The 119,791-nt window shown below is 36.7% G+C and overlaps 7 protein-coding genes and 1 long non-coding RNA gene across 12 annotated transcripts in view; 3 read left to right on the top strand and 5 right to left on the bottom strand.

The window, feature by feature from the left end:
• The first annotated feature begins 1,875 nt into the window (after positions 1-1,875).
• Positions 1,876-46,285, top strand: LOC106068164 (uncharacterized). Of its 2 annotated transcripts, XM_056030734.1 has the most exons (16): positions 1,877-2,095; positions 8,162-8,219; positions 8,552-8,757; positions 8,991-9,086; positions 9,738-9,919; positions 27,529-27,701; positions 33,300-33,658; positions 34,527-34,616; positions 37,238-37,309; positions 38,646-38,806; positions 38,989-39,041; positions 39,659-39,788; positions 42,143-42,289; positions 43,420-43,555; positions 45,199-45,306; positions 46,096-46,285. In XM_056030734.1, the coding sequence occupies exons 1-16, from the start codon at positions 2,024-2,026 to the stop codon at positions 46,144-46,146; spliced, it is 2,094 nt and encodes a 697-aa protein (XP_055886709.1). In that variant the 5' UTR covers positions 1,877-2,023; the 3' UTR covers positions 46,147-46,285. The 2 variants fall into 2 exon arrangements, with proteins under 2 accessions (XP_055886710.1, XP_055886709.1); XM_056030735.1 differs by lacking the exon at positions 37,238-37,309 and having other exon boundaries at positions 1,876-2,095.
• Positions 46,281-52,127, bottom strand: LOC106068169 (glutamic acid-rich protein-like). The gene is made up of 2 exons (XM_056029628.1): positions 51,952-52,127; positions 46,281-49,268 (listed from the first exon to the last, which is right to left on the bottom strand). The coding sequence occupies exons 1-2, from the start codon at positions 52,078-52,080 to the stop codon at positions 48,639-48,641; spliced, it is 759 nt and encodes a 252-aa protein (XP_055885603.1). The 5' UTR covers positions 52,081-52,127; the 3' UTR covers positions 46,281-48,638.
• Positions 52,128-53,369: 1,242 nt separating this feature from the next.
• LOC106068165 (uncharacterized) lies at positions 53,370-57,416 on the bottom strand. Its single transcript, XR_001217841.2, has 3 exons — positions 57,260-57,416; positions 56,090-56,229; positions 53,370-54,578 (listed from the first exon to the last, which is right to left on the bottom strand). It is a non-coding gene; the product is annotated as an uncharacterized LOC106068165 (long non-coding RNA).
• A 6,299-nt stretch (positions 57,417-63,715) lies between these two features.
• Positions 63,716-88,286, bottom strand: LOC106068168 (uncharacterized). Of its 4 annotated transcripts, none has more exons than XM_056029040.1 (4): positions 76,010-76,156; positions 75,343-75,470; positions 65,115-67,962; positions 63,716-64,454 (listed from the first exon to the last, which is right to left on the bottom strand). In XM_056029040.1, the coding sequence occupies exons 3-4, from the start codon at positions 65,283-65,285 to the stop codon at positions 63,906-63,908; spliced, it is 720 nt and encodes a 239-aa protein (XP_055885015.1). In that variant the 5' UTR covers positions 65,286-67,962; positions 75,343-75,470; positions 76,010-76,156; the 3' UTR covers positions 63,716-63,905. The 4 variants fall into 4 exon arrangements, with proteins under 4 accessions (XP_055885015.1, XP_055885017.1, XP_013082932.2 ...); XM_056029042.1 differs by lacking the exon at positions 75,343-75,470 and adding an exon at positions 68,402-68,542 and having other exon boundaries at positions 76,010-76,138; XM_013227478.2 differs by lacking the exons at positions 75,343-75,470; positions 76,010-76,156 and adding an exon at positions 88,115-88,286.
• Positions 88,287-104,936: 16,650 nt separating this feature from the next.
• LOC106065813 (prostatic spermine-binding protein-like) lies at positions 104,937-105,556 on the top strand. Its single transcript, XM_013224715.2, has one exon. The coding sequence runs from the start codon at positions 105,015-105,017 to the stop codon at positions 105,336-105,338; it is 324 nt and encodes a 107-aa protein (XP_013080169.2). The 5' UTR covers positions 104,937-105,014; the 3' UTR covers positions 105,339-105,556.
• A 6,365-nt stretch (positions 105,557-111,921) lies between these two features.
• On the bottom strand, positions 111,922-114,620 carry LOC106065810 (carboxylesterase 5A-like). Its single transcript, XM_056029626.1, is given in 3 exon segments — positions 111,922-112,485; positions 112,488-113,351; positions 113,814-114,620. Coding segments are annotated over 3 exon segments (2,220 nt in total). The 3' UTR covers positions 111,922-111,936.
• A 1,698-nt stretch (positions 114,621-116,318) lies between these two features.
• Positions 116,319-118,505, top strand: LOC106065809 (DNA ligase 1-like). Its single transcript, XM_056029625.1, has 2 exons — positions 116,319-116,327; positions 117,171-118,505. Exons 1-2 carry the CDS (start codon positions 116,319-116,321, stop codon positions 118,503-118,505), a joined length of 1,344 nt encoding a protein of 447 aa, XP_055885600.1.
• Positions 118,506-118,979: 474 nt separating this feature from the next.
• Positions 118,980-119,791, bottom strand: part of LOC106065808 (uncharacterized) — a 26,315-nt gene continuing 25,503 nt past the window's right edge. The window contains exon 8 of the mRNA XM_056029624.1: positions 118,980-119,791. This exon is cut by the window's right edge and continues 862 nt beyond it. Within this exon, the coding sequence (XP_055885599.1) occupies positions 119,149-119,791 (643 nt within the window). The 3' untranslated portion in view covers positions 118,980-119,148.

Raw genomic sequence — 119,791 nt, 5'->3', positions numbered from 1 at the left:
ATTTTAGTGCGGTGGTCACTGATGCATTGTTCCTTTGCTGACTTTATTTGCATGCGACTTCCTTTGTTGGTTGAACTGTATATTCTTCTGCCAGCAAGAGATGAACTTTTAAAAATTCTTTTTGAAATTATTTTTTTTGTTTCCTTCTTGCATCACATCAAGTCCACGCTAAATCCTGCCCACGCATCTCTTCACAAATTTCACAGCCTTTAGACAACATGTGTACATAATTACCTAGGTCACGTGATATGCATATTTGAGTCTTCTTTTTTTTTTCATATTGCCTACAGCCATTCATTTTTTTCAGTAAGTGAAGTGAATGGACTTAATATCTATTAGCCCTGAGTGTGTCAATGATGTGATTATGTCTTCATTTTTTAAAACAGTGAATGGAAACAATTCAGTGTTTCTCAATATTTGTTCAGTTATACCCTAAATTTGTTCAACTTTGACTTTTTTTTTAAAGGGGTTGGATGATTTATATATTTTTTTTACACTATTTCAATTATATCAATTCAATTCCTCCAAATTTATTGCCGAAATAAGAAATTCTATGTATTTGTCAGGATATCACGATGTGTAGCTCAGCAGGCTACTTTCTTGATTGAAAATATGTACATGATAGTGTATGTCATGTTTATTAGATGCTGAAGGCCCTTAAATGAGTTAAGTTTGCTCGTTCATTTCTCATATCTTCTCTATGCAATGAATATAAATGTTCATTGATTTATCAACTTAGATGTTCGCCTACTTGACAATACATTTAGATTACAATTTATGTCTTTATATCTCAGATGACTTGTACAGTCCAGTTCCAGACTTCAGTCTTTTTTTATCGTGATTAGATCCCAGATTGTTTTGAATGTGTTTTAATGTACCGCAGGATTATATGCCATCGAAAACAATCTGGTAGCTTTTAAACAGTGTATCCCGATCTAGGCCCATATCTATCTAAATCAATATCTAAATCTATATCTATATCTAGTATCTATATCTATATCAATATGTATATGCAGTGCATTTTTGTATCTATCTATCTATCTATCTATCTATCTATCTATCTATCTATCTATCTATCTATCTATCTATCTATCTATCTATCTATCTATCTTTCGTGTAACTCTATATTCTATACGAACAAAGTACAACATGGATAGGGGCTATCTCAAAGACTCTGAATCTGGTCGCTTTATGACAAATCCCATGCTACAGCACAACCAATTAATGAACTCATTAATTTGAGGCAATTTTCATTAATGTTCATGGAAGTAACAGAAGGTAGATAGCAAAGCGCGCGCGGCTTAAGGACCTTGTTCTATGTACATTCTGGTGTAGTGATAATTGGTAGAGTAGTATTTCATTAGGCAATCATCAAACACATTGCACGTCTCTCCCTGTTTCCAGTAAGGTAGGCCAGTTAAGGAATGCGGAGTTTTCAGATGACGCTCTGACAAGCAAGGTTACAGAGTGTATTTTCTAGAGTATTATAAAGTAGATATGGTAATGCTAGACAGCTAGAGAATACCGGGCACGCTGACACACAGATTTAACCAAGTGTATCTAGGCTTGCCCAACAACATTGGATGGCTACAGGTTAGTGACAATTGCGGAGGCTTGACTATTTGTTTATAACGTGTACTAGATGCATCACTTATGTTGTTGCCAAACAATGCTGCCCACGTAGGAAGAAGAGAAGAAATATGGTCTTCAATGTTTCAGGTGAATAACCTCAATATACGTCTTAATCTCCTCCTCGGCCAATCAAGTGCGCAGAAAATAATCCCCCCCCCCCGATATTTTTTAACACTCGTTTACGGAAAGCAATCTAAGTAGAAAAAAAAAACAATAATAAAAATAAAAACAAATACAAAACAACTAGCACAACACATCAACCTCTAATTGTAGCATCTACTAGGATGGATTAAGTTGTGTGTTCGCGAGACTTGCTTTAAGGGGGAATAATTGACAGCTTTAAATTGAAGTTATTTTTTTTTTCACCTCATCATTTCAGTGTCATTGCAATATGTTTCTTACAGTTACCGTTCTTGTTTGTTGTTTAGTAAATACACATTACTGTCTTCTGTCTAGGCTCCAGGTAGGTTCAAATTTTAGAATTAGATCTTAAACGCTAAAGTAGAATCTGCCATTATAACTAAAGAGAAAAAAAAGAAAGAACGCTTTTACACACACACATTTTGTTTACAAACACATTGGGTTCTTTAAATAAATAAATAATAAATAAATATACCTGGTTTACATTGTTAAGATGTATAATAGGTAATAGGCCCCAATTATTACAATTAATATTTACATAATTGGTTAACTGACAGAGATATTTCTTTAAGATTTTCTCCGCCGTAAGAATTAGGCACAATAACTATTAATATTTATGCATTTATAAAACAAGGTAATAATAGACTTCTTGATTAGGATTATAATTATTATGTAATGATTTAGTCAGGATTAGTTAATGCGAATAAAATTGAATTGTAGGCACATAAAGAGACTTAGGAAGATGTGTCAGATCTAGGTCTACAGCACGAATCTTCATAGTAACATAAGGGCCTCGAAAATTCTTCATGTGATTTCACAACAGGGTATATTGTAATTTAACGTTCTTTGGTACATATACTCCAAACCTAGGTTTTCATTTTCATGTAACTATTTCTGAACTGGGATAGTCGTTCACCAATGTAATAATAATAATAATAATAATAATCTTTATTGTCCGTAAGGAAATTTGTCTTACAATTGGTGCATTACACCAAACAAAACATTGTAACTATAAAAAACCAAAATGTACATTCACTCCAGACTCACTCTTAATTTACATGTGACAAAGTTTATATCCGATTGTTTCTATTTAATGATTTGATGGCCATGAAAACGAAAGTTTTCTTGTGCCTGTTTGTCTTTGCTATCGGTGTCTTGCATCTCTTTTGTGATGGTAAAATCACAAAATCAATTCATTCTTTGAGAGATTTTTACAGAAAGCTGGCCAGTTAAATGTATTGGTTTCTCTTTTAACACCAGCCATATTAAGTCTAGATTGTAATGGAATAGTTTCGCAGCTTGTTCATTGCAATATAGATTGGCAGAGTTTAACAAAGCTTACCTCTTATAACAGGGGCGGACTGGGTGTCAAAATCGGCCCAGGCATTTCTATACAATCCTGCCGGATAAAATGTATATCATATGGTCCTCAAAATCATTATGTTTTATAGTGCAAGGATAACTGTACAAATCCACAAAGTGAACACTATATCCTTATAAGATATATAGGCCTTATGTTGCTTTTAAATCGCTAAGTATGTATCCTAAAAGGACGAAGCCCACTAGTAGCACTGTCTACTGATGTAGGTTATTACATTATTTTAGAAAATGTGTTAGATTGCATTTGCATTACTAATTTAAAGTTGTGTTACACTGCAGAGTTTGTTTTTTAAACACGATGCTCAAACGGGTCACTTTTATAAGAGAATATTATACAACCTTTAACAATAAGTGCCATATCGACCCACCGGGCATTTGCCAGTCCGCCCCCGCTCTTATATTATATATGCTTTCAAATATTTCTCCAAATAAGATCGAGTTTAAGGATATCCTTTTGGTATTAGCTAGTCTGCATTCATCGGTCTTGTCTGAATTAGGTTTCCGTTTCTGGTGAGTGGGTCTAGCGTTTGACGTGATGAATGGTCACCTGTCGATCTTGGAGACATTTGTTTTCGCTGGCACAGTGTCCAGTGTATTGACTTGATGAAGATTGAGACCTCGAGATTGAGCCCTCGAGTCCTAATTTGTTCAGTGTATTGACTTGATGAAGATTGAGACCTCGAGATTGAGCCCTCGAGTCCTAATTTGTTCAGTGTATTGACTTGATGAAGATTGAGACCTCGAGATTGAGCCCTCGAGTCCTAATTTGTTCAGTGTATTGACTTGATGAAGATTGAGACCTCGAGATTGAGCCCTCGAGTCCTAATTTGTTCAGTGTATTGACTTGATGAAGATTGAGACCTCGAGATTGAGCCCTCGAGTCCTAATTTGTTCAGTGTATTGACTTGATGAAGATTGAGACCTCGAGATTGAGCCCTCGAGTCCTAATTTGTTCAGTGTATTGACTTGATGAAGATTGAGACCTCGAGATTGAGCCCTCGAGTCCTAATTTGTTCAGTGTATTGACTTGATGAAGATTGAGACCTCGAGATTGAGCCCTCGAGTCCTAATTTGTTCAGTGTATTGACTTGATGAAGATTGAGACCTCGAGATTGAGCCCTCGAGTCCTAATTTGTTCAGTGTATTGACTTGATGAAGATTGAGACCTCGAGATTGAGCCCTCGAGTCCTAATTTGTTCAGTGTATTGACTTGATGAAGATTGAGACCTCGAGATTGAGCCCTCGAGTCCTAATTTGTTCAGTGTATTGACTTGATGAAGATTGAGACCTCGAGATTGAGCCCTCGAGTCCTAATTTGTTCAGTGTATTGACTTGATGAAGATTGAGACCTCGAGATTGAGCCCTCGAGATTGAGCCCTCGAGATTGAGCCCTCGAGTCCTAATTTAAGTCGTACAACTTAAACAAAAACATCATCTCATCATCTTTCCTTTGCGTTCCTCATGGAACATAGGGCCTCAGTAAAAACACGGTCTCTTGCTAGTTTTTTAATGGCTTCCCAGCTCTTTCCGGTCCTCTCAGCGTCAACTAGTATAATGCGTCGCCACGTTCTTTTTGGTCTTCCTCTACGTCTTCTTGCCTGGGGGTTCCACTGTAAGGCCTGTCTAGCTCTGTTGTTGGTATCTTTTCTAAAGGTGTGGCCAGTCTATCTCCACTTCCTCTTGAAGATCTGCACCTCTATAGTTTTCTGTCCACTCATCTGCCACAGTTTGGTGTTTTCTATTTTGTCGTACCAGTGTATTTTAAAGATATTTCTCAGAAATGTGTTGATGAAGGTCTGTCCTTTTTTTGTTGTCACTTTAGTTGTTCTCCATGTTTCAGAACCATACAGTAGGGCCGCCTTGACATTAGAGCTAAAAATAGAATGCACTTAAAAAGCGTTCACGATCATCTTTATACATATTCCCCCTTCTTCCCCCCACCCCCACCTGGTCCAGACAAGTGATAGGATCAAAGCGCATTGAGAAAGCTAAAAGCATGAAATTGCGCTAAACAAAAAAACCACTTGTAAAAAATATATTTCTAATCGTACAGATTTATATTTGTTGTTCTATACATTTCTAGATCAATTACACATTTAATGACATGACTGATCCAAACTAATTGATACAATTACACTTTAAATTAACCTTTTTTTTTAAAGTTCTTTTTGTTTTTCTCCTGTTTTAAAATGTCTATTGACAAATCTCCTGGTCCATGGCATCGAAGCTAATATTAACATTAGTATTTTCATAATCAGAAGAGTGGATCGTATTGGCTCAAAAAAATCTTTATTACAAGCATGCAGTTTAATTTTTTTTTAAACTCGCCTCCTGCACATTTTGTAACTCGTCTACTCTGCCTCCAGTTGAAAGCACATCGGTGTCCAAACTAGTTGACCACATGTAGATCTGAATGGTGAAAACACATTAGATTTATCTGTGAGAATGTGTTCACTTCTAGTGAAACCATTAAGTTAAACTACTTTTTAGTACTTAATATCATGATAATAAAGGGCGACCGGTCATTTCATCCCTGGTTATTTCATTCTTGGTCACTTCATCCCCAGTCACTTCATCCCCCGGTCATTTCATTCCCAATTAAATATTTTTTTAAATTCATTGTTTAATTGTTTGATTTTAAGTCCTCATTTCATCTAATATTTAAATATGATTATGTAGAATGCTTTTTGATAGTTTTTGACATGTTACTAATGCGTTTGTAGTGTTTCCCCTGCCACTTTACATTCTTGATGAGAAATCTTATAATATTTTGTAAATCTGGGTGTGTACTTACCTATAGCGCTTCTATTGGATGTGGGGGATATTATAATATTACGTAATGATCAAAGGCCAAGGTGTGGTGGAAGTAGTGGAAATCATTTAAAAGATAAAACGATTAGAATACTTATGATCATGCCGCTGATAACTCCTGACGACCAACTTTTACTTCATTTTTCAATCGCTCTTTCTTGAAAATGGGCACGTCATTTTTAGCATTGAAATATTTTTTTCTAATAAAGGCTGACTTCACCAATCCTTAGGATATCATGTCACCTATATAAGTTTTGCTTAAATTCCTTTTAAACATTAATGTTGTAAATTGTATTATACGTCTTTATCGGTATATATTTCATATTTTTCTCGATATTTCATTTGTACATGTATATGTAAATATGTATTTTGTTTATTGATATTCACTTTAGATATCAACACTGGTATATTTAAGTGGACATAAATACTTGCTTATACTATATTTCAGTCATGATATAGAGGTTTAGCCTTTATAATTGACTGAGTGCTTATTGGAAATAATCTTGTATGTATATATAAGGTGTGACTCTCTCTCTCTCTCTCTGCCATTAGGCGTCGATCTGATATAAATTTTCCCACCCCACTCTATCTTATTGATGTAGATCAGTGGTTCCCAAACTTTTTTGTCTCGTAGACCCCCTTACCATGTTTTCTGAGCTACGGTAGACCCCCCCCCCCAACTGATTAACTTATATTGCATTTTTTGCAAATTTACCTATTCCATTTTTTTGAAACTTATTTCTAACTGATGTGAGTCGAAGTATGAATAAGTAATTTAAAGCTACATACATCTGAAGTAAGAGAGCTCTTCTTTTTTATTGATAAAAATTCAAATTTAAATCAATAAAATAACAATATATATAATTATATATATATATTTGCAGGTTCATCATCAATTTCTATGGATATTATGTTTCATATAAGAATTTGATGTTCTCTGAAGTAGTCCTTAAACATTATATAATAATTAATTTATTAATTAGCCTTAAGTATCATTGTAAATGTTTTCGCAAAGAGCAGTTTCTCGTGTATTTCTTGATATTTCACGTCTGGCTCAAATATTGGGTCCGCGGAACTGTTTTCACTATCAGGAGAAGGGGCGAAGGCAAGTAATAGTCGACTAAACCAGTGCTCATTAGCCTTCGCTTGCAGCCTACCTAGCAGATGGAAAACTGAATTCAAACCTCTGCTGCCTTGCAGCTTACCAAAACATGGGAAAGGTTTCGTGGATCAACCCTGAGGAAAAATAAGGAGCCGGCGTTTCTTAGGCAGTTTGCAGCACACAGTGTTACACCCTGTGAGAGCCTGTTATGCCGTTGATCCCAAGCTGAATATGTCGTTTACAAAGAAATACATAAGAAGCTTTTGAACTGTATTGTTGCTTAAATAATATCAGAAGTAGGGTTGCGTAAAACAGTTTTTTAAACTACTTCCACGGCTGGAAAAACCTATTTCTTTTTGTTAAACATTAGTTACATGTAGACAAAATTAAGCTATTTAAATAAGTATTGAAATTAAATAGAACAGTTTTTTGCTTCATTAGCAGGATAAATATTTATAGGATTACCTCAGGTACAAATCTGAGGGGCTAATTGAAATAATTACATTAATGGGATCTGAAAATTAAAGTAACGACCTGCTTAATGAAATCCATGATCATAGACCCCCGTGGACATCTCATAGACCCCCAATTTAATTTTTCCCTTTCGTAGACCCCTTTGAAGTCTTCGTAGACCCCTGGGGGTCTATATAGACCACTTTGGGAATCACTGATGTAGATGAACACAAACACACTTTTTGTTTTTACATGAAATCTATAATTATAGGCCTACATGTCACATTATGTTTCTACATGACCTCTATAATTATAGGCCTACATGTCACATTATGTTTCTACATGACCTCTATAATTATAGGCCTACATGTCACATTTTTTTTAGTTTTTACTGGCATTTAATTTTATTCTTATCTAATGCGTTACACTTTTTGTCATGTCAATGACCGGGAAGCATAATAAAGTCATTTATTTACCATTATCTGTAGACAATATATTTGTCTTCTGCATCATGATTAATTGACCAAAATAAAATAAATTACACGTTGACGATTACTTTATTACTGTTCGATATTGCTACACGCTTAACTTCTCTTGGAATAATTTTTAGTGACATATTTTTTGTTCCCTTCTGTCCGCCAGATTCCTTCAGACGTCTCACAACACAAGTTCTCATCTACTTCTACCAAAATTAAAGATGGTAATAAATCTGCTTCGTTATCTGTGATGTGATTAACGCGTCACTATTTTGAACAACTCAAACAACACTCCGTGTCTACATGAAGAGCCCACGGAACTCATGAGAGTCAGAGAAAAATAATGATATATATATATATACCTAGAAAGATAGTATTTAGAGAAAGTGCGATAGCAGAGGAAGAGAGAGAGAGAGTCAGAGAGAGAAAGACAAACAGTGCGTGAGAGAAATATATATATATATATATATACATTTACCCCCCCACACACACACACACCCACAAAATAAACCTAAACCTATCCTACAGTGATTCTCACACCTTTCTTGTTTTCTAGAGTCCCTGCTCCCAGTGCCAGTGCTAATAGAGTTGTACGGCGATCCAAGGTTTCATCCCAAGGTAAAGGTCAAGTTGACCACGCCTAGCTCTGTCCTCAATCTCGATCTGACCAAGGTGGAGACAATCCTTCACCATGATGCCAAGGTCATTACAATCCTTCCTGATTCTAAAGGCCAACCGGACTTCCAAATAGATGACATCCAGGTAATACAGTTCAATTGTACTAATTCCTTTTTTTTTTTCATTTTTCAAACACTTCAGATACTAGGAAAGTATCCCTCGGATAAATGCCTTTTTCTCTGATAGGAGTTGTTAGGTTGTAACTCCATTGGGCCTTCTGTTCTTATTCTCAATATTTGACTTTGTATATATTTTTCAACTGTGTATATACTTTATGTCAGTGTATACTTTATGTCTGTGTATGCTCTATATCACAGTCAGACGTCAAAAGAATATCAAACCAATTCTTTCACAACGCTGATTATGGCACGGTGGTCAGTCTGAGGCGGCACCATGATGGACAGTATCACATGGTACTTATAGCTTGTTATTAAATTAATTTTCATTTATTAAACACATTTATTAAAAAAATTATTTGAAGTAGATAAACTAATGACTTCTTAATAATTTATGGGGAGAAAATAAAACATTTCTCGTGCAGTAGTGTGTGTACAGCGTTTTAGAAACAGATACACTTTATAAAGCCCAATAAAAGAAAGGGAAGAAACCGATGGTAATGTTGACGATTTAATATCTTTTTTTTTTTGGTCAAGATTATTGACCCCCCCCCCCCTTCTTTCGGTGGATTTTCCCGATGTAATGGACAACTAGCAGAGGAAATAGCCCACCTGTCTTAGTCAACCACTCTTGTCACATTTTGTGTCTCTAAGACCGCTACTCTCCCTTTGCAACTTCTCATGTGACTAGAAAGGCCAATCCTTGATACACTGCTGAGGTCACGGGTTGGGCTGACGTAATCATTATGCGCTGTTGCACCTTCAACCTTCCTTCTATTTCTGGTGTGTAAGCCATCTGCAATCCAGGACCTTTCTCTTATGCTCGCTCTCCGTGTCACTCTGTCTAGAACCTCAACAACTAATGTATTAGTACCTATTAATACGTAGAAATACATGATTCCCAGAGGGTCACCAGTTCTTCACATACTGAGCTGATGTCTCTTTCAGGAAGGTCATTTAGACCGTGTCATCGTCATAGCTCCACCTTCGTCTCGGACAAGACATCCCCGTGCCCTAGATACTCAAAGCCACACCTTGTATACATCATGGGACACCTACTATCTGGACAACAACCAACCGGACATCTGGAACTTAAAAGAACACGTGAAAAGATACAATCACATGCTGAGGTCAGACACATATTTTATTTTGTATAATGTGAAATCCGTTACAATGCTTGATGTAGCACATGCAGCTTACATGTTTATATTCTTGTCTGATATATAGAATATAAAACATCCGTTAGTTGAAAAGTTCTACAGTCCACCCATGCTTGGATACTTCCTTTTAGGCTAACACGAACAATGTAGGATCCTGAGCTTTTGAGTGGGGGCGGAGGATATATATATATATATATATATATATATATATATAAATAAATGTCTAGGTTTGAATTTAGATCAGTGTTTCTCAACATTCGCGGATCTTTGACAGCTAGGGGGTCTGGAGGAGCACTGTAATCTCTGCATTCTTAGATGCACAAACGCCTCTAATGTCTAGGTTTAGGATCCATTGAATATAAAGAACGGATGGCTGCGCGTGGACTGTCAAACCCTGCCCGCTCCCACACCCCTTCGTCCTGCGGGAGGTTTGGACTAAGAAGTAAACTATCTTCAACTCTAAAGAACATCCGAAATATGTAAAACATTTTACAAACAAACATTTTACAAACACTAAATAGCAGGGCCGGACTTAAGCATTGTGGGGCCCTATGGGAAACGGATTTCGCGGGGCCAAGTTTGGTTAGGGAAGCGGACAATAAGTGAAATTTAAGAGTTTGTATTAGAAAATAAATTCGTCTATGCATTTTATTCATTCTTTACTACGTACAGAATTACTTTGCGAGCCTTGCATGTAGGAAAGTTATACAGCATATCATGATAATTCTGTTTCCCACATAGATCACGCTCAATAACAAGAATTACCAAATGTTTCAATCTATCTTTGAGAATTGTTGACCTCAAGTATTTCTTCATTAGTTTGAGGCGCGAGAAGCTTCTTTCACCAGATTACACAATTACGGCTAATACATAATGCCGTTTTTAATATCCCATCTTGCATAAACAACTCTTTCACTTTTTCCAGTCTTGCCAACTTCACCCATTTCCCACCAGTTGTCCATCGCATTTCGCAGCTCAGTGACGAAGCCCCTAAAATCATTCTGGCACGACTTTACACTGTGTAACCTCTTACGGCAGGTTTCCTCATGGCCATGACGGAGTAACACAGACTTAACTTCCTTATATTTTTCATCTACGAACAAATTATCCCACCACATACAGTTCTTTAAAAAAATGGTTTGCTTATATGAGAGGAGCATCGATCATTCCTTCTTATCAATCTTATACCTTGTTGCTACGGCTTCATAATGTGCCAGATAAGCCAACAGATCTTCCTCTTCTTTCATGCACTGGAAGCTTTTATCCAGCTTGTCCAGAATATTGATCTGCTGCACTTCTACTTGCCGCTCCACCAGCATTTCGTGCGGACCTTTCTATCAGGGTCGAGCTTTTTAGAGAGAAACAAAAGTCATTGTAGTCCCTTTAACAGTGTCCACTGAGAAATGTTCTTGTGATGTGGCAGGTTTGCAACAATATCGCTCTCTTACAGGCAACGAGAATCTTCTTAAGGATGATAAAGGCCTTGCAGTTATCTGTGAGCGGGGCTGGAATTACGGGAAGGCAGGCGGGCCTACAGCCCAGGGGTCTCCACAGAATTTTTTTTTGTTTAAATCTATATTTCGATAGGTCAGCAACTTAACTTTTTTAGAATTATGCAATCTAGTTATTTTACCCAGGACCAAACTATAACTGTTATAGTTGGTAACAGTGACGTGGTTGGAAAAAAGTGTCAGTTTTGTTTTAGTGCAATCCTATGCTCGTACTATACTACTGAGTGACTACATGGCCTAAACCCTAAATGTGTACTTTTTGTTTGTACAGAAATTAATTTTAATTGACAAGTAATGTATTTCTTGTATACTTTGGCATGCTTTTGGACCTGAGTATTTGTGTATTAATAATGAACTTTTATTAAAGCTCTCGAAAAAGTGTAGGGGCCTCCATAAAAATTCTTCCCCAGGGTCCTCCACATCCTTATATCTGTGAAGTCAGTTAATATAATTAAATCAGTTGATATAATCTCCCTCAGTTGATATAATCTCCCTCAGTTGATATAATCTCCTCAGTGGATATAATCTCCCTCAGTTGATATAATCTTCTCAGTTGATATAATCCCCTCAGTTGATATAATCTCCCTCAGTTGATATAATCTCCTCAGTTGATATAATCTCCCTCAGTTGATATAATCTCCCTCAGTTGATATAATCTCCTCAGTTGATATAATCCCCTCAGTTGATATAATCTCCCTCAGATGATATAATCTCCTCAGTTGATATAATCTCCCTCAGTTGATATAATCTCCTCAGTTGATATAATCTCCCTCAGTTGATATAATCTCCTCAGTTGATATAATCCCCTCAGTTGATATAATCTCCCTCAGTTGATATAATCTCCCTCAGTTGATATAATCTCCTCAGTTGATATAGTCTCCCTCAGTTAATATAATCCCCTCAGTAAATATAATCCCTTCAGTTGATATAATCCCCTCGGTTGATATAACCCCTCAGTTGATATAACAAAAGGGTATATAGGAATTTGAGAGAACTTCAATAACCGCTTAATCTCCAAGCTTATGTTCCCATATTTTCTTTGTTTTTCCATTTTCATTTCCCTTATATTATGAGATAGTGGTACGAGTTGTCTATGATGGTATAGTTTTTGTTTAAATATTGTATTAAGAAACAGTAGATCAGGGCGATTAAAGTTCACAAAGTTCACTGACAAAACGTCAGTCAAAATAGGCCCATGCCAGTATAATAAGTGATCAGTAGACTCGAAAACCTCTTGTGTCGAGTATTTGTAATAAGGAAAAATTTGTTGCTAAAACAAATTAACTGTCAAGACAAATTGTTGGTGCATTAATTTTGTAACTGTCATGGCGACTTAGGTAGGCAGATTTGTATAAAGCTGAACATCCTGCCATTATGTGTTCATTTGACTCACCCACATTTCCACATTGTTGGCATTGGTCAACAACAATGACTTTTAGGATATATATGCTTCTCGTAATTTTTTGTCCTAAATACTCTGTCCTGTATTGCTGTAACAAGGCCTTCTGTTTCAGGGTAGAGATGACTTGCTTTGAGCCATGATAACAGAACATGTTATAAAGCCGGGAGTTTTCCTGGGAGTGTTTTTTTTCTTTCCATTGTGGAATCTGCCATGCGTCGTCTAAACCAATATTAACATCGGCATTGTTTAGGTTCAGAGGGTTGCTTCGGATTCGTATTTGTGGTTAGGTTCAGATGGGTTGCTTCGGAGTCGTATTTGTGCTTAGGTTCAGAGGGGTTGCTTCGGATTCGTATTTGTGTTTAGGTTCAGAGGGGTTGCTTCGGAGTCGTATTTGTGTTTAGGTTCAGAGGGGTTACTTCGGAGTCGTATTTGTGTTTAGGTTCAGAGGGGTTGCTTCGGAGTCGTATTGGCGTAGGGAGGAAACAAGTCAATGGCTTGAAGCATGCAGGTTGATCGTATTTGTGACACTTGCATCTTGCACAATTTGTAGATACTCTGAAGTCCACGGCCTCCATCCTTCCTGGGCAGGTATAACCTTAAGGTGGAGAATTTGAGGTGTAAACATCTAAAATTGGTTAGTAGTTTTCTCGTGAGTCTGTCAATATCATATAGGTCGGTCTATTGGATGGCATCGAAAGTGTCAAGGAGTACTATCAGTTCATTGCAATGATGATGTCATTGCCTGCTAGTTTAGTGTTGAGGATTTTATTTACTCTTTGCTTATTTTAACAAATAAAGTCTTCTTTTCATTTTGATGGTTTATCGTGGTATTCTGGTTGATTTCAAGAAATTTATAAAGAGTAGCAGAGTTCAGCTCCTCAATGCCTTCAAATATAGTGTTAGTACTGGCTGCCATTATAACGCTAATGATACCACATTTATCTAGGCCAAACGACATACAGACATACGTATTATCACTGAAGAGATTTATCGTTTTAATTAGGGTATGCAATTTTTAAGTGAAAATGTTAAGATTTCGTACTAGAAAATAAATTTGTCTTTGCATTTATTCATTCTTTACTAAGTCCAAAATTAAAATTACGATAAAATTAACTGCACGAGCCTTGCATTGGCAAATTGTTCACTCTGTCGTCTAATTGTTGACCTGAAGCTAAATAGGTCATCAAAATTAGGTTTCCTATAGAGCAAGCATTTCCAAATTTTTAAATCTAACTTCGTGAATTGTTGACCTGAAGTAATTCTTGATTTGAGGCGCGAGAAGCTTCTTTCTCCAGATGCCACAGTTTCGGGTAATGTTAAAAATCTTCTGAGTTTGGGAAAGTTTGGGAAAGCAATTTATCTTTCATACGTGGACAGATAAGCTAAAATTTCTACCGTGGTTTTGGTGGTATTTGGTAGAATCTACCTTAAAGATTCAATTTTATCTGCTAATTCTGGCCTACATATATCTGCTGACGGGTCTGTTGATGACGTCAAGCTTGCTCGAGGCTCGCCGTAAACTTTCGTATGCCATCAGGCTGAAGACTCTTGAAGATGACAAGAAACCCAAATAGATTGTGGTTGGATTTCAGCTGTTCGAATCTCGACTGCAAGGATTGAATTAAATAAATTAGGCCTATATTTTTGGTTTTCGAGCAAAATAAATCCAATGTCAATCTGATTAGAGCATTATGGAATCTATTAAAGAAAGGTAACTCTTAAATTGACAGTACAGTGTTTCATTTTATTCTAACGTGTTAAGATTTTTAATAATAATAATTATAATAATTATAATATTGAGGAATTGGGCTCTGCTACTCTGTATAAATATCTTGGAATAAACCAGAATGCCAAAAAACATACAAAAAGGAAGACTTTCTTTGTAGACATAAGCAAAGAGTAAATGAAATATTCTCAACACTTAACTGTCTGGCAACAGCTATGTCACTACATTACAACAATAGAGCGTCTCAGCACCCCATTACTATTTCAGTGTCATATGACGGATTGACACAAACCTACATAATATTGACAGGCTAAAAAGAAAACTTTACTAACTAAATTTCAATGTTTATACTTCCTAGTCCCTAAGGTTATACCTGCCCAAGAAGGATGGAGGCCGTGCCCTATCTACAAACTGAGCAAGATGCAAATTTCACAAATACTATCAACACTGCATGCCTCCAGCAATAGACTAATTTCTTTCCTAAGCAAATAAGACTCCGAAGAAACTCCTCTGAACCTAAACTATACCAATGTTAATATTGGTTTAGACGACCCAAGGCATGCAAGTCACCAATGAAAAGAAAAAAAAACACTCCCAGGATAATCCCGGCCTTATTACATGGTGACAATATTGACAAGGCTGCTTCCTTAACATGGCTCAAAGCAAGTCATCTCTACCCTGAAACAGAAGGCTTTGTTACAGCAATGCAGGACTTAGTAATTAGGACAAAAAATAATGAAAAGCGTTTCCTAGAACTCGGTGTAGTTGACAAATGCCGAAAGTGCAGAAATGCGGGTGAAGTAATTGAATTAATAATAAGAGAATGTTCAGCTTTATTAGAATCTGCCTACCTAAGTCGTCATAACTAGGAACTATAATAAAGAGCTACAATGAATTTTGTTTCTCTCTAACGAAGCTTGGCATTTAATATGACTGTATGTATTTACTAACTGAATATCATGAAATGATACTATTTGTAGACAGCTAAATATAATTACATTTATTCTTGATAGGCGTCACTTATATCGGTAACGTTGGATGATTAGTCAGATTGGACATCATCCTACGAATATCTATGCATATGTTCAAAATGTTGTAATACACACCTCACGCATTACAAATGACTCTTTCAACTTATTGCACGTAATTTGAAAATTTGGCCATGAAATTAAGTTCGACATCACAGTGTAAAAGATTCGTCAGGACATTTGCGCTGTTGAAAGTATTTAGGTTCCTATACCTTTGACAAACAATGCGCATTCATATTATCTGAAGATTGACATTGACCATTCAAATGACAGCAAGTTTGAGGACCTCGTTCTTGAGACACATTGAAGGGAACATGACGTATGGGCATAGCCGGAAATTTGTCTTACAATTTGTGCATTACACCTAACAAAACATTATAACTAAAACAAGATTACAAAGAGAGTTTGTGTTGCCACACAAACTCAGAGGCGGCCCCCGTGGGAGACGGATCCCTGTCGGATCCGCATATTCACTGGTCGACTGAGGATGGCATCAAGCAGGGTATGAAACCGAGACCGTTGAGATAATCAGTCCTGCGCGCTACCCGCACGACCAGGCATTGCTATTAATCTAATGACAAACTGGTTACAAACTAATAGCATACTATTGATAATATACCTACACATTACGGAATGACAACTACCGGATATGTACAATATGTCAGAAGAGCGCTTTTAAATAATCTTTTGGTATTGAGCATTTCCATTTAAATGGAACTAGAATGAGGATAAAGATCTACTTAAATTTTACTACTAATTCAGCACTCTCAATATCTATATCTACTAGATCTAGATCTAAAATATATATTTGGGATAATGTAGATGTAATTTAGATAAGATTTATATAAAAAAAAAACACTAGATAATCAATTAATAGACTAATTGCAATATGAAATATTAAAATAGTAGATTAGTTTTAGTATTTTATAACATTGCAATATTGACATATTGACAATCTAGACTTTAGAAATAAAAATCTACACTTTAAGCCTAGAAATTAAAATTATAGATCTTGATCTAGTCTAAATCATGGCTGTCTGGTAGTGCGGTTTGCGCGCTGGACTGTCGTTTGGATTCATCGGTCCCAGGTTCAAACCCTGCTCGCTCCCATCCTCCGTCGCCCTACGGGAGGTTTGGACTAGGAAGTAAACTCTGAAGGAAAATCCGAAACATGTAAAACATCAAACATTCTAAACTAGACCAAGAAATTCTAGATCTAGATTCTATAATGATTTTAATTAGAACTTAAATCGAAATCTAGTTTTAAAAATCTAGCTCTAGTGTAAGTAAAAATCTGGATCTAGTGTAAAAAATCTAGATTAGATCTAAATCTAGATCTAAATCTAGCTATTATGTCTTTTTAAAATGCGAGTCACATTACGAGGTTTAATAAACATTACTATACCGAGTTGTTTTAGCATTTAAAGAATTTATTCCATACGACGTCAAAGGAAAAAAATCCACTACGTCACACGGCCTAGTTAGACTGAAAAATGTCTTCTATACGAGCAGCTTCTCGAGGGATCATAGACATTGGTGCAACGAGTTTGTTCTTTTAGCATTTCATTTGATGGGCTAGTTAGACTTAATATATATATATATATATATATATATATAAGGATTAAAGACGCTTTTTTTTTGTTTTGTCTGTCAGTCTGTCTGTCCGTTATGTTAATAGCGAGAAAAAAAAACTAAAAGCTATTGAAAATCTGATTAAAATTTAATTTCCCTTCCGAAACATCGCATTAGTTTTAAAAATTTCTATAATAGATTGTTCCGGATGTTTATATATTTATAGTGAGAGAAAATAAGAGTTCCAGATTAATCAAATGCCGTTAATTAAAATTTGTGGGATGGTCAGTTATGAAAATTAGATGTACCTTAGCCTTATGGAGATTTTTTCCAACCATACTTTGGTGTTAGGAAGTTGTTTTCCATAAAAATCGGAGCATAATATTAACGATAATTAGATTTTCTAACGTTTTAGCTAGAAAGTTAAATGTAGTGTAAGAGAGAAGTGCGATTTTACATAAATAGAGTTAAACTATTTTTCATAAAAAATCCAGAATAACCAATTTTCGTAAATGAGAAAATTATTTGTTTTATTTATTAGAAGAGGGATTTCAAACATTTATTAGCGTTATTAGATTTTTCATATAAAATTCGGATCATTTTTGGCGACGATTTGTAAGAAAATTAAGGTAATGTAGGTCGATTTCTTTTTCGAAACAAAACCCGGAACATTCTTTACCGATTAAACAACTTTTATTATGTTTCAGCAAGAAAATTAACTGTAAAATAAGTCTAAAAATTGATTTTCAATCATCGTTTCTAGTAAATTACTTTAAATTATTTTAAAATCCTGAATAACCTATTGTCGATATTTTTGAAAAAAAGAAATAAAATTATTTGACATAAATTTGTTTTAAGTTAAAAATTCGGAACAATTGATATTGATAAATAAACTATAGTGACGTACTGTCAAAGAATACAAGTGTTATATTAGTCAATTATGCGATTTCAAACAATCATTTGACATAATTTATTTTGTATAAAACAATATCCGGAACAACTTTATAGTTAATGAAATATAAATCAGTATAGATATTTTTATTTAGCATTTATATGCTATTTACATTTAAAAACCGGAACAATATATTAAAGATCATGTGTTTCTTGCAACGTTTAAGCATGGAAATAAAATCTAATATAAGTTAGAAGAGCAAACAAATACTCATTGGCATTGATTTGTTTTTCACAAAACATCCGGAACAATCTATTATAGATACTTAAAACTATTGCTATATTTCTGAATTAAAAAGTAAAGGTCAAATCAGATTTACAATAGCCTTTAGTGTTATTTGTTAATCTAATCGTGACGGACAGACCGACCAACAGACAAAACGTACAAAAATAATCTTCTTTTATTCGGATGGGGGCACTAAACAAAAAATAAATAAAATCTGATTTTTTAAAAAAGTTTAAGGAATTGGTTTAGTACCTGGTCATGTTGCGACGTTACGCTACTGCACGAAAATCGCTGCATAAAAAGTCCATTAAAAAAAAATGTGCGTGATATTTACATACAAAGTGCATTATTAGCCTTTATAAACAAACAGAAATGTTTTCTTTTAATTTTAGCAGCTATTTGACCAGAAAAAACATCTTTAACTATTATTTATATTTGTTGTAAACATTTCCTGTACATTTTATAAATATATTTGACTTAGTGATACTGAAAATACACAAAAATTGTCCATCTTTGTTAGCATATTAAAGAAACGTTTGTATTATATAAGATAAGATAAGATTGCCTCCCTTACATTTACGTAATTGTTTTAGAATTGGTGTATTTTTATGAAAAAATCGCTTGCATAATTAATTTTATAAATTAAACGGTTTGCTTTTAGAAAACCAAAAGTAGCCATTGCACCTAAACTTTTTAAGCCGCATTTAATGATGAAATAATATTTTTCATATCTCTTCTAGTTTACGAGATCTGAGTGTGACAGACGGACAGACGGACATTTTGCACAAACCTAATAGCGGCTTTTTCCCCTTACGGGGGCCCCTAAAAAAAAGTTCGGGGCCCACTGCGGCCGCATAGGTTCCAGTGGCTAAGGCCGGCCCTGGTAGAGGAAGATATTTTATACAAACACACACACCACAAACAAGTGTTTGATTACTCAATGGGCATTTCGGAATTAGCATTGATCATTTGAATGGATTATTTCTGAATGTGCTACTAATTAAATATGAACACTGTTCGAAGTTTTAAAATTACAAGGTTACAAAAGACAGTTTGTGTGGAAACACAAACTCAAAATCGGCCCCCGAGGTGGTCCACCCAGGCAGGCTAGAATGGAGAATGACAGATAAGAATGGAGAAAGAAGTTTGACAGATCTTGTGTAGTGCCCCTGTGATCCAGCAGATCAAAGGATAGGTGAAAGTGAATGTAAAGTTAGATGTGAACCTGGCCCAACTAGTTCCCCTTTGTGGTCTATATGGCAGATGATGTAAAGTTCATCTGTTTTTGTTGCCTACGGATAACGAGGGTGTCATGTAGCCAGGACAACGACCAACCGCCTTTACTTTTCCCCAACTAATGTCCTTTTTGGTACCCATTAGAGCTGAGTGGACTCAGAGGCGCCCAAAGATTCCAAAGTAAAAAATCCGTCCTCACCAGGATTCGAACCCGGAACCCCGGTTCGGAAGCCAAGCGCTTTACCGCTCAGCCACCGCGCCTCCCCTGGCCTAACTGATGCCTTATAATTGATTTAATTTTTTGAAAAGGCTCAATCTCTTATTCGAATCCTCAAAAAAAAAATTTAAAAAAATTTCCGCAATAAAAAAAAGGGCAGGAAAATGAAATTTATAAGATTACTCTTAGTTTTAAATTAAGTCTAACTTATAAGGCATACTAATTAGCTTTTTCTCTTTGCATAACTGATTTAAAAAATTTGATTTTTCGCTTTCAGAAAAAAAAAAGTAGCCGTTGCATCAGAACTTTGAATGGTCTAAAATATTGTTATGTCCGATTTTCAATATCTTTTCTAGTTTACGAGATCTAAACGGGACGGACGGACAGGCGCCACTTGTAATCGTGCAATGCGCCACTTTCGGTGCATGCTTCATAGGTTGGCCACCTCTGCTTTAATTCATCCATGTCTAATAGACGAGACACACTTATGTACACTTACGTACTTTATATACACACTTATTACTATATGTACACACATATGTACTTTATGTACTTACTTATGCACTATATGTACACACTTATGCACTTTATCTACACACTTATGTACTTTATGTACACACATATGTACTTTATGTACTTACTTATGCACTTTATGTACACACTTATGTACTTTATGTACACACTTATGTACTTTATGTACACACTTATGTACTTTATGTACACACATATGTACTTTATGTACACCCTTATGTACATTTAGTCAACCATGAAACCGTTTGTATTGCCATGGAGCAACTTAGATAAGGGATAGGCAACCAAAACGAGCTAGTCATCCTGGTATATATGGGCATGGGTTCAAACCTCCTCCCCTCCGAAACAAGGGGGTTTTGATTTAAAACACCCCCTACCAGGGGGGGGGGGTTTGCAGTTAAATCCACCTCTTCTATAAAACAAAACCAAAAAAATAATGTAAACGACTATTCCCAAATTCCAAGAGGATAGCTAAGGAAGATTTTGAATTTAACCCCCCCCCCTCCGAAATTTACGATAAAGCCCCTCCCTTCAATATAATTTATCACCAATGAGGTGTAGGCTTACCTACCTATTACCCATATAAACTCGAAATATATTTTTTTAAATTCTTGGGTAGATTCTATGAGTTTCCAATGTTTTTAACAGCCAGTCATGAGGCAATGGGTCCAATGCTTTCTTTTGTTGTAGTAAATGTAATTTGTTCCCTCTGTTAGCTAGTTGCAATTAATTCCACCAAGAGCTGTAATGTATGACACATCAACTCTTCAATGCAACCTTGTTATTTCTCTGCTCGTAGTTTATCAGCAGAACAACATTTATTAATTTTATTTTGTAACAGTAAAGTGAAGTATTTATATACAGCTGACAAGCAAGTGATTGGGCGATAGTTCGATGGTTGATTCGGATTCAGGGGCGGACTGGGTATCAAAATCGGCCCGGGCATTACCATATAAACCGGCCCACAAATGGCATGTCATATATTTTCGGTGGGGGGAGGGATTTTTACCCCACTCCGCAATTTATATATATAAATATATATGTGTGTGTGTGTGTTTATGTAATTAATCTTCATCACTTTCTGATCTTTCATTCTTTTAAACGTTTTTTCTACCCTAGAATACTCTCTTCCTATAATTAGTGGAAAGACAGTACACACCGCCAAAGGGAGTCCGGGGGAGCGCTGTGAGCGAACGGAACCACAAAACCCCTTTTGGCTACGCTCCTGAAATTTGGTGACTGTAGTTTGCTTAAGTTAGCTGCACTGGGGCAGTAAGTAAAGTTTCCCTTTCAGACAATGAGGTCTGAGGCAAGTGATGGTTTGAAGACCCTCCCCTCCGGCTACGCCCATGTGTTATATTATAGGTGTAAGCCTTATTCTCTACAAAATATATAAAGTTTGATAACGCATCGAAAACTGGATGTATGCATTCGTAGGATTACATAATGTATTCTATTTATACATGTATGTAGTCTAAAAACTATAAACAATACAATAGCAGCCTAATGAGTTTGAAGCTTTTTGGTATTACTTATAGATTACAGATGTTTCTTCAAAAAATACGATTTTTACGTCTTACGCATTTCATGTGTCATTCTAGTCATGCATGTTGATCTGTGACTTAAAATATGCTAAATCATTGGTTTTCCTGGCAACCCATTCCATTAAAATATAAGAGAAAGCAGAACGGTTAGAGAGACACTTACGTAATGTGAAAAGCTCTTGCTTCCTCCTAGTACATTCTCATAACCGCGATTTGTATATGAATATACCATGACCCATTATTAAAAATATGAATCTCCTTTCATTAAATATAAGATGTGACAGCGCTATCTAAATTATTGTAATGATTGTAATAATTTTTATCATTAATGACTTCATACTAAGCATAAGTTTGTCATTAATTATAGATCTAATAATATAAAAATTGATTTAGATTTATTTTTTAATTAAATTTTTTTTTTGTAAGCCTTAAGTGTAGTATTTTTAGATCTAGATTCTATGTTATTAAAAATAAACAAAAAGAAACTTACTTTTTCTTTTCAAATCGCAGAAAGTAGAGCTTTATACCCATATTGAGCTATGAATAAGTTGGGTGGTTTGCAATTTCGCGGCAGTGTGTATGTGTTAAAGTTAATTTCTATTAAGTTTGTTAAAGAGCTAATTGTCGCGCCTTTTTATTTATTTATTTTTTTGCTGCGTTATATCAATGTTTTGTAACTTAGCGTCTCTCATCCTTCTTTTTGGTTAAATTTCATTGGAACCATTAAAAGACGGGGGAGGGAAGGAGCAAAAAAAAAATGGGAGTGCCATCAAAGGCCCATTCCGACCAGCTAATTGATTAGGGCAAACACAACCTCGAAGACATCAAAGCAGTCCATGCCGCTCGTGCATAGCAGAAAGTACAGTCTAACGTTTTGCAAATGACAATACGTACAGTGTATAGTGTATTTTTGTGTGTGGATATTCTTGTTCAATTTCAAACAAAATTAATTATAATAAGAATTTAAAAAAAAAACAACCTGTTCGGGCCTTTGTGTCTTGCTGCTGTCACTTTTTTTTTTTAAGTTGTCTGCATTGAATTTTTTTTTCCTTTGGTCGCGACCAGACCGGCCCACCGGGCATTTGCCCGTTTGCCCATATAGCCAGTCCGCCCCTGTTCGGGTTACTTTTTTGGGAGGAGAGATTTTCTCCCTTCAGTGAGTTCTACCAGCATTAAAGACGGTCCTGATATTTAATCGTTAAAACTTACGTGTACGGCTGTTAGTTTTTTTTTCAGTCAAAAGTTGTGTAGATCGTCCGGCCAAGGAGCAGTCCAGTTGCGAGATTTTGATCTAGCCGATGTGACTTTCTTAGCGGTGAAATCCTCATCAACATTTTCTGGTATTCGATTGTTTGTAGTTTGGATTTTGTCCATCCTGTCTACCTCCGCGTTGTAATGTGGAGGGTCGGGCCAAAGCGCTGCTCAGTAGTCAATGAACGTCATTACCTTTAGTATTAGGATGATGTTAGAAACTCATCTTCATTCTCTGGCACTGCCAGGGTAAAGCTTCCTTAGAGACAAACAACATTTATTCCTTTAACAATGTCCACTAAAAAATGTTCTGATAACCTAGAATCAAATAATCATGTAAAAAAAAAAGAGCTTTTCTAAGGGGAAGAATCGCAAAAAACTGCCATATATCTCAAGAGTGTAGGAGTTAAAACAAAATTAATTAATTACCACTAATTAATTAAATAATTGGTTAATTTTTTTTATTGATTCATGTGTCGTTAGATACAACAAATACTTGTGCAAAGTTTCAAATTGATCCGAGAATGGGTGTGGGAGAAATAACGTGTACAAAAAAGTTTCCAGACAGACGGACAGACAGACAGAGTGAGTTGATATACACTTTATAAAAAAGTCATAGTATTAATAAAAACGTTTATTTCGTCGGTTCGCTAAGTGACAACACTTTATAGAAAATCAACCAGTAGAAAAGACTTCCCTTCCTCTTCCTAATTGACAACCTTTAACCAGACACACACACACACAAATGTACACACTTGAGTCAATAACATTTTGAAAAGAACTATTTATTCGTTCGTTTTCCCGCGCTAGGCCCTAAAGGCATAAACAAAAAACACTCATTTGTAATCTTGTTAATTTGTTTCTGACTTACCTGACAGGTAATCTACGCAAGTTTTATTGGACAGATCTCTACCATCAGAACCTGCTCTACTTATTAGATCTATAATTAGTACATTCACGTTTAAGAACCTCAATAGGCATTACACTTGATGTTCATCAAAATGTAGACATTAAAACAAGTGCTCTTATGTTTTTCTATATACTACGTAGGGCATACTATACAAGTAGATGGATAGAATACAACAGGATAGAACAATTTTCAGAAACTACTGATGTTTTTTGAATTTTTAGCGCCCCTGAAAGGAGAAAAGACTTAAGTTTGTGTGAAATGTTTTTCCAACCGTCCGTCCCGTTTAGATCTCGTAACTAGAAAAGATGGTGATAATCCGACGTCATAATATTTTAGTCCATTCAAAGTTCTGATGCAACGGCTACTTTTTTCTTTCCTAAAAGCGAAACATCTATTATTAAAATCACTTATGCAAGCAGTTTTTTCATAAAATGATATCACTTTTACAACTATTCACTATTATTAGTAACAATGACGGGAGACTCTTTAGTAGGGGAGCTTGATATATACCATATTTAAAAGACATTTATGTAAATGGTTTTAGACTTTTTGTTAAAAATTATTTTTTTTTTACACTTGTTTTTCTACGTTCTGTAAGTTCTGTCCCCCTACGTTCTACATTTACCCAAAAATAATGTTTTCTTTTTTTAAAGAGAAAAAATCTATTTAGTATGCATATAATTTGGACATAATTTAAAACAACAATTAATAAGTAGGTTTTCATATTATCGCATTGCTAGTCCACTAAACCGTCGATTGTGGACTATAGGATTTTTTTTTTTTACGGAAATGTTTTTTCCTTTTTTTTTTTGAGGATTTGAATAAGAGATTGACCATTTACAAAACAATTAGATCAATTAGATATTCATTATAAGACATCAGTAACGCCAGGTTCAAATATAACTTCACATTCAATTTCACCTATCCTTTAGTCTGCTGGACCGCTGGGGCACCACACAAGATCTGTCAATCTTCTTTCTCCATTCTTCTCTGTCATTTGTCTTTGATAGAATTTCCTTCTGATGTTCTTTCTGAAAATATTGATACCTGCCTTTTTACCTGCCTGGGTGGACCACTTCGGGGGCCGATTTTGAATTTGTGTTTCCACACAAACTGTCTTTGTAACCTTGTTTTTCTCTGACTTCCATATTAGTAAAAAACAACAACTTTCAACTAAAAATGACAACAAAATCTCATCATTGTGCATACTATGTAGAGCATTGTTATTTATTTACGAAGCTTCAATCAGGTCACTCTGCCTAGTCGATCAACTGTTGGTAGTTCATGGTTTTGTTTGGTGTCGAACCAAAAGTAAAGTTAAGTTCCCTTTCCAGACCTTGTGGTCTATAGGACAGATGATGTAAAGTAAAGGTCATCTGTTTCTGTGGACCACGGCTTACAAGGGTGTCGAACAAGGGAAAGAAATAATACTTGACAAGATGTGGAGTCATCAATTAAATTAGTCCCTTTTATACTTTTTGTAAAGAAATAGGACGTCTATTAAAAATTAGAAATTAAGAATAGATAAACATAAAACCTTTTAGTTTTATAAACACTTCGCAGGCACAGTGGTTAGTGTGTTGACTTGAGCATTCGAGTTTGAATTGAAGTCGTACAACTTCTATCTATCTATCTATCTATCTATCTATCTATCTATCTATCTATCTATCTATCTATCTATCTATCTATCTATCTATCTATCTATCTATCTATCTATCTATCTATCTATCTATCTATCTCTGTCTCTGTCCCAATCTCTCTCTCTCTCTCTCTCTCTCTCTCTCTCTCTTAGAAATCTAAAAGCATGAATATGCGCTAAAAGTACAAAAAACTATCGGTAAAAATATAAAAATATTTCTAATCGCACAAATTTATTACTGTTAGTCTATATCTATTACGAATTTAATTACACGAATGATCCAAACTAATTGATACAATTACAATTAAAGTAAACTTTTTTTTTCTTTTTAAAGTCCTTTTTATATTTATATTTGTTTTGAAATTTCCATAGACAAATCTTTTGGCCCAAGCTAATATTTACATTAGTATTTTAAGATTCAAAATGGTGGATCGTTTAGGGCTCAAAAACATAACATCTTTTGTTAAAAGTTTTTTTTTTTTTTTTTTTTTACAATACCTCTATTCAAGTCAGAACGTCATGGAACCTTCAGGAACCTGCATAGAACCTGGACACGTCGCGGATCTAAAAAAAAAAAAGCTCTAACGATTGTCCTAGAACTGTAACAGTTGATGTCGCTGAGGAAAGAATGACTCGCTCGACGGCCACACGGGGAAAGTCTAGAAGTAGATCTAGATATAGATTTAGACTAAAGTTAAGACTGAAGAGTTCTAAATCAGGAGTCTAGGTCTAGAGTCTAGTTCTATATCTAGATACCCATATAATGATAATACTAATAAATACATGTATTAGCAAAAGAATATAGTTCCCGCTTGCCGAATGGGTAACATCGATCTTCTAGCAGCTGACGGTGTAAAAATCACGGGTTCGATACGCAGTTTCAATCAAATATTTTTAAAATATTTTATTAAATTTTAAGTTTTATAATGGCGGTATTGTATTTTAAAAAAAATGTATTTTTAGTGGCCTCCGTAAGGGGAAAAGCCGCTATTAGGTTTGTGCAAAATGTCCGTCTGTCACACTCAGATCTCGAAAACTAGAAGAGAAATGAAAAATATTATTTCACCATGCGAAGCGGCTTGAAAAGTTTAGATGCAACGGCTACTTTTGGTTTTCTAAAAGCAAACCGTTTAGTTTCTAAAATTATATATGCAAGCGATTTTTTCATAAAAATACACCAATTCTAAAACAATTACGTAAATGTAAGGGAGGCAATGTTACAATATGTTACAAAGGAGGATCAGATACTGTGTATTTTCAGTATCACTAAGTCAAATATATTTATAAAATGTACAAGAAATGTTCACAAGAAATATAAATATTAGTTAAATATCTTTTTTTCTGGTCATCTAGCTGCTAAAATTAAAATTAAAGATTTATGTTTGTTTATAAAGGCTAATAATGCACTTTGTATGTAAATATCATGCACATTTTTTAAAATGTACCTTTTATGGAGCTACTTTCGGGCAGTCGCGTAACGCCGTGGCATAATATGACACAAACCTAATGACAGTCCATCGCGAAAAACTGCACAACCAGGCAGGGTTCATACCCTGCTCGCTGCCATCCTCCGTTGTCCAGCGAGAATTTATTTTTAACTTAGAAGGAACATCCGAAACATTTAAAACAAGAAAAATACATTTTTACAACGGCAAATGAATCTTTGAAACATTATTACTTTTGACCATCAAAATTAAATCACGTTTTGAATATTCCTTGCAAATAGGCGGATCCGACAGGGATCCGACTCCGACGGGGGCCGCCTCTGAGTCTGTGTGATAACACAAACTCTCTTTGTAATCTTGTTTGAAAATGTTTTTCTTGTTTATTTTCAGTCTGTTCGGAAACGACTTTGGAAAACTTTCCAACACAACTATGCATTTCGGGGTCCCGAAGTCCAACAGATCTGGAAACAGATTCTTGGAAGATGTGACAAGGAAAGCAGACGACGCTAAAAGGGATCTAGTCCACGAGTCTGATGACGACAGCTCAGAGGATTATATAGAAGGTACTAGAAGTAATAAAGAAACTTCTCCATAACTTAGCCATCTTAGAGTAGCTTAAATGAGCTGGGACTATTGCTACAATATGAAATAACTTTGGCAATACTCGCAAATTTTGATAGAGTTTAAACAAAATTCCTTAGGCCTACTTCACTTCTAAAACCAGGAAGCGAGGCTTAGGTTGGCTAATGGCATGGCTCTACAAAGTAAACACTCTTCAAATGTGGACAGTACGAAATTTTAAAAACACATTTTACTATGATGAATTTCAATTCAACTGTTTGAAAAATATCAAATATAAAAACAGCATATATTTGTTTATTTGTATCAAAAACAGTATCTTGCTAACTAGGCTTTGTATATATGTTCTCACATTGGGGCTAAAACAACGAAAAAATTATTGGGACTCCAGTGAATTCTCTTAAAAAAATATTTGGCCTCGTGTGAATTCTTGAAAAAATAAAATTTGGCCTCGTGTGAATTCCCTTAAAAAATATATTTGGCCTCCTGTGAATTACTTTCAACAATTCACGCATTTCTTTTATCTTATCTTATCTTATCTTATTTTATCATATCTTATCTTATATAATACAGACGTTACTTCAAAAAAGAAGATGATTACGTCCTACGCGTCATGCATTTAGTCATGCATATTAACCAATGACCTAAATTCTGCCAAGTCACTGCTTTTTCTGGCTAGCTCAGGCAACCCATTCCATGCTCTAATAGCACTAGGGAAGAAGGAGCAAATTTGTCCTAGCATATGGGACGAGGAATGTGCCTTTATCTTTCTGTATTTCTGAAGATTATGGTTCAGTGTTTTATGTATAATTGCTACTTTTTTTTGAGTCTTCTATCCTGAAGGTTTTCTAAATTTAGTGATTTTACTAAAGGTGTTACTCTAGTTAAATGTGAATATTCGTTTGTTATGAATCTCACTGCTCTATTTTGTGTCTGTTCCAGTTTTTTAAAATGTTTTCTTAAGTTGAGGGGTCCCAAACAGAGGATGCATATTCTATTATTGGCCTAACCAAGGTTTAACAACATTTTAGTTTTATGTTTTTTAATAAACCTTAATGCTTTGTTTGATTTTTCGATAGTTTCATCAATATGGGGATTCCAGACAGTTTTTCATTTATTGTAACACCTAGGTATTTTACGTTTTTAGTCTGTGTTACTGGTTTACCATGAAAAAGATAAGTGGAATTAATTTGTTTTAGTTTTTTTTTGTTACTCTTAATAACTGACATTTTTCTGGGTGGAAAGATATGCTCCAATTTGATTCCCAATTCTGTAATTTATTTAATTCTCTTTGTAAAATTTCTGTATCTTGTGTTGTTTTTTATTGTTCTATAAATTATGCAATCGTCTGCAAATAATTTGACTTTTGTTTCAGAACTAATGCAATTTGGTAAATCATTTATGTAAATTAAAAATAATAGTGGACCTAAGTCTGTTCCTTGAAGTACACCTGGGTCTACTGTTATTGGGGTTGATTTAGAGCCATTTATTATTACAGTTTGTTCTCTCTATCTGAAAATATTAAATCCATTGATGCAATGGACCATGAATGCCAAATTATTTTAATTTTTCAACCAAGCTATGGTTGTTGAACTTTGTCAAAAGCCTTGGAAAAAATAATCTAATAAGATACAATCTATTTGCTCACTATTATCTAAACCTTTTGAAAAATCATCAATTAGTCCTATTAGTTGTGTTTCACATGATCTATATTTATGTTGGTATAGAGTAAGGACATTATGTTTGTCTAAGTGGTTTATGATGTTGCTACATATTTAGTGTTCTAGGATTTTACATTTGATGCTGGTAAGTGATACTGGTCTGTAGTTTCCTTGGTCAGATTTTTCTCCTTTTTTTTTTAAATAGAGGTGTGACATTAGCTTCTTTCCAGTCCCTTGGTACTCTGCCCTGGTTAAAAGAGATGTCTGAAAAAGTATTTTGAACACTGTTGCTAGCTCATTGCTTAGTCCTTTGAGTAATCTAGTTGGAATACCATCAGGTTCAGGTGCTTTATTTGGTTTAATATTCTCTAATAGCTTTTGGATTCCATTTTCTTGTACTTCTATATCTATATAGGTTTTCTTTTTATCCTTAAATATTACATTGTTTATGTATTCACTCTGCAGTTGTCTGCTGACTTTTTGGGTTAGGTGTTTAATTTTAATATACTTTTTATGAACTTTTTCTGCCTTAGTTTCTTTAAATTTTCTATAGAGGTTTTCCTTCTGTTTACATATCTTCCTTAATCTATTATTAAACCAGCATTTATTTATTTTGTTTGATGTATAGTTAGTTGGTATATGATTTTCTAGAATGTTTTAATTTCCCCCCCCCCCCTTTTTCAAGTAGTAGTTACAAATAATTTTTCCTTTTTAAGAACTTCTTGTCCCCCCCCCCCCACCCCACCCTAGACATACAACACACACACAGAGCAAAGAGATTTATTGAGCTTGTGACCACTACACCCAGGAGTTATTATTTCATTATATTTATTGTTCTAAGATTATATTCAGGTGTCCGAACCAAAACAAATCGCTGTACATCTTGTAAAAAAAAAATCAATGTCATTTTTTTGAAATATTGCGACTGTAAAACGAACTCTGTAAAAGAAAGGTAACTCTTGTCAGTACAGCGTTTCATTTTATTCTAACGTGTTAAGATTCTTAATATAAGTAATAATAATATTAATGCTCGAAAAAAGGAAAGTGAGTTCTTAGAAAAAAAAGTTTTTGTTTTATTGTTATCTATTTCCTGAATATTACTGGACGTATTCGCAGTCATTTTCATTTTCTTGTATTTCTAATTATAGTCTTAATAGAGCAAATCCGTTCTAAATATTTACTTGCTTTTAATCCAACGAATCGAACATTAACCTCACTAGCATTAGACAAAATCTCTTCCAATTTATATAAAGTAATTAAATGTTTCCATAGAATTGACCTTCTGACGAGTAAAATAAACATTCATTTCTTTATAAAGGTGTTTCAAAACCTTTTAGTTCCTATGAAGTTGATGTCAAACATTCAATCAGGACAGCTGTGGGAAGTCTTCAGGTTCTTATGAAGTTGATGTCTAACATTCAGTCAGGACAATGGCGCTGTGGGAAGTCTTCAGGTTCTTATGAAGTTGATGTCTAACATTCAGTCAGGACAGCTGTGGGAAGTCTTCAGGTTCCTATGAAGTTGATGTCTAACATTCAGTCAGGACAGCTGTGGGAAGTCTTCAGGTTCTTATGAAGTTGATGTCTAACATTCAGTCAGGACAGCTGTGGGAAGTCTTCAGGTTCCTATGAAGTTGATGTCAAACATTCAGTCAGGACAGCTGTGGGAAGTCTTCAGGTTACTATGAAGTTGATGTTAAACATTCAATCAGGACAATGGCGCTGTGGAAAGTCTTCAGGTTCCTATGAAGTTGATGTCTAACATTCAGTCAGGACAGCTGTGGGAAGTCTTCAGGTTCCTATGAAGTTGATGTCTAACATTCAGTCAGGACAGCTGTGGGAAGTCTTCAGGTTCTTATGAAGTTGATGTCTAACATTCAGTCAGGACAGCTGTGGGAAGTCTTCAGGTTCCTATGAAGTTGATGTCAAACATTCAGTCAGGACAGCTGTGGGAAGTCTTCAGGTTACTATGAAGTTGATGTTAAACATTCAATCAGGACAATGGCGCTGTGGAAAGTCTTCAGGTTCCTATGAAGTTGATGTCTAACATTCAGTCAGGACAGCTGTGGGAAGTCTTCAGGTTCTTATGAAGTTGATGTCTAACATTCAGTCAGGACAGCTGTGGGAAGTCTTCAGGTTCCTATGAAGTTGATGTCTAACATTCAGTCAGGACAGCTGTGGGAAGTCTTCAGGTTCTTATGAAGTTGATGTCTAGCATTCAGTCAGGACAGCTGTGGGAAGTCTTCAGGTTCCTATGAAGTTGGTGTCAAACATTCAATCAGGACAATGGCGCTGTGGGAAGTCTTCAGGTTCTTATGAAGTTGATGTCTAACATTCAGTCAGGACAGCTGTGGGAAGTCTTCAGGTTCTTATGAAGTAAGTTGATGTCTAACATTCAGTCAGGACAGCTGTGGGAAGTCTTCAGGTTCCTATGAAGTTGATGTCTAACATTCAGTCAGGACAGCTGTGGGAAGTCTTCAGGTTCTTATGAAGTTGATGTCTAACATTCAGTCAGGACAGCTGTGGGAAGTCTTCAGGTTCCTATGAAGTTGGTGTCAAACATTCAATCAGGACAATGGCGCTGTGGGAAGTCTTCAGGTTCCTATGAAGTTGATGTCTAACATTCAGTCAGGACAGCTGTGGGAAGTCTTCAGGTTCCTATGAAGTTGATGTCTAACATTCAGTCAGGACAGCTGTGGGAAGTCTTCAGGTTCTTATGAAGTTGATGTCTAACATTCAGTCAGGACAGCTGTGGGAAGTCTTCAGGTTCCTATGAAGTTGATGTCTAACATTCAGTAAGGACAGCTGTGGGAAGTCTTCAGGTTCCTATGAAGTTGATGTCTAACATTCAGTCAGGACAGCTGTGGGAAGTCTTCAGGTTCTTATGAAGTTGATGTCTAACATTCAGTCAGGACAGCTGTGGGAAGTCTTCAGGTTCTTATGAAGTTGATGTCAAACATTCAGTCAGGACAGCTGTGGGAAGTCTTCAGGTTCTTATGAAGTTGATGTCAAACATTCAATAAGGACAATGGCGCTGTGGGAAGTCTTCGGGTTCTTAGGAAGTTGGTGTCAAACATTCAGTCAGGACAATGGCGCTGTGGGAAGTCTTCAGGTTCTTAGGAAGTTGATGTCAAACATTCAATCAGGACAATGGCGCTGTGGGAAATCTTCAGGTTCTTAGGAAGTTGGTGTCAAACATTCAATCAGGACAGCTGTGGGAAGTCTTCAGGTTCTTAGGAAGTTGGTGTCAAACATTCAATCAGGACAATGGCGCTGTGGGAAGTCTTCAGGTTCTTATGAAGTTGGTGTCAAACATTCAATCAGGACAATGGCGCTGTGGGAAGTCTTCAGGTTCTTATAAAGTTGATGTCAAACATTCAATCAGGACAGCTGTGGGAAGTCTTCAGGGTCTTAGGAAGTTGGTGTCCAGCATTCAGTCAGGACAGCTGTGGGAAGTCTTCAGGTTCTTATGAAGTTGGTGTCCAACATTCAGTCAGGACAATGGCGCTGTGGGAAGTCTTCAGGTTTTGAAACTTTTTACTCCCACTTCCCATTCTCAAATGAAGTTGAAATTTTGCAAAATAGTCGATAAAAATACACGAATCAATCCAAAAATGAACCAGGTAGTTAATTATTTTGTAATTATAAATTCATTTTGTTTTGAATAGCAGAAAGGAAGCTAAACCTGCAATTATCAAATAAATGGCAGCAATTAGCGGTTCTTTCTCTTTTGATAAGCTTTTTTTTTTAAATTTCTAATGCTTGATTTTCATGTTTTTTCCTGAAGTCTGCATGTCTATGCAGTGTGTGGTCATCCCTTTGTTTACTGTGCGGTCTTCTATATTAATGAGCTTTTTTGTGTAACATATCTGGTAAAATGTAACATGCTTATTGTCATTTACAAATTCATTTATTCTGACAGTCCCAGCAGAGTTTGAAGACAAGAAGAACTGGGAGAAAGATGGCGATGGCAGAGCACAGAGACGAGCAGACGACAGAGAAGACAGAGGAAAAAGAAAAGACTGGAGAAGAAAGTTTCGAAGAAACAGCAACGGAAAACTCAAAGACCGAGATCTAGACCAGAAGTATCAGTTCGGAGAAAACTATTTTTATCCAGATGACCAGATGAATGTAGACTTTATGAGTTTGATGACTTCTAGGTCAGGGTCAACACGACACAGGCGACAAACATTAACAGAGTGGGCAGCCTTCGACCTCCCGAGCCTATTTCATTGGAACTCGTCAAATTTGTATAGATCTAATCACGACTATGTTGTAGAGGTAAGCCAACTTTGTATTGGAACTAATCAGACAAGATAGAGCCTTTCTTACAACTGAACTAATTAGACAAGATAGATCCTTTCTTACAACTGAACTAATTAGACAAGCTAGATCCTTTCTTACAACTTGACAAGGGCTGTCACCCATTTTATCCAAAATAATTAAAACATATTTTTGGTCAATAATTTTTTGTTGGCTTTTACTATTCTTTCAAATTTTAAATGTTTACTTAAATTAATTCTCAAATCTTTGACTAAAATCCACACATTAAAAATAAAATCCATTATTGGATACATTTTACCATTCGTACTATTTAAAGCTTACAAAGCAACTGGGATTTTTATTCGTATACAGTTTCACATTTTTTAAACACAATGGTATAGATCATACAGTAATGGATTTGTAACCAAATTGTATTTCGCAAATGGACCATAAAAAGAGTAAAAAGATAATTCCAGAAAGGTCACTCTACATATGTCGACTATAATTAAACCTTTAGTTCAAACAGAACGATTCTGAAAGATTTGTTGACAAGTGATTAGTGGCCCGTGGTATTACAACTCTAAAGAATTCAGCTAAGTTGTCATCTAGCACCTACCTAAACATTTGTCAGTGATCTATGTAGCTCAACAGAAACCTACTTCGAGGAATGTTACTATGCCAACTCTTAATATAAATATGCAAACTTTCAAGGCATTCGTCCAGGTTTGTTGGTTAACTAATAACTTTAGCCTTGACTTCATAATTTGTATTAAATTGTGTATAATTAATTCTTATATGCTAGAGTTGTAGAGTGCCAGATTTCCATGTTGATAAATAATGATGTGAACAAATTATTGATTGATTTGAAATGTCACTTTCTCTGCAGGTGATGGTGGTCGTTGATGCACGTGCCTATCAAGAGTTCCAGTACGATTGGTCAACTCTGCAGGTCTATTTGTTACATTTCTGGCAATCTGTGAGTAGTAGACATGTCTGTAGTTGTGGTCTTCCTTTTAAAATAGACATGATTCATCTAGTCTTCAAAACTTCGTCGACCATTGTACAAACTCTCAGCATCAAGCCCTTTAATGTACACAACCAGAGCCTGGTCAAGTAACCACGTGACTGGAGATGATGATTACCACTCCATGTAAATTTACTGACTTGGATGACTCTTTCCATCAGGACCTACATGGTCTTGTAAAATGTAAGATCGGTACCTGTGTCGCTAGTAGGCCACGTTCGAGTCCCTGTCAGAGTTTTTGTGTATATTTCTTGTCACCTTCCCCATCTTAGTGCAGCTGTTAGATGTTGCATTCATTACCTGTACACAAAGCTGTTAGATGTTGCATTCATCACCTGTACACAAAAGCTGTTAGATGTTGCATTCATCACCTGTACACAAAAGCTGTTAGATGTTGCATTCATCACATGTACACAAAAGCTGTTAGATGTTGCATTCATCACCTGTACACAAAAGCTGTTAGATGTTGCATTCATCACCTGTACACAAAAGCTGTTAGATGTTGCATTCATCACCTGTACACAAAAGCTGTTAGATGTTGCATTCATCACCTGTACACAAAAGCAGTTAGATGTTGCATTCATCACCTGTACACAAAAGCTGTTAGATGTTGCATTCATCACCTGTACACAAAAGCTGTTAGATGTTGCATTCATCACCTGTACACAAAAGCTGTTAGATGTTGCATTCATCACCTGTACACAAAAGCTGTTAGATGTTGCATTCATCACCTGTACACAAAGCTGTTAGATGTTGCATTCATCACCTGTACACAAAAGCTGTTAGATGTTGCATTCATCACCTGTACACAAAGCTGTTAGATGTTGCATTCATCACCTGTACACAAAAGCTGTTAGATGTTGCATTCATCACCTGTACACAAAAGCTGTTAGATGTTGCATTCATCACCTGTACACAAAAGCTGTTAGATGTTGCATTCATCACCTGTACACAAAAGCTGTTAGATGTTGCATTCATCACCTGTACACAAAGCTTTTAGATGTTGCATTCATCACCTGTACACAAAAGCTGTTAGATGTTGCATTCATCACTTGTACACAAAAGCTGTTAGATGTTGCATTCATCACCTGTACACAAAGCTGTTAGATGTTGCATTCATCACCTGTACACAAAAGCTGTTAGATGTTGCATTCATCACCTGTACACAAAAGCTGTTAGATGTTGCATTCATCACCTGTACACAAAAGCTGTTAGATGTTGCATTCATCACCTGTACACAAAGCTTTTAGATGTTGCATTCATCACCTGTACACAAAAGCTGTTAGATGTTGCATTCATCACTTGTACACAAAAGCTGTTAGATGTTGCATTCATCACCTGTACACAAAGCTGTTAGATGTTGCATTCATCACCTGTACACAAAAGCTGTTAGATGTTGCATTCATCACCTGTACACAAAAGCTGTTAGATGTTGCATTCATCACCTGTACATAAAAGCTGTTAGATGTTGCATTCATCACCTGTACACAAAAGCTGTTAGATGTTGCATTCATCACCTGTACACAAAGCTCTTAGATGTTGCATTCATCACCTGTACACAAAGCTCTTAGATGTTGCATTCATCACCTGTACACAAAAGCTGTTAGATGTTGCATTCATCACCTGTACACAAAAGCTGTTAGATGTTGCATTCATCACCTGTACACAAAAGCTGTTAGATGTTGCATTCATCACCTGTACACAAAAGCTGTTAGATGTTGCATTCATCACCTGTACACAAAAGCTGTTAGATGTTGCATTCATCACCTGTACACAAAAGCTGTTAGATGTTGCATTCATCACCTGTACACAAAAGCTGTTAGATGTTGCATTCATCACCTGTACACAAAGCTGTTAGATGTTGCATTCATCACCTGTACACAAAAGCTGTTAGATGTTGCATTCATCACCTGTACACAAAAGCTGTTAGATGTTGCATTCATCACCTGTACACAAAGCTGTTAGATGTTGCATTCATCACCTGTACACAAAGCTGTTAGATGTTGCATTCATCACCTGTACACAAAAGCTGTTAGATGTTGCATTCATCACCTGTACACAAAAGCTGTTAGATGTTGCATTCATCACCTGTACACAAAAGCTGTTAGATGTTGCATTCATCACCTGTACACAAAAGCTGTTAGATGTTGCATTCATCACCTGTACACAAAAGCAGTTAGATGTTGCATTCATCACCTGTACACAAAAGCTGTTAGATGTTGCATTCATCACATGTACACAAAAGCTGTTAGATGTTGCATTCATCACATGTACACAAAACGCTTGTATGGCACGCATTGCCAATGTAGCTGAGGTACTTCACGTGCGTCTCTATTTAGAGTTTTAGACCCATTGGTCCAAACATTCGTTGTTGAAGTCTATGTCTATGTTGTTGTGTGAATAGCCTTGGTCCAAACCTTCGTTGTTGAAGTCTATGTCTATGTTGTTGTGTGAATAGCCTTGGTCCAAACCTTCGTTGTTGAAGTCTATGTCTATGTTGTTGTGTGAATAGCCTTATAGTACTTTAATTATTCTTATTATTTTAACACTGCGGCCAATGTAACGTTACACAGGTAAACACAAGATTCAAAGAATTGGTGAATCCAAGCGTCACCCTGAAAATAAAGTCAATTAATAAAATAATTGTAAGTCTTGTGCTTTAAGTTCAATAGTGACTGATTAAGTTTTTTTTTGTTTTGTTTTTTAGATTGTTGAGTTCAATTTATAAAGTTAAATATAGAAGGAAAAGGTTTCTTCAAAACAAACGTTTATAGTGTGTGAAGAGAGAAAACTGTTCAATTGCCGCCATATCTCACAATATTGCAAGTTTTATCTCCCATGTTATAAAAAGCAAACTTCATTTTGGATTGATTCCTGTGTTATCATTGACAATAATAACTGTCGAAATTGTGCAACTTGATTCAAGAATGGGAGAAAACAGGTGTAGCAGCATCCACCCAAACAGACAGACGCGGATGAATCTGAGTGGGCTTTGTAAATAAAACTAACATGAGCCTACGGTGGCAAGCCCGCACTACAAACAACGATGTCCTTTCGAACGCCAGTATGGACAGTATAGAGAGACTTCTTATGGTCCGACAGTTAAGCTGGGCAGGGCACGTATCCTGTGTGGGGGACGAACGTATGCCAAAAGCAGCCCTTTTTGGTGAGCTGAAAGATGGTCCCACGGAAACGCTTTTAAGACCAGTTTAGGCGCCATTTTGCTTTAACTGACATAGAAGAGAGCACCTGGTTGCAGTCGGCTTCAGAACGAAACAGCTGGAGGTCACTCACAAACGCCGCGAGATGCACATTTGAGTGCAAAAAAAAAATCAGCTGCCGAGGACAGACGTAGACGGCGGATAATGGTTATGCCTGCGCCACTTATGGCAAAATATGTAGGTCGCAGCTAGGGCTGAATAGCCACGGGAAATACTGCAATTGGACTCGCAGACAAGCCTTATTATTATACTTATATCAGCTTTCACATTTTTGTCTTATTAAATGGAATATGAACTTATTTTACTTTAAGTTTAATTGACTTTAAGACTATATTGTAGATTGAACGTTACCTTAAAGAACAAAACTGAATTTTTCCATGTTTTTTTTGTAAATATTTCGCTGTAAGAAAGTTGTCTAAAACAAAGAATGCACATATGGTATTGATGTAAAACTAACTAGAAGACTGTTTGCCTGAAGTTTGTTCAGATATATTTTGATTCCCCACCTTTTTTTTTGTCATCGATTAATGAATTATTTCATCGTTAAATTGATCGTTTATACCCTTTATATTTTTAGAACACCAAATATTTAAAAGTCATTAGTCTGGCTCACTTGTTTCAATTTAGTTCGATAAATATTTTATATTATAAAAATATTAAAACATAGATCTAGGTTTACCGCCAAAAGATCTGTAGCAAAGTGAAACTTAAAATTACTGAGACAAATGTCCTCTCTTGATGATCGAGTGTGTCCACTCAGTTTTCAGGTTTTCAGCCTTTCATCGAAAATAACCGCATTGAGCCCGGGTCGGAACTAGTGGATGTTAACGGCGTTCTGATGGACTTTATGACCTATACTGGGCAGCACTATGAGTCCAATCCTTCTTTACCTGACCATGACATAGCCATTCTACTGACTGGGTAAGTGAGCTTATTGAGCTATTGCTGGTCTGGTGGCTGGGTTACACTTTTGTTTTCACATCACTTTCAGTCGGACAAGTATAAACAAATAAACACAACAATCCATGCCTATCATTTCGCAAGTACTCAGTGCATAGAAACTATTGATGTCACTGAAAGGAATGCTTATGTTTATTCCCCAGTGAAGACTTGTGCAAGAAAAAGTCTGACGGGACTTGGTCACAAAAGACAAAAGGTTAGTTCATCTTCCAACAGTTGTAACACAATCCCTGACTCCCAGCCTTAAACATGCGACCAAACTTGACACAGTAGTTGGTCACAAAATACCATGTTAGAATAATAGTTCCCAGTTTAACAAGTTATGGTACAATTTTGGAGATAAGTTATGATAATATTTCAGAGATTATCACAGTAATGGTGGCTGAGCGATAGAGCGCTTGGCTTCTGAACCAGAGGTCCCGGGTTCGAATCCTTGTGAAGGCTAGTATTTTTTATTTCGGGATCTTTGGGCGACTCTGAGCTCATCCAAGTTCTAATGGGTACCTGACATTAGTTGGGGAAAGTAAAGGCGGTTGGTCGTTGTGCTGTGCGAATGACAACCTCGTTAACCGTAAGCCACAGAAACATGACCTTTACATCATCTGCCCCTATAGATCACACGGTCTGAAAGGGGAACTAAAAACTACCACAGTAAATGAATTTGCCTAATAGTGAAAGGCATTTCAAGTATTTCTCGAGGTACATAGGAAGAAGACCTAATAGATCAGAAAGAACAAATTAAAATCACGTTAAGTTCGAATTGTGTTTCTTTGGTTCCAAAGAGTCAGATTTTTTTTGTTGTGCCATCTTCAGGTATCGCCTTCATTCGAGGAGGCTGTATATCCTCTCGACGTTTTCTGAATCAAAGCTATGACCTAGGTGTTGCCGAGGTAGGTCCCGGTTTCAGGGGAGTACTAACGGCGGCTCATGAAGTGGGTCATTTGTAAGTATACGTCTTAAACCTTTACAAAGATATTTAAACAATCAATTATCAATTGACTTCTTATCTGGGTTTATCTGAGTATAATGTAACAAAGGTAAACCTGCTCACTAAGTGGGTTTGTAACTAGCTCTTTGGGATGTGCACATTTATTATATAGAAGCAATGTACAAAAATAAATTCTAAGCAATTTATCTTTAAAAGTAACAACGGGAACGCGGTGGTTGAGTGGTTAAACGCTTGGCTTCCTAACCTGGGGTTCTGGGTTCGAATCTTGATGAAGACTGTAATTTTGAATTGTGAGATTTTTAGGGTGCCCCTGAGTCCACCGAACTCTAATGGGTACTTGACTTTAGCTGTGGAAAGTAAAGGCGGTTAATTGTTGTGCTGGTCACATGACATGCTGTTAACTGTTGGCCAAAGAAACATATGACCTTAACATCTTCTGCCATAAAGATTGCAAAGTCTGAAAGGTGAACTTTACAGGGTCGAAAGTGAATTTAAAAAGCTTTTTTGTGACTAATAAGAGAACTGAAATAGTCATGTTTAGGGTTTGTGTAGTTCCCCTATGTTGTGTTCCTCTATGTTGTGTTTCCCTATATTGTGTTCCCCTATGTTGTGTTTCCCTATGTTGTGTTCCCCTATGTTGTGTTCCCCTATGTTGTGTTCCTTGATTTTGTGTTCCCCTATGTTGTGTTCTTTGATTTTGTGTTCCCCTATGTTGTGTTCCCCTATGTTGTGTTCCCCTATATTATGTTCCCCTATGTTGTGTTCCTTGATTTTGTGTTCCCTATGTTGTGTTCTTTGATTTTGTGTTCCCCTATGTTGTGTTCCCCTATGTTGTGTTCTCCTATGTTGTGTTCCCCTATGTTGTGTTCCCCTATGTTGTGTTTCCCTATGTTGTGTTCCTCTATGTTGTGTTTCCCTATATTGTGTTCCCCTATGTTGTGTTTCCCTATGTTGTGTTCCCCTATGTTGTGTTCCCCTATGTTGTGTTCCTTGATTTTGTGTTCCCCTATGTTGTGTTCTTTGATTTTGTGTTCCCCTATGTTGTGTTCCCCTATGTTGTGTTCCCCTATATTGTGTTCCCCTATGTTGTGTTCCTTGATTTTGTGTTCCCCTATGTTGTGTTCTTTGATTTTGTGTTCCCCTATGTTGTGTTCCCCTATGTTGTGTTCCCCTATGTTGTGTTCCCCTATGTTGTGTTCCCCTATGTTGTGTTTCCCTATGTTGTGTTCCTCTATGTTGTGTTTCCCTATATTGTGTTCCCCTATGTTGTGTTTCCCTATGTTGTGTTCCCCTATGTTGTGTTCCCCTATGTTGTGTTCCTTGATTTTGTGTTCCCCTATGTTGTGTTCTTTGATTTTGTGTTCCCCTATGTTGTGTTCCCCTATGTTGTGTTCCCCTATATTGTGTTCTCCTATGTTGTGTTCCTTGATTTTGTGTTCCCCTATGTTGTGTTCCCCTATGTTGTGTTCCCCTATGTTGTGTTCCCCTATATTGTGTTCCCCTATATTGTGTTCCCCTATGTTGTGTTCTTTGATTTTGTGTTTCCCTATGTTGTGTTCCCTATGTTGTGTTCCCCTATGTTGTGTTCTTTGATTTTGTGTTCCCCTATGTTGTGTTCCCCTATATTGTGTTCCCCTATGTTGTGTTCTTTGATTTTGTGTTCCCCTATGTTGTGTTCCCTATGTTGTGTTCCCCTATGTTGTGTTCCATATGTTGTGTTCCCCTATGTTGTGTTCTTTGATTTTGTGTTCCCCTATGTTGTGTTCCCTATGTTGTGTTCCCCTATGTTGTGTTCTTTGATTTTGTGTTCCCCTATGTTGTGTTCTTTGATTTTGTGTTCCCCTATATTGTGTTCCCCTATGTTGTGTTCCCCTATGTTGTGTTCCCCTATGTTGTGTTCTTTGATTTTGTGTTTCCCTATGTTGTGTTCCCTATGTTGTGTTCCCCTATGTTGTGTTCTTTGATTTTGTGTTCCCCTATGTTGTGTTCCCCTATGTTGTGTTCTTTGATTTTGTGTTCCCCTATGTTGTGTTCTTTGATTTTGTGTTCCCCTATATTGTGTTCCCCTATGTTGTGTTCCCCTATGTTGTGTTCCCCTATGTTGTGTTCTTTGATTTTGTGTTTCCCTATGTTGTGTTCCCCTATGTTGTGTTCCCCTATGTTGTGTTCCCCTATGTTGTGTTCCTTGATTTTGTGTTCCCCTATGTTGTGTTCCTTGATTTTGTGTTCCCCTATGTTGTGTTCCCCTATATTGTGTTCCTTGATGTTGTATGGTTCCTCGTGTTTTGTACTTCTCTGTGTATAATTCAATCAGATGGTACATTTGTTTATCACATTTTGAACATTAGACTTGGCGCCTTCCATGACGGAGAGAAGAACTCTTCTGATTGTCCCTCTACCAGCGGCTACATCATGAGCAGTACATGGACGGATCCCTATGTCTACAACCGATTCTCAAACTGTTCCAAACAGAACTTAAAACATTTCCTGGAAAGGTAAACTCACTTTGTCAAGTGCCTCATTTGTAAATCAATTAAGCTCGAAAGACATTCCAACTCATACAGATCTTGGTAGCAACACATTATATAGGTTGAGAAAACGATGGGCCAGGAGGTTATTTTTACTATTTCACTTAAATCTATTTTATAGGTCGAATTTTGGTTCCCTTACGTTTAAAGCAGGAATGGTAGAGTAAGAATTCAAAACACGAACATTCTTTCCAATACTAGTTCAATGCATTATGACTTTTTATAGGCGAAGTATCCAATGATAACACTACAGTGTACAGATTGTATCCAATGAGTGCAGTACAGTGTACAGATTGTATCCAATGAGACCAGTACAGTGTACAGATTGTATCCAATGAGACCAGTACAGTGTACAGATTGTATCCAATGATAACACTACAGTGTTCAGATTGTATCCAATGATAACAGTACAGTGTACAGATTGTATCCAATGATAACAGTACAGTGTACAGATTGTATCCAATGATAACAGTACAGTGTACAGATTGTATCCAATGATAACAGTACAGTGTACAGATTGTATCCAATGATAACAGTACAGTGTACAGATTGTATCCAATGATAACAGTACAGTGTACAGATTGTATCCAATGATAACAGTACAGTGTACATATTGTATCCAATGAGAGCAGTACAGTGTACAGATTGTATCCAATGAGAGCAGTACAGTGTACAGATTGTATCCAATGATAACAGTACAGTGTACAGATTGTATCCAATGATAACAGTACAGTGTACAGATTGTATCCAATGATAACAGTACAGTGTACAGATTGTATCCAATGATAACAGTACAGTGTACATATTGTATCCAATGAGAGCAGTACAGTGTACAGATTGTATCCAATGAGAGCAGTACAGTGTACAGATTGTATCCAATGAGAGCAGTACAGTGTACAGATTGTATCCAATGAGAGCAGTACAGTGTACAGATTGTATCCAATGATAACAGTGCAGTGTACAGATTGTAGCATCAGTTTTAGAGCCACATGTCCTACAATTTGTTGAGTTCAATCTGATCATCAGGAGAAGGACGGTTGATTGTTTTCATGAATTTGTTTATCACTATTTAGATCTAATTCTTATCCTATTTACAGAACCTGGTATTCTGAATGTCTTCTTAGCTCTGATTCTAACTATACATCAGGCTACAACGTACCTACACAATTACCTGGACAGCTGTACACTCTAGCAGACCAATGCCAGCACTTTATAGAGGGCACGCCTTGCAAGGTGAGTTACTGATGGTAAATCGTAAAATTCGCTATCATACATAAAACACTGAACTATAATCTTCAAATACAAAAACAAAATCTAATAAAATACTCAGAAAGACACAAAGATAAAGGCACATTCCTCGTTCCATATGCTAGGACAAATTTGTACAAATACTCCTTCTTCCCTAGTGCTATTAGAGCATGGAACGGGTTGCCTGAGCTAGCCAGGAAAACCAGTGACTTGGCAAAATTTAGGTCATTGGTTAATATGCATGACGCATAGGACGTAATCATCTTCTTTTTTGAAGTAACGTCTGTATTGTATAAGATAAGATAAGAACAAATGTTCTCTTTTCCTGTGTCCGAGAAGGTCTTGTCAATGGTTCACCTTGCTTGCATCTGCAATATTGTAAGTTACAATATCAATGCCTGAAATGGCAATCTCAGTAAAGTTATTGGTAGCAAACCAACTCCAATTGGACAACTGTTCCAGAGAAACATTTCGTAAGAGGCTAAAAAGATTTCAAAAACAAAAACACACATTCTGGGCCAGGACACTTTGAGCTTTTTATCCCAGATACAAGATACCGCTTGCACAAATAACCAGATACAAAAACTGTTTGTTCCTCTAGAAATAGAATAGAACTATATGATGTCAACAGTTCACATGGGATGTTTGTTTCTTTTATAATAATGTATTTTTTTTTTGCATGCAGAAATTGTAAGACAAAGATTCTATTTTACTGTAGCCACTAGTTATGCTTGTACATTTGTGTCGTCTAAAATATTAGTTTGTTATATAAAAAAACGCAAATATATACACCACAAATTCTACAGAATTAACAAAATAACAAACATCAACTCACTGTGTGGTTTGCATTTCACATCACTACGCTGACTAACTATAGTAGCAAAAAAATCTTTTTACAACTGTCTGTCTGTCTGGTAAAAATTGTGTACACGTTATTTCTCCTACATCACGGATCAAATTGAAATTTTGCATAATTATTTCTTGTACCAGACAAAATTAGAATCAAAAGAGTCAAAATAATCGATTCGTTAATTAACTATTGGTAATTAATTATTTTGTTTGGTATCGAAGGAGAGAAAGAAATTGTTCTTGACTGACGTGGTGGTATTAGTTCAACTCATTATAATTTGTGTAGAGAATTAGGTCGTTTAAAACAACAGATAACTAAAAGTTTTTCCATTTTTAATAAGCACTTCGCTGGCACAGTGGCTAGGGTGTTGTCTTGAGCCCTTAAGTTCAAATTCAAATCGTAATTTTTTAATATATTAATTGCATTTTAAAAGCAACCAAATTAATATTCAACAGACAGATGCATCTTTTTATTCCTCCCCCCCCTTCTTTGCCCAACTGGTCCAGACAAGTGAAAGGATCATAGCGTAGTGTGAAAGTGAAAGGATCATAGCGTAGTGTGAAAGCTAAATGCATGAAATAGCGCTAACCAAAATAAAAATATTTCTAATCGCACAAATTTAGATCTATTACAAATTTAATGACATGACGGATCCAAACTAATTGATACAATTACGCTGTAGCATAAGCTTTGATTTTTAACATTATTTTGCTTGTTATCTCGTCTATTCCATACATGAACATCTCTGAACTAAATGCTTACGATGTTTTGCTTTCAGAACGTCGCCCTGGACTCGCAATGTGGTCAGTTATGTTGTGAGAAGTGGTCGCAGCCATTCACCAGCAAAGAGCCAGCAGCAGATGGCACAGTGTGTGGGGACAGGAAGGTCATTCATTGATTTCTTCTTTTGTTGTTTTGAAACAGACACTTTAGTTAAAACGCCCCAAATTTTAAATGTATTCTCTGAATGAAGTGAACCCTTTATTAAATACGTGATCATGTGTATAAGTTTCAGGGGAGGGGACAGTGAGACAAACAAGACATCTAATAGGCTTAGCTAATACCAACACACTCTGGGGTCTGTCTCGTACACTTTTTGAACACATTATTTCTCCCACTTCCCATCCTCAATATTCCATTGTGTCTAACAAAACACGAATCAATCAAATTAGTTAATCAATTTTCGGTAATTAATTATTTTGTTTGATATTGAAAAAGGGAAATAAATACTACTCATTGAGAGATGTCGAGGTATATATGGAGTTGCTTCCCTTATTACGTTTTGTATAACTTTTCTCTTTCTCTTTAAATTAATTAAGTTGGAAATGTTGTACAAAATAAAATTAGCCAATACGTTTATGATAGTCGTTTTGAGTTACTGTCCATTATGACAGGTTTATGCTTCAAGTTTTTTACAATTATGTTTTGTTAGTTTCTTAAATAGTACTATTCAAACAGCCATACAAAAATAGTTAGATTTTAAAATAAATCTCTGATAAAATGAATAAAAAAAGACTTTATGTCTCCACCTTATCCTCTCCATGACTGAATTAAACAATGTAGAACCCGCCTGCCTCAATACTGAACGAGCAATAAACACACATATAGAATAAATAGAATTAGCGGTTATAGTAGAAAATGTTTTCAATGGTCACTTAATTTTGATTTCGTACAGATGTGTTACAATGGGGAATGTTTGCATCAGGCTCTGATACCCTTCCAGTGAGGACAAAGACATTTTAAATAGCTGCCGGAAAGTTCATATGTTTTCATATCTCTTACAATTAAATTCATTAACAGATTGAAATGTGGAACTTATGATTTAATATTAAAGTGACACAATAAAAGATGTTACAAAAATGAAACGTTTGTTATGGTTTTATTTCAAAGACAACATCGAAATGAAAACAAATCACAATATAGGAACATAATATGTCACCAGTATTGTATACCATATACACAAATGACATTCAGAGCCTATCAGCTGACACTCCCATCATAAAGTTTGCTGACGACACAGCAATCATTGGCCTTATTGCAGGTGACGAAAATCTTTACCATTTAAATATTAACACTTTTTACCAATGGAGTATAGATAACTTTCTAATTTTAAATGTTCAGAAAACTAAAGAAATGAAAATAGATTTTAGGAAACATAATGGCCATCTTGAAGAAATTCAGATAAGCAACCAAACCGTAGAAGAAGTGCAAGAATATAAATACCTAGGTACAACCATTAACAACAAAATGAAATAAAGTGAACACTGTCAAAACCTTTACACCAAAACTCACCAACGTCTCTACTATCTTAGAAAGCTAAGGAAATTTAACATCGACAAATCAATAATTAAACTTTTTTATACAGCAACCATCAGCAGTCTAATTAACTTTGCCATCAACTGCTGGTATGGTAATACTTCACTGGCACAAAGACTAAATAGACTAATTAAAAAAGCATCATACATCACTCGAACACAGCTACCATCTCTTGAAGAACTTTTTCTTGAAAAATGCCTTTCCAAAGCACTCACGACTCTTAAAGATAACCTACACCCATTAAACCACTGTTACATAAGATCTGAACGAAGTGGTCGTCTCCTTTCCATTAGGACTAAAACAGAAAGATTTAAAAACTCCTTCATCCCACTTTCGGTCAGAGTGTTACAAGATCATCTGTCGTCATCGAGAAGTTCATAGAAGTCTATTTATTAAGCGCTGGTTATTAGTGAGTATATGTTTCGTGTGTGAATGTTGTTCGTATTTGCATCTATACTGTTATTGTACAGTAGTTACGCTGAGGTTGTCAATTGTAATCAAACTGAATTTCCATTTAATTGGGTCATATTATCTTATCTTATCTTATCTACTATGTAGAACTATCTTATATATACTAATGCTATTGTTAATATACATGCTTCATTATCTGAACTATGAAAGTCAATATCTATTTTAAAAAGTTATTTATTGTTTTTTTTAGAAGTTTCAAATAGAATTCACACATGTGTACTTTTGAATCCAAAAACTCGTAATTGCATCAGTAAATGATAGAGCTATATTTAGTTGGTTTGAAGTAACTTTTTGTTCGTACACAATTACTGGAATTTTTACTTACATTTCTTTTTTTCTTTTTGTACTTTTTTTTTGTTAATCAGACGATCATATTCATTGTTGATACAGGTCATCATATTCATTTGTTGATATAGGCAATCATATTCATTTGTTGATACAGGCGATCACATTCATTGTTGATACAGACGATCATATTCATTGTTGATACAGACGATCATATTCATTGTTGATACAGACGATCATATTCATTGTTGATACAGACGATCATATTCATTGTTGATACAGGCAATCATATTCATTGTTGATACAGACGATCATATTTATTGTTGATACAGGCAATCATATTCATTGTTGATACAGGCAATCATATTCATTGTTGATACAGACGATCATATTCATTGTTGATACAGACGATCATATTCATTGTTGATACAGGCGATCATATGTTTTGTTGATACAGACGATCATATTCATTTGTTGATACAGGCGATCATATTCATTTGTTGATACAGGCGATAATATGTTTTGTTGATACAGGCAATCATATTCATTGTTGATACAGGCAATCATATTCATTGTTGATACAGACGATCATATTCATTTGTTGATACAGGCGATAATATGTTTTGTTGATACAGGCAATCATATTCATTGTTGATACAGACGATCATATTCATTTGTTGATACAGACGATAATATGTTTTGTTGATACAGGCAATCATATTCATTGTTGATACAGGCAATCATATTCATTGTTGATACAGACGATCATATTCATTGTTGATACAGGCAATCATATTCATTGTTGATACAGGCAATCATATTCATTGTTGATACAGACGATCATATGTTTTGTTGATACAGACGATCATATTCATTTGTTGATACAGGCGATAATATGTTTTGTTGATACAGGCGATCATATTCATTGTTGATACAGACGATCATATTCCTAGCTGATACAGGTATGTATGTTTAATGCTGTTATAGTTTCGTTAATGTGAATTTATTAGTAAGTATTCCATCCCTTTTCTATTTCATCGTCATAGCTCTCGTCATCTACATATTTAACATGTTCCTTATATCTATTGTTCGAATCATTTAGTTAACTGCTTCTATCACTATCAACACTTGGTGTTATCCTCTACGTTATCTTTCGTCTCTTTCGTCGTAATTACCATCATCATCATCTCCTATGTCAGATTCTTCATTACCATCGCCATCATCATTAAGATGCCATCCCATGTCAACTTTATCATTATCACTTTTATCATCCTCCTCGTCATCATCCTCCTCTTCATCATCCTCCTCGTCATCATCATCCTCGTCATCATCCTCCTCGTCATCATCCTCCTCGTCATCCTCCTCCTCGTCATCCTCCTCCTCGTCATCATCATCCTCGTCATCATCCTCCTCGTCATCATCCTCCTCGTCATCATCATCCTCGTCATCATCCTCCTCGCCATCATCCTCCTCGTCGTCATCCTCCTCGTCCTCATCACCGAGAAGAACTTTGTTCTCGTTGAATTTCGATTTCCACATTTTCATGAGTTGAAGGACGGAACGACGTTTTCGACTGTAAGACTGTCGACATTTTACAGGACATATTAGGCACCTCTCACACAAGTCCTGCCTGTGAGATTTGGTGTGGGCCCCGCGGCCTTCTCTAGCACAGTCGCAATCTTCAGCGACTTCGCCACAATTGCTGCACCTGATGGGTTCAACTTGAAATGGTTTGTAGAAAATGTGGCAGCTTTGACATCTCTGTCTGTATTTCACCTGGTGTCACAACGTGTGTTGTGGTGCCGGGGATTTCACCTGAATTAAAATAGTTGAATAAATGACGATCTAGTATTCACAATAAAAGATTCTTTGTTAAAACATAACTCTGGAACTTTATTTAAATATAAAACGTAAGTACAGCTTATGTACAAGTTACAGATCAACAAGCACAAAAAATATTACAAAGGCTTTAAATCAGAGCTCTTAGAAAACGCGACTGTCTACTAGGAAATTCTTTCATCGACTCGCGCTCTTTCTACTCTCGTCAATTCTCTGGCGCTAAAATGTCTTTATTTATTTTCAAATCAACCAATAGATTTGCAACATCGTAATTACGTCTCGGGTAAAACCTGAGGCGCTGTCAAGGATCTAGATTTGTGGGGTAATTCCTGAGGCTCAGTCAAGGGTTTATATTTCTATTTACACATAAGCTTTAAAATGTGAAATATACAAATAAATCTATAATGGCATCTGTGACACCTGGTAACAAAGAAATAAAACTGCGGTGAAAGTTGAAACAACAAGTTCTATGTAAACACTCTCCCAGTGGAACAAGTTCTATGTAAACACTCTCCCAATGGATCAAGTTCTATGTAAACACTCTCCCAGTGGATCAAGTTCTATGTAAACACTCTCCCAGTGGATCAAGTTCTATGTAAATACTCTCCCAGTGGATCAAGTTCTATGTAAACACTCTTCCAGTGGATCAAGTTCTATGTAAACACTCTCCCAGTGGAACAAGTTCTATGTAAACACTCTCCCAATGGATCAAGTTCTATGTAAACACTCTCCCAGTGGAACAAGTTCTATGTAAACACTCTCCCAGTGGATCAAGTTCTATGTAAACACTCTCCCAGTGGATCAAGTTCTATGTAAACACTCTCCCAATGGATCAAGTTCTATCTAAACACTCTCCCAATGGATCAAGTTCTATGTAAACACTCTCCCAATGGATCAAGTTCTATGTAAACACTCTCCCAATGGATCAAGCTCTATGTAAACACTCTCCCAATGGATCAAGTTCTATGTAAACACTCTCCCAATGGATCAAGTTCTATGTAAACACTCTCCCAGTGGAACAAGTTCTATGTAAACACTCTCAGAATGGATCAAGTTCTATGTAAACACTCTCCCAGTGGATCAAGTTCTATGTAAACACTCTCCCAGTGGATCAAGTTCTATGTAAACACTCTCCCAATGGATCAATTTCTATGTAAACACTCTCCCAGTGGATCAAGTAAAGAAAGAAAGGACGGAAAGCAAAAACTAACATTTTGTTTTCAGAGCGTCGAGGTTACATACGTTTCTCTAGTTTCGCTTTGTAAGTTCACGCACGTAGCAACAAACTAATTACATATCAAATCTGGTAGTGGCTGTGTTTACGTCTTGTAAGTGTTTAGTTATTGGTTATGCTAATGACATTTGTTGCTGTAGTTCCACCATTACTGTCTATCTCTTACCAAAAAAAATATGGCTGATTTAAAAATAAATTGGTTAAGTTTAGAAAGATCTAGATTTGTTTTGAATCGTCACAGAAATCCCAAATTTTCCATTCCCTCCCCATTTTTGTCCAAAATCCCATAATGAATCAGGTGAACCCATTTTGTTGCGATATATTCTCATCCAGGCCTGCCTCAGGGGAGACAATACAGACCAAAACAGAGACATAAATATATACTGCTTTACGTCCCTTTATTTACAGAACTGAGAAAAAAAGACAACAAAAGACAACAACACAAACATATAGGGACAATGAAATCAGACTAGCTTGAAATTGCATCACATGATTAGACTTCTAGAGTCAACACAACAAATACCCATAAGGATCTATAAAGCAGTCTTAGTTCTAGTCTTAAAAGGTGTTATAGCTTCATATTTATATAATATTTGAATTATTCGGAGATTCTCGCATTCAGAATGTGGTTATTACAAAAAAACATGGACTAGCTTTAGAACCACTGTGTTTAGATTGTTTCAAAAATTTGTAAAGAAATATAATTATATGGTAATATAACATATGATGTGAAGATGAAGAGTCACTTATATTTACTTAAAATATTGTAATATGCGCTTATATTTACTTATATATTCTTATATTTACTTATATATTCTTTTTTTCACTTATAAATATTCTTATATTTGCTTGTATTTACTTATATATTTTTATGTTTATTTATATTTACTTATATATTCTTCTATTATACTCTCGCAACTTGCCTCGCATCAAACTAAATTTATGCTGCTTATTTGAAACCAATGATTTTAGTGTGTCACTATGTACAACCATATAGCGCAATGGTAATATAATCTCGTTTATCAATCATTCAGTATTGGCTAGGCGAGCACCGATAATTGGCTGCCCTCTGTAGGTACCCTGTGTGGGTGCCCTATGTGGATGCACATGACTGATTATAATACACAAAAATCTGGTCTCATATAAATGTAAAAAGAGAAGGAAGTGGAGATGAAATGTACACTTGTTCTAATGGGTCATTACTCTAGCAATAATTTAGATACTTTTAAATTATTGTTTTTTAAATTATAAAAGTTAAGGGCATTACACACACACACACACACACACAACTTCCCAAAGTCTCCACTTAGTTAAACTCGGCACTAGCACAGTCTCTCTAGATGGATAGAGAAGCCTGTGGTGATTTAAAGATTCAAACTCTATTACCTGTTCTGTCACTGGATCACAGTAAACATGAGCACTCTGCCAAGAATGACTGCATTTTGGACAATGAAAGAATCCGTACCTCCTCACTAGAGATAGAGATCTTTTCTTAGTAGACCAAGCGTAAGCCATATTGTTGTGTTGTACTTAGCAGTGAAAGCTGCTCCACTATCACAGGGGGACACAACTGAATTAGATCACGTCACATTCATACTTGGAACAGTTGTAAAACAGAGAAACTAATCCCTAATGTGAAACCAAAACAAACATTCAGGCCAAGGTTTTTAGACATATATTTGGGAATCATTGTTCGTATTAGTGCGTCTCATAATTTAAGCTATTCCGCCCTTCAGGTAAATCAATGTCAAAGAACACTAAAAAAATAAAATCTATATTGCAAATTATTAAAAAATTTAAAATTATTATTTAAAAATGTAAAAACTTAACCTGCAATATATGTGGACGGGATTGTCTCTCCAAAATAGGGCTCCACAGTCACATGAAAAAGTGTTCGAGATGAACCATAGTCGTACTACCAGATGAACCATAGTCGTACTACCAGATGAACCATACTCGTACTACGACTGAAGAGAGGCCAACTAGTCCCCGTATATAACCGTGAACGCTATTTCTCCCTCACGCATTCTCCGATCAAGTTGATAATTTAAACAATTATTTATTGAACCTAACAAAACATGAATTAAAAAACAACAACAAGAACCCAATTAGTCTCCTAATTTGTAAAGAACTAAAAATTTCCCTTTCAGTCCCTGCCCTATAGAGCAGATGATGTATAAGTCATCTGTTTCTTTGGCCTAAGGTTAACGAGGGTGTCAAGTGACCAGCACCAACCGCCTTTGCTTTTCCCTAACTAATGTCAGGTAGGCCTACTCCATTTAGAGCTGGACTCAGAGGCGCCCAAAGATCCGGAAATTAAAAATCCCAGTCTTCACCAGGATTCGAACCCGGAACTCCCGGTTCTGAAGTCAAGCGCTTTATCGCTCAGCCTCCGCGCCTCCAGTCTATTAATTATTGGTAATTAATTATTTTGCTTGATATCGAATAAGGGAAATAACTTGTAAATTATTGATAGATATAGTTTTAAGGGTGAAATTTTTTCCCATTTAGATTATATTGTGCTTGTGTTATTTGACTTTGTCTCTTTGCTAGGATTGGAATAATATCTGACTGGAATCTGGACTACAATTATTTATTCGCAACATTTTGATTAACATTGTATTTTGTAGTTTTATTTTTTTTTATAGATTTGTTGACATTATTTTTATAATGGCAATATCGAAGGTTAGTTGTGCGTTAGATCTATTTGTTCTCCGATTCTCCATTGACCTACTTTAGTCTTGCCTAGATTGAAGAACTAATTACCTTGACACGTAGACACGTACAAACAAACACAAAGCTAGTTTTGTTTTTAAAATAAATTTACTTCATCAAATTAATATCACAATTATAATAATAATTTAATCTCCAATGTTAAGAAAATAATTTTTTTTTTGATAGACAATAATGTAATGTGTACACTCGGCTGATTAACACAAGGCATAAAATATGTCAGATGTGTACACTTGACTGAGAGTCACAAACATACAACATGATAAGCGAGGTATACAAATATATGTTATAAAAATGTACATTTCTCAGAAACCTGATATTGAAATTATTTTAATTTAATTATTTTTGTTACAAATAATTAGAAGTTAAGTGTAGTCTTCACTCTAATGTTTCATGAAAGCAGTGAAGTACTTTAAGATAGTCTAACATCATATTACGACACTGACATCAAAGTGTGTCAAAACATGCACCCCTGACAGAAATGATCTTGGATTATCGAAAGATTACGCTAGTGAAAGACAATTTAGAGTAGTATTTGAATCATCGCCTTGTATGAAATGACCATACAAACAATATTTTCAGTTTGATTGACACACTGTAGTTTAAATAACAAGTGGGGGAGGGAGGCTAGAGGGAGAGCGCCCGGTGCTAGGAAGTAAAGTCAGACAAAAAAGTAAAGTTCCTCTTTCAGACCTTGTGATCAATACCAAAACCAAACAAAACACTCCTGGAGTTCTACCAGAGATAGCCAGCTCTAAAAAGTGGGTCTAGTCAAGAAAACAATATATTCAATGGATTTCAAACACTGATTTAATATCAAAAACATTCTCTTTCTCTCTCTCTCTCTCTCTCTCTCTCTCACACACACACACACACTTACACTCTTTCTCAACATCTCACACGAACAAGCACATTCTCTCACATACACTAACACATATAAAAAAGCTTTCTTTTCCTCTCTACCACAGCCACACTGAACATACAAACACATTATTATCTGTATGTATTGAAGAGACATCTAGTCACATGGATGTCTTGATCTACATTTCTCACATCATAGAAACACATGTTTATCTGTATTGGTGAGACATCTAGGCACATGGATGTCCAGATCTACATTTCTCACAGAGGTCTCTGCGGTGTGAAATGTTGGGGTCCACGTGTCTTTCTTTGAATGGACATACACAGGTCACTTCACCACACTGGGAGCAGACGAGATGCTCGACTCTATACGGTTTGCACATGACTCGGCAGGACTTGCATTCTTGACCATAAGTAGCCTGGAATGGAAGAAGATTTGGATAAACAATGGAGTATCCGTAAGTAGCCTGGAAAAGAAGAAGATTTGGATAGACAAAGGAGTATCCGTAAGTAGCCTGGAAAAGAAGAAGATTTGGATAGACAAATGAGTATCCGTAAGTAGTCTGGAATAGAAGAAAAATGGATAGAAAATGGAGTATCCGAAAGTAGCCTGGAATAGAAGAAGAATGGATGGACAATGGAGTATCCGAAAGTAGCCTGGAATAGAAGAAGAATGGATGGACAATGGAGTATCCGTAAGTAGCCTGGACTAGAAGAAGAATGGATGGACAATAGAGTATCCGTAAGTAGCCTGGAATAGAAGAAGAATGGATAGACAATGGAGTATGTGAAAGTAGCCTGGAAAAGAAGAAGAATGGATTGACAATGGAGTATCCGTAAGTAGCCTGGAATAGAAGAAGAATGGATGGACAATGGAGTATCCGTAAGTAGCCTGGAGTAGAAGAAGAATGGATGGACAATGGAGTATCCGTAAGTAGCCTGAAGTAGAAGAGGATTGGGATAGACAATTCAGTATTAGTTAGAGGAGTGGGAGGGAGAACGGAAGTGAAAAAAATTGTCATAATGAACTAATAATGTTCTTAGTATTATCTCTATGACTCTGAACATCTTCACTCCAAGCACAATGAACTAATAATGTTCTTAGTATTATCTCTATGACTCTGAACATCTTCACTCCAATCACAATGAACTAATAATGTTCTTAGTATTATCTCTATGACTCTGAACATCTTCACTCCAAGTACAATGAACTAATAATGTTCTTAGTATTATCTCTATGACTCTGAACATCTTCACTCCAAGTACAATGAACTAATAATGTTCTTAGTATTATCTCTATGACTCTGAACATCTTCACTCAAAGCACAATGAATTATGTCCCATGTGGTCACACTTTTCATCAAGTACATATCAAAGTTTGTAAAGTTCCCAAAAATATTGATTTTCTTATGTTTTTGAGTTCTTAAAGTTTTCAGTTTGATAAAGGAGAATAGCCGCTATTAGGTTTGTGCAAAATGTCCGTCTGTCACACTCAAATCTCAAAAACTAGAAGAGAAATGAAAAATATTATTTCACCATGCGATGCGGCTTGCAAAGTTTTGGTGCGACGGTTACTTTTTTTTTGTCTAGAAAAGTACAGGCGGTTGTCGTTGTGCTGTCCACATGATACCCTTGTTAACCATGAGCCACAGAAGCGGATGACATGTACATGATGGTAAAGCTTGAAAAGAGGAACTTTTAGTAGCTTTACTTTGTATGTGACTAGGAACATCACAGTTTTACTATTAACTTTTTAAAATTTAATGAACACATTTTTACTAAATATAAAACCGTCTCTTTAAAAACATTGGTTTAGAATTATACTTTTTATTTAATACATATTTTTTCATTTTTTCCCGATATTTCACAATTAAAACGTAGTTGTTTTTATTTGTTTATATCACTAATAGACCTAGACATATCGAATTACCTCCATTGTTCCTCTGAGACAATAGACATGGGAGCTTTCCCAGTTCTTGTTACAGCCCGAGCATCGAAAAAACCCATACATTCTTTGAAGATTTGAGCTCATGCTGATGTGTTCAGATAGTATAGTATCAATTGTTCACACTGTCGAAAAAATAATACAAGTAAGAATAGTTAAGAGTTGATTCAAGTCATTGTATGGAAAGTATTAGGTTAATGTGTCTTCCCAAATAGTATCTCCCATAATAAAGTCTTTTAACCTCCTACACAATAATTCAAAGCATTTCGTCCTACCTACACCCTACCTACTCCCTACCTACTCCCTACCTATTCCCTACAATTCAGTGTTTTGTTGCCTCCAGCCTCCAGCATCCAGCCTCCAGCCACCAGCTTTTTGTCTATGTTTTCTACCCACACTTTATTGAAATACATTTGTTTAGGAATGTAGACATAGTTGGTGGATCACATGACTACCGTGCCAAAACGTGTGGCTTGACGCGACTTGATGGTGACATTGGAATGTTAACTTTGACCTAAGCTCTCTCAGTAAGTACTTCTTTTAAGCGCCTGACCGTTAAGATCAATTTCTTGCGAAGTAAAATGTCTTTTCATTGACTTTTAAAAATGTTGTCATGTAAACGTCGTGAACTAAGCGATGTGCCACTTTGTAATTCACCTCTAGAAGGTTAGACGTCGAGAATAAGTGCATCAGCAGCAAACAACTTTTTTAATGTCTTAATAAGTTTTCAGTCATTTTTGGTGCAAACTTTTCCCGCGAAAACTGGAAACATTGTGTTTAATGTAAATGATTTTAATTTTAGAAATTTTGTTTTTTGTGGTTGAAAAGTCATATAATGATAAATGAATTCATTAGTATAATAAAAAATCAATGTATATTGTACATTGATAATAAAACATTGAATATAAAATAATAAATATAAAAAAATGACTATAAAATCGCTCCTTGTCAGCAGTCATAAGATGGGTCCCACAATTCGAGAAACGCCGCTGTTTAGGATTTATGCGCACACAAATACACATCAACAATCACACACAGACATGCACACACACAGACACACACAGACACACACACACGCATATATATATATATATATATATATATATATATATATATATATATATAAAATATAATAGAAACTTAATCACTACTTACGTATTGAAGTACACTTAACAGATTTGCTTTCAAACAGACTTCTGTTTAGTTAGGAGAGCAGATTATTATATCGATCTAGTATACACCTGTCGATTACATTCCATGTAATACTGAAAGCTGTTGACACCTAAACATTTTCCAGGAATGATCTCATCACAAAACTACTTTCGGTTCCAGCGACTAAATATAGATTTGTACGTCTCACGTTATCTTCGTATCGTTGTGGGAGAGGAAGGGTTCCAATCTGTAGAAAATGTGTGTGTGTATATATATATCAGTAGCCTAATTGTTTTGTTTTTTTAAATTATTTTTTTTTACAGAGCTCCTATCAACTCACTCGGCTTGTATGTCTGTCCGTCTGTTGTCTGTCTGGTAAAAAGTTTCTCCCACACCACATCGCGGATGAAGCGGAAATCTTGCACAATTATTTAGTTTACCTGACTAGACAAGAATCAATAACAAACAAAACAAAACAAAAATAAAACACAAATTATTTAATTAACTATTGGTAATTTATTATTTGACTTGATATCGAATAAGAGAAAGAAATCGCACTTGACTGATGTAGTGCTATATATTGAATTATTCCCTTTTATACTTTGTAGCGAGAAACAGTTTTAAACTATTTTTTTTACCTTTACCCCTTAGTCTATTGGACCGTTGGGGCACCTTGCAAGACTCGTCGGCCGTCTTTTTCCATTCCTCTGTCTTTTGCCTTAGTTAGAACCTCTTTCATTCTTATATGTTGTCCTCCCATCGCTTTCTCTGTTTGCCTCTTCGTCTTTTTCCTGGTACTGTTACCTGAAGGAAGGTTTTTGCGAGTCCCGAAGATCTAGTAATATGGACATCGATTTTTCATTTATTATAACACCTAGGTATTTTGCGTTTTTAGTTTGTGTTACTGGTTTACCATAAATAAGAGAAGTGGAATTAATTTGTTTTAGCTATTTTGTTACTCTTCATATTGTCTTTTCCAACTAGGTTATATGGCACGATAGCTACTAGGGGGCCAATCAACAAACGAAAGCTGCTGCGACAGGAAACATCTTGATAATACAATTCAGTTTCTGTAAATCACGTTAAAATGTTTATAAAATGTTTAAAATGTTTCGGATGTTCCTTTAGATATTATCTACTTCCTACAGTCTAATTCTCAGGCAGGAAGATGGGGGGTAGGGCAGCGAGCAAGGTGAGAGCCCGGGACCATCGGTTAGGGTAAGGGTTAGGGTTGCATTAGACAGGGTTAGGGTTAGGGTTGCATTAGACAGGGACCTTCAAGACGACCGAACAGCAGTCCAGCGCGCATACCTAACACCCGACCATGCAGCCATCAATACTTATAAGCAGTGCTTTTGTGACGGTACGCACCGGTACGGCGTACCGGCACCTTTTTTCATGTGGGGAAACATTATGACTTTTCTAGTATCTTAACGTTTAGTTTTGATTTATTAGTCGTTAAAAGTTGGACAATCCATCACTAAGTACTCGCACCTATTTTTTTTTAAAAGCACTGCTTATAAGTTTGTGTCAGCGTGATTGGATTAAGCTTTGAGAATGTCCAATGGATGACTTGATACCAGAACAAATTAGAAAGAAAAAACTGCACTGGCGCAGGAAGAATAGCAAGAATTCTAGCTAAAGAAAACAGCGCAATTTGTGGGAGAACAGATCAAGAAACTGGAAGGGACAAAACAACGATTGCTTTTTTTAATCTTGGCTGAGATGTTTTACAAATTCGACCCAACCATGCAACTGATGCTAGAACATCTTCGGATAATTAGGAACAAAGAGACTCGTATACAGGATTCAAAACGAGCTTCTAGACCTGATGGCATAGTTTCTCGTCATCTTTGGGTGCACGCTGGTTGGTAGACACAAAGAACAAATGTCTTTTACAGAGCGTTTTGTGGACGTATCAGAGCCAGAAGTGAAGATGGATAACACTTTGAGTTTATGTAGTTCGAGGGCCGTTACTACAGTATTGACCTAAGATAGTATGTTTGGTCACAAAAAAAGGCTTCATCGTTGGAGGGACGATCCCGTTAGCGTGACGTGGTAAGATCAAATATATATATATATATAGTCTTCCCTTACGGTTCAGGGTCCACATATGACATTCGCCCAAGGCCCCGCGCACTGCTAGGGTCGCCTCTGATCGGACACAAACACACACACATTTATATATATATATTACACTCTGCCTACCTAGGTCGTCAATACTTGCCATAACCAAGAACTATTATTAGGGGCTACAAAGAATTGTGTTTCTCTCTAACGAAGCCTGACCCTTAATATGACTATATTTATTCACTAAATGAATATCACGAATTAATACTATGTGTGGACAACAAATATAAGTATATTTATTGATATGCATCTGTTACGTCACGTTAGATGCTTAGTCTGATTGGGCAGCATCCAACGAATATATACATAATATTGTGTTACATACCTACATCTCCCGCATTAGAAATGACAAATGACTAAATGATTATCTTATTAATTAAAGGATCTTAAAACGTATCCAAATAAATATTTATTTATATGATTATCTACCTTTTTTTCATAATAATAATAATACTAATCTTTATCATCCATTAGGAAATGCATATACATTCACTACTAGTCGACCGGCGGCGTACCATACGCCGCTATTTTGCAGGGCCGACCTTAGGCCACTGCAAACTATGCGACCCCAGTGTGCCAGCGCTTTTATAGGACCCCAGCTAATTATAGGTTAAATCTATTAAAGAAAGGTAACTCTTTTCAGTATAGGGTTTCATTTTATTCTAACGTCTTAAAATTTGTAATAATAATATTAATGCTTAAAAACTTAAATGTAAGCGCTTGGAAAAAAAATAAAGTTAGCTTTTTGTTTTATTGTTATTTTTTTCCTTAATATTACTGGATGTATCCACTAGTTTAAGTGCATGAATAAATAGTATGAGTGAACAGTAAATTTTACTACGGTAGTGGTTCTCAAAAGTGTGCAGATTATAGATTAAGGCAGCTGACTTCTAAATCTACATGTTGGAGGATTAATAATCCGACGAATCTATAGTGACGGGTTAATAATACTTGTTCTCCACCCTCCCCATCTTTTTTTTCGCCTCTCAAATTACGCAGGATAACTCTAGTCCGTCCGACCTGCAAAAAAAAAAAAGGGGATCTTTCCTTTACGTGATGTCCAAACTGTTGAGCCATGAAGAGAATTATATATAGAGACTAGTCGACCGGCGACGTAGCAAACGCCGCTATTTTGCAGGGCCGGCCTATGCGACCGCAGTGGACCCCCCGCTTTTATAGGACCCGCGCTAATTTTAGGTGTATGAATTATTAAATTAAACCATTTTATAACTTATAACAGATTTTCCGCGGCCTCCTGTCGATTTAACAGGAGGTCCTGGAAATCTACTGAAATTGCAAAATATACGAAAAAGTCCTGGAAATATGCTGAAATTATTAAAATCTTTTGAAAACTCATACAAATCTCCTGAAATATATAGACGAAAATTGTCATTTTGGGGTGTCATTCAATATGGAAAACGCCAATCCTACGCGTGATTGTCATTTTGGGGTGTCATTCAATATGAAAAACGCCAATCCTACTTTGATAAAAAAACAAAAACAACAAAAAACGGCATTATGCAATACCCGCAATTGTGGAATCTAGCGAAAGAAGCTTCTTGCGCCTCAAACTAATGAAGAATTACTTGAGATCAACATTTCTCGTAGATAGATTGAAACATTTGGTAATTCTTGCTATTGAGCATGATCTATGTAGGTAATGGAATTTTTATGATGTACTGTATTTCTTCGCTACACGCAAGGCTCGTAAAGTAGTTCTGTACGTAGTAAAGAATGAATAAAATGCAAAGACGAATTTATTTTCTAATATTAACTCTTAATTTTCTGCTATTATCCGTATCCCTACCGAAACTTGGCCCCGCGAAATCCGTTTCGCCTAAGGCTCTACAATGTTTATGTCCGGTTCTGTTATTTAGTGACGGATGAATACTACTTCCCCCCACCTCCATCCCGCCCCTCTTTTTTTCGCCTCTTTAATTACCTAGGATAACTCCCTCCGTCGGAGTTTGGTATCCAAACTCTTGAGCGTCCTCTGTGGCTTCGATAGTTACTACAGAGTAGATTACCCCCCCCCCCTTTTTTTTTTAACGTGAGGTAGAAATAAAAAAAAAGAGTGATATTTCTTGGTTACACCGGTCGGGCCCTGCTATTTTGTGACTACGTGTTCTTCCCCCCCCCCCCCCCCTGTTGTCTCGTGTACTATCCGCAGAAATAAGAGAGTGATCTTTCCTTTGCTTCTTCTTCTCGTTTAAACTGTTGAGGGAAGAAGAGAATTATATATATATATATAGATGTGAGAAAAATATTTATATAGATACAGTCGCATAAAAAGTGCTGTCTAATATATTCTAAAAGTGTATTACACTTGCTTATAGCTATAAAAAATTTAATTTTGACATCTCTTTTGCACTAAACAATTTTAAGATAAAACTTGAGATTCTGCAAATCATCAGGACACATATAGGATAGAATTCCACTAAAGACATATCGTCAATGAATGTTGGGGTTGTATTACCGTTGTGTTAAGATGCATTTGTATGTGTTCTTGGGTAGTTAATGGACTGCGCCATCAGAAGTCGTCGACACTTTGTTTTGTAGCCCTTTGGGTTATGTACAAGATATTGTGTGTATATATCTAAGATGATTGTGTGGATATATCTATGTTTAGTATGTGGGTGAGGTCATGCATGTATTTGTGTGTAAGTATTGGTGTGTATTTACTATTATACCTGGTTAGTTATCCCTTAGTTGTTCATATGCTAATTCTTGTATCATTTTTCTGTCTCTGATGGTTTCAATATTTATTAGTATATCTTTACTTTTAAATTAACATGTTTATTTTTATTATTATAATTTTGTAAATTAAGTGTTTGATCCAATGGAGGCGTTACATGGCAAAGAATTGTTTATTTTTTTAAATTTTCTTTTGTGTAGATTTAAAATCAAGGTTGGAGAGGCTCGTGGAGACTTCATTAGTACTGGGGACTATTTAAAAAAAAAAGTAATAATTGCTCACAGATACTATATTTTATCTTTTCAGTCTGTGGTGATTCTAACAGAACTCCTGGACCTCTCGGTGTCAACTGGTGGAGATTAGTTGTCCCCGGACTTCTCAGTGTCAACTGGTGGAGATTAGTTGTCCCCGGACTTCTCAGTGTCAACTGGTGGAGATTAGTTGTCCCCGGACTTCTCAGTGTCAACTGGTGGAGATTAGTTGTCCCCGGACTTCTCAGTGTCAACTGGTGGAGATTAGTTGTCCCCGGACTTCTCGGTCTCAACTGGTGGAGATTAGTTGTCCCCGGACTTCTCGGTCTCAACTGGTGGAGATTAGTTGTCCCCGGACTTCCTTGGGGAAAAAAATTATCACCAGACCAGACATACTGGAAAACATAATCAATCTTAGATTATATATAGTCCTCTAAATTCCTCATGAGGTCACTGCAATGCTGTTTGGCCTTAATCTTGGCTTGACGACAAGTTCATATCTAGAAACCGGTACCGGTCGGTCAGCTTGTGGAGGTTTCTCCACTAGTGATTTGGGAAAAGCGGTCATAGTAATAAAATTCCTTTGGACCTTTCAGCCTGTAGACAATGGCGTAGGACTTAATGACTGAGTGATGTACAGGAACATTTTGTTTCGTTCATTAGTTCCCTTTGTGGTATCTATCAACAGTGACACTAGGAACTCAAGCTGGTCAGCTGGTCAACGCGCCAACAAAAACATCCATACACCGGAACCTTAGGGCCTTCACAGGAAATAAGACAGATCCTTCCAAAAGAATCCCAATATCAAGGACTTCGTTCGCCCACAACAGAGGACAATGAACAACCCAGTGATGGTCAAGTTTGGACAGTGTTAACGTGAAGTGTTGTGTAAACCTGGAACTTGCGATTTTTGTCTTATGTGTTGACTCTTTTACTGCTCGTAACTGTTATATAACTCATACTTAACTCTATCTTCCAAATTTTGTTCTTTGATAAAATCTACTCTATTGTTCAGTCTATTTATATCTATATGTCTCTCCTATCCTGTGGGCTACGATCATAGGTCCGTGAAGTGAACCAGGTCACAGAGAGGAAGACTCGGTGGATATTCCAGGCCCATGCTGTCCTGACACTAACAGGGAGTATCTATAGAATCATTGTGAACCACGGTGGATTAGGAGTGGAATGAAATAGCAGAAGCTAATGAATGATTTGTCTTTTCTTGGTTAATATTTCTTTTGTATACAGAAAATGTTGCAATGAGACTTATTCTGCTGGCTCTATTACACGCGTGATTTGTATTGAGAGTAACGTAGCGATAAATAACTGACATTGTCATAGGTACAATGAACAATAAAAATAGAACCAAAAAAACCTTTTCAATTCAATTTTGAATCATTCATGTAATTAATTATTAAGATATTTAGCCTTATAAATCAGCTTTAGCAAATGTAATTCGTTCTCAAAGCTGATATTGTGTCTCTGCCAGGGATAATATACAAGAACAGTCAGTTTTATAAATATTTTTTTTTTGGCTTGGAAGGCATTTGTCTACTCTTTGTAACAGTCTTGTTTACACTTTATACATTAAGTCAAAGTCATCCTCCTCTATAAAGTCAACTTCTTCCTCTGACTCTTCACTTTCATCTTCTTCTGACTCTTCAGTTTCATCATACAAATCTTCAGTTTCATCATACAACTCTTCAGTTTCATCATACAACTCTTCGCTCATGTCCTCAACTTTCTCCTGATTATTAACTGCTCCATTTTTTTTCCGATGAGAAGAGGGAATTATGGGAACGGACGCTAAGCCCCCAGTCTTGCGCTTTTTACTGTTGGTTGACGAGCTCGGGTTCAAGTCTTGTTTCATTTCAAATGACTTTGTCGTCTGATTAAAACACTTTTCGAAATGCTGGCTGCCATGACTATTTTCACTTTCCCCAAAGGTCGTGTTTGCGTGCTTCTTGTAGTTGGGTTTTCCATCAGAAGAGATTGCACTATTAACAGTAGATTCACACTGGCATTTTTTAAGCACTTTTCCGCACCTTTTGCATTTGAAGAGTTCCACTTTGTAAGGCTTGTAGAAATTGTGACAACGCCGACATCTTTGTTTGTCATTGAACTGAAATGAACAAAACATTTTTGACTTTGGTCTGGACTTGTATAGTTTGTGCACGATGACTTTAAAATGAATAAATTTTTTAATTATATAAAACTATTTATCTAAATATTGCATTACATTTTGCTATGCATAATTGTACATAAACTCCAATCAGCCTTTTGACAGCTGCGCGGCTGGTTGGGAACCTATTCTGCATGAGAGATGACCGCATGCCAAAGGCGATCTTCTTTGGCAGCTTCAAGGACAGAGTAACAGAGGTGACCCCGTAAGCGCTATAAAGATCAATTCAGGTTGCCATTTCGCCCTCACTGGCATAGAGGAAAGTAGCTGGCAGCAGATGACCCCTGAAAGCTTCCAAACAGGCTGTGGGACACACATTTGAGACTTAAAGAAAAACCAGAGAAAAAAACGAGAAAATATGTCGGTTGCATCTGGGTTTTCGTTGTCATGGGAAACACTGCACTCATCCTTTATCTTCGGAATGGAAGACAGTGCCATTAATTCTAACAATTAAGTACAATGCTATTTTCTTTTTAGTTTATTACAATACTCTGAGTTTTGCTGAAAAAATAAATCTAAGGATTTCTTATATAAAGCGAAATGTATTTTTAAACACTCAAATGTAGATTTCTAGCTATGAATTTCAGAAAAATATTTTACCTCCAATGTAATGGGATCTAATTTAATTCTGGTGCTTTTCCAAAACTTGTTGCACATTTGGCATTGATACAATCCACAATAATTGACTTCGTTGTATTGGTTCCCTTTTGGTACTGCGGTAGCCATAACGACCATAAATAAAGTATCCTTGAGAGAGGACAAGTGACACATGTAAAGACACAGAACGTCTCTGCAGTTAATGTCTACACAGTGCTAGGCGCTGTTTGATCACGTCATCTTGTAATCTTATTGCGTCAGATTTTTTGTTGGAAATATTACGTCATGTATGAAATTGAAAGTCCAACTGGTCTAATGAATTCTGAGCTAGTCAACACACATCTGTATACATAGTGTATTACTGAAAGGAATACTCTAGAGACAGTACCAATTATTTTAATACTTTACACACTCTAGACAAAGATTGAACCCATTCCTACTAATTGTTTTACTTTGGTCGCTATCATCATTCATAAAATGTTAACAGCATATTACGGAACACGTCCGCGAACTATGACCCTAAACGAATGATATTGACCTATTGAAATATCTTCTTATCAATAATTGCCCTACATCGATTTAATCTGACGATGGAAATATAATTAGAACACTTCAATGCACCTAAACTCTATTTTTTACAATCAAAAATATAAATAGACAAACAAAACAAGTGACATAAAACTTTTTAAAATTTTTATAAACAATTCCTCCTTTAAAAATCAGCTGCATTTTCGTATGACTCTTTATTGTACACTAAATAACTCATGGAAATGAGAGATAAAAAAAAAAGGAATATTTTTACCCCGTCCCAATGGCCCCCTCACCACGAAAACAAGACTCCATGTTAGGTGAACGTGGAAATGTACTCAGAGTATGTACAATTGTAATGACAGACTTCAAGAGTCAGACTTACAAGACGGTGCCCAAATTGTTGCTAACCAAATTTAATGTAGAAGATAATATTTCAAAAAATTATAACGGTCAATTAGAGTTTTCCTTATGTGGCCAATTAGCAAGCAATTCTTTTCTCAGAGATATACATCAACTGTCAAATTTATAGGAAAATCGTTTAAGCTGTTATCAAGATCCGTGTATAGGTCAGAAAAAAAGGCGTTGCATCAGAATTTTTAAAGATCTAAAATATCATGATATCGTATTTTCCATCTTTTCTAGTTTGTGCGGACGGACAGACAGACAGACCACATGAAACCAATAGCGGCTAAAAACATTAAAAAAAACATTAACATGAGAACAAGAACATTGCTAATTTTTTTTAAATTATTGGCTGCAGGTATTACGATGAATTTTTAATAAAAAAATTCTATCAATTATAAATGGTCACAAAGGATATTTACTACAAAAAGTCATATTGACGTTAGCAATTTAGATCTAATTCTATGAGACCATATCAGTCATTTAGTTCAGATCAAAACTATACAATATATATATAGCGGTACCTTCGAGACACTATTGTACAATGCAGTGAAAAAGAGAAGCAAACAATATAATAAAATATCTTTTTTTAGAAAACAACAACAAAGCTTATTATAAAGGGAAGAACTACAAAAATCAGGGCCATATATCTAGATACATTAAACATAGTTACGAAGCAGTAGGCAGGTAAGACATATACATGAATTAGATCAATCGTATGTACATGTTCATAGTGAATAGGTTCAATTCGAAATAGTCAATCAGTAATAGTAAATGGTGTTTATGTACACAGTTCACTAAGGTTCACTAATGTTAGATAAGATCAAAGTGTACTTCACTCAAATAATTGCATCTCAGACCTATATATTGAATACAGTAAATTGATTTTTTTGATAGCCTTCATAACCCTTTTTTTTTCAAACTGTTGAATTCTATTTAAGCAAATAAAAGAATGAAAAATGATTAAATATATAATTAAAAGAAAAAACGTTACGTGCTAATAAAATTGGATCGGAACTGATTCAGATTAGATTGGATTTTATCTGATCGGAACTGATTCAGATTAGATTGGATCTTATCAGATCGAAACTGATTCAGATTAGATCGGATCGTATTGGATTGGAACTGATTCAGATTAGATCGGATCCTATTTGATTGTAAATGATCTAATCGTCATTAAAAAAAAATATTAGTGTAACACTATAGACTTTGGTGACAGTTTCAGGCATCTCCAGATTGTCAAACCAACCTTTTCCCACGAGGAGAATGTTAAACAGTGTAAGTCAATAGTAGGAATAGAAAATATGAATTTCATTCGCGATCACCTCTTTTAAATCTGAAAAACTGTACTTTAAACATTGTATAGCTTACACTGGACAATTGTGTGACACAATGGAATTCAATACAAAATAAAATAAAGAATTAACATTCTGGTTGGTACACATATATATATGTTTGTCTCTCTCTCTCTCTCCTTTCTCTCTGTATAAATATAGTCTATTGCAATGACACTAAGGTTATCTTTTGAATGTAGAAAGTCTGAAAGTGGACATTGGAATAAGATGATACATGGTATGTATGGTTTATAAGCTATACCACATGGTATATAAGTTACACTACGTGGTATATAAGTTACACCAAAAAACGGTATGTAAGTTGCACCCTTTGGTATGTAAGTTGCACCCTTTGGTATGTAAGTTACACCACAGTATTAAGACCACGATCAGTTTCTTCGAAATCCACATTTCAAACCAGCTTTACACTTGCCACACAGGTCACTGCGGTGGTTCTTGTTGGGGTCAACATGCCTTCTCTCACATTCACAATCTGTTTGACCACATTGTGAGCACTTGATATTTTCTAGACGGTAAGGCATGCACATAATACGACAGTCTTTACACTCTTGTCCATAGGCGGCCTGGGGAGAATAAGAAGATTTAGTACTAGAGTTAGAGTCAGATGTGCACAACTGAATGAATCTAACACCCGAGAAGTACCATAGCCACTGAATGAATCTAACATCCGAGACGTACCATAGCAACTGAATGAATCTAACACCCGAAACGTACCATAGCAACTGAATGAATCTAACACCCGAAACGTACCATAGCAACTGAATGAATCTAACACCCAAAACGTACCATAGCAACTGAATGAATCTAACACCCGAAACGTACCATAGCAACTGAATGAATCTAACACCCGAGAAGTACCATAGCACCTGAATGAATCTAACACCCAAGACGTACCATAGTCACTGAATGAATCTAACACCCGAAACTTACCATAGCAACTGAATGAATCTAACACCCGAGACGTACCATAGCACCTAAATGAATCTAACACCCGAAACATACCATAGCACCTGAATGGTTCCCGGTCACTTCATCCCCGGTCATTTCATCCCCGGTCATTTCCTTCCCCGGTCATTTCATCCCCTGGTCATTTCATTCCCGGTCATTTCATCACCTGTTATTTTCATCATCTGATCATTTTATCTAACAAATAGTAATTGTAGAAATCATTAAATGAACAATATTTAATATATTCATTTTTTATTTAAATGACAAAAAGTGTAACACATTAGATAAGAACAAAATTAAAATTAACAAGATTGCAAAGAGAGTTTGTGTGATGAGAGTTTGTGTTATCACACAAACTCAGAGGCGGCCCCAATCAAATTCACCAATGGACGAGAAATATATTCAAGCCAAAGTCTTGTTTTGATCGTTTCAAGAAATTGTAAAAATTTGGCGTTTTTTTCACATAAAAGCAAACAGTGCAACATGTCTTTGATAAGACTCTTCTAACTCTTCTGGAATAAGTAGAGTAGCGTTAAGTGTTCACATAACATCAGCATGGAAACCTCCCGATACAGTGTCGCATCTAGTGCGGTAGCTCAGGATGTCACCCCTCTCCATCAACTTTCTTGAAATATGATACAATAAACACTATTGCTAGCTAGTTCTTGTTGAACCAATACAGTGAGCTGATTACCTACTTTTATTGATTTTTACTCAAATGTAAAACCCCAATGTTTATTATATTTATTCAAATGTTATTGCAAATTTTACAATAATATTTAATTAAAATTACAAACGGATTTAACATCATATGAACAGGTTTCCTTTGTTTTACTTTAAGACAGAAGTGGTATAACGTTGTGCTGTGTCATTTACACTTATACAACCATCTAGATGTGTCTAGGCATATTTGACCATATATCTAGAGATTTTATTATTACATTTTCCCATGTGTCTGCTTTTACCAAGTTATAATTTTTCCAACTTGGTTGTCACCCCCAAAATGGTGTCGACCGGTGCGGACCGCACCCCTTACACTCCTCCCCCTAGTGACGCCACTGCTCCAAGATATGTCTCGAGATTTTATTATTATCTTTTTCAATGTGTTTGCTTTTGCCAAGTGATAATTTTGCCAACTTGGTTGTCACTCCCAAAATGGTGTTGACCGGTGCGGACCGCACCCCTTACACTCCTCCCCCTAGTGACGCCACTGCTCCAAGATATGTCTCGAGATTTTATTATTATCTTTTTCAATGTGTTTGCTTTTGCCAAGGGATAATTTTGCCAACTTGGTTGTCACCCCCAAAATGGTGTCGACCGGTGCGGACCGCCGCCCCCCCCCCCATGACGCCACTGCTCCTAGATACCCACTTCTTCCCAACAGTTTCGATTAATATATTGGAGTAGACGTAGTAGGAAATAAAAAAAATGAGTCCGCACAACTAAACAGGTTTCCCATGCGAACAGTTTAGGCCTAATATACACTATTACCCACTAGTAGGCCTACTAATCCTGATAATAATCGCTCTATTTACTTAATAGGTCTAGACTAGATCCAGAATATAGAATATATCTAGAATCTAGATTTCTAGACTATTTCTAGATATAGTCTAGATCTAGATCTACATCTAGGCTAGATCTCTAGACTAGTTCTTGATCTGGATCTAGACTTGATATAGACAGAAATAGAAATATAATCGATAGAACTAAAATCTAGAACTAAAATTCAGACTAGAATTGTGATCTAGGCTAGAACTAGATTTCTAGACTATTATTTCATTTTCAAGAAAGAGCGATTGAAAAATAAACTCAAGTGAAACATGGTCGTACATCCACCACTACTAGCAGCGGCACGGTCATAATTATTCTAATCACACTTCTATCTCTTAAAACATTTCCACTACTTGCACCACGCCTTGGCCTTTGATGATCAGCGGCACGGTCATAAGTATTCTAATCACACTTCTATCTCTTAAAACATTTCCACTACTTGCACCACGCCTTGGCCTTTGATGATCAGCGGCACGGTCATAAGTATTCTAATCACACTTCTATCTCTTAAAACATTTCCACTACTTGCACCACGCCTTGGCCTTTGATGATCAGCGGCACGGTCATAAGTATTCTAATCACACTTCTATCTCTTAAAACATTTCCACTACTTGCACCACGCCTTGGCCTTTGATGATCAGCGGCACGGTCATAAGTATTCTAATCACACTTCTATCTCTTAAAACATTTCCACTACTTGCACCACGCCTTGGCCTTTGATGATCAGCGGCACGGTCATAGGTATTCTAATCACACTTCTATCTCTTAAAACATTTCCACTACTTGCACCACGCCTTGGCCTTTGATGATCAGCGGCACGGTCATAAGTATTCTAATCACACTTCTATCTCTTAAAACATTTCCACTACTTGCACCACGCCTTGGCCTTTGATGATCAGCGGCACGGTCATAAGTATTCTAATCACACTTCTATCTCTTAAAACATTTCCACTACTTGCACCACGCCTTGGCTTTTGATGATCAGCGGCACGGTCATAAGTATTCTAATCACACTTCTATCTCTTAAAACATTTCCACTACTTGCACCACGCCTTGGCCTTTGATGATCAGCGGCACGGTCATAAGTATTCTAATCACACTTCTATCTCTTAAAACATTTCCACTACTTGCACCACGCCTTGGCCTTTGATGATAAGTTATCAGCGGCACGGTCATAAGTATTCTAATCACACTTCTATCTCTTAAAACATTTCCACTACTTGCACCACGCCTTGGCTTTTGATGATCAGCGGCACGGTCATAAGTATTCTAATCACACTTCTATCTCTTAAAACATTTCCACTACTTGCACCACGCCTTGGCCTTTGATGATCAGCGGCACGGTCATAAGTATTCTAATCACACTTCTATCTCTTAAAACATTTCCACTACTTGCACTACACCTTGGCCTTTGATGATAAGTTATCAGCGGCACGGTCATAAGTATTCTAATCACACTTCTATCTCTTAAAACATTTCCACTACTTGCACTACACCTTGGCCTTTGATGATAAGTTATCAGCGGCACGGTCATAAGTATTCTAATCACACTTCTATCTCTTAAAACATTTCCACTACTTGCACTACACCTTGGCCTTTGATGATAAGTTATCAGCGGCACGGTCATAAGTATTCTAATCACACTTCTATCTCTTAAAACATTTCCACTACTTGCACTACACCTTGGCCTTTGATGATAAGTTATCAGCGGCACGGTCATAAGTATTCTAATCACACTTCTATCTCTTAAAACATTTCCACTACTTGCACCACGCCTTGGCTTTTGATGATCAGCGGCACGGTCATAAGTATTCTAATCACACTTCTATCTCTTAAAACATTTCCACTACTTGCACCACGCCTTGGCCTTTGATGATCAGCGGCACGGTCATAAGTATTCTAATCACACTTCTATCTCTTAAAACATTTCCACTACTTGCACCACGCCTTGGCTTTTGATGATCAGCGGCACGGTCATAAGTATTCTAATCACACTTCTATCTCTTAAAACATTTCCACTACTTGCACCACGCCTTGGCCTTTGATGATCAGCGGCACGGTCATAATTATTCTAATCACACTTCTATCTCTTAAAACATTTCCACTACTTGCACCACGCCTTGGCCTTTGATGATCAGCGGCACGGTCATAAGTATTCTAATCACACTTCTATCTCTTAAAACATTTCCACTACTTGCACCACGCCTTGGCCTTTGATGATCAGCGGCACGGTCATAAGTATTCTAATCACACTTCTATCTCTTAAAACATTTCCACTACTTGCACCACGCCTTGGCCTTTGATGATCAGCGGCACGGTCATAAGTATTCTAATCACACTTCTATCTCTTAAAACATTTCCACTACTTGCACCACGCCTTGGCCTTCGATGATCAGCGGCACGGTCATAAGTATTCTAATCACACTTCTATCTCTTAAAACATTTCCACTACTTGCACCACGCCTTGGCCTTTGATGATCAGCGGCACGGTCATAAGTATTCTAATCACACTTCTATCTCTTAAAACATTTCCACTACTTGCACCACGCCTTGGCCTTTGATGATCAGCGGCACGGTCATAAGTATTCTAATCACACTTCTATCTCTTAAAACATTTCCACTACTTGCACCACGCCTTGGCCTTCGATGATCAGCGGCACGGTCATAAGTATTCTAATCACACTTCTATCTCTTAAAACATTTCCACTACTTGCACCACGCCTTGGCCTTTGATGATCAGCGGCACGGTCATAAGTATTCTAATCACACTTCTATCTCTTAAAACATTTCCACTACTTGCACCACGCCTTGGCCTTTGATGATCAGCGGCACGGTCATAAGTATTCTAATCACACTTCTATCTCTTAAAACATTTCCACTACTTGCACCACGCCTTGGCCTTTGATGATCAGCGGCACGGTCATAGGTATTCTAATCACACTTCTATCTCTTAAAACATTTCCACTACTTGCACCACGCCTTGGCCTTTGATGATCAGCGGCACGGTCATAATTATTCTAATCACACTTCTATCTCTTAAAACATTTCCACTACTTGCACCACGCCTTGGCCTTTGATGATCAGCGGCACGGTCATAATTATTCTAATCACACTTCTATCTCTTAAAACATTTCCACTACTTGCACCACGCCTTGGCCTTTGATGATAAGTTATCAGCGGCACGGTCATAAGTATTCTAATCACACTTCTATCTCTTAAAACATTTCCACTACTTGCACCACGCCTTGGCCTTTGATGATAAGTTATCAGCGGCACGGTCATAAGTATTCTAATCACACTTCTATCTCTTAAAACATTTCCACTACTTGCACCACGCCTTGGCCTTTGATGATCAGCGGCACGGTCATAAGTATTCTAATCACACTTCTATCTCTTAAAACATTTCCACTACTTGCACTACACCTTGGCCTTTGATGATAAGTTATCAGCGGCACGGTCATAAGTATTCTAATCACACTTCTATCTCTTAAAACATTTCCACTACTTGCACTACACCTTGGCCTTTGATGATAAGTTATCAGCGGCACGGTCATAAGTATTCTAATCACACTTCTATCTCTTAAAACATTTCCACTACTTGCACTACACCTTGGCCTTTGATGATAAGTTATCAGCGGCACGGTCATAAGTATTCTAATCACACTTCTATCTCTTAAAACATTTCCACTACTTGCACTACACCTTGGCCTTTGATGATAAGTTATCAGCGGCACGGTCATAAGTATTCTAATCACACTTCTATCTCTTAAAACATTTCCACTACTTGCACTACACCTTGGCCTTTGATGATAAGTTATCAGCGGCACGGTCATAAGTATTCTAATCACACTTCTATCTCTTAAAACATTTCCACTACTTGCACTACACCTTGGCCTTTGATGATAAGTTATCAGCGGCACGGTCATAATTATTCTAATCACACTTCTATCTCTTAAAACATTTCCACTACTTGCACTACACCTTGGCCTTTGATGATAAGTTATCAGCGGCACGGTCATAATTATTCTAATCGCACTTCTATCTCTTAAAACATTTCCACTACTTGCACCACACCTTGGCCTTTGATGATAAGTTATCAGCGGCACGGTCATAATTATTCTAATCACACTTCTATCTCTTAAAACATTTCCACTACTTGCACTACACCTTGGCCTTTGATGATAAGTTATCAGCGGCACGGTCATAATTATTCTAATCGCACTTCTATCTCTCAAATGATTTTTCTCTACTTCCACCAAACCTCGGCTTTTGATCATTAGGCCTAAGTCATGCGCAGGATAATATAATATTACACCCCCCACATCCAATAGAAGCGCTGTGGCTAAGTACACACCCAGATGTACAATATATTATAAGATTTCTCATCAAGAGTGCAAAGTGGAAGAGGAAACACTATAAACACATTAATAACATGTCAAAAAATATCAAAAAGCATTCTTCATAATCAAATTTATAAATTAGATGAAATGAGAACTTAAAGCCAAAGCCTTCCTTAACAGCACAATTAAATAATGAAAGAGAAAAATATTTTATTGGGGATGAAATGACCGGGGGATGAAATGACGGGGGAGGAAGTGACCGGGGATGAAGTGACCGAGGATGAAGCGACCGGTAACCAACTGAATGAATCTAACACCCTAAACGTACCATAACAACTGTCACTGAGCTAGGAATAGGAATGAAAAGTAAAACCAAACCAAACATCGGATTGAAAATAACAATAGTAAGAAAGCCTTTAAACATATTGCAATGCTTTGTAACAAAAGGGTTCTCCCCCTATCAATGACATTAAATTATTTTGTATATATTGTAACCTCGTTAGTCTTCATTTGGTTTTTAGGGTATTTTGAAGAGACACAAGCAGAAACGAAACTGGAATTGTATTTCCTAATGATCTTAATTACCAAAATGCTTAAAAACAATTAATACGTTCAGCCTAATGTTTAAAGTTGCCAATCAATGCTTAAAAACGACACGTAATTAAATTGGTGTTGAAAGAAGTCAAAGTCTCTCAGAAATCAGTTTCGGCGGTGATTCACGAGCGCATTGTGCGGCCTGTACAACGATTGGCCAATTTGACTTTTCGAGAGATGACCATTGGAGCGTGTCCCAAACATTTGCATGTTGAATGTTCTCGTCAAGTTGTGGCCTGTTTCTGAAAGTTAGAGCCCAGCACTTGATCTTTACATCTAGGACTCAAAACTACACCAAGCAATAAACACAACTATTTCTTTCTTAGAAATACTCGTAACTTTAAACAAACAAAAAAAACAAACCCAGCAGTTCATAAAGCAAAAAATAAAATAAAATAACACGACATAAAAATAATATATAGTAAAAAAAAAAAAAGAACAACAACAAAAACAATGTATAGACCACAACTCTAAAAAAAAAAAAGCGAATGTAAAAAAACAACAACCAACCCCACGTTCTCCTGGCTTGCCGTACACATGAGAGCTCTCACATTGTTTCCTGCAGTCTGGGCAACGGAAATACCCGTACATCCTACGGAGATTTCCATTTCCTCTTCTAGGAAACATTTTTAATCACTCTGTTAATTTTAGAAATGGAAGAATACGTGGGATAACAATTACATTCAATTGAAAACACAGAAAACATCCTACACAGTTTAATGTGAAAACAGAAAAACAAAACAACATCATTCTTCAATGGTTTGATAGAGAAATGCGACTTTTTAGCTGTGTCTAGACCTGGGCTTAGGTCAGAACAGAGATGTTTTAGTATTCATACATTTATTACAGAAGGTCAAGGACAGGATTGATCGTAACTAATAAGTCTGTTTTCGAGCCAATCCTATGTGTATAAACTTGATCCCAAACGATTAGGCTTACATGCCATTCAATGCAAGCAAACGTCAGTCCGTTTGTACATGAAGATAAGAAATAATTAGTTAGTAAATTTAGTATTATTTGTCAACATCAACAGAAGTTCTCAAAATTTAGGGCTATAGAAATAATGTAGCCATTTACATGATTTACATCTAACTCAAGAGATTATGTGTTTCTTTATACATATATATTTGTATATGATCATAATGCACTATAAATAGCATATTAAAGCGTGACTTACATGTTGATAACAAAACAGAGTAGAGTTTAATACATTGAAGATAGTGACACACCAATGACTGATCAGGTAGAGGCAGAATGACTAGTTGTACATTTGTTTTAGGTTTCTCATCGTGTCTAAAGCTCAATATTCCAGGAAATACTTCACAGTGTTTCAGTTTCATTTTTTTTACGTTTTAAAATACCTAGTCCTCTTTATACTTCATTGTTTTAAAATACCTAGTACTCAGTTTACTTTATAGTTTTAAAATACCTAGTCCTCTTTATACTTCATTGTTTTAAAATACCTAGTCCTCTTTATACTTCATTGTTTTAAAATACCTAGTCCTCAGTTTACTTTATAGTTTTAAAATACCTAGTCCTCTTTATACTTCATTGTTTTAAAATACCTAGTGCTCAGTTTACTTTATAGTTTTAAAATACCTAGTCCTCTTTATACTTCATTGTTTTAAAATACCTAGTCCTCTTTATACTTCATTGTTTTAAAATACCTAGTCCTCTGTTTACTTCATTGTTTTAAAATACCTAGTCCTCTTTACACGTCATTGTTTTAAAATACCTAGTCCTCTTTATACTTCATTGTTTTAAAATACCTAGTCCTCTTTATACTTCATTGTTTTAAAATACCTAGTCCTCTTTATACTTCATTGTTTTAAAATACCTAGTCCTCTTTATACTTCATTGTTTTAAAATACCTAGTCCTCTGTTTACTTCATTGTTTTAAACTTTCTAGGTCTGACCCAGTGTGTATATATATTGATATCCAATGTAAGAAGGTCCTGATAGCTAGTGTGTACATGTCCTAATAGCCAATATGTACATGTCCTGATATCCAATGTGTTCATGTCCTGATAGCCAATGTGTTCATGTCCTGATATCCAATGTGTTCATGTCCTGATATCCAATGTGTACATGTCTTGATATCCAATGTGTACATGTCCTGATAGCCAATATGTACATGTCCTGATAGCCAATATGTACATGTCCTGATATCCAATGTGTACATGTCTTGATATCCAATGTGTACATGTCCTGATAGCCAATGTGTTCATGTCCTGATAGCCAATGTGTTCATGTCCTGATAGCCAATGTGTTCAAGTCTTGATAGCCAATGTGTACATGTCCTGATAGCCAATATGTACATGTCCTGATATCCAATGTGTTCATGTCTTGATAGCCAATATGTACATGTCCTGATAGCCAATGTGTTTTATTTCCTGATAGCCAATGTGTTCATGTCCTGATATCCAATGTGTTCATGTCCTGATATCCAATGTGTTCATGTCCTGATAGCCAATGTGTTCATGTCCTGATAGCCAATGTGTTCAAGTCTTGATAGCCAATGTGTACATGTCCTGATAGCCAATATGTACATGTCCTGATATCCAATGTGTTCATGTCTTGATAGCCAATATGTACATGTCCTGATAGCCAATGTGTTTTATTTCCTGATAGCCAATGTGTTCATGTCCTGATATCCAATGTGTTCATGTCCTGATATCCAATGTGTTCATGTCCTGATAGCCAATGTGTTCATGTCCTGATAGACAATATGTACATGTCCTGATAGCCAATGTGTTCATGTCCTGATAGCCAATATGTACATGTCCTGATAGCCAATATGTACATGTCCTGATAGCCAATGTGTTCATGTCCTGATAGCCAATGTGTTCATGTCCTGATAGCCAATATGTACATGTCCTCATAGCCAATATGTACATGTCCTGATAGCCAATGTGTTCATGTCCTGATAGCCAATGTGTTCATGTCCTGATAGCCAATGTGTTCATGTCCTGATATCCAATGTGTTCATGTCCTGATAGCCAATATGTACATGTCCTGATATCCAATGTGTTCATGTCCTTATAGCCAATGTGTTCATGTCCTGATAGCCAATGTGTTCATGTCCTGATATCCAATGTGTTCATGTCCTGATATCCAATGTGTTCATTTCCTGATAGCCAATGTGTTCATGTCCTGATAGCCAATATGTACATGTCCTCACAAGGCAGGGCAGAACGCTCGACAAATGCTACGTAAACATTAAGCAGGCTTACAAATGTAAAAGTTTGTTCCCACTTGGAGAATCCGACCATGTATTACTCCATCTTATACCAAATTACAAACCCAATCTTAAAACTACAAAGAGAGTTATAAAAACGGTCAAGATGTGGTCTGAAGAGGCTGTAGAAAAACTACGAGGATGCATTGAGAAAACTAACTGGGAAATCTTTATTGAGAACTGTCCAGACATAAACGAACTAACAGAAACTGTTACCTCATATCTATCATTCTGCGAGGAGTTAACAATTCCAACAAAAACAATACAAGTCTACGGAAACAATAAGCCCTGGATGACCAAAAAAATCAAACACCTTATTACTGAAAAGAAAACAACGAAGAGTTTATAAATGCTAAAAATAAACTGAGAAAAGCAATAATTGAGGGGAAAAAAACATACAAAGAAAAAATTGAAAATTTCTTTGCCAAGAACAACTCAAAACAATGCTGGGAGGGATTAAAGAAAATAACGGGCTGCGCCTCAAAACGAAAACAAATTTTAGTGGCTGATGATGAGAAATTCGCCAACGAACTAAATTATTTTTATTCTCGTTTTGACAAAGAAGATTTTGTTGATCTACACAAAGAACTTTTCAACACTCTGTCCAAAGGAAAACAAGAGCCCTACGTCAATTTTGTAACGGAGGATGAAGTGACATTGTTATTTAAAAGAGTAGACGTAACAAAAGCTTGTTGACCAGACAAAATTAGTGGCAAGCTGATCAAGCTATGTGCGGAGCAAATTTCTTCTTTCTTCTGTCATATCTTTAACCAGTCATTGCAAACGTGCGTAATTCCAAACATCTGGAAAACTTCAGAAATCATACCAGTGCCTAAGAAACCAAAAATAGATTGCTTAAATGATTTCCGCCCAGTAGCACTAACACCTATTGTTATGAAATGTTTTGAAAAATATATCCTTAAACAACTTGTAGCAAAAGTCAATAACAGCCTAGACCCTCACCAATTTGCATACAAAGCAGCTAGAGGAACTGAGGATGCCATTCTATTGCTTTTGGACCAGCTTTATAAGCATCTCGATATACCCAAAACATATGCACGAGTCCTCTTCGTAGATTTCTCCTCGGCTTTCAATACCATACAGCCACATCTAATGATAAACAAACTGAGTAACTTAAATGTAAGCCCTTACTTGCAAGCATGGGTTCTAAACTTTTTAACCCAACGGCCCCAGTATGTTAAAGTCAACAACACCAAATCGTCAACTCGAGTACTATGTACGGGTGCTCCACAAGGTTGTGTACTTTCTCCTGTACTATACACTCTTTACACTAATGACATAAGAAGCATCTATGACTCAGTTAAACTCATTAAATTTGCTGATGATACTGCCATAGTCGGTCTTATTTCAGGAGACGAAACTCAGTATCGAAGCTCGATAGAAGAGTTTACAAACTGGTGCACCGACAACTTTCTAGAACTGAATGTAACAAAAACTAAAGAACTTATAATAGATTTTAGAAAGAAAAAACAAACTATACGTGAACTGCAAATAAACACTACATCTATAGAACAAGTAAAGGCATATAAATATCTAGGCGTTATCATCAACAACAAGCTTTCATGGGAAGACCACCTTGGAACTCTGACAAAGAAAACAGCCCAGCGACTCTTTTTTCTATACAAACTCAACAGTTTTAAATTAAACAAGAAGATCCTTGAGACATTTTACGGCGCGACTGTACAAAATCTGCTAACATACGGAATAAGTTGTTGGCAAGGCAACGCCTCATCTAAACTGTTGCAACGTCTAGAAAACATCATTAAAAAAGCATCAAAAATTACACTCACAACATTACCACATTTAAAGGAACTTTTTGAACAAACGTGCCTAAGAAAAATCGAAAAAATCTTGGAAGACAACGGCCACCCGCTCCATCAGAACTACGCCAGGTCGTCGCGAAGTGGGCGACTGCTGTCAATCAAAACAAGAACGGAGCGGTACAAAAACTCGTTCGTACCTCACTCGGTCAGACTCTATCACCGCCACTCATTGATCAGGGAACATGAAATGCACCAAGATACCTGTGTGTAGTCGCTGAATGAACTCTTTATGTTGTCTGTTGTATTTATGTGTATTTTTCTGTTGTGTTGTCTTTATATGAGAAACGAGTCCTTGTAATCACAACAAATTTCCGTAAGGATCAATAAAGCAGTCTTAGTCTTAGTCCTGATATCCAATGTGTTCATGTCCTGATAGCCAGTGTGTTCATGTCCTGATATCCAATGTGTTCATGTCCTGATAGCCAATGTGTTCATGTCCTGATAGCCAATGTGTTCATGTCCTGATAGCCAATGTGTTCATTTCCTGATATCCAATGTGTTCATGTCCTGATAGCCAATGTGTTCATGTCCTGATAGCCAATGTGTTCATGTCCTGATAGCCAATGTGTTCATGTCCTGATATCCAATGTGTTCATGTCCTGATAGCCAATGTGTTCATGTCCTGATAGCCAATGTGTTCATGTCCTGATAGCCAATGTGTTCATGTCCTGAAATCCAATGTGTTCATGTCCTGATATCCAATGTGTTCATGTCTTGATAGCCAATGTTTCTAAGTGTTCCCTACTCTAAATTATTTAAGTTCTTAGATTATTTGATTGCCCACTCGTGTGAAGCCCACGACAACAGCAGATGGTCAGTGATGTCCCGGTCTGTGTGTCCTGGGTATCATCTCCGTGGCGAGTCCTATGGGACCAGACATTAGCAGTGTTATCGTGCTCTGTGGTCAGAAACATTATTATTTATATCATTGTCGTTATTTTTCCTCTTTACCATCTTTGCATTTACTTAATTTAAAGTTTTGGCTAGAAACTCTCTTGTCTTCAATCTCAAATAGGCGTATTACCAGAAAAAGTGGCTCGTTGATCTAAAATGATCTTGTTTCTTTGTAAGGTATTTCATAGCCTCCTTGACAATCTTATCATTCAATAGCATTATTTCAAAAGCATATCTATTATATGCGTGTTATTTAAAATGAAATATTTTATTTAAATTCATTTTAAAAAGGGGCGTTTTTTCATTAGCTAAGTTTAAAAAGAACGCAAGAATGTCATTACGAGATTCCCGCTGTGAACTAGTTTGTACAAGGTTTATATCAACTCTGTCGGGTTAAAAGTGTGTACACATTTTTTTTCTCCCATACCCATACTAGAATCAAGTTGAAACTTCCCACAATAATTAATAGGCTTAGAAAAGGCATGTATGAAAAAAAACAGTAGCCAATCAGACAATTAATTACTGGTAATTAATTATTTTGTTTAATACTAACAAGGGAAACTAATGCTTCAGTGTTTAAAGGTATGGCTAAATTTGTTGGGTTCATTCCCCTTAAATAATTGTTAACACTATTTCTCCCTCAAGTATTCCATCAAGTTGATGCTTCTAAAAATAATTTATTGCACCTAACAAGACATGAATCAATAAACAAAAATACTCAATTAGTCAATGAATTATTGTAATTATTTTGTTTGATATCAAATTAGGGAAATGACTTGTACATATAGATAGATAGATAGATATTTAGGTACGGCGTTGTCCCCCTTTAGATAAACCCTTTTTTTTTCCCGGGATGTCGATATTCAACCGTTATTATTATTTGAAAATTAAGATTTTGTATTAGAAAATAAATTCAGCTCTGCATTTTATTCATTATTTTACGAAACTTGCAACCTATGGCATATTTATATGCCAGTGACTATAAAAGTAAATAAGGTATTGAAACATTCGGTTAAAGGGGACATTCGTCCGATTATTACAATGTATTACATGAAAGCTGACAACGCCTTTTTTTATCGCGCATACGATTGGCGTTTCCGTATTGATATAACACACACAAAGACGATTTTGTCTATTTTTCAGGAGATTTGTATGAGTTTTCAGGAGATTTTAATAAGTGCAGGACATTTCAAAGAATTCTTCGTATATATTTTACAATTAATAATTACACATAGAATTAGCGCGGGGACTATGAAAGCGCGGGGCCCACTGTGACCGCATAGGTTGCAGTGGTCTAAGACCGGCCCTGTTTATAGATACCGATAGAGCTTGAGGTATATTAGATTCAGTCTAGACCGAGGAGGGTATAGACCGAGGACTACTTGCTAAAAAGTTACTGTGTATTTAGATTCTCGTATGTCTCAAAACAACATTAAATTAAAAAACAACACATTTTTCTTCTGGAATCTTTATTATAGTCAACGAGAATGGAACCCTCCAAAACATTCAGGTCAATGAAAGGTCGGGGATTTGGAAATCCAAACAAAGAAAGAAACAAAGTTCTTGGTTAAAAAAAAACATTTAATAAAAAGTATATTTTAATATTAAACTTAGTTCATTATTTATAATATATTTAACCTATTAATTTGCTTTGAATGACTGGCAGTTATTTCTCATTGCTACATGGAACTCGAACAATATTTTATTCAAAAAGTCATTTGAAATAGATTAGGGATAGGAATTTATTGAATCTCTTCTACTGAAATAGATTAGGGATAGGAATTTATTGAATCTCTTCTACTGAAATAGATTAGGGATAGGAATTTATTGAATCTCTTCTACTGAAATAGATTAGGGATAGGAATTTATTGAATCTCTTCTACTGAAATAGATTAGGGATAGGAATTTATTGAATCTCTTCTACTGAAATAGATTAGGGATAGGAATTTATTGAATCTCTTCTACAACATATCAAGTAAGTCTGATGTAATATCAATATGTAACTCAGGTGTAAAATGGAATATCTTTAATGGCAGAAGAATTTAAAAAAATTCTTGGGTGAACATTGAATAGTTCGAAGGTCAAAGGTTACACCAGCTTTCCAATCTTACCAAATTGTCAGGAAAAAAAAATTGAAACCAAACTTTTGGCACGAATTTCGTTTTCTGATTAGGTTTGGGGGGGGGGGGGTAAACGATAGGAACGACTACTCGTGTCAGGTTTAAAGCTTTTCAATCCTCTTAATAAATGAATTTGTATTGTGTCACCAAGGAGAAAACATGACAAACCAGCCACTAGCCTATCTCACTGCCTTACTATCTCACTGCCTCACTAACTCACTGCCTCGCTAACTCACTGCCTCATGATTGAAGTGAACTTCTTATTGTTGACAACTAGGGCGAGATCTACGTTCATATGTTGCTACTATTCACTGGCATATACAATATTTTATCTTTTATACCTATAGATCTTCATTAGTCATGATTAGGATGATTGGTTACTAACGAGCGCAAAAAGTCAACTATCACCAACACACAATGATTGCTCCTAGTGATAGTTGACTATCGTGCATATGTCTGTACACAAACTTGCATCTGACGTGACCTCATTTGAACATACCAGGTTTTCTTTTCTTTCACAGATCTATTAATTCAAACAGTGTTCTTCATAGCATGCATGATAACATCCGAATTAGTTTCAGGGGAGACAAGTAGTTTCCAAGAATCCTATTTATTTAATGACATACACAAGACTGTTATCTCAACAATCCTTTTTAAGTTCCTTTGTGTCCTGAATACCAAAAAGCTAAAAATAAATCCTGCTGGGTCATCATATGGACCGATTATTGTTGACCCGATGCACAGTTATGAGCGATGTCAACATTGTAAAGGGTCCCGCCCAACTTAATTATTCAGAATGAGTCTTAAGAGCTTCAGTGGAAGGAGCTCAGTCGCATGTATTGTTAGGGTTTGAACCCTGGACAACGAGAAAGATGTAGGAGGCTTAGAAACGATGCTAGGCCAACTGGGATTAAGATTGACTACGCTCGAACTTATAAGTTAAAGAATGTCACTAAATTAAATAAATAGTACAAAGTTGCAGGCAAGTATTTTTTGGGTGGAGAGAGTATTCTTTAACAATACAGTCAAGACGGCGGTGCTTTAACAATACAGTCAAGACGGCGGTGCTTTAACAATACAGTCAAGACGGTGGTGCTTTAACAATACAGTCAAGACGGTGGTGCTTTAACAATACAGTCAAGACGGTGGTGCTTTAACAATACAGTCAAGACGGTAGTGCTTTAACAATACAGTCAAGACGGTGGTGCTTTAACAATACAGTCAAGACAGTGGTGCTTTAACAATACAGTCAAGACGGTGGTGCTTTAACAATACAGTCAAGACGGTGGTGCTTTAACAATACAGTCAAGACGGTGGTGCTTTAACAATACAGTCAAGACGGTGGTGCTTTATTACATGTAATGTGAGTGTAATAAGTGTTAAGGGAATGCAACAGCACTTCTATAGGTTACAGAACATCCGTTGGCATACATTACATAAAAAATAAGTGAAAATATACAAGGAATAGTCCATGTAAGTCTCTGTTGAACGAAATGCTCCCAGATCTCAGTAGCATGGCTTTCCAGCTTGGCATTGGCCACATAGATCTCAGTAGCATGGCTTTCCAGCTTGGCATTTGCCACATAGATCTCAGTAGCATGGCTTTCCAGCTTGGCATTGGCCACATAGATCTCAGTAGCATGGCTTTCCAGCTTGGCATTTGCCACATGGATCTCAGTAGCATGGCTTTCCAGCTTGGCATTGGCCACATAGATCTCAGTAGCATGGCTTTCCAGCTTGGCATTTGCCACATAGATCTCAGTAGCATGGCTTTCCAGCTTGGCATTGGCCACATAGATCGCTGCGATGGTTTCTTTCAGGGTCTATATGTCTGGACTCACAGCTACAAACAGTCTGGCCACATTTAGAACACTTGAGTCTCTCTACACGGTGAGGGAAACACATCTCATTACACTCACTACACTCTTGGCCATAGGCAGCCTACAAGAGACAGCAATTGGATTGGCCTTGGTTTAATTCTTTATATTAAACAAGAAAAATATATACAATACTTTAAAAAAAATACAAAGCTTAAACCGTTATTAATTGTAATTGTATCATTTAGTTTGGAGAAAGAAGAAGGTATCTGAGTGAAGGTTACCGTGATAGCTTTTAAATGTAATAAAAAAAATTGTACTTCTGTAATGCGAACTCTAGGCATCAAGCCAATACACTACCCACTGTGCCAGCGAAGTGCTTATGAAAATAGGTTTCATAACTATCTATTGTTATTTTTCAAACTTTTAAGCGACAAAGTATTAAGGGGAATAACTAAACTAATACCCCTACATTGTCAAGTGCAATAGCTCTTTCTCTCTTAATTGACGATACCATCGTTGATTTGACCTTATTAAATTTTATAAACTTTATTTTGTGTTCTATAAAAGGAGAATGCATTCCCCTTTAATTCTATACCAAATAAAACATTTTCTGATAACAAAGGACTAAGCTATTGAAGCTTAATTATAACAGGGGAGTGAACTAGTATTGAGCAAAATGAAGAAATCTGTCGAGACGTGGGAGAATGCTTACAGAGAGAAAGAGTTATATTTCCCTTGTTCGACACCAAACCAAAAAAAATTAAATAATTAATTACCTACAATTGATGAACTAATTGGATTGCTTTTTTAAAAAATTAATTCTAGTTTTGTCAGGTACATGTTATTATTGTGTTTAGTATCAACTTGATCCGAGAATGCTTGTGGGAGAAATAACATGTTGAAACTTCTTACCAGACAGACATACCAACAGATAGACAGGCTGAGAGAATGAGTTGATAAAAGCTTTATAATAAAAATGTGTCAATAAAACAGCCGGTTTTAGCGTGTGTCTATCAGCGACGATTAAGCCCCCACCAGATGAGGCGAACCGGGCTAGCCTTAACCTCTCTGAATGTAAAGAGATGAGGCGCACCGGGCTAGCCTTAACCGCTCTGAATGTAAGGAGATGAGGCGCACCGGGCTAGCCTTAACCGCTCTGAATGTAAAGAGATGAGGCGCACCGGTCTAGCCTTAACCTCTCTGAATGTAAAGAGATGAGGCGCATCGTGCTAGCCTTAACCTCTCTGAATGTAAAGAGATGAGACGCACCGGGCTAGCCTTAACCTCTCTGAATGTAAAGAGATGAGGCGCACCGGGCTAGCCTTAACCTCTCTGAAAATGTAAAGAGATGAGGCGCACCGGTCTAGCCTTAACCTCTCTGAATGTAAAGAGATGAGGCGCATCGTGCTAGCCTTAACCTCTCTGAATGTAAAGAGATGAGACGCACCGGGCTAGCCTTAACCTCTCTGAATGTAAAGAGATGAGGCGCACCTGGCTAGCCTTAACCGCTCTGAATGTAAAGAGATGAGGCGCACAAGGCTAGCCTTAACCTCTCTGAATGTAAAGAGATGAGGCGCACCTGGCTAGCCTTAACCGCTCTGAATGTAAAGAGATGAGGCGCACAAGGCTGGCCTTAACAGCTCTGAATGTAAAGAGATTAGGCCCACCGGGCTAGCCTTAACAGCTCTGAATGTAAAGAGATTAGGCCCACCGGGCTAGCCTTAACCGCTCTGAATGTAAAGAGATGAGGCCCACCGATCTAGCCTTAACCTCTCTGAATGTAAAGAGATGAGGCCCACCGAGCTAGCCTTAACCTCTCTGAATGTAAAGAGATGAGGCGCACAAGGCTAGCCTTAACCTCTCTGAATGTAAAGAGATGAGGCCCACCGAGCTAGCCTTAACCTCTCTGAATGTAAAGAGATGAGGCGCACAAGGCTGGCCTTAACAGCTCTGAATGTAAAGAGATGAGGCCCACCGGGCTAGCCTTAACCTCTCTGAATGTAAAGAACGACTAATTGTGTGTGTGTGTGCGCGCGTGGGTGTTCGCATGATTGTAAGAAGGCTGCAGTAGGGCAGTATTAGGAGCATTAGAATGAATAAGGGTTACAGTACTAACCAGTATTAGGAGCATTAGAATGAATAAGGGTTACAGTACTAACCAGTATTAGGAGCATTAGAATGAATAAAGGTTACAGTACTAACCAGTATTAGGAGCATTAGAATGAATAAGGGTTACAGTAATAACCAGTATTAGGAGCATTAGAATGAATAAAGGTTACAGTACTAACCAGTATTAGGAGCATTAGAATGAATAAAGGTTACAGTACTAACCAGTATTAGGAGCATTAGAATGAATAAAGGTTACAGTACTAACCAGTATTAGGAGCATTAGAATGAATAAAGGTTACAGTACTAACCAGTATTAGGAGCATTAGAATGAATAAGGGTTACAGTACTAACCAGTATTAGGAGCATTAGAATGAATAAGGGTTACAGTACTAACCAGTATTAGGAGCATTAAAATGAATAAAGGTTACAGTACTAACCAGTATTAGGAAAGACAACATCTTGGCTAATTGTTTACTATGCGACCATACAAAGTCAGCTTACATATAAAATTACTTGTTGTCAAGGCAACGTGTCACCCCAACTGCTGCATGGCTTGAGGACAGTCTTGTTAGAAAAAGGGTAAACAAACAACCCTAAACCATATTAGAAGGAACTTTTTCAAGATGTCTCAGCAAAGTCGGAACAAATCTTAGAAGACTGTTAGGACATGATTAGGAATTAGTTATTTGTTTCGGGAATAGGGCTAAGTTTTACTTAGAGACGATGACGTAAAGTGGGTTAAAAAACAAGAACGCTCTAAGTGACGCTACAAAGAAGACGCTTCTTGTAGAGCAGTAGAATAGATATACGGATTTACGGACATAGCTGACATCGGACGATTCCCTTCTGATTATTAAATATATTTGTAGAACAACATCAGCGTCGACTACATATTTTGATTGTTTCGGCCTTTCGCCGGTGTTACTGAAGTAGTTCGAGTTCAGTGTTACTTCCAGTCAGACGTAGATCTACACTAGTTATATTTCAAAGAATCAACACCGCGCAGAGGCCTTAACAAGACACGCCCTCAAGTTCTATCATAAATATGTCAAACCGTCACGACCTTGGTGGAATCTATCCGTTTAGCCAAGAACCAACAGCTACAAACCTTTGTAACCTCTGTATCAGCGCTACAATATGAACAAGTCTCACGAGAGAGCTACAACAGCTACAGTATGAACAAGTCTCACGAGAGAGCTAAAGCAGCTACAGTATGAATAAGTCTCACGAGAGAGCTACAGCAGCTACAGTACTCACCTCGTAAGTTCCAGGTTTGCAATAGACGTGGGAACTCTCCCATTCTTTGTCACATTCAGAGCATTCGAACAAGCCGTATATTCGCCGGAGTTTCCCGCTGCTATTATTGTTCCGGTAACTGCCCCTGCCTCTTCTCGATCTATACATAGTGGCACGATGGAACAATGAGAATCTGAAAGGGAAATGACAATAATATATAAAGCGTTCGTAACAAAAAAACAACAACGCTGTTTCTCATATTAATTAATAATGGTGTAAACTTAGGTCAGACAGACTCAAACTAGTGGATTCAATTTGGATGAAAAGACGTCTTTAGAAGATGATCTCCCCTTCAGACTGATGACAAGACAACAGACATACAATACTGTTGGACTTTGGGTTAGCTTCTCCTACACAGTTCGTAGCAGGGCCGGCCCTAACAATGGCAGGGTCTTATGCGAAATGGATTGCGCAGGGCTTAGTCAGGGTAGGGATAAGGATAATATGTAAAAATTAAGATTTTGTATTAGAAAATAAATAAATTCGTCTTTGCATTACATTTTACATTTTAAAGCTGACAATGCCGTTTTTTTTAAAACTTGCGTATACCAGATTGGATGACATCCCAGAAAATCACAATTTCCTTGAGTATTTCGTAAATTTTGTAATTTCAGGAGATTCCAAGATATCCTGAAAATTCAGGAGGTGCGGGAACCTTCAATTATAAGTTGTAATGGTTTACTTTAATAATTTACAGCAAAAATTGGTGGGGGCCTATGAATGTGCGGGCCCCACTGCGGCTGCATAGGTTGCAGTGGCCTAAGGCCGGCCCTGGTTCGCAGGTTAAACTGTTCCTAAGTGCCACCACAGACGTTTTATCTCTGCCGACGTTACTTTAAAACGATTGTCCCAGGAACGGAGTCACACATTGCTTCACATTGCTACACATTGCTACACATTGCTACACATTGCTTCACATTGCTTCACATTGCTACACATTGCTTCACATAGCTACACATTGCTTCACATTGCTACACATTGCTTTACATTGCTTTACATTGCTACACATTGCTTCACATTGCTTCACATTGCTTCACATTGCTTCACATTGCTACACATTGCTTCACATTGCTACACATTGCTTCACATTGCTACACATTGCTTCACATTGCTTCACATTGCTACACATTGCTACACATTGCTACACATTGCTTCACATTGCTTCACATTGCTACACATTGCTACACATTGCTTCACATTGCTACACATTGCTTCACATTGCTACACATTGCAACACATTGCTACACATTGCTTCACATTGCTACACATTACTACACATTGCTACACATAGCTCCACATTGCTCCACATTGCTACACATTGCTTTACATTGCTACACATTGCTACATATTGCTACACATTGCTTCACGTTGCTTCACATTGCTACACATTGCTTCACATTGATTCACATTGCTACACATTGGTACACATTGCTTCACATTGCTACACATTGCTTCACATTGCTACACATTGCTTCACATTGATACACATTGCTACACATTGCTTTACATTGCTACACATTGATACACATTGCTACACATTGCTTCACATTGATACACATTGCTACATATTGCTTCACATTGCTACACATTGCTACACTGCAATAAAATAAAGTCTTCGTCCACAATGGAATGACTTCTCAGAATAGCGCACCACTTGCTTCCTGGACACCATTACTATAGAATTTACAGGCCAGACGTGTGTGTGTGTGTGTGTGAAAGGTCATTATAAATCTAACTGTTTGAACTGAACGGAACGGACACTTAAAGTCACTGGCCAGACGTCTGTTAAGGAGGAGCTTTAAACTGCGGGCAGTTTGAGTGGAAATAATCAAAACAAAGCAGGGGAGGTTGCTGCCAAAAGCAACTATAAATATGACTGGAGTAGCGGCCCTTACATGGCTTAGTGGCGGATAAAGAATGGGAATATAAAGAAATTACCCGTGGTTAGCTCGGTCTTCGGCAGCTTGTAACACGCGGGCCCAGAAACGGACCCTGTGTCACGACCCAATGTAATAATGGTCGGTGCCTTCGTGGAATCTTCAGACAGAGTTTGGGGTGAAGAGACCCGATCCACGTCTTGCCTTAAAAGAAATCCTTTCTAAAGGCCCAATGAATAATGGAGCGCATTGCAAGCCCTTCGATTCCCTAACGAACAAATGTGTATCCGGCTTTAACAGGAAAAGTTTTAAAATACATCTTGACTTTTTCCAACTTCAGATTTATGTGTAGCTGCTACTTTAACATTTGTAGACATTAAGGAAAAACATTGGAACAGACAAGTATTGAACGTGGCACCCCATTTCAGATTAAAATTGTCAACCAGGAAACCAAATTAGGATGATCTGTTCTCTCAGGCAAATCAGTTTAATGCATCTCATTGATCTAAATACATTTTATTTAGAACAGAACATTTATTTATATTTGTTATTTTATATTTATATTTGTTATTTTATATTTATATTTACTTATTTTTCGTTCATTATCCATTTCTTTTCTTTTTGGCGAGTGGTCCTCTGAGTAACAAAAATTATAAAAGGGGGGTAAGCATGTATCGAACGTTTGGGAAACAGTGATTTAGAGTAATCTCAGATAACGAATTGAAACCGACATGACCTACTGATGTGACCTACTTAAATCACAGATAAACTAGCATTGTAACTATAGAGATAGGCCTATGACTAGTATTACCTGTGTATGGAATCAAGGACCTACTTGATAAACTTCTCCCCCAAGAAATAATCTGGGTCCGTCCGTTTCCAGCTTACATCTAGTTCCGTGGAATGCAAAGCGGCAGTTTCATTTCTATATTTAGAGCTGACCAATCAAAACACAGAGATGAAAGAGAAAGTGCACGTTTAGGAACTACGTCGACAGTCTACAGAATTACTTTCGACTTTAAATTTTTTAAAAAAATTCTATCTGTAATGGCTAAATCTGAGCACTTCAAGTTCACTGATCAATAGTTCTATTAGACAAGCAATGTAGGCGACAGATACTAATGCTTGTGGAGAGACAGTGGTTGGGTTTGTTATGACTACGTAGAATGCAGTTATACTGGCGTGCGATGTAATGTCCCGATGGGGACCAGCTGGAGAGGACTAATGATCTAAATCAGTATTTCTCAAACTGTGTTCCGAAGAACTCTTTTGTTCGCGACGCGCGACAACTAAATAGGTGTTCCAAGGACTATGTAAGCAACCACGTGACTTAAACTCTCTTCAAAAACAAAAACAAAACCAAAGTGTTCCGCTAAATACTCAGAAAGTGCGAAGTGTTAAGGAAAAAGTTTGGGTAACACTGATCTAACTAATTATCCCCTCTTTCTAGATTTTGACATGTCTATTTCTTCATCTTCGACGCTCTCTCTCTCTCTCACTCTCTTCATTCTATCCTCTGTTCCCTCTCTTAAATTCTCTTCCAAATCTTCTATCAGTTTCTGTGTGTCTCTCTCTCATCTACCAAGTTTCTGTGTGTGTGTCGCTCTCTCATCTACTCAGTTTCTGTGTGTCGCTCTCTCATCTACTCAGTTTCTGTGTGTCTCTCTCTCATCTACTCAGTTTCTGTGTGTCTCTCTCTCATCTACTTAGTTTCTGTGTGTCTCTCTCTCATCTACTTAGTTTCTGTGTGTCTCTCTCTCATCTACTCAGTTTCTGTGTGTCTCTCTCTCATCTACTCAGTTTCTGTGTGTCTCTCTCTCATCTACTCAGTTTCTGTGTGTCTCTCTCTCATCTACTCAGTTTCTGTGTGTCTCTCTCTCATCTACTCAGTTTCTGTGTGTCTCTCTCATCTACTCAGTTTCTGTGTGTCTCTCTCTCATCTACTCAGTTTCTGTGTGTCTCTCTCATCTACTCAGTTTATGTATGTGTGTCTCTCTCTTATCTACTGTGATGTTGCTAGTTCAGGCTGTCTTGAAGTCAACCAATTACTCTGCAATCGTTTGGGTGTAATTGTTCGGGTGTATTACGTGTAGTTGAACAACAATACAAACAAGAACTGGCACATCGATTGTAACGAATGAAGAGATGTAGTCAACGATGATGAACAAGTTCATATAGATTTATTCTGATAAAAGGCCACAGTAGAAGTCTCTGTCACTAAACACGTCGTTACCCTGGAATATTCTATCGCTAACTGATTTTCCGGTCTCTAACCCAACATATCCCAAACGTCACTAGTCCCGTTCAATATGCGTCTTCTATGGTGCGTCGCTAAATAACTAACCTATATAAATAAGGTGTCTAACACTACTCAGTTTCTGCGTGTCTCTCTCTCATCTACTCAGTTTCTGTGTGTGTGTGTCTCTCTCATCTACTCAGTTTCTGTGTGTGTGTGTCTCTCTCATCTACTCAGTTTCTGTGTGTGTGTCTCTCTCATCTACTCAGTTTCTGTGTGTGTCTCTCTCATCTACTCAGTTTCTGTGTGTCTCTCTCTCATCTACTCAGTTTCTGTGTGTCTCTCTCTCATCTACTCAGTTTCTGTGTGTCTCTCTCTCATCTACTCAGTTTCTGTGTGTCTCTCTCTTATCTACTTAGTTTCTGTGTGTCTCTCTCATCTACTCAGTTTCTGTGTGTCTCTCTCTCATCTACTCAGTTTCTGTGTGTGTGTCTCTCTCATCTACTCAGTTTCTGTGTGTCTCTATCTCATCTACTCAGTTTCTGTGTGTGTGTGTCTCTCTCATCTACTCAGTTTCTGTGTGTGTGTGTCTCTCTCATCTACTCAGTTTCTGTGTGTGTCTCTCTCATCTACTCAGTTTCTGCGTGTCTCTATCTCATCTACTCAGTTTCTGTGTGTGTGTGTCTCTCTCATCTACTCAGGTTCTGTGTGTGTGTGTCTCTCTCATCTACTCAGTTTCTGTGTGTCTCTCTCTCATCTACTCAGTTTCTGTGTGTCTCTCTCTCATCTACTCAGTTTCTGTGTGTCTCTCTCTCATCTACTTAGTTTCTGTGTGTCTCTCTCTCATCTACTTAGTTTCTGTGTGTCTCTCTCTCATCTACTCAGTTTCTGTGTGTCTCTCTCTCATCTACTCAGTTTCTGTGTGTCTCTCTCGCATGTCGTCAAGTCTCTGAGAATACTGTGTGCAAGTTTCAACTTTAAGTCGTCGTGAAGCTCGAAGTCGCAGATCCTCAAGTTTCCTTAAACGCTTCTCAGAATTTTCTAGTTTGACGATATTTCTAATAACTGCATTTGCTCTAGTTGAAGCTTCTCTGGGATTTGTCGTAGTTGAAGACTGGTGATTCACTGGAGACTGGCAATTTATTAAAGTTGAAGACTGATGATTCACTGGAGACTGGCAATTCATTGAAGTTGAAGACTGGTGATTCACTGGAGACTGGCAATTTATTGAAGTTGAAGATTGGTGATTCACTGGAGACTGGCAATTTATTGAAAATGAGGGCTGGTGATTCACTGGAGACTGGCAATTTATTGAAAATGAGGGCTGGTGATTCACTGGAGACTGGCAATTTATTGAAGTTGAAGGCTGGTGATTCACTGAAGACTGGCAATTTATTGAAGTTGAAGGCTGGTGATTCACTGAAGACTGGCAATTTATTGAAGCTGAAGACTGGTGATTCACTGGAGACTGGCAATTTATTGAAAATGAGGGCTGGTGATTCACTGGAGACTGGCAATTTATTGAAGTTGAAGGCTGGTGATTCACTGGAGACTGGCAATTTATTGAAAATGAGGGCTGGTGATTCACTGGAGACTGGCAATTTATTGAAGTTGAAGGCTGGTGATTCAATGAAGACTGGCAATTTATTGTAGTTGAAGGCTGGTGATTCAATGAAGACTGGCAATTATTGAAGTTGAATCCAGTTCATGTAAAACCAAAGAAAGGTGCGGGACTTTAGCTGGATCAGCGTTGTTGTTTCCTTCTCTAGATTCTTGGTTGAAGTTGAATAACTGACGTTTTCTTGGCCGCGGCATCTTCCTAATAGCAATGGATTAAATTGGTTTTTTATTTGTAAAAATATAATTGGTATACTATATTACACTACTGAATATTAAAATTCCGAATAATAACGTTATATCAATAAATATTAACTTCATAACAATTAATTAAAATAATAAATAATAATGCTTACATAAATAGTAGTATTAGTAATAATAGTATTAAAATGTGTGCATTATATTAAAAAAAACATTGGATGATCTGTTTTGTGGCCAATAGCTAGATGAGATGTTTTGTGGCCAATAGCTAGATGAGCTGTTTTGTGGCCAATAGCTAGATGAGATGTTTTATAACCATTCCCAACAAACAAAAGAAAAGTATCATGTTGCTGCTTAGGGATAAGTCACCATCCTCTAGAAATCTTATTAGCCTACGTCGTAAACCTCCATCTATTGTGCAAGAATAATGGCGAGCAACATAGCAGTTGCATCCCCTGGGAATCTAGCTGTCTTGAATCAAGATCTAGATTTAGACGTAGATTCCAGAATCAAAATCCATAAGGACCATATCTATTCTATTCGGCCTACATTCTAGCTAATTAAAGTTATGCACATAAATCAAATTCTTCTTTTAACTTACCTTATTTAACAGGGATGAAATGTTTAATTTGTAGAAACACTTGTAAACACTTGAGCGTCTTCAGATAACTACGTGCTTGATCAATTGATGTTCAGTTAAAAATGAACGAAAACACTGTTCTAAACCTTCAACTACGGTGCGCAAAATGTTGTGTCCATTCATTGAAACGCGATAAAACTTGTAGCAAAGAAATGCTTTAGTGAACGGCTGTAAGCCAGTGACGTAGGAGGTGTCAAGTTTTTTTTTCTTTTCTGCTGTGAGCCTAGTGACGTAAGCGGTGTCAAGTTTTTTTCCCATTGACGTCATATAGAAAATTTTCATTCATAAAACATTCTAGCCAAAATTAATTTTTCGATAATGAGGCATTTTCAAACCGATATAACGGTCGACCTCGAGTTTTCCCGATGTGGCCAATGAGTTGAGAATTTTTTTCTCACTATTATGCACATACCGTGAACTTTTAAAAAAAATCGTTAGCGCCGTTTTCGAAATAAAATTTATAAATATATATACATACATACAAGAATTGCTCGCTTAAGAGTATAGGATTTAGGACTATGTATGTGCACCTGTTTCATTTCAAACACTAGTAACAAGTGTAGAAAGTAAAATTAACATCGAGGTCCACTCAAGATGCTTACTTTAAGTATTAGAATATACGTTGGACAATTAAATACCCAACGAAAACTAACACAAAAGGTATGAACTAGACCTACCCCCGGGGTCGGCAACCTGCGGATCGCGAGCCACATGCGGCTCCATGGATGTGAAGCTGCGGCTCTTTAGTTCCATACGCAAATATTATTTATTTTATAGAAACATTTATTCATCATCATCATCATCAAACTCCATTAGAGTGAGGGCTTGAGAGGCTCAAATCCTCAATTGCAAAAGCCCTGGACAGAAACCCTGCTGTCTTGCGTAGTGCATAAATGTCGCCATACAGGTCGAGAATTTTGGGTTTCCCAGACCTGTCGAGACGGAGATCAGCAAGTCTGGGGCAGTCAAACAGAATACGAGGCACGGTTTCAACTTCTTCCCCGCAGCGGGGGCACCGTGAATCAAAATGTGGCCATAGCCGCGAGAAATATGAGCCAACAGGACAGTGGCCTGTCCTGCACTGTGCTATAATAGCTTGCTCAGGCCTGGACAGCTTCCACGGGCTTTTTGGGACTTGTCCCAGCACTCAAACCACTTTTCCATTTCTGTTTTTTGTATTGTAGCCAGGGCTTGATGAAAGCTTACAGCCTGATCAGTGGGTGGAATTTGCCCTCCCTGGTGGGCCAAAGAGTCTGCAATTTATTAAAATAGTTCTGTATCGTTTAACGAGGATTAGGCAGCCTTACACGCGTCGTCACCGTCGTCAGAAGCTCTCGAAGGACGCCGTCGTCGGGTGCTTCTATGTAGGTTTTAATTCGACGCAAGACGAAACGGCATCTTCACTACGTGCATCTTCACCACGTGCTTTGTCTGTGACGTCTAGTTTGTTGTTTCAAGTCAATGAGTTAGAAGCCAACGATCTCCTCAAAGCTAGAGGCAATCAACAAGTAATGCCAATCTGGCAAGATTTGCGTTACCACTAGAAATTTCACAAAGAGGCAAACCATTTTCACATGATATGTCAAGGACTGTTTCCTATGTGCATCTGAAGAACTGTTTCGTGATTTAAAAAAAAGAAAGAAGGTTAACAGATCTTGTGTAGTGCCCCAACAGACCCGCAGATCAAAGGATAGGTGTAAGTGAATGTAAAGTTAGATGTGAACCTGGCCTAACTAGTTCCCCTTTTAGACCTTGTGGTCTATAGGGCAAATGACGTAAAGTTCATCTGTTTTTTGTGGCCTACGGTCCTACGGTTAACGAGGGTGCCATGTAGCCAGCACAACGACCAACCGCCTTTACTTTTCCCCAACTAATGTCAGGTACCCATTAGAGCTGGGTAGACTCAGAGGCGCCTAAGGATTCCGAAGTTGAAAATCCCAGTCTTCACCAGGATTCGAACCCGGGACCCTCGGTTCGGAAGCTAAGCTTTATCGAGCCTCTTCAGGTCTTTTTCATAATGTAATTGTTTTGAAAAAGCCTAATCGTCTATTTGAATTCTAATAATCTATGCATATAATAAAATGTTCAAGAAAATGAAGTTTATAAGATTACTATTTGTTTTAAATTAGGGCTAACTTATAATGCATACTAATTAGCTTTTTCTCTTTAAAAAAACTGCTTGCATAACTGATTTTAAAAATTAGATTTTTCGCTTTCAGGAAAAAAAAGTAGCCGTTGCATCAGAACTTTGAATGGTCTAAAATATTGTGATGTCGGATTTTCAATATCTTTCTAGTTTACGAGATCTAAACGGGACAGACGGACAGACATTTCGCACAAAACTAATAGCGTCTTTTCCCCTTTCGGGGGCCGCTAAAAAGTGACATGAATTACTTCAGCACAGTAAAAAAATAATCAAAGATGAATTTCTTGTCAGATTTGAGCAATTCAAAACCAACAAAACCATTCTAACATTCCTGGTAAATCCTCTCAACACAAATAGTAACAAAATCCACATCGAGCCATTTGGAATTGATACTGGATCTATAGACCTGCAATTGATCGATTTAAAAGTAAAACTTTGTGGGGTGGAAAATTTACAGTCAAAAAGCAAGTTGGAAAAGTTGGAGGTCCAGAAATGTATGTAACGCAACAAAAGTGACAACTTGAAAAGATATGTCTCGAGCTGAGGCACTTAGCCTATATTCGACGCAACGAATAGTCTTCCAGAATGCCACAGTGAGGTGAAGTTGGCATTTGAAGTACTGACTATCTTTGGATCGACATATTCGTGCGAGCAAGTGTTGTTTTTTTAATGAATAAAATTGAAACTAAAGTAACAAGCCAACAAACAATCGAAAATTTAGAGTTGTGTTTAAAACTAAAAATAAGTTATGAGCCAAATGTATCCAAACTTTGTACATCTAATTTGTTGTGAAGAACACGTATATATGAATTATATCTAGAATAGGTTCTTTCTGGAATTAGTGGAAAACTTGTAGACTCCCCGCCCTTGCTAGCAAGGGGATCTATTTCTATTTCTGGTATTGAAAGCCAACAAACTGCATATTCTTAGGTATCTACAGTGCATTATCTTGCTATTAAAAAGTTTTATTTCAAAAACCTAATGTGCTATTCTTACTGACTTAGACCCTCTCGCGCCGTTCGGTGCATTTTCCGGCAAGCTGTTTCCTCAACTCTTATTTTGCGTAATTCATTTTGTCGGAGAACATGTCCCACAAAACCTCATGCGACGCTTTGTCACAACCTTATTAAGGGTTCGACTCCCAGTTCGGCATATGATTTCTTTGATTTAGACCCGATCTCTATAACTGACTCCTAAAATCTGTCTTAGCCTTCTTTGTTGAGCCACATTTAGTGTTTTTCAATTTCGGCAGATGACTATTCCCACTTTTTTAATGGAGCCCAGCCACTGGTAGAAATGTGTAACCTCTCTTGACTATGCTCTTGGAATTACATGCATGTATTTCGCTTTAGATTTTATATCGAAAAGGAAAGTTTTATCGTCAAAATCATCTGTTGATGGGTTTTAAACTAAAAAATCTCTGGAGTTTTTTTTTTTTTTTACGGTCATAGAATTTGGTGACTGTAGTTTGCTTTAAAATAATTTTGAAGAGAGAGGTTTTCAACTTAAAACGCTCTGTAGGGGAATTTTAAACTCAAAACCATCTGGAGGGGTTTTAAATTAAAAAAAAAGGGACATCTGGAGGAGGGGGATTTAGACTCAAAACCCCTCATTAGCTTAGCTATGCTCAAAGAATTTTAGTGTGTAATTTGCTTTTTTAATATTGAAGAGGTATTTTTTAGCATCAAAACCCTCTGAATGGGGGATTTAAACTCAAACCCCCCTTTGGCTACGCTCATAGCTCTACAGTGCGCCTATAAAGAGGCAAAACAATTTGAAAAAATATATTTATGTGTGTGTGTGTCATGGCGTATAACATCTACATGAAACTCCCAGTGAAGCCAGCGCCGACGTGGAGAGGCTTTCTCCAACGACAAAATTAAAACACGAGGTGAGTGCGGCGACTAGTAAAAGATGCTTCTTTTGTGGAAACAGCCCACATCAACGCTTTAGATGTCCAGCCCGTGACGCTACATGTAACTTGTGCGGCAAAAAGGGCCATTTCCAGAAAGTCCGTAGATCGACCAGACAGACACCCAAATCCATAACCTGGGTCATCGTGACAGCAGCTGATGAGACATCACGGACTACAACCGTTGGATCTTCCTGGGCATCGACACCAGCGTCCGGCCTTACTAAATCTACTATTTCAATACTCGTCAATGGAGTACCATTGAAGGCTCTCATAGATACGGGGAGCAGTGAAAGCTGTATATCTTCTTCCATTGCTAAAAGGTACAAATGGAAATTAGAAACGTCCAGAAACAGAATCTACATGGCCTCTACACATCTTTCTCGCACTACTCATGGCCATATTTTCGCTAAAATAAAGTACAAAGATGAACAATACGAAAGTGTGAAGCTCTCACTACTAGATGGACTAGTATCTGATGTAATCTTAGGGCTACATTTCATCAGCTAGCATGAAAAACTGATAATCCCATTTGAGGGAAAACGAAGCACTCTCCAGGTCTGTACGCTGGAAGCAGCACGAGTTAAAGCCCCACGCCTCTTCGCGAGTCTTGATCCAGACTGCCGCCCCATAGCCACTAAATCTAGAAAATATTCTATGCCTGACTCCAAATTCATTCAAACTGAAGTCCAGAGACTTCTATCTGACAAAAGTATTGAGCCTTTCACGTCCCCAAATAATTGTAACAACGAATGAAAGTCACAAAAAGAGAATGGTTATCGACTATAGTCAAACCATCAATCGATTCACTTACCTCGACACGTACCCCGTGCCAAAAGTTGATGAACTGGTGCAGGAAATATCTAAATACTCAATGTACTGTACGGTCGACCTCAAAAGTTCCAATGTGTTGAGAATTTTGTTCTCATTTATAGAGATATACCTTGAAATTTTAAAGAAAATCGTTAGCAAAGTTTTCAAAAATAGAATTTCACTCTCTCTCTCTCTCTCTCTCTCTCTTTCTCTCTCTCTCTCTCTATATATATATATATATATATATATATATATATTTATATATATTGTTATGACTTTGCCATGCGCACCTCCATCCAGGCTAGTGCAGAGATGCGCACTTCTAGTAACCAAACTAGAACAGGATGTTGACATGAAGAGACTAACGATTTCCGCCCAAGGAGAGAGCTAATATGGAGATGCTGTACTCAAGGCAGATGCCCTTTGTGTTTGTCTATGTAAATAAACGTCTATGTCCTCGTTGAGTTGCCTCACTTAAGTTATTACAATATATACTTTAAACAAGAAAGTAAGGCGTATGTATGTATGTATGTATGTTTGTATGTGTGTATGTTTGTATGTTTGTTTGTATGTATGTATGTATGTTTGTATGTGTGTATGTATGTATGTAGATATGTATGTATGTGTATATCAATCTCCTGCATGGAAATCAAAACCGTTTGACCAATCTTGATAAAACTTGGCATAAATGTTCCATTTGTACAAACTGGAACAGTTGCGTATGTAAAGTAGCCATAAATCAAACTTAAAACCCTCAAAATAAAAAGGTTCCCAACTCTATGAAAGTATAACTATTTCATGGATAATGAGACCAGACCGAATGGATCTAGATCTAGATCTAAGTTTAAGAACTAGACTTTTCAAAGATAGTTTTTTACTTTGACACACGAAAATACAAAATATAGTACATTCATTTCATTATATAATAAAATCAACCTTCAAATTTGTGCTTCAAAAGCATTTTTAAAACGAGGCTCTATGTGGGTGATATTTAATTAATAAGCTTATTAAGCCTTAAATTCAATTTTAAACTGATAGATCAGGAATGTTATTGAAAGTAGATGTATTTTACTTCATTTAAACAAATGAATCAAAGTTTAATTTAGGTCAAAAACTATATTAGACTCTAGATCTAGATATGAATATATATATATACAAGCAAATGTTTTTGTAACAAAAATGGATTAAGTCGATTCGCTATTTTAATAGCACCATTAATCCTATTTTTACTTTCACGTATTCCCTATACTTTTAATATTATTATTTTGTTTCATTGTTTCTAATCTACTATATCAGTGACACGCACATTAAGACTCGCGGGCCGCGGGTAATATACGGCTAGTGTACTATAGGCTATAGTAGATACGCATAGATACCAGACTTGCTCGCTTAAGAGTGTAGGAATCTAGTGGTAAAAATAATACCAATCTAAATATCTTAGGCCTAATCGTAAAACTCTTTATCATTCCTATATATAGTCGTATAGTTATCATGTTAATGAGTGTTTAAAAAGGTGTCACTAGAGTTACTGGTCTTTAGCTTTACGTGCATGTTTATTTTTGAATACAAATATACGAAAGTGAAATGATTGATCTGAATAGGTCTAACTACTTGGAACTGCTAACAGGTAGAGCCAAGAGTTTTGACACATTGGTAGGGCTTACTTTGGGACGGATTACGTCAACACTATGTTGATAACAACTAAGCCTCTGACTGGAAGACACATATGTAATGTATAGTTAATAACAATAAAGCCTCTGACTGGAAGAGACATATGTAATGTATAGTTAATAACAATAAAGCCTCAGACTGGAAGACACATATGTAATGTATAGTTGATATCAACTAAGCCTCTGACTGGAAGACACATATGTAATGTATAGTTAATATCAACTAAGCCTCTGACTGGAAGACACATATGTAATGTATAGTTGATATCAACTAAGCCTCTGACTGGAAGACACATATGTAATGTATATTTAATAACAATAAAGTCTCTGACTGGAAGAGACATATGTAATGTATATTTAATAACAATAAAGTCTCTGACTGGAAGAGACATATGTAATGTATATTTAATAACAATAAAGTCTCTGACTGGAAGAGACATATGTAATGTATATTTAATAACAATAAAGTCTCTGACTGGAAGAGACATATGTAATGTATAGTTAATAACGAAGGGGCTGGGTGCAGAGTGGTAAAGCGCTAGTCTTTTAAACCGAGGGGTCTTGAGTTAATGTTCTGGTGAAGATTGTGATTTTAAGGACCCCACCCAACTCTAATGGATATCTGACATAATTGGTTATACGTAGGTGGTTGATCGTTGTGGTTGGTTATGTGACACTCTCGTTAACCGTCGGCCATAGAAATCGATGATATTTACATATCTATCTAGCTGTTACCTTTATTGAATTACGCAATTTACTTTAACTTATCATTAATGAATCACTATTTAGAGAACTATCCAGCATTATCTAGAGAACTATCTATCACTGTCTAGAGAACTATCTATCACTATTTAGAGAACTATCTATCACTATCTAGAGAACTATATATCACTATCTAGATAACTATCTATCCCTATCTAGAGGACTATCTGTCACTATCTAGAGAATATCTATCAGTATTTAGAGAAAACACCATCACTATCTAGAGAACTATCTATCACTATCTAGAGAACTATCTATCAATATCTAGAGAACTGTCACTATCTAGAGAACTATCTATCACTATCTAGAGAAGTATCTAGAGATCTATCTGTCTTTATCTAGAGAACTATCTATCACTATCTAGAGAACTATCTGTTACTATCTAGAGAACTATCTATCAGTATTTAGAGAATCATCCATCACTATCTAGAGAACTATCTGTCACTATCTAGAGAACTATCTGTCACTATCTAGAGAACTATCTATCAGTATTTAGAGAAACATCCATCACTATCTAGAGAACTATCTATCACTATCTAGAGAACTATCTATCACTATCTAGAGAACTATCTATCACTATCTAAAGAACTATCTGTCACTATCTAGAAAACTATCTATCATTATCAAGAGAAATATCTATCACTATCTAGAGAACTATCTGTCACTATCTAGAAAACTATCTATCATTATCAAGAGAAATATCTATCACTATCTAGAGAACTATCTGTCACTATCTAGAAAACTATCTATCATTATCAAGAGAACTATCTATCACTATCTAGAGAACTATCTATCACTATGTAGAGAACTATCTATCACTATCTAGAGAACTATCTATCACTATCTGCCTGACATCGTAAAATATATCTAATTCTAGATCCAGTCTAGATGAATAAGAACTAGTCAATCAATTAATTCCCAATCAATTGAAAGACTTCATTTAAACTGACACATTGAAAGAAACTCCGCTTTATTGAGATCAATAAGTTCTAGTAGACATTTAAATCTTCGCGCGCCAGCGCGTGCGAAAAAAAAAGGGGATACTATCTCGAGGTAGATCTAATAGGAATAGTCCATTTCCAGGCATTTGGACACTGATCTCTCTCTCTCTCTCTTTCTCTCTCTCTCTCTCTCTCTCTCTCTCTCTCTCTATATATATATATATATATATATATATATATATATATATAACACTAGCAAGAACTGTTTTTAATTAAATGTTTTTTTTTGCTTTAGAGGGGGAAATGCGTACTTTTTGATGATAAACTGTACTCACGTATTTTTGTGTTCATTTGCGTACAAAATACACAAGATGCGTGCTTGTAGGCAACTCTAGTTTCGTTTTCATCTAAATACCCAAAACGTTGTCTTCTGTCGCCAAACAAAACCAAATCAATGAGCATAAGCAAACAGGTATTTCCGATGTAATGGTAGCGGTCTAAAACGACTTGAACCCTGATTTGTGTGAGGTCCTAACAAGCCCATGTGAGAGAAGTTACACCTATTGTTTCAGCTGAAAGTACAAGCATGGCCAGTGCTAAAATAAAGACATTTAAACTAGAAAGATATTTTGGACATTTTTGTTGTGGTGAATGTAGTCATTCTTGGAAAAGCGCACATGTGTATTGTGATCCCGTAACACATGAGGTGTATCCTTTGCTTTAGTTTTAAAATGTATACAATGGGTGAGTATTTAATTTTTAATTAATCACATTTTTAGTCATTTTTAAAGTAATACAAAAGGCAAGTATTTATTTGTATATTTAACACTTTTGACTACAACTGGATCTTATTGTAAACAATCAAAATACACAAAAGAAATAATAAAAAAAAAGTTTCTATTAATTGTATTAACTAGTTTGGCTCAGTTGAGTAATTAAATTTGTAAGAATATACAGAAGACGACAATCTATAAAGGGGACTAATTCAGCTTATACCACCACTTTAGTCAAGTACTATTTCTTTCTCTTATTTGAGATACCAAACAAAGTAATTTATTAGCAATAGTAAATTAACTAATTGGATTTTTTTTTCTATTGATTCTTGTGTTGTCAGGTTAAATAAATAATTGTGCGAAATTCCAGCTTGATCCGAGATTTGAGTGTCAGAGAAATAACATGTAGAAACTTTTGGCCAGACAGACACACAGACAGACAGAGAGTTAGTTAGTGTAAGCTTTGTAAAAACCATATCTATCAATAAAAAGGAAATAGAGATCCTCTCAATGGTATAAACAACCTCGAATACAAAAAAGTCACACGACCGACCAAACTTCATCTAAAATCTAAAGTCTGTGAGCTGAATAGAAGTCGTTGGAAGTCGCTGTGTATTTTGTGTTCAGTCTCGTGGCTTTATTCCTTACAGTCTATCTACTACTTCGTCTTACGTCTTCAAGAATAAACATGTGCAATAATAGGTTACCAACAAATGTACTTTTATTTTTTGTCGATTTGTTGCTTAATACATGATTTTCGTAACTGTATTCACACATGTCACGAAGAGTAGATATAAAGTAATTTAAAGTTTATATTTACTACACTCAATGTAGGATATACTGTTATTGTAAACATTGGGAAAAAATTGTTTAAAAATTCGGTAGTTTCTAAATGATAATAAACCTAGTTCATTGTTTAAACTAGATATATCATCCAATGGTCATTTAGGTCAACTTTTGTGTCCTAGAAAGTAGCAGATGACCACGTCGTAGAATGGCCACCACGAACCTGTCACTAAGACCCAAAGGAAAACCAAGTTCCTGTTTATAATATAGTCAAAAAAAACAAAACAACAGCCAATGTCTCTTAAATACAAAATGATCTGGCTGGTATGTATTTTAGGTTTTAAAAATTTGACAATGAAATTATGGTTTTAGAAACGTCATTTTCCTTTTCATTTATCCACAGGTCCAGTATAAACAAAAATGTCAAAAGTGTCTAGCAAGCAACAAACCCTATAAAATAGAGCCAATCAAATGTAGAACGTGTAGGATGACCAAAGAACAGTGCGGATGTCCGAGACCAGAACACAAAGATCCCAAATCTTTTCATAAGAAGGACTTGTGTGAGAGATGTTTGGCTGGAAATACTTGTACCTGGTCAAAGTACCGCGACATCGCCTCGATCGATGACGAAGAGGAGGACTTCTATGATAATGACCAGGATGATGACTACTATAATGGCTACGAAGAGGACAATAATTATTATGAAGAAGATTATAACGACGATGAAGATGACAGAAACTTTAACGACGATGAAGATGACAGAGCTTATGAAGCCTGGCTACAACAGTTTGAAGAAGACTTTGATATCTAATGTAGTGTTAAAAACTCACTGTGTGGTTCCTGGCCTTTGGCTGATTACTTTCTTGTTCGTGTAGTCTCCCTGTAGGCGTGTCTAAAGTAGTTCTAGAGCAGTTCTGTGAATGATGGTTCAGTTGTAGTTCTAGAGCAGTTCTGTGAATGATGGTTCAGTTGTAGTTCTAGAGCAGTTCTGTGAATGATGGTTCAGTTGTAGTTCTAGAGCAGTTCTGTGAATGATGGTTCAGTTGTAGTTCTAGAGCAGTTCTGTGAATGATGGTTCAGTTGTAGTTCTAGAGCAGTTCTGTGAATGATGGTTCAGTTGTAGTTCTACGACTTTTAGCAGGTTTTACTTCTTGTCACCTGAAGAAGCTGAACTTCTCTTGAGACTTTGAAACCAGCATCGATCTTATTAACGTTGTTTCTTCACACCTATTGCATTGTAAGGAAATTATCTTTAGAGAACAGCTTAGGCGCCAACTTGCCTTGGCCGACATTGTATGCGACTTCAGAACGAGACCGCTGAAGGTCACTTACAAAGATCGCTGGATACACATTTTAGACTTAAAGAAAATTCTCTGCCGAAGACAGACGCAGACGGCGAAAGGAAAATCTTAATCGACCAGCTGCAGACAATGGTTATGCTTGCCCTAGATGTGTCAAAATATGTAGGTCACAGCTGGGGCTGCGTAGCCACGAGAAATACTGCATTAATCTTCGGACTCGAAGACAACCTTATTATTATCTTTAGAGTTACTGTGAAACGTATGCATCAGAGAAAAGTGTATACAAGTGTCGCGTGGGTTTCAAGAGAAGTGGAAACTGGAAGTTTACTTACTGTGACAGGTGGGGAAATGTGACGTGGGTTTGGCACGTTTCATGTCTAGGGGATGATTATTTTTAAAACTATCACACCCCCACTTATCAGCATATGAATCGGGAGCAGACACGCAACGAGACAAAGCAACGAAAGATAGATACAAAAGTTAAAATAAAGAATATTTATTTACATAAATATACATATAAGGATAAAAGGGGGAGGGTTTGCATCTATCTCTAGTATATTCTATGTTTAATCATCACTCTTGCATCTAATAAGAGAGTATGTCACTTTGTCCTCTGACTTAGCTGGTTGTCCTGTTGATGTCGCAGCTGGCTGTGTCCTGGCTTGAGGTTCTGCAGCTGGAGGTGGCGCTCTAGCGGATAGAGGGACGCCGGTGATATAGTTCTTGTGGAGTCTCAATTCCCAAAATCTAATATCTGTAGTGGGCACAGTAGGGCGGGTGGCCGGCTACCGTGGGCACAAGGTTACTGCGGGCAGAGCTGATCTGCCGTGGGCAGCGTAGTTGACAGGATATGTCCAGTGAGTTGCAGAGGGTTGGCGTAGCTATGACGTCTCACACAGATCTGAATCCATAGGGACGTCGCACCTAATAGCTTGACAGGCGGGCTGTCGAATAGGCGGGCAATGCCGATAGCGCCAAGTGGTAGAGTTGAGTAGATCTCAGTAGGCAAATGCAGCGCTGAATAGCACTAAACACATAGGCAGTAGTTAAGTGGCGTCGAGTAGACACTGAACAGCAAATAGCAAATAAATAGGCAGACACCTGAGGGAGGCTGCGGATAAATAAAGACAAGTTAGGACATGTCTCTCATGCATCTTATTGATGCCCTCGACTGAGGTGCGTTCGTCAGATTGGTGAAATTGCTTTAGAGCACAATGAGGAGATGATGACAAATGGGATTTGGGAAAATAGATGGCAGATAGTAGCAATATAGAAATGTACATAAAAGGGGAAATAATAATATAAAAATGTACATAGAAGGGGAAATAATAATCTCAAATCAACACCACAGGTGGATGGAGAAAGAAAAGGGGGGGGGGTGAATTGGGAAGGGGTCAGCGACCCAGACAGTTTGTTTACATATGACCGTAGGCTGAGAACAATGGAGAGTGTGTCCGTTCAAGGGGCGCAACTCTCGTTAGAGTAAAATGACTACAGGGGAGACAATTCAATACAGGGAAGATAATTCATATCTCTTCTCTAGACGCAGTATCAGTGCGCTAGTAAAATTGTCAAGGCGGCCAACCGAGATAAAGGAGATAAAACAAGATATACGAATATATACATGGTTGCATCAACGATCAATTGAGCAACGTAGCATTAATAGATTAATGCAATACATAAATAAATACATAGGGCATGTTTATGTTTTCTACTTACGCCAGTGAGAAATACACAATGCACTAATTAAATATAAATGAACTAGGCAAAATACACATGATAAAATCCAATGGAAATATACACAGAGTAATTAAGATGGAACTTGTGATTAAGTTCGGCTTACCACCAGGTATTCCTCTAGGAGAGAGAATAAGTGATATAGTCCAGACTCGATAGCTCAGCTCGAATGAGAAATGAAAAAGGGTCTGGCTTGAGTTGGTTCACTTTATATAAGCCTGGAAAGCGCGGGCGGACACAGGAAATGTCCTAGGCTAAGAATTATCTTACACGTGGGTGAAGTAGCCTTTAGATGGGAGCGTCGAGAGGCGCTTTGACTCCTAGATCAAAGAGAGATGTAGGAGAAAGGGGGGGGGGAGGAGTGACTTGCATTCCACACAAGGCGGTGTCCACTGCGGCTGTCAGACATCCTGCCGATAAGATCAAAGACTGTGCGTATCTTTGCCCCGGTCAAGGGAAGATAAATCGAAAGACGTGGCCTAGCTATCTCCAATGTGGTCAACTAAGTCTAGCCTGGAGCGGAAAAGGTGTGGCGGGTGAATGACTTAGGGGTAGGATGGACAAATAATTAAAATAAAATAAATAAATAATGAAAAATAATAATTAATGCTGTGATAATTTGGAGTGACTCTGACAGCGAGTTTTTGACTTGTCACACTTACTGATTGGCATCTCAAAGATTCAAGTTTCTGCACAGAATGGTAAACATGTAAAGGAAGTAGATTCAAAATGACAAAATGTTTTTTTTTTATTCCCGCTAACAGAACTTGTGAGAATCTAGATCTACAAGAGTCGATCTTGTTGCAGTGTCCACAAATCGGTCCACGGGTTTATCTAAGTTGATAGATCTCAATCTTCGTGAAAGTCAAATATTGAGAATCTGTTAGTGCAATTAAGTAATAGTGTGTTTATGGTGTGTGTAATAGTGTGTGTTTATGGTGTGTGTGTGTGTGTTTCATTTTGACACGATTTCTATTTGAGGAATTAAACTGTTTTATGTTGTATGGGCCAATCTGTTCGTTCTTCAGCTAAACAAAAGGCGATACGGTGATTTATATTTGATAGATCAAACTGTCAACAAATACGGAAACATATTAATAAGTTGACTACATTATTACAACGAGTATAATATATATATATATATATATATATATATATATATATATATATATATGAATAGTAGGTATATATGCATGTTTGTAAACGTATGTATGCATGTGATTAGAGATGATATTGGCATAGTACGTAGACATCCTAGATTCCTCGAGAATATGAGATTTTTTACTCTGCATGTATTACACGAACACCTGTTTGTATTTGTTATTATTTCTATCTTTTCCCATTTTAGACCTTGCGATATATAGAACAGATACTATAAAGGTCATCTGTTTCTCTAGCCCATGGTTAACGATGGTGTCATGTGGCCAGCACAACGACCAACCGCCTTTACCTTTCCCCAACTAATGTCAGGTACCCATTAGAGTTGGCTGGATTCGTAGGCGCCCTAAAAAAATCCCGAAATAAGAAATCCAAGTCTTCACCAGGATTCAAACCCGGTTCGGAAGCCAAGTGCTGTACCCCTCAGCCACCGCGCCTCCATCTTATGACCATTGGTCTGGCACCAATTTCTCATTATATCTGCGCAACGAATATTTCAACGGTAATCTTTTTAATCATGAAAAATACTACTTTGATTAGAATTTGAATTGTTTAGTATTTCGTGAGCCTTACAAACTGGAAACATTCTGCTCATGTACAAATCTAAATCTAAGATCTCTCTGTGGCTTGTGTTTCATTTCTATGGAGACTCGTTCTCTGTTTAGTTGACTCGTTCTCTGTTTAGTTGACTCGTTCTCTGTTTAGTTGACTCGTTCTCTGTTTAGTTGACTCGTTCTCTGTTTAGTTGACTCGTTCTCTGTTTAGTTGACTCGTTCTCTGTTTAGTTGACTCATTGCAAGTTTGAAGCCACAAATATAGAGTCGAGATTCTAGCTACTTCTGGGGCATGCCAAAGACATTCTGCAATTAAACTCTGTACATAAACATAAAAAATACTTTACAAATAAAACAAAACTTATATTAAACGTACTTGTATTAATTAGTTTGGATGAGTCATGTAATTAAATGTGTCATAGATCTAGACTAACAATAATAAATGCTTTATACAAATAATAAAGCAGTGGGCACAACCTGAATTCGAACTCATGGCTCAAGCCTTGTCAGTATTCTCAAGCCAACACGGTAGATACTCTGCTAGTGGAGAGGCAATGAACATGGAAGAATGTACAGTTCTCTTTTGTTTCTCTAGTCTCGTCCTAGTTTTCATGTTGCGTTCATAAAGACACAGACTACGATGTATAAAGGGGACTAATTCAGCTATATACTACCACTTCAGTCAAGTACAAATTCTTTCCCTTGTTTGAGATACCAAACAAAAAAAATGATTACCAATAATTAATTAACTAATTGGTTACTTTTTTTAAAAAATTATTATTGATTCTTGTGTTTTCAGGTATAAGAAATAATTTTGAGAAATTTCATCTTGATCCGAGATTGGGTGTGAGAGAAATACCACAAACTTTGTAAAAAGTACCAGATACTTTTTTAAAAACAAGCCTATGATGTTTGGAGTTACAAATTACATCTAGGTCTGAATTAATACAAGTAAGTATAGTGTCTCACGGGATAGTATTTTTATTGTCAAAGATTACTTAGGCCAAGTTTCAAATGATCATGAACTTGTCACTAAATTCTGTAAATCACTCAAACCTTTCCTTGCATTCACAAGAGGCTGTTAAAGTCGGAGATTACAAGCTCATTCTCAGACCCAAACAAGTCACATTTAGAGAGTAGTGATCAAGTCACATTTAGAGAGTAGTGATCAAGTCACATTTAGAGAGTAGTGATCAAGTCACATTTAGAGAGTAGTGATCAAGTCACATTTAGAGAGTAGTGATCAAGTCACATTTAGAGAGTAGTGATCAAGTCACATTTAGAGAGTAGTGATCAAGTGTATTATCAATAACGCTGGTATCATTGCTGTCATTTAAGCATTCAAAGCTCTGTGTATAAGCTAAGCATGAATATAAGCTGTATGCCAACGTTTCTGAATAAGTTGTGTATCATCTTCATTATATAAGCTGTGTGCCAACTTTTGTGTATAAGTTATATGCCAACTTTTGTGTATAAATTGGGTGTAAACTTTTATGTATAAGTTGTATGCCAACTTTTGTGTATAAGTTGTGTGTCAACTTTTATGTATAAGTTGTGTGTCAACTTTTATGTATAAGCTGTGTGTCAACTTTTATGTATAAGCTGTGTGTCAACTTTTGTGTATAAGCTGTGTGTCAACTTTTATGTATAAGCTGTGTGTCAACTTTTGTGTATAAGCTGTGTGTCAACTTTTATGTATAAGCTGTTCTCTGACTCTTTTGTTAAAGCTGTGTGTCAACTTTTATGTATAAGTTGGGTGTCAACTGTGTATACAAAATGTGTGAACTCTTTAGGTCAACATGTTGTAAAAGCTAATAGATTCTCACAGTGCTTTTGTAAGTAGGCATATTTAAACAGAAGTAGATAAAAGCCTTTTTCTTCTTCATTTAACTTGATAAAATAAATATGATATTTAATTAACTTACAATCAGATATGTCCGCTTCAAACACATTACTAGACTCTTTATGAAATCTTCTAGGTTTAGGATAAATAAAACAAGTGCAATATAAAAAATCTTTAAAAAAAAACAACAACTAAATTTATATAAAGGGGACGAACTCCTTCCTTAAAACTATATCTACCAATAATTTACAAGTTATTTCTCTTATTCGATATCAAACAAAATAATTACCAATAATTAATTGAATAATTGAGTATCTTTGTTTATTGATTCATGTTTTGTTTGGCACAAAATATAAATGTTTAGAGTGTCACCGTGCTCCGAGAATGCATATGGTAGAAATAGCGTTAACAATTATTGAAGGGGACTAAACCCAACATGTTTAGCCATATCTGTGAATACTGAGGTATTAGTTTTCCTTGTCGCTATTAAACAAAATAATGAATTACCATTAATTAACTGTCTTATTAATAACTTTTTAAAAAGTTAATTTATGTCTTGTCTATAACAACGAATAGTTGTGCGAAGTTTCAGCTTAAACTGAGAATGGGTCTAAGGGCATTACGTGTACATACTTGTGACTATACAGACAGACAGAGTCAGCTGATATGAACTTTGAAAAAAAGAAAGAAAACTAAAATGATATTGAAAAGAAACAATTAAAAAACAAGTAGTAGATGGTAATTGATTTATTTAAGAATTCAATAAAACTCATAAGTAGAAGGCAATTTCTCGTCCTCTATACAAAGTCATATGTGCTAACCTATTACAATGTTCACATTATTTTCATTTTCCAAATAGGAAATCAATTTTTCATAGATGTTCAGACCTTCCCGTCTGCCTGGTGACGTCACGGTGGACACTTTATTGATCTTAAGCAAACGAGGATTAGTTCTGACATAAGCGGGCCACTTGGTAGCGCCTGTCGGTAGTGTAGACGTTGGGTCGCCAGTCTTGGCGAAGTTGGCCCACAGGGTCATCATCTGTTCGGACACGAGCAGATCATCCTGCGTGGGAGGTATCGGGCTGAGCCACAAAGGAAACTGAAATTCTAGAAGAATGAACGGCACTTCATCTGCATGTTCAGCAGTGGCCCAGCTGGGCAGGCTACTAATACTCTTTCTGTAGTTAAATTCATAGAGATAGTGCTGAATGTTGCTGACAACGCCAACAACTTTATCCAGCTCGATGAGCATTGGGGACGTGTAGTACAAATCAGTCACTGCTTCTGAAGATTTTTCGAGAATCCTATTTGGATCGCTAATGTTTCCAAGATAGGCGTTTTCATACTGCCTTATAAAGGAGTCCTTGTTTAGGATGTTAAAGTGGGCAAGTTTTTCGTTGAGGAAAGCTTTAAATTCTTGTCCCCCGAGGTAAAGTTTTGCTTCAACGCCCCTGCTTCATTGGAATTGTAACCACGTAGAGTCTGCACGCTGTTGATGTGGCCGTAGTTCATCAACACTCTTGGCAGTTCCTCGAACACATTTCTGACAACGGGAAGCAAAATGGCGTTGACTTTGGCTTCCGTTTGTACATACACACTGGCATCGAGTAATTTTTCTGCGTCACTGTTCTGAAGACAGGTTAGAAGTTCACTTGCATACTTCGAGGAACAGTTTAATTTTTCTCCAATCCTTTGAACGATCAGTTCTGGTCTTAAGCTGGTACTGGGATAAATGACACACCAAGGTGCCAGAGATGACCCGCTTTCCATGATGGCTCTATGGAAAAGGCCACTGAATCTTTCAGACACTGTCAGTAGAGACACACTACAAGCTCCAGCGCTTTCTCCGAAAATAGTAACTTGTTTTTTGTCTCCGCCAAATTTGTCGATATTGTCTTTGACCCATTTAAGGGCAAAAATTTGGTCGAGCAATCCGTAATTGCCAGGAATGTCTTCACTTTCTGTGCTCAGAAACCCGAAAGCATCCAGTCTGTAATTTATTGATACGACAACCACTCCTTTCTTGGCTAAGGATTTCCCATCGAAAGCAGCAGCATATCCGACCAAAAAACCACCTCCGTGGATCCACACCATGACAGGTAATGACGTATCATTCGTCAGGATTCCAGGTGCGTAGACATTTAGACAAAGGCAATCTTCGCTCGTGTTTAGCTTTATTCCAATTTTCTCCAGTCCAAAGCGCGTCGCCTCTGCATGCAGTCTCTTGGTCTGTCAAGTGTGTCTCTAATGCCATCCCACTTATCTGGTGATTCAGGGGGCTTAAATCGCAAGTTGCCTGATCAAACGAAGACAAAATATATGAGGTTAGTTTAAGCAGGGGCTACTTACTTTTAGAGAACAAGGCTTCAAACTCTCTTGTAAACTTAAATCATAAGCAGACAACAAGGCATTTTGCTATTTTTGCATATTTCAAATCATTCTCTGAGAACAAGTCTTTCTATTACGTCACACCACTTACATCACTGACCTGCATCAGAAGACTAGAACATTTCTTTTCAATGATTTCTATTCTCTTGCATACTGACGATAATTTACAATAGACTGTGCTTTATATTGTCTTGCATACTGACGATAGTTTACAATAGACTGTGCTTTATATTCTCTTGCATACTAACGATAGTTTATAATAGACTGTGCTTTATATTGTCTTGCATACTGACGATAGTTTACAGTAGACTGTGCTTTATATTCTCTTGCATACTGACGATAGTTTACAATAGACTGTGCTTTATATTGTCTTGCATACTGACGATAGTTTACAATAGACTGTGCTTTATATTGTCTTGCATACTGACGATAGTTTACAATAGACTGTGCTTTATATTGTCTTGCATACTGACGATAGTTTACAATAGACTGTGCTTTATATTGTCTTGCATACTGACGATAGTTTACAATAGACTGTGCTTTATATTGTCTTGCATACTGACGATAGTTTACAATAGACTGTGCTTTATATTGTCTTGCATACTGACGATAGTTTATAATAGACTGTGCTTTATATTCTCTTGCATACTGACGATAGTTTACAATAGGCTGTGCTTTATATTCTCTTGCATACTGACGATAGTTTATAATAGACTGTGCTTTATATTCTCTTGCATACTGACGATAGTTTATAATAGACTGTGCTTTATATTCTCTTGCATACTGACGATAGTTTACAATAGACTGTGCTTTATATTCTCTTGCATACTGACGATAGTTTACAATAGACTGTGCTTTATATTCTCTTGCATACTGACGATAGTTTACAATAGACTGTGCTTTATATTGTCTTGCATACTGACGATAGTTTATAATAGACTGTGCTTTATATTCTCTTGCATACTGACGATAGTTTACAATAGACTGTGCTTTATATTCTCTTGCATACTGACGATAGTTTACAATAGACTGTGCTTTATATTCTCTTGCATACTGACGATAGTTTACAATAGACTGTGCTTTATATTCTCTTGCATACGTTGAAATCATAAATGGGATACATATATCTTTATTGTATTATTAGTGTTTTGTATTCGGGTGTTGACTAGTAGCACTGGTAGATAACTAAACCGTTGTTGCGTAATAAACATTAACTAATAAAACTTCAAATAACTTAACTTCCTTTTGTGAATAAAACTAAATAGAACTTTATTTACATTATAACAAAAAACAACTTGTGATAAATGAAATAAATGTAGTACACTTGAGAAATTAATTTTTTTTTTTTTACAAATAGTAACTCACTACAATAACACAACCTTTCCGTTCTCACGTCCTGGAGTAATCTTCCCTGACTAAGACCAAGTGACGACAATGCCACTTAATTTGCATCATTCACAAGCAATTGCTAACCTCGTCCCATCATCCCCATTGAAACCCACACATACACCCAGTCTCTAACATAGGGACATTGTTACAGATTGGAGGATGCACTTGAAATCACGTGTAATAGTTACCCCAAGTCATGGGTACAGGAGTTGACTCAAGGTATTCTAGCAGTACTCCACCGTTGATCACCGGTCTCCTCCTTTGTCCCTCTAAGTAGCGACGCTTAAATACTTGGCTTACTTTGTACTGTTTCCTTCCTTAGAGATGGACTGAAGATACTCTGTTGGTGTGCGTGTGTGTGTGTGCCATGTCTCAGGATTCCTTCTCTCCACCACTCCCATTCAGGGCTCCTGCTAGGCATGCTGGGAACTTCATATAAGTTGAACACCACAACGAGAATGAGGTTCCCCACAATACTTTCATACATTTCGCTCTTCTCCCTTTCCCAGAAGCTGTCCAGTGGAATGCCAACGAGACTGAAGATTAGAATCTTCCTTCCTGATACTGTTTCTACTATTATGGCATATAGAGCGTTTTTTTTTTCTGTTGTTTTTCCTTTTTCGTTTCCAGCAGCTGACAATTCATTGACAGGATATTCTGCTGATACCTGATGACATTGTCTCAAACCCCGGGGACTAAATTACTTTTTGATTCAAATTAACGTATTTCTAGGGTTAAATAAAAAAAATCGTGAGACATTTTTTTTCTTGCAGAAGAACAATTTATTAAAACTATTTTTAACTACTTAATTGATCGTATCAATTAGATCGAAATGTCTATAAAATATTGTGTCCATTAAGTCAATTTTATCCAAAGATGTGCAATACACGTTTTACTATTCGACCTTGTTGGTTTTGTTTTTAAAGGGAATTTAGTATAGAAAATTTAGAAAGAGATAGGCTTTCAAAAGTTGGCTCCCTTTTCAGACTATGATTATTATCGCCATTAGAGAGGCATTTCAATCATTTCAGGCACGACAAAAAGTGCACTGTTTTCAAAAATAGCGGTGCTAAGTTTGACGAGGTGAATGTTCTATGTCTTTTGTTGACATGTTTCGTATGTTCGTTCACAAGTATTAATATTTCCTAAACAAAACATTTCTTGGGACGCCAGGAGATGACGGCGGGCAGGATTCGACTCGGGGCCATTGGTACAACAGTCTAAAGGCAGTTCTACAGCACTACTCATTAGAAACTGTGATCAACATTTTCTAGAGTCTGTACACCGGATACTCCGGAATCTCAAAAGTTTGGATCAGAGTCTCTCGCTCTGTGGGTCTGACAGTAAACAATGGAAATAGGCTCGACGAAAAACGTAACAAAGAAAAACAAACAAACAAACAAAAACCCTATTGCCAAGATGGAGACTGTAAAGTGTTGGTTTACACATGATGGAGATCTCCTTCTTGAGAGAGTTTTGAAAGCCTACTTTGAATATTTCCTTCTTCCAAAGACCTATGTCTTGATTAGATTCAAAGTTGTATTTAGACAAACCTAATTACCTTTATATGGATTAGAATAAAATAAACTCACCTGTTGGCGCCTTGGCGTAGGGTATCCCCATAAACACGTTCACTTGGTCAGCCCCTTGGCCTTCAATACGCCCTCTGACCACACCATGTAGTGTGGACGAAAGAACTGTTCACCATTAGTCAAGGTCGTAGGGGAGACAACCAGGGCTAAACAAAGACAACCTTTATTTGGTGCATTCTGTATGTAAGGTCAGGATGGTGTCATGAACAAAACAAAACACCGCTTGATTAAACCTTATAGTTCGGACATACGTTAGGAAACAAAATGACTACATTTCCATGCTTGAACTATGACCTCCATTTGTATAGATCAAAACAAAATTCCCAAAATCCATTTTCTCCTAATCTTTTTTTACCATTCTTTGGCCTATTTATTAATAAGTATTGTTTGAAATTTAGCAAGAGGAATAAATAAGTTTACTACGGACAGAGTGAAAGTTGGACAGACTTGACTAATCATTCGTGAGCAGTATAACGCCCAAAAGTCAAAGCAATTTCAATTAATAAACACATTTCAATACATTTTAATTCACTGAGTTAAGGGTCCCTGTATTTTTGTTTGTTTGCCGGGACGCTAGGACAAGACCAAACCTTTGACGTGATAACGAACTATTGGTCTCTACTGACCCCAGGCTGCAGGTCAGTGTTCAGGCCCTCCATGACGATTGCTCTCGGTTTAGAAGGTGAAGGGTGGGGGGAAGTACTCTAAGAGCTCTACGGTCAGAAATAAAGAAATCAGAGATAAAGAAATCAGAGATAAAGAAATCAGAGATAAAGAAATCAGAGATAAAGAAATCAGAGATAAAGAAATCAGAGATAAAGAAGTCAGAGATAAAGAAATCAGAGATAAAGAAATCAGAGATAAAGAAATCAGAGATAAAGAAATCAGAGATAAAGAAATCAGAGATAAAGAAATCAGAGATAAAGAAGTCAGAGATAAAGAAGTCAGAGATAAAGAAATCAGAGATAAAGAAATCAGAGATAAAGAAATCAGAGATAAAGAAGTCAGTGATAAAGAAGTCAGAGATAAAGAAATCAGAGATAAAGAAGTCAGAGATAAAGAAATCAGAGATAAAGAAGTCAGAGATAAAGAAATCAGAGATAAAGAAGTCAGAGATAAAGAAATCAGAGATAAAGAAATCAGAGATAAAGAAGTCAGAGATAAAGAAATCAGAGATAAAAAAGTCAGAGATAAAGAAATCAGAGATAAAGAAGTCAGAGATAAAGAAATCAGAGATAAAGAAATCAGAGATAAAGAAGTCAGAGATAAAGAAGTCAGTGATAAAGAAGTCATAGATAAAGAAATCAGAGATAAAGAAGTCAGAGATAAAGAAATCAGAGATAAAGAAATCAGAGATAAAGAAGTCAGAGATAAAGAAGTCAGTGATAAAGAAGTCAGAGATAAAGAAATCAGAGATAAAGAAGTCAGAGATAAAGAAATCAGAGATAAAGAAATCAGAGATAAAGAAGTCAGTGATAAAGAAGTCAGAGATAAAGAAATCAGAGATAAAGAAGTCAGAGATAAAGAAATCAGAGATAAAGAAGTCAGAGATAAAGAAATCAGAGATAAAGAAGTCAGAGATAAAGAAATCAGAGATAAAGAAATCAGAGATAAAGAAGTCAGAGATAAAGAAATCAGAGATAAAAAAGTCAGAGATAAAGAAATCAGAGATAAAGAAGTCAGAGATAAAGAAATCAGAGATAAAGAAATCAGAGATAAAGAAGTCAGAGATAAAGAAGTCAGTGATAAAGAAGTCATAGATAAAGAAGTCAGTGATAAAGAAGTCATAGATAAAGAAGTCAGAGATAAAGAAATCAGAGATAAAGAAATCAGAGATAAAGAAATCAGAGATAAAGAAGTCAGAGATAAAGAAGTCAGAGATAAAGAAGTCAGAGAAAAAGAAATCAGAGATAAAGAAGTCAGAGATAAAGAAGTCAGAGATAAAGAAGACATTGTGAATGTGTTTCGTTATGTTAGTTCACCATTTCAGACATGGAAGCCAATGTATCAATAACAAACGTTGTTGGCTGACAGTGTACAATCCAATCCCTCAATCCCCATCCCAAAGTAACGTGTACTATTGTGTACCTGACTTGATCTTTCAATTTGATCTTCTTGAGGTTGTTTAGTTGATCTAGTTGTAAAGCTCTACCAGTCTACCTCTTTTCATTTGGTCACGTGTTTCTATAAGTTCCATTATTTCGCCAACACATTTCATCATATTATCGTTTGTCTTATTTTTCTTACCATTTAATTGCTTACAGAACATTGATTGGATCTTAACAAGCTTTACTAAAGATCAGATAACTGTAATGAACTTTAAGTGCTGAAATATTCAGTAGACAACTCTTTGCAGTTCTAACAATGGATCAATTGTGCCATCATGAAGTGTGTGCACTTTGGTATACAAGATGGACTTTCTTACTGTCCACCTCACTTGTAAAACATTATGTAGACTTAGTTGGAAATGATAACAAACTGTAATGTATATTGTTGGTTTACTGTTATATTAAATAATACTAAACAGAAATATGAAAAAAGTCTACATTTCTAAACGAAGACTGTATTAAAAATTCTCTACTTATTATAAAAAAAATTATTTGATGAAACAGATAAGAACCAAAATTTCATACATTCTCTACTGATAACTTTATGCTCTAGCCCACCACCACTTGACTTCCTTTGGTGGAAATATCAGTCACAAAGTCTGCGTAATAACCTACGGCTATTGTTCTTCCAGCGGGGACAACTTTTGATTCTTTACCAATTTTGAGGAGCTCTGTGTTCGAATTAGTGTACCCAGGCCAAGACGTTGTTCCAGTGGGCAGTGTGGAGAGTGGGTTCCCGGTTTTGGCGAAATTGGTCCACATCGTTATAATTTGATCTGAAACCCCGAGGTCATCTGACGTGGGCTGAGATGTACTTAGCCACAAGGGGAAATTAAAAGAACGAAACACGAACGGAAGTTCATCGGTATGAGCCGAGGTCGCCCATGGGGGTAAAGTACTCAAGCTCTGCCTGTAGTTGAATTCATAAAGGAATTGTTTCTTGTCCTGAATGGCGCCACTAGCCAGCTGAGTTTCATACAACGCAGGAAGCACGAATTTAAAGTCGGACGACGCTTCTGATGATTTTTGTAGGATCTGGATCGGATCGGAAATGTTGCTTAAATAAAAGGCTTCGAAACGGTTTATGACGTCATCCGTTGAACTTAAATCAAATGGATACAAGTCGTCTGCAATGAATTTCCGGAATTCCTGTCTAGTTGCACCGGAAGTGAAATTAGGTTTCATGGCACCT

Source organism: Biomphalaria glabrata, chromosome 5 (assembly GCF_947242115.1).
Source record: "Biomphalaria glabrata chromosome 5, xgBioGlab47.1, whole genome shotgun sequence".
Classification (NCBI taxonomy): Eukaryota; Metazoa; Mollusca; class Gastropoda; family Planorbidae; genus Biomphalaria; species Biomphalaria glabrata.
Note: the sequence above shows the minus strand (reverse complement) of the source record. Positions and strands in the feature narration are given on the sequence as shown.

What these genes read in the sequence shown, in the direction of transcription:
- LOC106068168 (XM_013227478.2), bottom strand. Translation starts at nt 65,285, where the DNA reads ATGTGTCACTTGTCCTCTCTCAAGGATACTTTATTTATGGTCGTTATG. An exon ending in TAGATCCCATTACATTGGAG is followed by an intron (nt 64,455 to 65,114) that starts GTAAAATATTTT and finishes TGTTCATTTCAG; the next exon opens with TTCAATGACAAACAAAGATG.
- LOC106068169 (XM_056029628.1), bottom strand. Translation starts at nt 52,080, where the DNA reads ATGGCTTACGCTTGGTCTACTAAGAAAAGATCTCTATCTCTAGTGAGG. An exon ending in GTGATCCAGTGACAGAACAG is followed by an intron (nt 49,269 to 51,951) that starts GTAATAGAGTTT and finishes TTGTGACACCAG; the next exon opens with GTGAAATACAGACAGAGATG.
- LOC106065813 (XM_013224715.2), top strand. Translation starts at nt 105,015, where the DNA reads ATGACCAAAGAACAGTGCGGATGTCCGAGACCAGAACACAAAGATCCC.
- LOC106068164 (XM_056030734.1), top strand. Translation starts at nt 2,024, where the DNA reads ATGTTTCTTACAGTTACCGTTCTTGTTTGTTGTTTAGTAAATACACAT. An exon ending in ATCACGACTATGTTGTAGAG is followed by an intron (nt 33,659 to 34,526) that starts GTAAGCCAACTT and finishes CTTTCTCTGCAG; the next exon opens with GTGATGGTGGTCGTTGATGC. An exon ending in ATAGCCATTCTACTGACTGG is followed by an intron (nt 38,807 to 38,988) that starts GTAAGTGAGCTT and finishes TTTATTCCCCAG; the next exon opens with TGAAGACTTGTGCAAGAAAA.